The sequence below is a fragment of the Rhipicephalus microplus genome, chromosome 5 (assembly GCF_043290135.1).
Source record: "Rhipicephalus microplus isolate Deutch F79 chromosome 5, USDA_Rmic, whole genome shotgun sequence".
NCBI classification, from domain to species: domain Eukaryota; kingdom Metazoa; phylum Arthropoda; class Arachnida; order Ixodida; family Ixodidae; genus Rhipicephalus; species Rhipicephalus microplus.
In genome coordinates this window covers 176,098,093-176,242,271 of record NC_134704.1, presented here as the reverse complement: position 1 = coordinate 176,242,271, position 144,179 = coordinate 176,098,093, and the positions used below count along the sequence as shown (strand labels likewise).

Genomic DNA, 144,179 nt, shown 5'->3' with positions numbered 1-144,179 from the left:
TGGCTCACATTTTTCTATGCTTCATGTGCTTGTAGGACTGCCTTGTGGGGGTGCGTGGCAATGGATGGCGGAGCTTGTGCGCTGAGAAGCAGCAAAGGTGGCTCAATAAGGAATGAAAGCACCATTTGCAAGAAAAAAAAGAGAGAGTTCAAATATTTTGTATTAACAGTGTGTTACTATTATGTCCTTACTGTAGCAAACTCATTAAAATGAACATTGCTGATTTTATTATTTACAAATAAGCAAATAAATACACAAGTGAAATAAAAACTGTCTGTTTTCATCATTTTTCACACACCCCATGGGCAACGAGAGGCTAGACGAGACCATCTGAAGCTTCTGGTGAGTAGGGTACAATGACGATAAATCTATTCTAGCTTTATTTAGTGCTCATAAGTATGTAGGATGCCTTCCAGTTGGGCCTGTTGGTAAAGGTTCATGATGAAACAAGCGCTAACAAGTGCAGTGTATTCTCCGAGTCTGCGCTCATAAGTAATTCAGTCATTCAAATGCAAGCTCCGAAGGCCAGATTGCAAGGCAGCACCCCAAGTAAGTCTTTCAGTTTCAAGTGACTATGATAGTCCTCCACTGTTTTGCTGTTTTTGTACCGCAATAAAAAGCATACGTCTGAAGTGTCCAACATTCCAACGGCTTCTCTGGCAAGTGTGTAGAAATCTTGAGAAAAAATTTTTTATTCTGCATTCAGTCTTCTTCTATCGGAGTGATGAACGCCCCAGAACGATGGCTGGTGGACGTGATCACAATGGTGTGAAAGTCTAAAACTGAAACCGTGTGCGGTTTTTGCAAGGCCTTCACCAATAATACCACATACACCGTACTGGTTGTATAAAGCATGGAAATTGTCAGATAATGTATTACCGAAGCTTCTCAAGCTTTGTTTAGTTAGCCTCAAAAACCACCACAGTTGAGGGCAAGAGTTTGTTCCAGCAACACTGGTACGGCAGCATTGTGAAACGAACTGTAGTGGTTTTACTCCTGCCAAGTGTGCATGCAACTAAAGCAAACATGAAAGGTCCTTCACAAAACAGCAGAAGGTCCCTGCTGTCTTGCAGTTGTGTTTAGGTGTTCTGCGTTGCATATGGGATGAGAGCCAGCATGGGCAACACGATTAAGCGAAACGTGATGGCAAAATGTTCTCCAATGTAGAACTTTGGTAAGTACTGTTGTGCACTTTAGGCACAAAGGCTCGTGCAACATTACTAAATGACATTGAACCCACGGGCAAGGTTTGAAAATTTACTGAAGTCAGTTGTGCTAATAGTTGCCGAAGACTTTTTTTTTTGAGAGGGGCGCCAAACGCAGCAGTCGCTTTTCTCTGCCGTAGGCAAGCACGCGACCGTCTCGCCAGCAGTGCCACGGTACCTCTTTGAACGCGTGATAAAACAAGCAAAAATACTCTCTTGTGCAGTCTAAAGTTGTCTCAAGTGAATGAAATGCAATTTCAAGTTAAACATGTTTATTTTTAAGCAAAATCAGCCTACTTGCGAGCATTTATGTGTGAATAAATAGAACCACATCGCTGCTGGGTGGTGCCAGCAGTTGCTTTGTAGAATTTCAACATCAAAATTACTCACTTTATATGGTACAAAAACATGCTCATTGGTGCTGATGAGATTAACAATCTTCTCATTTTCACCACAATGAGCAAAAAGTTCTGTGCAGTAGACAGTCTCTTTAAAAAAATTGTACCAGAACATTACAGCTTCATTGCACTAGAAATGCTGGAAATTGATTACAAATGTCGAGCCCGCCTCACAGCGAATTCCGAATATGCATGAAACCTGACAGATAGCTTGTATATACTTAATAATCTTCAGTTCTACCATTCAACATTTGATTGAAAAATATAGGCCCCCAACAGTTCGCCCTGTCAGAAAACGTGCATGTGATTTTCGGCCACAACTTCTTCCACGCACCTGCCCGAAACAGCCAGAAGAAGCAAGAACTGCAAGATTTAGTGATAGGCAAATGGTTATGTGAGGTTGAAAAAGTAGTAATTTCGTTGAATCATTTAAAATCAAGCATTTTTATTATAATCCAATAACCTTAAGAATTTTACGAATAAGAACTAGGCTTATACGAATATCTCATGCGCTTGTGTAATTTCTTCGCCTCTTAACAGTGTCCTTTTCTGCTCTTATACCAGGAATGTCTCTTTCTTGTTGATATCAGCGAACTCACTTCAAAGTCTACTCACTCTAACTCGGATCGAGGCGCTAGTCTCAGAATGAGAGTCCAGTTTAACGTTTCTGTGAGTGTGCGTCCAAATGAGTCCGTCTCTGGAAAATTTTGGCGATTCTGAGTCCGAGCGAGTCCAAAGTGCAAGATATATTTCCTGAGGGAATCTGAGTTCGATTTTTGTTTGCCAAGCTATGGTCATATCAACTCGTCTTCAGAATTACTATCTGCTTTACCTAGATCAGCGTTCATACTCGCGTTAATGCTCACATATTTCAAAGCCGTGTCTTTTATATACCATTTGAATATTTATTGATCTGTGACATGAATTACATGGTGGAAGGCCTTGACCATTCCCTTACCATTGATAACTATAGGAAGTTGGTGACAAATATATATTGCGCTGTCATCTCTTTCAATAAAAACGACCTTACTGGTTTACGAGCACTCGTAACTCGTATTCGAAGGCACCATATGAAAAGGTGCCAAGAAGAGCATCGATTAAGTGAAATTTCGGTGTTAAAAAGCACTGGCATTGTGGTAAAAAAAAAGAGTGAGTCCGAGCGAGTCTGGTTGAACAAATTTTCGTGATATTGAGTACGGCTCCAAAAAATGTTTATTGAGTCCGAGTCTGAGCAAGCTCCACAAGCTTTTCTGACTTACGCTTTCTTGGGTTGAAGCAAACTGGAAGCAAGTTTCTATTAAATGTATGATTTAAAAATGACTACATTGCAAGTTGTACACAGTGAAATATTTGTGTTCAAAGGTTTCCTACTTGGCCCATATAACAAGCTTTTACACTTAATAGGGCCCTCCAACACTTCGAAAAGTGCACTGTTGTAGCCAAACACCGTCAGCAGCTAACACGAGTGATTATTGAGGCCAATTAAATGCAAATGCTGGGTGATCGATGTATCAGCCTGTCTTCGCTTGCTCCGACTAGAAGAGAAAGCGAGTTTCTGGCTTTGACACAATTGATTGTGAACTTGTGCTGAGCTGTGGTGTTGTAACCATATAATGAGATGATTATTGTCTTGCTGTGATGCAATACATTGCGCGGTGGGGTTCCGTCATGAGTATATATTTCCAGCATTTTCGTTAATAAAATTTCAGTTGAAGTCAGCGCTCTTTCTGTTCTTGTCTCTTGTTCTGTAGTTACGTCGTAACTACTCGTAGTCTTGTGCTGTACAAATATGTTGATTTCCTATCACCAACTAGCCCAAACATCTGTCTTATCAAGTTACGGAATAAAAACACTGTATACCCAAAATTTCCAAAACAAAGAAAATTCAGAATATACATTTTGAGAATTGAGATGACCCAAGAACAGTACAAAAAATTTATAAATGATGCATATGATGGTTCTATTCAATAGACAAAGAAAATTGGAAGCTAGGTGCCACCTCATTGCTCGTGCGGTGTGGTATAAAGCATTGCTTGATTTTTTTTGTAACACACATGAACTCAGTTTTCTCAATAAATTTTTGTTCTTATTGCGATAAGAGCCCACAAGTGTTTTATTATAGATGGGGAATATGATATGATCCCACTATAAATACAAATGTCCAATGAACTTCGCTGTTTAAAATTAACAGGGTTGCAGGCACTATAACCAAACTCAGTCTTGAAAGGTCGCTTCACGGCAGTGCGAATATCCCCAAAGTGGTTGGTTTCACCGCACAAAAAAACCTCTGTGGCAGTGAAACCACCTTTCAAAGCGGTTACACACGGTGAAGTATGTCTCACAGGCGCAGCCACTCAGTGATGTCCCGTGCAGGAAATTTTTGCTTTATCGGGGAATTTTCGCCTGTCATTTTGAGCCAAAAAGAATCTTCGCGATATCGCAGGGTATTTCAGGAATGGTTAAATTCTCATATGACGACCGATAATTTGCGGTCACAGTGCGCCTTCATCTGCTGTAATCGGTTCTGGTGCATGCACCACACTAGCAGAACCCTTGAGATTTGATATACGCGAAGCGATTTCTAGTTCATTATTGGTGTTAGACTTGAAGCCCGCATTGTGCAGTGTACTATCACTATATGAATGAATATGCCATGGCTTTGTTGTGTGGCAGCGGATGGGCTAGTCATGATTTCAAAAGTGGTCAGTACTTCATACACGTGCAATTATAGTGTTTGCGTAGATAAGGGCGGAAATGAGTACTGTTATGCAGGGAAATATGCTGGAACTTTCGTCAACGTTAACAGGGAAATATCCCCGAAATAGGGAATTTTCATGTCTATGAATGGAAATTCTTCGACGTTGAACGAAACATCACTGGCCACAGTATACATGCTGGATCGGCGGTGACGTGAGACCACTGACCCAGTCCACGAAGGCGATCGCTTCACGAAGTTCGTCCTACCACTGTGTTTGTGACCGTCTAGTTTCTACGAGTGCCGATCGCGTTGTCGCACAATGTCGATGCACAATGTAGGAGATGCGTCAGCCACTTGAGCTCGTAAGAGATGGCCAGCAGTCTACTGAACACGAGTCCGTGTTCCGAGCGAACTTGGCCGACGAAGACGCCGTCAATGAATGTATGGAAGCGTACAGCGTACGGACCAACACTTCTTGGATTGTCTAACGCGTCCAGAGTGTTGGGGAAAGGTGGGTTGTCTTGTCGATGCCATTTACTGCACTACAGCCGTTTGAGCGATCACTTACACAGGGCTTACAGCTGAAATTATAGTTTCAAAATTCCACGCCGCGATACAAGGCGATTTTATTAATGTCATGTCGGCAGCTCCATTTAGGGTGATGAGGTAGCTGCGGCAATTGCGCCGAGATGTGAAAACTGCTACATACTAAAACATTTCGACAGAAGAGGCACAATTAATGCTTAGCGTGCGCGAAGATGTCATTTTTGTGGTCTTTCGGTGAAAAAAAGTGGTAGGCGGTCGAAACACGAGTGCTCGACCATTTTTCACCATGGCGAAAAAACGCTGTCCCATGTCCTCTACGCGCCTACTTGCGCATCATATTCAATTGTGCTGCCAATCGGTAGTCGAGGCTCCTCAGGGCATATGAGCCAAACATAGCGCAGCACGTGAAACAGAATTTACAATTCTTAAACACCTTTAAATCGCTTGCTCTTCTCTCCCCCCAATGATGCCATCAACCTAACCATGCCATAAACTCAAAGTGGACGGCCACTGGCTGATTTGACACCGCGTGATGGGGAATGTTACCGCGGAAGTCACAATATGCGGCGATGTTCGCTTGCTCGCGCTGCAAGTACCTTAGCATTCCCAGAAAAAAAAAGCTACACTGAGACTGCTTCGTTGATCACATCACTGAAAGAGACCATAACATACTGTACTGAGCTGATCATAGAAGCCGTCGCATCATGTTTGGGCAGTAATCTGAAAGCCACCTTATTTGTTGGGAGATTCATAAATAGGCACAGAGGATGCAACAAAATAACAATGGAGGATGTTTTAACAGCTCAGCTATTTAAAGATCAGCTCCGGTGATTTTTCGACATGAATGAATCTCAATAGAATTCGGTGGGTACGTTCCATCGCAGATTTTTGTCATTTATGCCAAATGACAGGATTGAGAGATGCACTGATTGCTTGCAAATAAATTTTTAGGCTTGCCTCGAAATGATCAACTGACTTGCCATAATTATTGGCAACACTGTGCACGTAACATCACGTTTGGCATGTCGACTGAAGTCAGAGTGTCCTAAAATGAACTAGAGGAGACTCTAGCAGTACGATCGTTCGGCGACCATGAGAATCACGAATAGAACACTTATTTTCCTACTCTTCCTGCTTGCAGAACACATATTTGCTTGCAGGTGGCAGACAAACTTGTGTCTGTGTTTATTCCTGTGTTATAGTATTGTTTCGAAGGAAAGAACAAACAGTTTTTCATTTCGTGACCCGATGTGAAATGGTAAGCATAAACGATTAAGGTGCTGAAGCGTAACTGCCAAACATTTGCCGATTGTTGTTTCATGACAAAGCAGCTTCAAGCCACCCAAAGTCAGAACGAACGTGAAGTACGACAGCTGGGCAAATCCAGCGGCAGTGTTTGGTACGAAAAAGCTTCCTTCCTTCCTTTGTGGTGTTTGGCTGGCACTTTGCTGGCCTGGCTTTCACAGTTTTCATACTCTGTGCCAGCGGGATCAATATGCGACTTCCGGTTCTTACCAAATAGTGTGTCATGCGTAGACAGTGCGCTTGGTTGGGTTTCAGTATTGCGCCTTTTTGCTTATTAAAAGCTGTTTCCAATTTTCTGAGAATTTCAGCTATTGTCTCAGAAACGTACAAACACCATTACCTTGATTGGGTAAAAAATATCCAGAGTTGGCTTTTATGCCAGCTGTAAAAACTTTGTGTTTGCAGAAAACCGCAGGTGGGTATGCGCTACAAGATTCGGGCAAGCCCCACTACCAAATACAGCAGGTGTGAGCACTAAAATGAAAACTCTGCTTGGTGAAGTGGAGATTGTGAAACACGAGACAGGGGAAGAAAAAGGCAGCCAGCCATAAAATGAAACAGGAAAATAGAAAGAACTAAAGAAAATAAAGGCGTAAAAAGATAGAAAGAGAGCAAGAGACCAAAAGAGAAAGGAAGAACTGACAGCAACACAGGAGAAAGAGAGAAATAAAAACAAACAAAGAGGAAGAAGCACAGAGAAAAGTAAAAGAAAGTAATAGAAAGAAAAATAAGGTAGAAAGAAATAATGAAAAACCCAAAAGACCACTCAGTTCTGCTCCTCATTCAGACTACGCAACGCTGCTGTAAAGTCACCATAAATATTTATTTCTTCATGTGCAACAAGGCCTTCTTATTTAAAGTGTTCCTTTAACCACGGGGCTTCTGAAGGATGCTAGATAATTGCCCCTAAAATTTTTTCTAAGACATAAGCAATTACACAGGTACTCGTAATTATACAGCACATGTACTCATGCTTAATTAAAGGGCAAAATGTGCTGTTCCCCTCTAATGATACTGGTAGCCTCTTGCCAGACTAGACCCGTATTCACAAACCTTTCGTAACACTACAAGGCCCTCTTTAATCAGGAAAAAAAGTTTCCGTATGAGAAAAGGCAAGGGTATGTTTCATAAACTCGCGTCGTTAGGTTTAAAGGCAGCCTTGCATAAGTTCACCTCATCATAATGAAGACTGAGCTAAAGACCAAGGCTATGAACTTTCCCTAGCTCATTGCTGCTTTATTAACAAGAAATTATAGCTGCGTTCTCCTTCAACCAGTAAAATAAATGCCGGAACGCATGCCCATGCAAGTTGGGGACAGTATGCTTCTTTTTGTTTATGAATGCCTCATCCTCGTAGCACCGGCCACTTGCAGGAGCGCGCTGCCAAGGCAGTGCACGGAGGCAAGCGAGGCGGTCTATGAGAGACTTGAACAGCTGTGATGCTGCAATCGGGTTTTTTCTCCGGCTGTCTATGTGTGTTTGCACGAGAAAGCGTAAAATGATCATTTTTGCCAAGCCCGACTGCCACTGCAGATCAAATCAAAAAAGTTGCTGCGACAGAAAGTTTAACAAAAGAAGAAAATGCACATGCCGGTGACCTGATGCCCGAACACTATATGCCACTTAAACTGCAGCAAAGTAACTAATGCGACTTTCCACTGAGTGCTGCAAAACAAACCCTATACTTGAAGTGGCTGAGTGGCATGCCTGTGCACCAGTGTCGCAAGTCAATGTCTCATTACAAGGTTCACAAACAACACTTATCGCGGTAAGCTTCAATGGCCATTGCTATTTCTGTGGCTCCAGCTACTCTTGCTTTGATGGTACTAGCATCGGTGGCCGTGCAGTAAAGTGAGGCAATGTTGGGCAAGGCAACTATGTCAGGAGCCCCATTTTTACAGGAGGGCATTTTAAAGCGCAATAACACCGTGCGGATCACTCAAACATGATCTTATTTCAAAGTCAGTATTTCCTTGGCATAGAAGTAGCACTACGACGTTTGTGGACCGCTACTCCAGCAATCTACGCCAACTTGATATTTACCCTTAACGTCTCTGTTGTAAATGACCACTGTTGTAAATGTAGCCTTGTGGGTGCACAGCCATGGTAAGCTTATGCACATATTCCCTCTAGTCTGTACATGTTCTAAGACCACCCCAGTTGCCAATACGCCTGCACTGATGGGGCTACTAACAGTGTCGTCTCCTGGCGTGCACCGAGATAAATGATTGCTCAACACTACCATCATCTTCATGATGGCATGGCGGCTGAAGCACCTCGGGGGTGCCCCAGTCAAATGTGCGACAACCACTCATATGGTGCTCATACAATGGTACGGTGCCATGTCATTGCACAGAATACAACATACGAGCAGCCAGCTGCAAATGTGATAAAAGCATAGCTATTACAGCAGTGCAACTGTGAAAAGAGTTTTGTACTTCTAATTATTCTTACTTAGATAATTATATTTTACAAAGCAGTGCATTATGAAAGAGCTTATCCCCATTTGCACCCATGTGTGTCATGCAGGACGCCTTTTCACAAAATTTGGCGCTGCCAGCATCACACCAAGAACAAGAGTGGCCCACGCAATGCCAAGTGCATGGCCAAAGTTGACGTAAAAATAAAACTGGTCACGTTTAACACCAAACACAGGGACAAGTATCTGCAGAGAGAGGTGCCTCTTTCTGCAGTGATACGAATCGACGACAGGCACAGCCATAGCACCGACTCAGCGGACGTTCTGTTGCACCAGGTCAACAAGGCAAACATTCCTGCGTTACTTCAGCGAAGGCATGACCCCTAGTGAAGCAAGGAGACTGCATGAGAGCAAGCTCTCTATGGAAGATAATGGCCCTGCAAAGCTGGCCAACGCGGCTTTAAATCCGCCTCAAAGAACAGTCTCCCACTGGCACAGCGTTTGGAGGGAGGCCTGTTATGGTGGTACTCACATCGACCCTGTGCTAAAACTGGAGGAAAAGGCTTCTTTGTATGCAGCTCAAGGTATGTCTAAATTTGTGGGAGAATCTGTCCTCTACGTAAAAGATTATTCATAAGCACTCCACTCATTTTCAAAGTGTGAATGGTCAAGTTGTAGCTATGACAAATTACAGACAGATTCAGCACAAAGCCTAATCTACTTGTGATTCATGCCAGTGGCTTGGTTGTACGTTGCACTTCTAGTCAGAGCATACATTTATCATTATTGGCTTGGGAAGTAAGAAATTATGTACTTGTTACTTTGAGACCCACAACTTTTCGATGAATTTATGTTCCTGTGCAATCAGAAACATCAAATACTTGGAATAACCTTGAGTATGGCAAGCCCAAAGCCCAAGAAGTGCACAGGTGGTCGGAGTTTCAAGTGGCAAAACCAGAAAACCAGATCAGATTGATAGGAAAACCAAAATGATGAAAAAGAAAGGGGGGAAAAAGAACATATACATGACCAGATAAAAGAAATAACGAAAACATTATTTATTTTCTTTGAAAGTGACACTGACATTTTTAAAAGGTTTTTGATTCAAGGCATAAGTTGGCAATCTAGAACAACTGACACGTGTCATGAGCATCAATTCACAGGGAACCAGCATTATTGAAGCTCGCGAGTCAGCCCATGAAAACAAATTGTGAAATATAAAATATGAAAAAAAGAGATGAGATGACTCATACTAGCCGGCCTATGTTTCAATGTAAGTATTTATCTTCGTAAAGGCGTTTTGTCCTTCTTGGCTGTTAGTTGAAGGGATTTATTGTATATGTCATTAAAGAAAATGTTGAAATTTCAGTAAGCATGAAAGCAGCAGCAACCAGAGCTGTACAGAGTGTCAGCTACACAGGTCAATCTAGAGAAGCCATTTAAACTTGGGAGAAAACAAAAAAAGAAAACAAGCGTAAAGCGGAAGAACGGGACAAAGGAAGGCGATACGAAAATGGCTGCTGACTGCCAACTGAAATTTTAATCGACAAAATCAAGGATACGCAGATACCAAAAAAATGGTTAGATTACAAATCTTCAGACATGTGCGTCACATCAACTTGATTTTTTTTTTCAAACAGATTAAGTAGCGGAGGGCTTACACATCTATGGCCCCTTTGGTGGATGGCAAAAGCCTCAAATATCTCCCGTGCGAGCCTTTGACAACAGCATTTTATGGCTGTAACATCTGACAGACGGAGGAATGCTGTACCCATGCCTCGCACAATTTGTGGCTAAATTACTACAAACACCAATCTTTACATGAATTGACATGTTTGCAATGCCTAAAACTGATGCACTGCCCAGTCTGTGCCACAGACACACAGCCGCACGAACACTAAAATATGACATATGTTGATCACTGGATGAACGGCTTGATATGTTTCTTTGAACAGCTTGCTCCACTTCCTTCCTGTTCGTTCGCATGGCGGCACATTCCGCCTAGCGGCACATTCCGCCTCGCTTGGTGGCACCGATCGCTCTTACTGTTCAGGAAGATGGTCAGGTGTCTTGAACCTATCTTATCCTGGTCCTGGCACCATACCGTTGAAGACTGAGGAGTAGAGCCGAAACAGAGAACACCTTATTTGACAGATGCGAAACTAACAAAAAAATTCAGCAGATCCCATGTACTTTGGCAATTAACATTATGTGAAGCATGCGGAGGGAAGGCGGCCGTGTTGTAATTTTTTTTCCCTCGACATGTTATGAAATGATGCTAAATATATGCACAAATGCTGCAGGAATAGATGCATATTGAACAGTTGCAGATGTTTCTATAACCAGTTGTTTGCACCTGCACATTGGTGCCGTCAGTAACATGAGTATTGACAACACCAGAAGCGATAAGCTGATATGAAGGGTTTGTGCTGGCAAGAATGGTAGCCCTGGACACTGGTACATATATCCACTTCTGTACATGGCACCTAACTACAATGGACGGTCACACAACATAAAGGTTGTAGCATAGGAGTAAATATGTAATCTTTATGAGATTGCATAGCCAGCACTGCAACCACATTTGACGTTTTACGAACATTACGGTCTATTTGAAAAATAGTTCCGAGATCTAGCATGGCTCCGTGGTAGAATTCTTGATTGCCTCGCATTATGCTTGGGTTAGACTCCTGCTGGCACCCCGATAGATTAATATGTGGAGTTTAACGTCCCATAACCACCATATGATTATGAGAGACGCTCTTGTGGAGGGCTCCGGAAATTTCGACCACCTGGGGTTCTTTAACGTGCACCCTAATCTGAGCACACAAGCCTACAACATTTTTGCCTGCATCGAAAATGCAGCCGCCGCAGCCAGAATTCGATTCCGCGACGTGCAAGTCAGCAGCCGAGTACCTTAGCCACTAGACCACCGCGGCAGTGCTTAGATAGATAGATAAATAAATATATAGATAGATAAAATACCGAAAGTGCATGCAGTACGCAAAGAAATGCTCCGCATTTACAGGGGAATGCGGGCACCTGCACGGGTCCATGCTTTCTTGATTTTGCTCATCTTCCCTGCTCTACCTGGTACTAATATGTAACAATGCTCGCTGATGTAGCTTCTTCCCCTTTGCCAATAATCGCTGTGTAGCTGACAGTGTGCTCGTGGAGAATCAATAAATCAAGTACAAAAAGCTTGCAGTGAACCTGAACTCCACTCGTACTTCAGGGAGTCGAAATATTTTTGCTGCAATTGATTTGCGAGGCAACAAACTCCGACAATGAGGTAATGTTATGAATGCTTGAAAAAAGTCTGCAAGACGTTTTCAAAAGGCAAGGTGAAGCTATAACTAAAAACTATTTTGCAGGAACACTTTGCACTGTACAGAGAGCAAAATGGCCAGTAAAAGTCATGCGCCTGAAGATTGTTCTTAAAAGACCACCTGCCATTTCACAGAACTTGCCATGCACTCACATAAATGTGACCCGTGGTGGCAGCAGTGCCTGCAGGGCAGTGGTCGTGGTTACCCCCATCAATCGACGAACTCATGACCTCGAGCTGGCAAGGGAGATCGTCTTTGTCGATTCGACTGCCTCATGCGACACCACCAAATGCACAGCAACAGTGGTGCTGACTGCGACCAAGGCTGGTGCTGTCCCACTCACAGTACTAATTCACAAGGAGCAGAGCACCGATGGCTACCTGGCTGCTTTCAAGCTCCTCAAGGAAGCCCATCCTCTCTGCTTTGGAGGCCGACCAGTAAGTAAGGAAGTAGGCACAAATTAGTAAATTTTGTGCGCAGTGAATTGCTATGTATTAATGCCACCCCAGTGCTCTACAATAGCATTGTTAACACAAACTTACAAGAGCAACTAGTGACGAAATGGTAGAGGCCAGTGCTCAATGCGTGGCTTGAATATAATTCAATAACCGAACTACAGGTTTTCCCACCCACTGTCATCCAAGTGCCAGCTTAAATTTTCTGCACGAAATTGAAATAACCTGAGCGCCGAGCTATTTAATCCATGTACCAAACATTTGATCCAAGCGCCAACTCAATGAGGCCACATGCCAGTGAGTTTAATCCAATTGCCAATGACTAATTAAAGTGCCAGTCATTTTAATCTATGCACTAGAAACACAAGTTTGCCGCTTTATACAGTATAAATGTGAGAATAACGTAAACATGAAGTCACAAGAAGAACTTTTCCTTCGCCTATACATGCTTGCGCTTATGAAATGAAGTGCACATTGCTGTTTCCTCTTAACATTTTGGTGTCAGAGCTTCAAAATACAAAAAGAACAGTGTGTGTTAATGGCATTTATGGGTACTAAAAGTATTTGCTCATAGAGTTCATGTTAGTCTATAATTCGTCGCTACTACATTATTCTGGCTAACCATGTACACCATCGCATATGCATAGATTCGTGTCGTCTGCTAGGCAGACTTTCGGCTACTTATTCGCTGAGGCATTCGTAGTCGTCTGCTCAGCCCGGTGATAACGGTGATAGACAGATGGTCACCAGAGCCTTTGTCAAGCCCTTCTCGCGGCTTTTAGCCTTGGTGACTCACCAGTTTTTGTCTGGTGAATAAATACAGTTTGATTTGATTTGATATTCATTCGTTCTTCAAATCAGAAACAACCATTTAAAACTCAAGTTGTATTTGTTTCGGTTCATGTGAAATTAAGTTTTTTAAAAAAGCATCAAAGGAGATACTCCTGTTTTCATGTAAAAGACGACGCTAGTATTCCTGAAGCGTCTTTGCTTAAAACACGCGTTCATCGAATACACATAATTTTGTTTGAATGAAAAGATAACAACTAATATGAATATAAAGTATGACTTCCGTTTTCTACATACGGGTCACGAGTTTACGTCTTATGTGCCCTGCAGGACGAAAGCCTCTTAAATGATTTCTAATTTGCTCTGCCCTGTGATGGCCCCCTAATGTATTGACTCATCACTGTGGGCAGTGATGAGTCAGAAACAGGTACATGTTTCTGACTCATCACTACCCACAGTCAAGTTCTTGATATCTTGTTATGCATCCCGGCACTCCAATAACAATATTATGTCTGCCGCATTACATGACCTGGCCCAGACATGTAATGCTATACAAATCTAATTATGAGCCTTGTTAACGAAAACAAAATATTCTTACTTTTTTCTTTCGTTGCTATTAAAATGACTCCACCCGGGCCAAGCACTCATCTACAAACTTGTACATAGCACAGTATAAGCACTCCAAACATGGCTCAAGCGAACCACTGAACTTTTGTTTCCACGAATACTAGCAGCGAATACTAATAAAAATGATTTATTCTGCTTTCCGACTATAGTATTTTATATTGTAGAAACTGCATTTTAAGTGCACTGCCATTTTTACGCCCCGTATTGTGCTTTTTGTGCATGGATTAAACTGACTGGCACCTGAATTGAAGCCATTGGCGATTGGATTAAAGACGGTGGCACTTGAATTAAAATCCCTGGCACGCGGCCTGATTGAGTTGGCGCTTGGATTAAATATGTTGGGGCTTGGATAAAATGTTTGGCACATGTATTAAAGAGGTTGGCGCTCAGATTATTTCAACGGCGTGCAGATTATCTAAGCTGCCACTTGGATCAAAGTGAGCGGGAAAACCTGTTGTTTCCTATGGAACTTTTGTAACTACTTTTGAAGACATTTCTGAATTCCCATAGTGTAAGTAATGGCACAATAGCAAGTAGCCTCCTTAAGCTGGACCAAAAAAAAAAGTTGTACCAGGACAGAAATGATTTGTGACAAAAACAAAAGTAAATATTACTGCACGGACTAAGCCACGGGAGAGGGCCTTTGTGGTCCTTGTGGGCATTTATAGAAATCACCTACATGCTCTCATCATCATCATACATTTGGGTATGAATTCTAATCTTTCCCATGTGACACCATCATTGTGGTCGAAGTGTGCCTGTTCTGTGCATTGCACTCAGGCTAGATAAGCATTTTTCCAGCTAAAACATGTGCCCACACCATAGGTCGGAATCACTTGTGGAACTCACTCAGACTCATTCATGAAATATATCAGTCTGTTCAATTTGCCTGCACCACGTGTACCAGTTCACGATGTTCTGCGCCTTGCCATTTGTTTGAGCGGTGCAGCATTGACGACCTCTGAACCCTGCCATTCATTTCTAAAGGTGCAGAAGAGGTACAGCGCTGGTTCACGATTTTCCCGCCCCTCCCACACTGACAGTGCCGGCTTGGTGCAGCCGCACGTGCAGCTGAGCAGACGACGCAACACTTTGGTGTTGGCACCATACCTGCCTCCACTAACACGATGCGTTTTTTGCAAAGAAGTTTGTGCCTCATAAACTGTATGCATAATCATTTCGCTATCGGTCAGTGTTAGCTTAACGGTGTTAACTAAGCGAACAGAAATAAGGCCTGCATCAGCACATCGTCATTCGTTTTGGGTGTTGCACTGTGCCTGCACCACTGTACTTGCGCTTCACAATCTCTTAACTTTGCATGAACAGCCGTCAACCGGTTTCAATAGGTGCAGGTAAATCAAAAGACCTTGTATTTTGAACTTTGGACTCATTTCACTCCGACTCACAAAAATTTTTTTGAGCTGAACTCACTCAAACACTCGTTCACACATATTTATTTATTTAACAATACTGTAAGCCTTTGTACAGGCCTACACAGGTTCTTAAGCCGGACTCACTCAGACTCAAACTCACCAAAACATTACTCAACTGCACACACTCAGCCTCAGACGCACGGCTGGACCTGAGTCTGAGTCAGTACTACTGAGTAACTCATGAGTTCATCAGCCTAAAATTAGCTTCTTTGATAGTAGTGTTAATGCTCTTTAACACCAATATCTGACGTAATCGGTGCTCTTCTTGGTGCCGCTTCACACAGCATCTACGAAAACGAGTTTCAAGTGCTTCCAAACCAGTAAAGTCATTTTTCTTGGAGAAGACGATAAGGTATAGTTGTCTAGAAATTCCCTGGAAGACTTAGTTCGGGACTGTCAAGGCACCCCCTTGTATAATTCACACATCTAATTAATAAATACTGAAATGGTGTATGAACAACACTGCTTTGGAATACCTGTTAGTAGATGTGAGTATAAACGTGAATTCAGGTAAGGCTGAGTAATGCTGAAAATGTCTAGGTGGAACCTCAAGTGTAACTCACTCAAGAAAGTGTAACTCACTCAAGAAATATATTTTGCGCTTCAGACTCACTCGGACTCAGACTCTCCAAAATTTTGATTAGCCAAACCTGCTCGGATTCACACTCATTAAAATTTTCTTCAAACAAACTCTCTCGGACTTCGACTCACAAAAATATTGCTTATCCAGACTCAGACTCTTATGTGAGTCTGAGTGAGTCCGTGCGAGTTGGCCAATGAGTGAGTTCGGCGACCTATTGCCCACACTCTCTCCTCTTTTTAAAATACTGGTAACAGATGCAAATTTACACTTGTCTTTTACCTTGAAACTTACCATAATTGTTACTGCTCTTTATAATTTATTAAAAAGCAAATAAAGAACTCAAATTCAATAGAAAATTATTAGCCAAGGCTATTTATGTTCTTAGATTCACCCACGAAAAATGTTCTCACAACATCCACGACTTTTCTATGCCTTTATAACTATGAACAGCTTTCAACTTTATTGAATTGTCTACCAGGCCCCACAGGTACTCATAAGTGACGATTCGAGTGCTGAGAAGGCCGCCCTGCAGCCGACATGGCCGTCAGCAAGGCAGATTTTGTGCCATTTTCATGTGGCACAAGCGGAGTGGCGCTGGCTGACGACATCTCACAACTCTGTCGACAAAGACCAGAGGAGACGATTCATGCCTGTCTTCCAGCTGGCAAGTTCTTTTGCAATCTTGTTGTAACTCTAGCTCTAAGATACGAGGTGCATTTGTTGCATCTGCACTTAGTGAACAAATTCACAATGGTCTGCTATTCTGGCATTCGTTTCGTGTTTACAACATGATGGTGCTGGCATTGCAGCATAGGTGTACAAAAAGCACAGCTGTCATGCAACGCTAGTTCATGAATTACCTTCACATCCTCGTGATATAATTTGGAGCGTATGGCGCACAAGATGCCTTTATCTGCAGATGACAACGCTGACAGCATTTGTGTCCATTTTAATCACATTCAAATAGTACACCAGTGAACATCTGGTGGGTTCAAATGATTTCAAATGCCATAAAATTAGGCTTGTACAAATATTTATATGCTTCGAATATTCAAACGAATAATGCAGTAATCAAATTTGCTCTGAATTGAAGTTAAATTGTTGAAAATTTTGAACTATTCGAAACGCACAAATAGGTTCAGATTAGTCCACATGTAACACTTTGTAAAGGTGGCTTCACGGCACTGGAGGGATGCTGAACCATGAAAGCATTTACCCAAGCATATAAGACCACATGTAAAAGTGGTCTCACTGCAGTGATTTGCTGCTAAGCAGTCAAAACACGTAATCAAGAGACATTCGCACTGCAGCAAAGCCCCACTTCAAGGATTTAATAAAGAATTACCCTGACATCGATTCTGCTTTTTTTGTTTTCAGTTGAAAAGCTCGTTACACAGACTTATATGCTCTAAGTAAAAAAAAGTTAAACGCAGCATATTTTACTGGCTATTACTTGGACTGTACCAACAGTCGAATGCTCTACCATTCAAAGTCTTGCCACTTTCTTTGATAAAAAAAAAATGGCCTTTGCATAGGCCCTGTTTCAATTTTTAAAGATCTGTGCAAGTTTGTTTGGCCATGACAAATATGCCCTTTTTGTTTATAATATGCAATATATATACTATTACAATTCAATTAGAAATTATTCGACTAAAATCCCTATTCGCTTCGAATTCACTTCGAACCTAAAATTCCCTGTTCGCACAAGCGTACAGAAATTGTCAGTAGCATCAACTTTTATGGACCACCGCTAGGCAATTCGTAGAGCAGACCGCGGCAATTATTTCCAGATTACAGCGCTGCGCACCGTGCACAGCCTCCATTTCGAAAAACAATTCCCGCGCTCCTTTCTTACACCTGACCAATCCTCCTTTCATGCGCAGTGACACAAATTCACCGATCGGCGACATGACGAAGCACGCAGCTCATCGATTGGGTTAAACCAGTCACGACGGCAGGCTAAGCTTTTTCCTCCTTTTGAAAGAGAAGGGTGGTGAGACCACGCGAAAATTCGAAACTAGCTGAAACCAATGTTCTAACCCTTGTGAATTCCTTAATAAATCATTCGCGAAATCCTTGAGGCAGCATGTCCACGGAGCAAAGGTCACATATTTTTGATTTTTGGTCCTTGGGGGTTGTTTACTGGCCCTTTGAACTGGGGCAAGCATGTGCAGATCACAAAGTGACTTCAATGCAGACAGTGAAGCAGGCTAATGAATCTGCAGTATGGTGCAGTTTAAAAAAAAGTGAAAATATGCAAATACGAGCAGTAGTGCCAGCAGTAGTGCCAGAACCGTGGAAGGTACCAGTGCCCAGCAGGAGGAGCCAGACGAACTCCAACCAATACAAGGCACCAGCATGCAAGAGGCCACACACGTCGCACCTGTACTGTCGGTGCCTGATGCGGCCCAACTTGCCCAGGTAGGACAAGCCCCTTGAAAGGTCCCTGAAATACTTTTTAATTAAACATAGGGAATGCTACTGAACAGTAGTCAAGGCTTCTTTTATTCCTGTAAGCTTATAATGGTGCTCCACCGCACTAACGAATTTATAATTTCATATTGGTGGATGTCATCATTCTGAGAGGATTTCAAGATTTCAACACTACCGGTGTCGTATTGTTCCATGTTTGGGACTACAGGTCACCAATTGTTGGTATTAGCAGCACTTCCACTAGCAGAATAGTCAAAACAGGTTACAGGAAAAACTTAACTTAAACTGACTCCTCAGCTTGAACTTTATTCCCGAGCAGTTGTCTGCAGTTAGAGAGGAGCAAAATAATTGTGCAGTTCTTGTTGGTGTGCTGTACACGTGAAGTATATTTCTTTCACCACTTTTGGTGCAGGCCCAAGAACATGCATATGAGTTCCTGGAGGTCCAGTTGCGGCGTGTGCATTCTATGAATGCACACAATCCAGCTTACCTTGATATCATGAAGGGCTTTGGAGAGGAGCTTGCTCGTGTTCAGAACAGCAGCGATGGGACAGGACTGATGCTGGCACTCTAGGCTACCGCTGCAGCAAGACGTCGCCAGGCCCGTCACATAAGAGTGCAACCGACCAGCACTGCTAGGCATAGTCCAGGGCTTACAAGGGGGTCCAAGAGGGTCCCTTCAGGGCGCCCAGAAGTTGAGCCAGCTGCCAAGAAAGCAAAGAAGAGGCCGCATTCTTTGAGCCACAACATAAAGAAAAAAGTGCCTGGTGCAAGGCTGCACTGAATGGCAGCTGCCTCCCACCAACTGGGCGCACGACAGTTCTAGGCAAAGAGCCAACTTAGTTTCAAACATAATTTCTAGCGTTTTATGTGGCGAAATGATGATATGATTTTGAAGCACACTGCAGGGGGCGACTGATGATATGTGGGGTTTAACGTCTCAAAACCACCATAAGATTATGAGAGACGCCATAGTGGAGGGCTCCAGAAAGTTCGACCCACCATTTCCGCCTCCATCGGAAATGTAGTCACCGCCGCCAGGATTCAATCCCACAGCCTGCGGGTCACCAGCCAAGTATTTTAGCCACTAGACTACCGCGACGGGGCCCACAGTGGGTGACTTCGGAGCAAATTAGGCCATGCGGGATTCTTTAAAGTGCACCTTAATCTAAGCGAAGGAGCAGCTCACCGCCGCCGCTGCACTTGATGCTTCATCTTTCATTGAACCAAAGCGAGAACAACTCCTCGCATTAGCTGTAATATCACAACCTTACAATTGGCCACCTTAGACACAGGCATATGCATTTGGCTCTGCACTACTACCTCAGTGTCATGCATACAGCCTTGTCAAAGCTGGTGTTAAAGAATGGTGCCCACTTATCCCACTAGTTCCTTGGATCCACCAGGTGTGGCCCTTACAAGTCACAATCAGATACTCATCAATGTTGTGCAGTAACATTGTGCTATTCCATCATGAGTGACTTTTGTTTCGCCTTACCGTCAGGAGTTATGAGGTCTTCAAATGTGTTTTTTGAGGGGCGGGGTGTTAATGTCCTAAAACCATGACACTGACAGTATGGTTATGTACCGCTTACCTAGAAAACAAAGAAGTGAGAAGACTAGATGGTGCCTGTCCTGACCATCGTGGTTATTTTTACCCGCCGTACTGTTACTGTGAATATTGTAATTACACTCGTTTTCTGTCATCTCTCCGTAACATCTTTGGTGGAGGTGCTGGGCACATCAGGAGCACACAACGGAACTTCGCAGCGGGCGTGTTCTTGGATAGTCCATCATGCCGGCAGACAATTCTGCTGATCCAGCCCTCGCTATGCCGAATGCACCCAGTCACGTCGTGACCCACCTCCGAGACCCAGGTCCCTTCTGCGCGACTGATAACGGTCAGGTGGCTGGCCGACTAAGAGTGCAGCAGCAAAACCAATCGCTGGGATTCGACTTTGATGCTTGAAAACGTCAGGGGTAGGGCCAGTGTGTGGTTCGACACACACGAGGAGAATTTAAACGTACGTAACAAAAAAAGACGTATGTAAACAAAAAATCAAACAACTTTTCGGAAAGCCCGTTGCATGCCAACATTAAGAACTCTCGTGCCGTGCCCGAACCTCAACGGAGCTGTACATGGTTTACACACAACATGTCTTAGTCTTGTGCAACATATACGTCGTAACACGAGGCAGCTGATTGTTCGCCTTTTTTTATTTGGCTGAAATCCAATGTTGCCTATGGACACCAATGATGCCTCCGTCAACATGCCCACCCACTGAATATGCTCAATAAGCTAAAGCCCATGCCGACCATACACGTCAACTTTTGTGCGTTCGGCTAACCGACTCGCAAACGGGCCAACAATTTCGTTACGAGAGCAGTCATACAAACACCCTCTTTTCTGCGGGATTCCTGTGCTGTGGTCTCCAGCACGCTGTATTGGGCTTTTTACAAAGCTACTGTTCCCGCCCTCCGAACCGTACCCTGTGCACCGCCAAGTGACCGACGTGAGATAAGAAATTGAATTGTCTTTGTCCTCCTCGACTCAACCCCGTACCAACATCGTTTACGTTGTACGTCTGAAGCCATGTCATACACCGGGCTGCCGCAACGAACATGCATAATAAAAACCACCATACCGTCTTTCTCTGACTGCACCAAGTCAGTGCCTTCACCGCCGGGGGGTAACGTTATGTGCCGCTCACATAGAGAGGACGAAAAAGTGAAGGACTAGGTGGTGCCTGCTCTCGCTATCATAGTTGTTTTTACCCGCCTTAGTTTGACTCTAAATATTGTAAATATACCTGTTTTCTGTTATCTACCAGTAATATTATCATTTATGAAACACCCGTTGGGGCACATACATATTTTTGCAGAAGGTTTTTGGGCTATGATTCTATTTCGGGCCTTACAAGGTTTTACAGCGAAGCACTGAAGTACCCTATGAGGTTCTCCCAGAAGGCACCTCAAGAAAAAGAAACTGCTATCAGCTTCCAGAAATTGTAGTCGCGCGCGTTTCTAGACTAACCGTACTTTTCTTGTTCCGACTCGTCTAATTAGCAACATTACTGTGTATTGACAACTTAGCATGGTTTCTTTTATTTCACCCTCTCCATTTTGTTGTTTGCTGTTTATTCTTATTTGATACCTTGCTTGATAGCGGCCGATTGAGCTATTTTGTGTTATGACACGCCGTCCCATTGTATAGTGCACTCATCCTTTTTCTTTCAATCCAATGTGCTGCATCGGGACTGCCACCGCGGCCGGAATTTCAATGACGCAACCTGCAGGTCGCCACTAGATGTGGTGGGTTGGTCCTCAGTGCTGTCGGCCCACATCACTCAATGTATAAAACGGTACCAGAACACCACTTGTCCCCACCAAGTTTCCTGCAATGCGTTAACACTTATGCGTTAACCCGGCAAACTACCTGTGCTGTCAGCAATAGTATGCCCTTCTGTGAACACCACATCATCCAGTGCACCATTATATGATGGCCAACTACCGAGCCCACATTTTTAGTACTGATGCGCCACTTGCATTTTCACTTTTAGCTCAAAACAACAGCACCCTACTCTTGTCTCAAGATGGCTGAGCCTAAGTGCAGTATAGTGCTTTCTGGTCAACAGAAAGTCAAATTGATATTGCCTGTGTATGCACCATGCTGCATCTGTGTACTTTACACATATTGGCATGACAGCATCGTGTCGACAGTGTCCATTTAATATACGTGCCTGTCATGCTGCTTCCACTAAAATTCTAACAAAGACTTTGTGCTTTTTGAATCAATACTACTTTGCAGACTAGTTGGTTTCATACTTGAAAACTCTGCTTGCAGTGCAAGCTGAAGGAAAAACGAGAAGGCGGACAGGAAAGAGTACACTCTTTCCCGTCTCCCTTTTCATTTTTCCTTCAGCTTGCACTGCAATCAGAGTTCATTTTGCTTTTCAAAGTTATTACCATGTCTGTTCATACATGAACTCACCAATGTATACATTCACGTACGTCTATGCTTGACGTATGAAGTGTTATCTTTGTTCTGCCATTCTCCTGTAAACACCTTCAGTGTTCTCTCATGGGACAGTTTTCATGTTAATAAATTGTTATCTCATGTATTGCATATTTATTTTTGCATGGGTATAGTGGTTACAACAGTTGGCAGCTGTGATTTTAGTAAGCTTCGTTCTAATACATTCTTTTATTGAAGAAGCCTCTCAAAGGAGACCTCATGCAGAATAGAGCCGCATGGAGTGCACTCGACAGTTTCATAAAGATGGGTGGCAGAATATTTTCAGATCACATAATACACAGGGGGCGAAAAAAAAAAGCGACAACCACTAACGGGCGAGGATAACTGCGAGTCTAACTTGCCTTCACCTGAACACGGGACCGTATTGCAGTGAAGCCACGAAAAGAAAAACATCCGCGAAGAGCTTTTTAATAAGTTTAAATCTCTTGTCTCAAATTAGTTCGACTAAAGACAATGTCTTGAGGCTTCATGCTTTCCTTTCAACTTCGACAGTGTGGTAGTGACGCACCACAAAGTTTGCGCGCAGGCTTTCAAGGATTTTACGGTCACACGCATGTATCACCACTACATTTCTGTCCTTGTAGCCCGAGCACAGTTCGTAGCCTTATTTAAAACGACAGTATCAGAAACGCGCTTTCAATAACCGCATGCTGAGAATCAACAAAAACTCACCAAGTGGAGTGCAGTATTCTCCGGTGTGGCGTTTTTCGCAGCAGGCCTAGGTGTATCAGGCGTAGTCAGTCGACTCGGCTTCAATGCATCTTGAACGGCGCGGCTTTGCGACTCGGCAGTGAAAGGTGGGGCACACACTTTCTTCATGAGTATCCAACTCGGCGTAGGGCGTTCGTTCAGTGGGAGGTGGGCGCACACGCTTCTTTCGCGAGTATCCTACTCGGCGCAGGGCTTCCTTCCAGCACTTGGCAACAGGCGTAGTGGCGACTCGGCTTCATTGCGTCCTGAATGGCGCGGCTTTTCGGCAGTGAGAGGTTCGGGCACACGCTTTATTCACGAGTATCTAACTTAGCGCAGCGCGCTCGGTCAGACGAGCCGCACACGATTACTTCGCGAGCATTCGATTGCAGGGCCATATGCCTTGGCAGGGCTTCCTTCCCGCGAGGGCGACCCCACGCTAGCTGCAGCGGCAGCCTCCGGCCACACTATGCGAAAGTGCGGGAAGCGACAGCGCGATGACACAGTTAGGCCGGCGGAAATGCATAGCCTCCAAGACCGCTGGGCCGCGGTGCATTGCGGGGGGCTCTATCCGCTCGCCTTTGTAAACTCGCAGTCCGGCTGTGGAGGTGGCTACCTACTACTACGACGCACTACAACTACTACATACATAGCAAGCGCACGACCCACGGCTTAAGGAGCTTCGCCCCTAAATCATCGATTGCTTTCTGACCTGCAACGTGAAGGAAGATTGCAGCTTTCTGGGCCCTTGTCCGTTCCGGCGTCGTTATTGTAGCCTTAAAATACAACTCCATTCGTCGGCGAAATTTTTTTCCAGTTTTCTACTGGAGCTTAGAAGAGCACCAGACGCTCGGGCGGCGGCAACGCTTTCATGCTGGCGTTTCAGCGGGTCAGATGCTGGGCTCGCACATGTGACACTATGCGTCGACAGGCAGACACAAGATACCCAGAACACAAGTAGTTTATTGATGTAGCTACTGGTCTTTTAAGGGCAAAGCTTCTTATAGCGACACCCAATCGTCCCTCGTAGCTGTTGTAGTATGTTACAAGTATAACATTTTGACCTCCAAGGTGGTGCCAGTGCGAGATTTCTTCTGTGCGTTGTTGAACAAATAAAAATAATGCTCAATGTGCAAGCCAATGGCTGCTAATGGGGATGAGAGTCAGGAGCATTCGGCTTTTAGTTAACGCTCACGCTGCGATCCCCATTAGCAGCCAATGGCATGTACATTGAGCACTACCTGGCAAAAAAGGATTGCTCTGTTATACTCGCTGGGCGTAACCTCCTTAGTTTTAGAAAGGTTTAGTGAGCGTTGAGCCGCAGTGCTATGAATAAAATGAACTAGTATATACCACGAAAGAACTCGAGGTGGTTAAAGGTGGGAAGTAGACACGAAGCGCAAGCCGTAAAAAAGCAAAAGCCGAATTCTCCTGTCTCTCATTTCCCATTAGCTGCCATTGGCATGTACATTGAGCACTATGTGACAGGAAAAGGTTGCTACGTTATACTCGCTGGGCGTAACCTCCTTGGTTTTAGAAAGGTTTAGCGAGTGTTGGGCCGCAATGCCATGAATAAGTGAACTAGTATATACCATGAAATCGAGGTGGTTAAAAGTGGGAAGTATACCCGAAGCACAAGCCGTAAGAAAGTGTGCGTGTGCCACCTCTCGTTTAGTCCTTGGAATGTCCGCTGGACGGCGGTGCTTCTATGTGGAGAATATATGATGAAAAGATGAGAGATGGTGGTACTTGGGGTGTTTAATAGGTGGACGAACACACCCACACAGACGCATGGACGGATGCTGGAACAGACGCACGCACGGACGGGCGGATGGACGAACGGAAACATGAACGAATGGACGGACGAATTCTTCGCCCCACTCTCCATCACACACTCCGTGGATATGCTGCAAATTTTTTTTATGTAATGCCGGCCTCAATGTTGTTAGAACAGCAACACGATTCCAATACAGGTGGTACCAGGGGAGAATAAGGTGAAGAAGGGGGTATTGAAACAGCTCGGTGGCGATCCTTCTCTGGTTTTGAACCTATAGGGGCGACTACCCACTGGGTGCGGGGCGTTAGCACCTCGCGTGGGTCCTCAGGAAGCCTTTGAGCGCATGTTAGGCAGTGCCCGGCTCGGCGCCTTGTGCGAAGTGGTGCCCAAGGCACTTGTACCCCCCCCCCCCCCGTGTTGTGACGGGAAGAAGGGAGTATTGAAACAGCTCGGTGGCAATCCTTCTCTGGTTTTGAACCTATAGGGGCGACTACCCACTGGGTGCGGGGCGTTAGCACCTCGCGTGGGTCCTCAGGAAGCCTTTGAGCGCATGTTAGGCAGTGCCCGGCTCGGCGCCTTGTGCGAAGTGGTGCCCAAGGCACTTGTACCCCCCCCCCCCCGAGTTGTGACGTGAAGAAGGGGTATTGAAACAGCTCGGTGGCAATCCTTCTCTGGTTTTGAACCTATAGGGGCGACTACCCACTGGGTGCGGGGCGTTAGCACCTCGCGTGGGTCCTCAGGAAGCCTTTGAGCGCATGTTAGGCAGTGCCCGGCTCAGCGCCTTGTGCGAAGTGGTGCCCAAGGCACCTGTACCCCCCCCCCCCGAGTTGTGACGTAAAGAAGGGGGTATTGAAACAGCTCGGTGGCAATCCTTCTCTGGTTTTGAACCTATAGGGGCGACTACCCACTGGGTGCGGGGCGTTAGCACCTCGCGTGGGTCCTCAGGAAGCCTGTGAGCGCATGTTAGGCAGTGCCCGGCTCGGCGTCTTGTGCGAAGTGGTGCCCAAGGCACTTGTACCCCCCCCCCCCCCCGAGTTGTGACGCTGTATGCACTTGCTTCTCAATGCGCGCAACGTGGTCGCATTACCCCCTTTCAAGGTGGACCCCGTTAGTTCCTTTTGCAGGTGCGGCCGCTAGGTGGCGAGCGCTTAGTTGGAGTCACGAATAGGCTTCCATGGTAGCAGAAAAGAGCAAGGAGCCTCAGAAAGTGATGCAAGTGTGGTATTCTAATTTTCTCATCTTAACTCTAATGTTTTGGTTCCAATTAATAGGTTGTTGCTGTAAACATAACACTGCGCTGAATTCCGAATTGTAGTCTGTCCGCTGAAGTGGGCAGGTGGCATGCAATGAGGGTTCATGGCGATCATTACTTTCTTCATCATCAGGTATGTCATGAAAAGAAGAAGAGAATTCTGGTTGGCTGCTTATAAAATAAAGCCTCTGGTTATGCTGGAACGAGAGGCCATGAGATTGTGTCTAGGACTTCCTAGGTTTGTAACAAACAATGTTTTGTATCAGGAAGCACGATTACCTACATTGCCTTGCCGTTTTCGTATCCTAACGGTTCAGACGTTCCTGAAATTTTATAGCTATGCGCCAAGACGATCTGAATATGATTTTATAAATGACCCAGACACCTTTTTTCTATCCTATTGGTCACGGTTTCGAACACCTCAAATTACTTTTGTTCAGAAACAACTAGATAGGATAAATATAAAAATTCGAGATGTGATTGCGGCGCAGGCTATGAATCCAATTCTTAAGATAGAATTCGATGAGATTTTTCCTTCTAGGCCCAAATTACAATCTTATAGGGTCTTAAATAGCCGACTGCTGGATTATCTTGCCCACGCAGAAACGAATAATATTATAGCCACAGATGCTTCAGTAATGGATGAAAAGACAGGTGTAGGTATATGCTCCCATTCGCTTGACTGGTCTTTTTCATTAAGATTACCGGATTTCACCCCAGTTTTTGAAGCTGAACTGTTGGTAATAGTTCTAGCGCTGCGAAAGCTACCTTTGAATGCTGCTAACGTGATCATAATCACGGATTCTCTGTCAGTATGTACGTCGATTACGGCATCAACAAAATCGATGGCCTTAAAGACGCTCCTTATGCTAGTTTTTCCTCAGCTACAGCTACTGAAATTAGTATGGGTACTCGGTCATTGCGGCTTAGAAGTAAATGAAATCGCTAACTCTCTAGCACGAGCAGCACTGGAAGGGCCAGTACTATCAGTCCTTCCCGAAGTGGCCACCATAACTGCGACAAGATACAGAAAACTGGCGCTTAGTGCAGACACTATGCAAGCAATAGTGTCAACACCAGAATTTACTCATTTAAGGTTTCCATGAAAAATTTATTTGTGTCCTACAAGACAGTTGGGAACCATATTAACTATATTTCGGTGTCGTGTCCCCCCGTTAAATTTCTATTTCCATAGGGCTGGTCTGGCGATATCACCACTATGCAACTTTTGTTCAGAATTGGGAAACAATAGAGGACTATTTTTTGTGATGTCGCCGATACAAATTGCTCAGGAAAACACTCTTAGTCCTCCTATTCGCTAGCCTGGGGCTGAATTTCACTATAGAAAACATACATTCCTTCGGTGCTTACAATCTGGGCTTCAGCCACAAGAACGTTTTCTATGCAGTTTGCAAGTACCTAAACGAAAGTAAAAGAATTAAGCTTTTAATTGCGTGATTATTATTTGTCCAAAAAAACCAACATACACAAAAGCATTGTTTAACCATGCTGATGCCTATTCAATGTAATGAATAATTGTCTTATCTGAACGAGTGACAAACAACTATTGCACTCCTTTCATTCTGCCTAGGGTGTCTTTTCTTTTTTCTTTCTTTTTCCTGGTGGGTGGTTTCGATATTGAAAAAAGAAAAATCTTACTGAATTAGGTCATCGATTCTTGGCCGATCCCCCTGAGTGGGTACGAGCCACGGCTGTGGAATCATCATCATCATCATCAGCTGCATGTCACGGGGTTAAAGAACGGCTGCTCAACTGTTCACTACTCGCTGCTGTGGTCGTTTCTGCCATCTTCACATGCGCTAGGTGAGTAAGGCTTATTTCAGATCTTACAAAGAAATTTCTTCCACACTGTCACGGTGTTGTATGATGACCGACTGTCCATTTCGTGGCGCGGGAAACATAGAAAGTGCCTTCGTCTCATGTCCCATATATAACAGCCTCATTTAGCGTTGCTTTTTGTGTCAGAGAGCTCATATAACGTGAAAATAAACCTTGCACAAAGTAAATTGCACACGGTGATCATGAGAAATAATTTCGCATTTTTCTCTCAATGCAAAATTCCACTCTGCTGCACGCCACCGCTTAAAGTCGATGGCAACCTGGCTGTCTAGCATACTGGCTGGTTAAAATTGAGGCGCTTACAATATTGCGACATGACAGGCATTATATTTGCATGGCTGCTAGTGTATTTGTACACGTGTTGGGGGTAATTAAAGACAGAAAGAAAAGTGTATGTGTCATACTGGTTAGAGTAAATAGATAAGTCGCAACCTTTACTAAAGAAGTCATTCATGAAAACTATCCGGTTATTGGCCAGTCCTTCAGACTTGGTGTGCGCCAGATACTCAAGGAACTTGTTTTGGTTAGTATACCAAATTTAGTGCTAGAGGCTTAGCCCAGCTTCATTGCTCTCGCTTGCTTTGAAATACTATCTGCACCCCCTCTTTGTTCCCTGCCACCATTTGCTGTCCTCCCCACCACCCACCGTTGTTCATGTCATTTTACGCTTCATTGCCCGCTGCGTGGTCCTGAGTTTTTAAATACGAATGAATTTCTTAGTCGGGCTATGTCAAGCATCCGGAGTTGTCCGGGGCGGTGTCCGCGCGCTGGCAGGTGTTAACTATCCGAATTCACTCCATCTCCCATAAAACAGCTACGGGTGCAAACGATTATCCTCGCCCCATAGCCACCGAGCCTATGTGGTGCGAGAAAGTAGGTGCTGTGCTTCGCCGCTTGTTCTCTCGCCGTTCACCCTCTCTCCTCCATGCGCCTTACGTTACCATTCGCTGGCTGGGCGCTTCTCGAAGAGATGGCAGAAGTCGGTGAAGGCGATGTCTGACGGCAACCATACCCTCTCTCGGCGCAAGAAATGCATCCGCATTTCCTCACGATTTCCTTTGGGGGAAGTGAGGGAATTTCGGGGCGAAGCTTCTTAAAGGGGCGCCTCTCGTCCCTAGTCGTAGTGCGTAATTAGTCTTACGCTTAGACCTGCAAGATGGTGCCGGTGGGAGATTTCTTCTGTGCGTTGTTGAACAATAAAAACTTCGCAACGTGCGCGTTAAGTAGAAGCCGAATTCTCCTGTCTCTAGTTCCCAATTAACAGACATTGGCAAGTACATTGAGCACTATCTGACAAGAAAAGGTTCCTAGGCTAAAGTCGCTTGGCGTAACCTCCTTGGTTTTAGAAAGGTTGAGCGAGCGTTGGGCCGCAGTGCCATAAATACAGTAAACTAGTATATACCATGAACTCGAGGTGGTTAAAGGTGAGAAGCAGACACGAAGCGCAAGCCGTAAGAAAGTGTGCATGTGCCACCTGTTGCGACTCGTGTCCGGTGGGTCTCGTCGTTGGTAGCTGGCCACCCCTATGGACTCGTCTCTTGTACGGGAAAACAGAGAACAGACATTTATTTACATTAGAGAGAGGTCAATAAGAAAGTTTTGTTACATAGTGGCGTTTTTCGTACATGGCGAGCTCTTCACTAGAAAAAGCACAACGAATGAGACGGGGGGCCTCATTAAATAGGGTATGTTCTCCCCAGATCCCTAGATAGGGGAATGCGTACAGATGGCACTGTCCAATAATGGATCACACATAACCGGCGAGGGTGACGGGTATGCATGGCCCACGTGAACGTGCGATATTGAAGCGTGGTCTCTGCACGGCCATGTGGCACAAACGTGGCTCTTCCTCGTCGATGTGTGTCGCTGGGAGAAGTGTCTGAAACTCATAACGACATTCATCAAAAGGGCTGCCGCAAACAGGCTTAAAGTGGTCTGCCGAACATCCAGCTTAATTAGTGGGGTGATTTGCGGCCGCAACCGCCGTCATCTTCTAAAGAAGATGCTGCACTTGTAGTCATCTCCCAAACGGCTTACGGCATCAGGGCGGCGAGACACCTCACCCTCCGGCCAGGGGGAAACAAAACCTGGCGGGCATAGGCCGCCGACAAGTCGGCGACTTGTTTGAACATCAAAAGGAACGCCAATCCGTTGTCAGCCTTGACGCCAGTCACACAAGCTTCTCCGCCGGGGAAAGAAGATCCCAAGGTACAGTGGCCAGCAGGTACTGTGCAGCGGGATCTGTTTTGCAGCTTGTTGGCTCTTCCTCTATTACACTTGTCCCGAACACTGGATCCGTTGATCATGGACCAAGAGAACGTTGCTCGCAAGGATGAGGTGGCCCCCTCCATCACATTCTGCACACACGCCAAATGAGGCTGTGGAAACTGCGCCGAAAGCACACCCACAAAAAAGCAAACACACAGCGATTCCCTACCAAGAATCACCAGACTTAGCTCCACCTGGGGAAGTCATTTTCTTCTCTACCTTAACTTTAATCCTGGTTCCCGCGCTGTGTTCAAACACCAATTCAGCCACTCTTGAAGACATAAAATTAAAACACTTGACACATTATTGGATAAATACAGACATTTAGTAGGCCTCAAACCGAAAACAGAAAGCGGAAAATTGTTTTGAAGCCTTCGGGGCACTAGGGGCAACGACTCAGACCATCTGCGTTGCCTTTGAGCTTGCCCTTCTTGTAATGATTATCAAAAGTGTATTGTTGAAGAGCTAAGCTCCAGCGCAAGAGACGGCCGTTTTTCGATGACATGGACTGTAGCCATGTGAGGGGACAGTGATCAGTCTCTATTGTGAACATGAAACAGGCGATGTAGCAGGCTAGCTTCTGCAGAGCGCAAACAACGCAGGCACATTTCTTTTCTGACGCACTGTAGGCTTCCTCACGAACCTAAAGCTGTCTATTGGCTTACAGTACATGGTGTTCCTGGTTGTTTTTTCCCCTTTGACAAAGCACGACATTCATACCCCGGTCGCTGGCGTCACACTGAAGGATAAATGGCTTAAAGTAGTCAGGCGCGCTCATTACTGGCGGACTCGTAAGTGTCTTCTTTAGTGTAGAAGACGCATATTCCTTGGCCCCATCCCATTGTACGATCTGTGGTTCAGTCTTCCTAAAAGCATCTGTCAAGGAACTTGCAATGTCAGAGTAACGCGGTCTATACCTTTGGAATTAACCGGCCAAACCAAGATACGACCGAATATCCTTCTTGGTTTGTGGTTGGGGGCAAGTTATCTATTGCGGCCAGCTTCACCTCTGATGACCGGCGGTAGCCTTGACCTATTACATGCCCTAGTTAAGCTACCTCAGCGCGCCCCAATTGGCATGTAGCAGCATTTCCCAGTTAAGCCGGCCTCACGCAGACGACATAAAACAGCTCGCAAGTATTTTGTGTGGTCTACCGAGGATGAAGAAAAAATAGCAATATCATCTAGGTACGGGAGAGAAAAGCCCTTCATACCCTGTAGCACTTCGTCCATTAGTCCAGAAAAGTAATGGGGGCATTTTTTAATCCAAACCTAAGGACCTTAGGCCGGAAGGTTTCCATCGGGGAAATAAATGCCGCAAGCCTACTAGCCCTCTCAGTTAGAGGCACCTGCCAGTACCCCCTGGCTAGATCTAATGTCGAGATGAAATTGGCACTGCTGGCTTGCTCAAGCCTTTGTTGGATATGTGGAATTAGATATGTTTGGACTTTTGTAATCGAGTTGAGCTTCCGGTAGTCAATGCACAGCCACGGCTCCTTCCCCGGGACCTCAACCAAGATCAGAGGCGAGGTATAATCACTCTCCCCTGGCTCAATCACTCCTAGCTCGAACATTCGGTTGATCTCTGCGGCCATTATTTCCTGTTGCCTAGGGTAAACACGGTGAGCTTTAGAACGTATTAGATCTAATGATGTCATCTCAATATCATGAACTAGGGCTGTAGTTCCACCGGGTGTGTCTGAAAATGTTTCTTGAAATTCAAACAAGAGTTTTTTCTTCAGTTCCGCCTTCTGATCTGACTCCAACTCCGCCTGCTCTACCAGGTTACTAATAATACTGCCAATTTCTTTGCTCCCTGTCGTTAACTCCGGGAAATCAATAGGCATTTTTTCCAGTTTATTGGGTGACATGTTTACAACGGCTTGCCTCTGCTGGTATGGTTTGAGCAGATTAATGTGGTACGCCTGTTGCGTTTTACGCCTTCCCGGTCCAGTAACCAAGTAATTGGTGTCTTACACTTTCTGAACTACTTCAGCAGGTCCCTCCCACTTGCCCTGAAGTTTATTTTTCAGTGAGGGCTTCAGTATCATCACTTTTTTCTCTACTCAAAAGCTTCGCGTCCGGGCTGTCTTGTCATAATAGCGCTTAGTGTTGCTTTGAGCTCTGCGCATTTCCTGCTCCGCTAGTTCTTTAGCTGCATGAAGTCGGTCCAACAGCTCAAGCACATAGGCTATAACCGAAGAATCGTCCGTCCGGCCCTCCCAAGATTCTCGAATAATGCGAAGTGGGGACCGAAGAGCACGTCCGTAAACAAGCTCCGCAGGTGAAAACCCTGTTGATTCTTGAGGAGCGATCCGAAGCGCGATTATAGCTGCGGGAAAGCAGGCCTCGCAATCCTCTTTGCGCTCGTGACAAAGGGCTCGCAGCAGCCGTTTCATGACTGAATGTAGCTTCTATACGGCATTTTACTGAGGAGCACTGAACTATGGATAATTTTAACGCCACATTTTTCTAGAAATGTTGAGGTCAGTGAACTTGTAAAAACAGATCCCTGGTCTGACTGAATTTTTGGGGGGAAGCCTACACGTGCAAAGATAAATAAAAGCGCTTCAACTGTCTCCTCCGAGCTGAGCTCCTTTATCGGCACTGCTTCCGGGAATATCGTGGCTGGGCAGAGCACTGTGAGTAAATGCCGGTACCCGGACTGTGTTACAGGAAGTGGACCCACTGTATCTATAACTAGCCTGCGAAACGGTTTTGTGATAATGGGGACCAGCTTCATAGGTGCTTTAGCCTTACCCCCTGGCTTGCCAACACGTTAGCACGAATGCCTCCACCTCCCGAAAGCATCCGGGCCAGTAAAACTCCCATAGCAAACATTCTTTTGTTTTTTTTTCTTTTGATGCCGAGGTGCCCTGACCACAAACCTTCGCGCACCAGGTGCAGCAGCTCCTTTCGGAAAGGATACGGTACGACTGGTTGATTAAACCGTACTCCTTTTCGACTCATGTACTTCCTGTACAGGGCGCCTCCCTTCTTGGTGAACGGAATGTTCTGCTTAGCTACCCCTTCCTTCGCGTCTGGTGTTATGTTACGGAGAGTGGAGTCATTTTCCTGTTCCCCTGTAAGTTCTGTACGACTTACGTTTAACAGCTTTATAGTGCATTCTACGTCTCGAGATGACTCGGGTTCATCCGGTTTCCTACACCTTTCTTTAGATAGCGTGTTTTCAGATCCCCTTATAGGCCTGTCCTGTTTGGTGCCAGTTAAACAAGGCTCCGCTGAAGCTGTTTTCTCTGACGCCAGATCTTTACAAACTGTCTGATCTGCGAGCTTTCTTGCTTTGGAGTGAGTTAGGGCCTGTACAATACCCTCACTGAACCCAATTTCTCTTTGTCGCAGCAAACAATCTGGCTTAATAGAAAACAAATACGGGTACTGCACTGGGAGATGTGCCGAAATGGCAGCTTCAGTCTCCAGAACTCCGAAAAGGCCTTCGATGCGCACTCTCGCTACTGGGAGACATGTACTGTTAGTGTCTTCTCCTTGTCTTATTTGCACCCATTCTCCTGTAAACTGACTTTCCTCGACATAAGACGGGTGCACCACATATATAGTGGCGGCCGAATCGCGGAGCACACGACACAGTTGGCCTTTCACGACTAGGTCTTGTATGCATGGTACTAGCAATTTCATGTTTTCGTCGTTACTACATAGCGACAATTACAGAACTTTCGGGTTCTTACAACCTAGAGCAATGTGCCCCGTCTGCTGGCAGTTGTAGCAAACTATCGGCTTCTTGGCCTTGAACGCCTTTTTCTGTTGCCCCTCCACCCTTTTCTCGGGTGCTACTTCTTTTTGTTTTTGTTGTTCTCGTCACCACTTCCCTTGGAGTCTAACCCCTCCTTCGGCATATACCGACTCGACTTCCCATCGCAGAGGCTTGTCGGCACGATATTTACTCGTCTCTCTTCTAGAAATATCCTTGCCTTCGAGAGCACGGCGATTTACGTACTCCTCTGCGAGCTCTGCCGCTCTCGTGAGAGTATCTACTCCTTGCCTATCCTGAACCCAGTACCTAATGTTTTCAGGTCGATGCCGAAAGAACTGCTCTAACGCAAAGCACTGCAGTCTTTTCTGCGTCGCCAAGCACCCCCTCCTCTCTAAGCCATCTCTTCCGATTTACCTTTACGGTGTACGCAAACTCTGGGTATGCCACGTTTCTCGTTTTCTCAATATCACAAAATTTCCACCACAACGCTTCCACCGACAGTCTGTACTTTTTGAGCAGACTCGCTTTGACTCTGTCATAGTCGTCTGCGTCTTCTTTCCTCATGCGGGCTGTAATGTCAGCAACTTCACACGGCAGCAGCGTAAGCAAGCGCTGCGGCCACGTGTCTTTAGCAAAATTTTCCCTCTCGCACGTGGGCTCAAAGTACACCAGAAAAAGACCAATGACCTCTCCTGCCGCGTAGGATGGCATCAAATCTGTCATTCGGCGCTCTTTTTCTCGTGCCACTGGGCTAGCTCCGTTCGTTGATTGAGCCTTGCTAGTTCAATCTCTAGGCGTTTGATTTCCAAACAATCAATACGTTCTTTTTCCTCTCTTTCCTCACGGAGTCTTTGCTCCTCTTTTCTTTGCCTAATGTCCTCTAAGCATTCGCTGAGCTCCTCGTGCTCTGCCCCGGCCCGCTCGATAGCGTCAATGAACTCCTGCTTTCTTTTCGTCTCGGCAATTTGCAGGCCCAGCTCTCGGGCGAACTCTAACAACTCTGGCCATGAATTTGAATGGACTAAAAAGTCTATTCAAATTCATGGTTATCCTTGGTGCTGCTAACTCTTAACTAAACAACTTTGACGTACTATCAATACTTCCGTCAACAGTTACCAAATCAGTGCTTTGTTTACAATCCTACCCAAAGCCTGGTGATATCTCAGCAAATAAAAGCAATGCGCTCACCCTATGCAGTCGTGAATTCGGACACGTTCCCTCCAGTGATGTCAGTGATGCCACGAAGCCGTTTCGTCCGACGCTAGGTCCTCCAGGCAGCAAGTCTCAGCATTGCCTTCTTATCGATGAGCTCGATCCTACCGCTGCCAACCAGTTGTTGTGGCTCGAGTCCGGTGGGTCTCGTCGTTGGTGGCTGGCCACCCCATCGGACTCGTCCCTTGTACGGGAAAACAGAGAACAGACATTTATTTACATTATAGAGACGTCAATAAGAAAGTTTAGTCACATAGTGGCATTCTTCGTACATGGCGAGCTCTCTACTCGAAAAAACATAACGAATGAGCCGGGGGGGGGGGGGGGGCCTCATTAAATAAGGTATGTTCTCCCCAGATCCCTAGATAAGGGAATGCGTACAGATGGCACTGCCCAATCACGGATCACACATAACCGGCGAGGGTGACGGGTATGCATGGCCAACGTGAACGTGCGATATTGAAGCGTGGTCTCTGCACGGCCATGTGGCACAAACGTGGCTCTTCCTCGTCGATGTGTGTCGCTGGGAGAAGTGTCTGAAACTCATAACGACATTCATCAAAAGGGCCGCCGCAAACAAGCTTAAAGTGGTCTGCCGAACTTCCAGCTTAATTAGCGGGGCGATTTGCGGCCGCCACCGCAGTCATCTTCTAAAGAAAATGCTGCACTTGTAGTCGTATCCAGAACGCCTTACTGCGTCAGGGCGGCGAGACGCCTCACCCTCCGGCCAGGAGCAAACAATACCTGGCGGACGTAGGCCACCAACCAGTCGGCGACTTGCTTGAACATCAAAAGGAACGCCAATCCCTTGTCAGCCCCGACACCGGCCACAACACACCTCTTGTTTAGTTCTTGCAATGTCCGCTGGATGGCGGTGCTTCTATATGGAGAATATATGATGAAAAGATGCGAGATGTTGGTACTTATAGTGTTGACTTTATGAACGATCGGACACGCAGACAGATGCATGGATGGACTGATGGATGGCTGCACGGATGGATGAATGCATGGACGAACGCAGGCACGGGCGCACGAACAGACTCACGCACGGACGGGTGGATGGACGCATGGATGGTCACATAGCAGGACGCATATATGATGAAAAGATGCGAGAATGTGGTACTTGGAGTGTTCACTAGATGGACGGACGGACGCACAGAGAGGTGCATGGATGGACACATGGATGGCTGCATGGACAGATAGACGCATGGACGGGCGCAGGGGCGCGTGCATGGACGAACGCAGGGACGGACGCGTGGATGTACGTACGGACGCACGAACAGATGCACGCATGGACGGGTGGATGGATGCATGGACGGTCACACAGACGGATGCATGGACAGACGGAAGCAAGAACAAATGTACGGACGGATGCTTCGCCCCATTTTCCATCATTCACACGGTGGATATGTTGCCATTTTTTTCACTAGTTTTGTTATCCTCCATGTTTAAGCCCTATAGGTTAGAACTGGAAGTATGCAGTGATTGCATACTTCTCACTTTAGGGACTGTAGCACATTTGCTCATAGTGTTTGAGAGAACCTGCCCAGTGCACTCAGTCCCATTATTATTCTCGGATAAATTTCTTTTTTTAGTTGGGTTTTCCTGTGAGTAGTTGTCCTAGGTATACATGTTGCTGTATACATTCCAATGTGTGGCTTTCACTCTTAAACTTCTAAATTCAGCTCACAATATTCAACAATACATTTGTCCTCTTTGTATTCTTTTTAGGCCTATTTCAACCATATCTCGGCTACATTATTTGATCAACTTTTGACACGAAAGTGTTTTATGTCGCGTCTACCACGTGTCCACTGGCATATTCCCGTCATGGATGTGACGTTATAAAAAATATGGACCATGAAACTCTTATCGGATGCGAAACAGCAGTGGTGCGCATGGCGTTGACCTGGTTGAAACGGGCGTCAACGCGGATGCTGGAAAGACGGTATGAAGCGAAATTCGGTGTAGCGTTACTCGAGTAAACGATTGTTTCAAACGCAAAGACAAGGGAGGCGGGACGCAATAAAGACGCTTGAGCTCGGCTTCTTTGGCTCGCGTCTCGTAGGTGTTACCCGCGCCCCATTGGTATTCTCGAACGCGATCAGTGTTCTTGCCTCACACCTCGTCAGTGTCGCTGATATTCTACTGCCGACGCTTACGTTCAGCTGCCCTGACTCGCGCCTCATTGGTGTGGACGTCGCCATTCGCGAATGCGATCGCCTTCTCTAACCCTCGCAACGCCGACGACAGGCGGGAAAGGTACACGCACACTAGCGATGGTGGTGGTAAAAAACATTTATTTCAGAAAAAGTTTACTAGAGAGTGCCGACGTGGCCCATCGGCGTGCTAGAGTGGCAAGACCCTATTCCGGGACGCCAGTGGAGCTGGAAGCTGCCCGTGCGCGCTCCACCAAGGAGCGTTGTGCAGCCAAGGTAGAGCAGCCGAGCAGGTGCTCCTCCCAAGCCTCTCTAGTTGGGATAGGAAAAGGGGATGAGAAAGGGACGGGATTAACTGGGCACGATGCTACGACGTGATATGTGTCGGCGAGCACATGACAGGTCGAGCAGGTGCCATTGATTTCCGGCAAAAAGTGCCTGGCGACCGCCGGACTGATAAAGGTGTTCGTCTGCAGGCGGCGTAGCAGTCGTTCGTCCGCTTTCTCCAAACCGCGTGCGGGGTCCGGGTAGAGGCGGCGCGAAGCCCGGTAATAAGCCAAAATTTCGCGAAAGCGCGTCAAGTTGGTATTGCCAGATTCCGTCTCGGGACATGGAGGGGCAACGGCCCGGACAGGAGAAGCGCGGGCAGCGGCATTTGCCGCCTCGTTGCCGGGCAGGCCCGAGTGGCCTGGGGTCCACACTATACGAATGGGATGAGGGTTAAAGCGCCAAAAGGCTGCCTGTAGTAGGCTAGCCGCCAGCGGAGCAATGGAACCCTGAAGGTACTGAGAACAGGCCGAGCGCGAGTCCGTCAGGATGGTGCGTGAGGCAGGGTGAGAGGCGGCCAAAGCTATGGCAACCTCTTCAGCGTGCGTTACTGTGTCTGCTCGAAAGGAGAGGCCATCTACGTGTTTGCCCTCTGTAATCACGGCAGCCGTGAAGTGACCCGAGGGGTAGGGACCCGAGACGTCCACGTAGAAAACACCAGGACGACCGGTGTGTCGCGTATGAAGGGCCGCGGCGCGTGCTAGTCTACGGCCAGGATGGAGGTCAGGGTTCATATTACGGGGTAGAGGTTCCACCCATAGCTTTTGACGCCAGAGCTCTGGTACCGGCTACAGAGGGTCTTGGTCAGATATCGGGTTAAGGCCAAGTCTAAAGGTGTTCGTGTAGAAGACGGCGCCCTGAAGGCGTCTGCGACAGTCGATTGATTTGGTTAACGCGATGAGCTTCGCGCATCTCTGCAAAGGTGTTGTGTACCCCCAGAGCCGTGAATCGGCTGTTGGAAGTTGCAATAGGTAGGTCCAGAGCGCGTTTGTATACTGAACGAAGAAGGACGTCCAGCTGGTGCTCGTGTCGACGACGCAGGCGAAGGTAAGGCAAGGCGTAGAGGACGCGACTGGTCACAAACGCGTGGGCCAATCGGAGGGACTGAGACCCGCGGAGGCCGCCGCGCTTAGTAGAAACTCGCCGTATCATGCGGCTCACTTGTTCGCTGGTGCGTCTGAGGCCTGCTATTGTGCCCTTTGGATCCAAGGACGATGTGAGGTGAAGGCCAAGAACCCGAATATTTTGCACTGCCGGGACGGGCCCGGACGGAAGAAAAATTTGAGGCGGCGGTAGCGGAGAGACTGAAAGAAGAGCCGATTTAGCTGGAGAGCACTCCAGGCCGCATGAACCTGCGTAGGTGTCCACCAGAAGGGCAGCCTTTTGCAGGCGTTCTTCGATTTGCGCTAAGGAGCCGGTGTTGGTCCAGATTGTGATATCGTCCGCATATAGTGCGTGTTGTATTCCCTCGACCTCGCTTAGAAGAGAGGGGAGGTTCATCATCGCCAGGTTAAAAAGCAGAGGAGACAGGACTGCCCCTTGAGGTGTACCGCGCGTGCCTAATAAGTACGGGCCATGTTCGGTAGAATTAAGGCGAATGAAGGCGGTGCGATGTGATAGAAAGGCGCGAATGTAGTTGAAAGTCTTCTGCCCGCAGTTTGCGGTAGACAGGTTAGTGAGTATAGTGCTGTGTTGGACGTTGTCGAAAGCCCCGCGGAGATCGAGAGCGAGCACGGCTTTATCGTTATGGCGCATAGTAGTCGGCTCTATGATATCGTGTTGAAGCTGGAGCAGGACGTCCTGCGCCGACAGATGCGGGCGAAAGCCAAACATCGTGTCGGCAAAGGCGCTCCTGGCCTCCAAGTAGGCTGAAAGGCGTTCGCGAACCATGGTTTCCATGAGTTTGCCTGTGCAAGACGTAAGTGAGATGGGTCTCAGTGCCTCAATACTAATGGACTTTGCCGATTTGGGAATGAATGTCACGACCGATGTGGTCCATTCCGTTGGAAGCGGAGAACCGTCCCATATCGAATTTATAAGCTGGAGTAGCGAGAGGTGTGCTTGGTCGGGAAGATTTGCCAGGAGCGATAGTGTGATTCCGTCGCGTCCAGGGGCCGTGCCCCGTCGCATTTTCGTGAGTGCAAATCGTAAATCAGAAAGCGTGTATGGGGCGTTGAGGTCGGTGTTAGGGGCGCCGGAATACCTATATGCTGGGCCTGCGGGATCAATTGTGTGGCAGATGTAGCGGTCACAAAGTTCTCGCGCGAGTTCATCCGTAGTGCCTTGAAATGCATGCAGAACACGGTGGAGCTGGCGTTGCGTTTCTCCCCTGGTGGTGGAGGGATCGAGAAGGCTTCTAAAGAGTCGCCACGCACTCTTAGAGCTCATCTTGTTTGCAGCCTTCGAACAGGTGTCTGCCCAGTTAGCATCGGAAAGTTGTGCGGAGTATGCGGCCGCCTCTGCAGTGAGCGCCTCAATGCGAGCGCGAAGTTTCCGATTAAGTTTGTTGCGTTTCCAGCGCCTTATGAGCCCGCGGCGAGCGTGCCAAAGATATAGGAGGTGTGGATCGATCGCAGGAGTCAAATTAGAGGTTGCAAGGGTGCGAGTGTTCGCTTGTTTCATATGAAGAGCGTATGATGCCCACGCTGCATATTCGGTCGAGGAGAGGCTGGCGGGGAATGGTTGCATTCTGAACTGGGTCCAATCGGTGAGACGGGCTTGGCCCCAGTGTTGGCGCATTTTCTGCCGCGGTGTGAACGAAATGCGGAGTAAAAAGTGATCACTGCCTAGGTTTTCGCCTAAATTTTCTCATGTAGCATCGCGGATGTGACGGGTGAGGGAGAGGTCGGGGCATGTGTCTCGCGTGACCGAGTTGCCGGAACGTGTGGGTTGTGCCGGATCGGTAAGAAGCGTCAGGCTCAGCGAGGAAATGAGCTCCTTAAGCTCTCTGCCTCGGGCCTTCTCGTAGTGGTAACCCCAGTGAGGGCTGGGGGCATTAGAGTCCCCGACAATCACCAGTGGTTGTCGGGCCGCTATACGCAGTGCCCGATGGAAGAGATGCGCAAACGAAGCCCTCGCAAGGCGAGGGGGACAGTACACGTTTAAGATATGTATTGATGGTTGGCCCCTCCGCTGAGACAGCACTGATATCATGCAGTAGTCGTAAGGAAGATCCAGATCGAGGTCGATCTGTATCGCCGTGTAAGCTTTATGCACGAGGAGGCATGTGGTGGTGCCGCCTACATAGGAGCAGTATCCAGAAAGGGATGGAGCAGGGCCAGATTCTTGGAGCGCCAAGACGGCCGGCTGAGAGCCAAGTGAGCTGAGGAAAAGGGAAAGATGTGAACGTTTTCGCCTGTTTCCGAAGCCTCCAGGGTTCCACTGTATGATCTCGAATTTAGACGCAATGTTTGAACGGGACGTACGATTGGTAGCCATCGTGACTGTCCTAGGTTTTATATTTGGTCCTCCATGTCCCGCTCGGAATCCTCAGAGGCAGGGAGGGGCACGGAGGCCGGATCGTCCGACGGCGGGGTGGTGGTAGCCACCTTACGACGACGCCGTGGAGCTGTACCCTCACTGCTCACCGAGCAGGAGCGGGAACGCGATGCCTTGGGTTGAAACTGGGTGATTGCCCAGGCTTGAATAGCCTGGGTAACCTCTACTACTATGCGTTGGACCGAGAAGCTGGTGAGGAGGTGATTAATCGAAGCTTCGACGCGCGTGAGGCGTTCCTCTACGCGCGGGGTGTGCTCTTCGCTAGGGAGAGTTTGGTTAGCGGGCAAGAGAACCTGAGGTGCCCCAGGAGCCTCAAGAGCTTCTGGAGTAGATGTGGCACCGGTTCCAAGTGCTGGAGTACACATGGCTGCTTGAACCGGCGGTTTAATGGGAGTGGACTTAGCGCAAGGACTAAGCTTGGACGTAGCTGGCGTAGCCGCCTGGACAGAGGAGGCAATACCGGATGGCCTTGCAGTACACTGTTGTTGGGGTTGAAGTTGCTTATTTAAGAGTTCGAGTTGTTTAGTTAAAAGAGAATTTTGCTTTTGAAGTGCCGCAACTTGCTGGCGAAGGGCCGCAAGTTCGGGAGAAGGAGGATCGACAGAAGGGGGTGAGAGAGGCTTAGAAGCAGCTCTCCCTGCCCAACTGCTCACCTGAGGTACCGCCGCTGGTGCTTCGAGCGGTGGGAATGCTTGGGAGTCGGCGTGGAGTGGTGGAGCCGAATGATGCAGGTTTGTGCTGCTGTCTGGCTGTGACGAACATGAGGTGGTCCCTCGAGGAGATGTTGAGGGCTGCTTGCGTTTCCGATATTTTCGGTATTTTGCCGTGCAGCCACTGGTCCCAGTCTCATGGGCGCCGTGGCAGAGGAGGCACTTGGGGTGGCAGTCGTGGGCATTGAGACCTGCAGGTGCGGGGGTTCCACATTTGGCACACTGGGTTGGAGCGGCGTGAGGGCACTGAGGTGGTCGATGACCGATGGTACCGCACTTGGTGCATACAGGGACCATTTTCTTACAGGCGCGGATATACGTCGCCACGCAGTGGTAGAAGAGGAAGCGGGGTAACTTCGTGCCCTCGAAAGTCACCACCGCCGCCGCGGAATCTCCGAGTTTGCGGACCGCAAGGATAGTACCTTGAGGCCAATACAGTTCAGACTTTATCTTTTCCGGGCTTTCAGCAGGGTTTACATTGATGACGCCCTTGCATGTATCCCCTGGTGCCTTGGCGTGGCCTCGAACGGGCAGCTGCTGATCCCCCACTTGCAGCTGGAAGTCCCCGAGGAGTCGCTGTGCCATAGGCAAAATGGTGGTGCTACAGACCAAGATGTTCTGTTCCCAGATTGGCCACACTTGAATTTGCGTGGTAGTCCGGTCGCCGAGGTAGCTGCGGATGGCGTCGCCCGCGCGATCGGCCGGGACAAATGTGCGTAGCTCGCAGGGAACGCGAGGTTTCAGCACTACGATGTAGTCGTCGCGAGAGAGGCGAGGAGTTTGACGCGGACGCCACTTGCGTTGCTTCGCTGGCTGCGAGGACGGAGCAGAGGTAGGCACACCACCGGAGGGATGGCGCGCCGGCGTTCCTTGCAAGGCTGGGGAATGGTGGCCCGCCGTGGCGTCTCGTTGTTGTTGAGACGCAGACTTCGATTTCGCTTGCTTGCGTTGCCACAGTTTCACCATGTCGTCGAGGTATTCATCTTCTGATGGCATAGTGTTTTCGGAGGATGAAATCTCCATGGACAGCATTTGGCTTGAGGTAGGATCATAGCCCGTAACCACGTTAGCGGCCGCCATCGCCGGGCTGAGAGCCCTTAGCGAGGCGGCGTTGTAGCCGGGAGTGAAGGACGTCCCTCAAGTTGTCAAAACTGGACCCACCTGGACGAAGGTGTTGTCTAGGCGAAGCGGAGAACTTGGCGGTGACGATAAATCTAAGTTTCAGGGGTACCAAGGTGGATGTCCGCAGAAATAGCAGAAAATCTACGGAGGCGATGTGGAGTGCGTCTGTCACCATCGAGCGCTCGCAGCGCCCCCCCCCCCCGCACACTAGCGAGAAGCTTGCCGCGACGGTATCCCACCCGTCGGCGTGATCGCGCAGTAAGCGGCCGCGATCACCACATTGTCAGCGCTGTGAGAATCTCGAGGCACGAATAGCGTGTGCATTCTGAGCCTGCACCGCCTGCTCACGGCTCCTCGCTGACAGATGGAGAGAGGTGGCGCGGGTGAGATGATGCCCACAAGAGGAGTGGCGTTGCGAACGGTGGAGAGGGAGAGAGACGTTGCGAGGGGTTGATGGATGAGGCAAGAGAGAGAGACGTCACCGCTCTCTGCTGGGAGGGCGTTAGCTACTGTCACTATAGAGTTTCTTAAAATTGACTAGAGGCGAGTCTGTCGCTGCGATCGTTCAGCGACCATGTGAATGATGGGTAGTACGCACATCTGCCTAGTCTTTGTGCTTGCGGGTGGCGAATCGTACTTGCAGCTTTGTTTAATGCTGTGCTTCAGGTTTGTTTTGAAAATGAGATTCAACCTTTTTGGACTTTGTGATCTGATTTGGAAAGCTAAGTCTAAAAGAATAAGGTGGTGAAACACAACCGCTGAACATTTGCCTATTTTCGTTTTGTGAGGAAACAGCTCTAAGCCACATGAACACAGACGGAGCCAAAAGCAGGCTACAAGTACGAAGATTAGACAATTGTGTGTACTGCCCATTATTCCCATGCTCGCTGAAGCGCCGTGCGTTGTAGCTCCCATGGACACTAGCGCCAGAGTTCCCGCTAGTTCATATTATGAAACTCTATGACTGGCACCGCTCCAACAGATGGAACGAGGAGTGCGGCGCGGACGGAGAAACAGCGTTACGCAAGCTAGTCAAAGAGCTGTTTCGCATTTAAACGATATGTTAGCGGATTAGTAAGAAGCAACATGGAGAAAAAAAATTGGCAGCATATCCACGGAGTGAGTCATGGAGAGTGGGGCTAAGCATTCGTCCGTCCATTCATTCTTGCTTCTGTCCGACCATGCGTCCCTCTGTGTGACCGTCCCTGCGTCCTTCCGCCCGTCCGCGCGTGCGTCTGTTCGTGCGTCCGTCTCTGCGTTCGTCCATGCATCCGCTCCTGCGTCCGTTCATGCATCCATGCATGCATCTGTTTGTGTGTCCGTTCATCCATCTATTCAACACTCCAAGTACCGCCATCTCGCATCTTTTCATCATTTATTCCCCATATAGAAGCGCCGCCATCCAGCGTACATTCCAAGAACTGAACGAGAGGAGGCACACGCACGCTTTCTTACGGCTTGCGCTTCAGGTCTACTTCCCACCTTTAACCACCTCGAGTTCATGATATATACTAGTTCACTATATTCATGGCACTGTGGCCCAACGCTCACTAAACCTTTCTAAAACCAAGGAGGTTACGCCCAGCGAGTATAACGTAGCAACCTTTTTCCGTCAGATAGTGCTCAATGTACATGCCAATGGCTGCTAATGAGAACTTAGAGAAAGGAGAATTCGGCTTTTACTTTCTTACGGCTTGCGCTTCGTATCTACTTTCCACCTTTAACCACCTCGAGTTCATGGTATATACTAGTTATTCTATTCATGGCGCTGCGGCTCAATGCTCGCTAAACCTTTCTAAAACTAAGGAGGTTACACACAGCGAGTATAACGTAGCAACCATTTCTTGTCAGATAGTGCTCAATATACATGGCAATGGCTTCTAATGGGGAGCGCAGCGTGCGCGTTATCTAAAAGCCGAATGCTCCTGTCTCTCATTCCCCATTAGCAGCCATTGGCATGTACATTGGGCACTATTTTTCAGTGTTTAACAACGCACAGAAGAAGTCTCTCACCGGCACCACCTTGGAAGTCAAAATGTTATACTTGTTACATACTACAACGGCTACGAGGGATGAACGGGTGCCGCGATAAAGAGCTTCGCTCCTAAGAACGTTTCATCGCCGGGCGTCGAACCTACAACCCCTGCCTCCGCAGCGCGAATCCACTGAGCCAGAAAGCGCATGCTGTTAGGTTTTCCAACGCCAAGCTATTTATATACAAGAAATCACGAATTCTCGAAAGCTCGTCTGGTCTGGATTAAACATGCTCAAGTGGTAAAAGCAAAACGTCGAGCAAAAAACTTTTTTTAAAGGTTTTCTTCGGTCGGCATCATGCTTTCAACTTTTGACCACACCATGTACTTTTGGCGGTCCTAAGAGCTTTCCAAGTTCAGCGCATTTTTGTCATCACCAGTCAGATGGTGTAGCTGGCGCGGAGGAGAGCTCTTAAAATGGCGAGTGACTATTCCTCTATTGAGCATAGTCACTCGTGTGTGAGCACTTGTGGCAAGGGCAGTTTCTACAACTTGAGCTGCACCCTCCTCCCTCCCCCCTTCCCTAGTATACGCAGCCAAAGTTGCAGAGAGCACAGAGGTCCATTTGCTTGCTGTAGTGGCCGCGTTTGCAATAGAAGCGTTCTGCTAACACACAAATGAAAAATAATTGCGGCAGTTTGTCGTGCTCGTCCTGAGTACATTGAAGTTATAAGAGGGAAAAGAAGAGAAAAGTGAGCCCCGTAACTGTCTGCATCAGCGTGTGACAGCTCAACAGTAGCTCAAAAGGGATGGGTAGAGTAGGAATAAAAGGATAGGATTAAAAGTATAGAGAAAGAGAAAGAGAGAGAGAGAGAGAGATGTGCTAGGGCAGCGAGCGACGGCATAGGGGAAATAGGAAAGATGGAAACACGGTCACAGGAGTCCGAGGACGGGGCACCATCTTGTCGGCGACAGGAGATGGCGTAGGGCTAATCCAGTCGGACAGAGCTGCGCTGTTGTCGGAGATCACGAGGGCACAACCATTCGGCACGGAATCCAGCGAGCGAATCGTCCTGGTTATACATTCGCGTTCGTTTCGTGCGTCTTTCGTTGTATTGGAGCAGCGCACTTTTAGTGCTGAGCTGTAACAATTGTTAGTCCGCGCTCGTCCTGTGTAGGCTTATGGCGTGCGTCCTTTCTGCTTGAGGTGCGCACTGCAAGTTTTGAGCTGCTCGCCCCTCTTCTCGTGACATAACAATTTGTCGTTGTAGCATTCAATCTTCCCCCTTGTGGCGAAACAATGCACAATAAACGCTTAACAACATTTTTGAAGTCACGCCTCATTTTTGTGTTATTGATTCGTATGAAGAAGGAATATATTAAGTTTTTTTGTAATTAAGTGCTATCGTTACAGAAGAATGCTATGTCATCTGCAAATTGTCAGCTGTTGAGCCATTCTTCGTTAACCTTGCTTTCTGTTTCTTCCGAGTCCCGCTGTTTAAATACTCCCTCCAGTCGCTCAGTGATCAGCGTTGGGGTGTTCGTATCTAATTGTATGACTCGGGATTTCACCACATTTCTAGCGCTTTTTTTGTATAAAAGTAAGGTTCTTGAAGAATGTCATCAAGTGGAGCCTGCCTTAAGTTTACCTTTTATCTCACCGCTGCGGTGTTACTGTATTGGCATTTAGTCCTGACATTTGGGGGCCTCAATGGTTCCTCCTTCAGGGGCACTATGCCCTCAAATACATCTGTTGTTACTATTTGCGGTTTGCTCCCTGTAGGTCTTTATAGCAGCTTTGGCACCATTGAAAGCAGCGACAGCAAAAAAATTCCAATGCTGATATTTGAGCTTGTTGGTTTGCGCTTAGAGGTTATAATGGTGATAATAAAAGAGACGGATACAGGAAGAGGTGACGTACCCCACAGGGCGTAAGCTTTCGACAATTTTGGGCCGACAATTTGGGCCGACAAAAAGGGCCGACCATTTCGGCCCTTTTTTACGCTTCATGTAGATAAATATGCATGTCCCAAGGAACACCAACAAACACGAGCACAACCACTCAATAAAGGAGTTGGTTTGGTTTTGCTCACACTGCTATACAAGTTTTACGAACGCACCTATCGTCCAATTGCTAAATATTTTGCGTTTCAATACTCAAATGAGCCATTTCACTTCTACTTCTGGTGATTATTATGCACTCTTCGACCATAGGTTTACATCCGTGACCTCTACAATGAAGGGCTAATCAAACACGTGACGCCGCATAAACGATTACGTGAGCATGCAAGTAATGTTTAAAATGAAATATGTTATTGAATAGCCATTCATTGCACATATTGCTGGCGTACACTTCTGTTCGAGGACTGCGTCATAATTGCCAGAGGTATAAGTGGAATGACGCTTTTGGTTAGGAGCGTTTGTTATCCTGCAATGGAAAGATATAGATGCGTCAGTGAGGCTTCCATGCTCATTAGGGGCAGCGCGAAAAGTGAAACACTCAAGAGAAGGAAACAGGACATGTGCTGGCTTGTAGTAAGCAAGGTAATTCTCTTGTGTGTTTCATTTTGTCTGCTGCCCACAATGAATAAGTTCCAACTCGCCAGCCTTTCGGTGTTTTTACAGGCTTCCATAGCATTGTCACAGAAAAAAAGTGTTTTGTAGTAGTTGTACATGTGTTTGACGGGGTTTCTTGGTACTTGCACACTTATGCACATCCGATGATGATGAAAAAGTGTCTCAGTGCTCCTAAATAATTTGTTGATAGTTTTCGCCCTGTGTTACGTCGCCTCTTCTTGCGTCCGTGTCCTAGATGCACAACGTTACACATGAGGACAGCAAAGCTTTCGATACGAACTCTTTCCAATGTGTGCCATTTGTCTGCAGCATCGTACATAAGCAATCTCTGTTTCGGCAAGTCAGCTATTATGCTAGACATATGCTCACACATATTAAACAGGGGGGTGTCACTTGATCCGCCGTTTTCAAAGTAGTATCGTCTTCTTGGAGTTACTGGGGAGTTTTTGTAGCAGGCACTAGTGCAGAGGTTATGGTACTCCGCTGCTGACACTGAAGACGTGGCAGAGGTCCCGGCCACAGCGGTCGCATTTCGGCGGGGTTGCGTTCGTAGCAAATCACCAGGGGCCCGTGTACTGGGACAATGCCTCCTCTATTTTATCAATGCCAGCCAGATGCGCCCAATCCAGCTGTTCACCATCCTCTCCTCTAGCTCTTTTCCACTCTCTTTCATCGCCTAGCCTTCGGGTGTGCTTTGCGGTCATGGGAGAGAGTGGCCCCTCATGCAGTGCCTCATGACGGAAATCAGCAGAAGTAGTTTTTTGTTCAGGTGTGTATAGATCCGTGGGGTGGCGTTTTGCATTCCTCGTGTTCACAATATTCCCAGTCACGCTGGCTTGGTGAATTATACGATGTGTTTAGATAGCGAGGAGCCGTTGTTGGCGCTATGCAGGCAAACAATGGGGAAGGTTCCCTGCAACTTTTCTGCATGCGCTGCTATGTGACGCGGCGGCGGCATTGTCTCGAGCCATAAAGCAGCAACATGAAGGAGTGAATCTGACAGACGTATGATGTTGATGTGGAAAACACGTCTATTGCATCTTCGGTGAAAGCACTCGGACGCACGTGTGACGCGAGCAGCGCGACTCGTCATATAGCGCCACATTACGACCACTCCCTGAATTAAGGCGGACCGACGGCCCCCGTTGAGAAGTGCACGTTTGCACTGGTTTTATAATAAAGGGAGCGTTGACTGAGATTCAGGTGCGCGTTAAGGCTCCTCAGATGCTAGCGAAATCCCAAACCATCCAATATGCCATGCATATATGTGGTTTTGGCACGTGAATCTTTCTCAATCATTAAGGTTATGTTTTTACTGCGAATTACGATTTCTCCGAAATATCCTGTACAGGTGCGCAAGAATATCTTGTACAACTAGAGATTATGGTCTAATACTCGGTAACTAACCTCACTATCAAGACTCTGTAATAAATACAATTCAAAAACATAATAAGCTGCAAGTACCACTGTGCAGAAAAAAGCTGTATTTGAAACTTTTCTTTATCCTTTCAGCACTGTATTCGGTATGTATGACATGAAAGTTCGACTATGATTTTGGTATTTATTACATCATCTTTCGTAGCTAGTTGCAAACCAGCGACCAACAAATCATTTTGCTGTTGCGTAGGTAATATCATGTACACTTGTCCCAAAATGTCGCCTAATTAGAACTTGAATAAGCAGGAACGTAATACGCGCAAGAAACCTGCATGAAGAGTGCACAGAAGTTCATTGTTGTGAAGGGTGGCTGCACTGTTTAGACAGTCACTCATTCACTTGGCATGCATGTGTTTCCGTGCAGGTCTTGGAGAGACAACGGCCCGAGAAGAATGTACCTGAGTGGCCTAGATAACGGGGAGACTTTGGTACTATGGGTTCTGCTTAAAACTTTTGTTCATGCGGGGGAGGCCCTATCATTCGAGCAGACCAACACGTGGACGCTTCAAGCGATGACTGGTCGTCAAGAAAGGTATGAAACTTTCAAAATCGCCTGCTGTCGCCATTACAGCACGGATTTAGGAAAAAATTATCGACCACAACGCAGCTAGTTACAATAATTCATGAGTTTACGTCATCGCTGAACACGGGGAATCAAATATATGCTATTTTTTTAGATTTTAGTAAAGCCTTCTATCTTAACACGCATAGCAAACTCATTTCTAAATTACATATTCTAGGTCTACCTGTTAACCTCATTGACTGGATCCGTTCTTACCTTCACAATCGCAAGCAGTGTGTTAAAGTAGATGACTGCATGTCTGGTATTCTACCAGCATCATCCGGAGTTCCTCAAGGTAGTGTTTTGGGACCTATTCTCTTTCTAGTGTACATAAAGGACATTGTTAAATCAATAGACACATCGCAAGTCCACATAATGCTTTTTGCAGATGACTGCATACTTTATAAAACGATTACTGCTCCGAATGACCAGAAATGCTCGCAATCCAACCTTTGTGCCATTTCTAAGTGGTGTGAAGATTGGTCAATGAAATTAAATAGCGATAAATCAGTTGTCATGTATATAACAAATAAGAAACACCGTTTTAATTATACGTATTCTTTCAACAACTGTCCATTAAGTGAGGTTAACGAATATAAATATTTGGACGTCACAATTACAAGCCACCTAACATAGTAAAGCCACATTATTAAAACATGCTTAACTGCTTCTAGAAAGCTCGGTTTTTGAGAAACAAATTAAAAACAGCGCCCTCAGAAATCAAAATGTTGGCCTACATTGCTTTCATAAGACCAAAGTTAGATTATGCTAGTGTCGTTTGGGACCCACATATAAAGAAATATGTTAAGAAGCTTGAGATGATGCAGCGAAAGGTGGTTCGCTTTATCTTTAATGCCTACCACAGACATGACTCGCCAACAACGATCATGGCCATACTAGATATCCCTACTTTACAATACCGAAGAGCTGTTGCCCGGCTGAAATTTCTACACTCACTTTATTTCCGTAAATTTAACATTTCCAGAAACTTATATAAGAAATCGAATCTCAAGACAAACTCGACATACTCACAGTTACACTCTTGAACCTTACTTCGCACGTACTAATGTTTTCATGAACTCGTTCTTTCCTCGAACGATCAACGATTGGAACGCGTTACCTTTTGAAGCATTCTGTGATAATGAAAATCATGACTTCGATAACTATGTATATTTTTGTTTTTAACCGTACAACTCAAGACCTCGGATTGTCTCACGTTGTATTTGATTTGCATTTTCCGGTTGCAATTTGCAATTTCTCGCTGCCATTTAACTTTGTTCAAATGTTATCCTGTGTTCTACTGCCTTAACATGTTTTTATAGCTTGAACTTTCTTTTTATTTAAGTAACATTCTGAATCACTTTTCATTATGACCCCCTGCTTGGTCTTTCGACCACAGTATTCTGTAAATGAAAAATAATAAATAAATAAATAAGCTTTCCCATCAGCACTGGCATCCATCACAGTATGAATTGCCGGCATGAATGCAAAACAACCGTTGCCTGTGGTTGTACGCTATGCCCGGAAAATCAGCTATACTGGAAGAGGAGTTTTGAAATCCACTGTGAGCTTGTCAAAAAAGGCAGGAAAATGAGCACATTTTTGCCTATTCATTGGGTGACAAGGTATCCCCCGATAAGAGAAATTCCAACAGTACACATTTTTCACCAGCTCAATTTTAAGTACTTCCTATTCTCATGTGCGGCATTACTACAGCGATCGGTAAAACACCCAAATAATAGTTCATACATGCATATTACCGCGTATGTTCATTATTAGGCGAAAACCGTAGGCGCCTCATCTAATGAGAAATTTGACCACTGGAGGCAACTGTCTCGCGGTGTCGGGGACGAATGATAAAAAAAAGTCATCCTCATGTGATGACATCACATATTGCATGGGTATTTGATACATCAGCATGATATTTGACGTCAACGTGACTCTGACGTGTCATGTGCTGTAACTCCAACCGATGGCGTTGATGCGCCCTCGTTTGGGTGGCAAACAAGACTGGAGAGCTCGCAACCTCCAGAGAAGAAAATGGATACGGTGTTTGGCAGGCGATCGTGAAGCCCCGGCTCGTTTTCCCAGCTGCCTTCTTATACCAATGTCTTATGGGACACTAGTGCTGGATAAGTGGCTTGTAGAAGGACCCTCCGCACGCAGTGGTGACATCATTAAGCCGCTCGCGCATACGACCTGCCGCAGGGTACTGCTGCGAGTGCTAGTTTGCGTGCCGTTCCCGTAGTTGATTTTGCACGAACAGCTGAAGCAACCCTTTTGCCCGTAATGCTTTTACAGCAAGGCGCTGGAAAAAGGAGAGACGCTCTGCAAAGCGGACTGCGTCAGCGGCTGCAAAATGCGTGCTTTGACCCCCAGGGCGACCGGAAAAACTCCAGTGTTGGTTCCTTGTATACCAGCTGAGAAGATAATGATGGCTTCTGCCTTGGAGTCGTCTCTGAGTGCACGAGGGACGCTGCGAACGTTTGATGTAGCAAGCCCATACATGTAATTTGGGGAAATTATCAGCGGCTTTATCTAGGTGGTTCTCCAGCGTTTATTAATTAGAAAACGCAAATATAGTAGCTATGTAAAAAAAACTCATTGAATAGGTGTAGGAAATAGGCCACTGGCGCACTCAAAGACAAAAATGTACGTCAGAAATGTGAAATTTCAAATTCGGTGCTTCTGCTCTGTCGCAGGCGTAGAAGTCATTGAGTTTCAGAAAAAAAAGTAAAATGCAAGAGCATTCGGAGACGTGGTACTATGGCACCACCACAGGGTCTTGAAAATATCGTGTGTTGTGAAACATATAAATGTGCGTGTGATGATAAGGCTGATAGACCCTGCATGTTTTTTTGGAGGGAACACTTCAACATGAGGACTCCATATTTGGGCGACGTCATATAGGCTACGCGTTTATTCGAGAAAAACTAGAGGCTATCAAATGTAGCGAAAAATAAAACGATGCCGCTTTTGCACTGGATGAGGGAATAGTAATCCTCTAGTCGCGGCGAAACGTCTAAGTCCAAGAACCTCACCGAGAGCTTTCACTTGAGTTCGCACATACGTGCTGTCTTCCTTTGCACGAATAACATAGTAGGCCAAAGACGACCCTCAAGGACATTCACAATTATTGAAAACCAGGTATATATTACACTTACGTCATACTTCCCTTTCGGAATAAAAATTCACAGGGTTTCATATGTTTTAACCAAGATGACTCGAAGGCAAAAGCCATCTCTTATTTCTTCCCAGCAGATGTATAGTAACTGCCCCATAACCACGTACAGCAAGCCTTTTGCACTTGGCGTAATTTGCGTGGCCTCCTTGATCGACCCACCTTTAACCAAGCACTAGATGCAATGTGATCACATCGTCACGGGACGTCACGTGATGATTGTCAACGTGGATTTTAGGGCTAGTTGGTCTTGTGCGTCAAATTGTGGCATAGCGCTAACACACACTCAGGAAGAAGAGACAACAGCACAGGCGCTATGTGATGTAACGTCACAGTTACGACATGATTAAGTCCTAAATGTCGGTGGTATGTGAAGTTTAGATGACGTTATATGGTGACGTCATCATATGATGATTTTTCGTATCACTCGGGACGATGCCATGGACGCTGTACGCCGTTAAATTTTCATGTGTTTACGAGTCATCTAAGACGTTCGAGTCAAAAACTCTTGAACATGGAATGGCACAGGGGCGGTCCTTACGACAAGAGGGCCTTTCTTTCTTGTCAGCATGATCTAAGACCCGGCGAGGACAAGCTTTGAAGAAACGTCATTCTCAGTAAAAATTGCCCCCACCTCACCGAAGCAAATCGTGAGGAAATGCGATTGCATTGCGTAGCGTCTATAACGGCGCTTTGCACTTGAGAACCCAGTGTTAGAAACACATTTTCTTTTTTTGTTGTTGTTGCACCATGCAGCAGATAGCGCTGTACGTCGCACGTAGCATTTTTCTGTCGCGAACAACGCTCTATGCGTTTGGAGCTCTACTAGCTAGCGTGCAGTGTTGAAAAATACTATGAAGCGAACAAAAGAATTAGCGTTCTTGGCTCGGCATTGGTGTTTCACAGTGGCGTCTCCAGCACACATTTCCGGATGCTTTTGAGAGGTGTCCAGCCAGCGAAAAATCGAGAGTGAGGTGTGAGCGGACGAGAAAGTGGGGTGCAGAAAGGAGAGAGAGTGAAAGGCGTGAGAAAGAACGGCGGAGCACTGCACCTCCCCTACCCTACACTCTCTCGCAAGGCAAGCTCCGGTGCTAGGGGCGAGGATAAGCGCGCGTACCCACTGCGGTTTTTATAGGAGAGGGAGAGAGAGCAGAGAGATAACACCTGCTGGTGCGCGGACACAGCCGCAGACGCTGCGGACAACGCCGAATGCCTGACATAGGCAGACTAAGAAATACATTCACATTTAACATTGCCTGCTCAACGGATTTTTCTTCTGAGTAACAATTTTAGATTTCACTTCGGGCAGTGACGAAGGCTCATCAATGGCACTTTACGTAACCACGAAAAAAGCTCATGGCGTCCCCTGTGTGGCTCAAAAGTGACAGCCTAAGGTGGCTCGAATGCGACAGCCATTTTTTTTATCCTCTCAGTCAGTGCATAATGGAGCAGGAAACGGGAGCCGTGGCTTCACGTGTACTACTGCCCAGTGCCCTCTTCGTTTTCTCCTCTTGATGTCGCGCTCTTTTCGGTTGTGTTAGCCACCCAAAAGAGGGCGCTACTGCGACATCGTGTGGCTTTATGTACATGACATCTTGTCACGGTTTGTGATGTTGTGATGCCGTCTCGATTATATTTGTGATCTGTGGCGTAATAATGATGTCATACGGTGACATCACCAGAAAAGGATGCTATGCATCCCCGGACGTCGCGGAATGGTCGCCGCTGACGGTAAAATGACGCATTTGGTGGGCTCTCTAAGGTTTTCGCCTCAAAAAGATCTAGAAAGTTACAACCACACGCACTGCTTGCCTCTCGTTGCAGTTGTAGTATAAGCGTTCTCCTCAGTTCAATTCAGCAAATAATAGTCGTAGGACAGAGCGAACATCTACTGGAGGCTCTATATGAGCTGATAAATTGGGCAGATTGCTGCCCTCGGGGAAATGCGTATCAAAAAACTATCATGTGAGTGTGATGTATGTAATACGGTATTAGAATTTCAGTGCTAGCCATATGTCTCTGTCAAAACGTTTTGCTCCGATTGATAGACATGCGCACGTTGTGGCAAATAATAACAATGAACGTATAGGTACAACGAGCTATTCCACATTAAAACATTACGGAAAGTTAGAGTGCAGTGAGTGTCGTCGTGTGTCATCTTTTGTCTAATATGTTGCTAACTCTCGGAGAAGCCTATCGAAGATAAGATATCGACAAACTACCATCGCTGTCTCGTGCTGTCCCCTGAAGTCGTAAAGGGCACCGTGGTACTAATCAGCAGGTTATTCCTTATCGAGCTGCCGCTCTCGTCCTGAACAGCTTTTGAGTAATCGTGCTAGAAGGAAAGTGCGGCGAGTCGCATTACAATATATCGACAACTTTTTAGTGAGCTCAGCTAGGCGACCGCGCCATAGATTCGCTCGCGCGTAGTTGGTTTGATTGTTAGAAGCAAGCTGTGGCTGTGTATCGAGGCTAGTTTGAAAGTTTAAGAGGGCAGTTGATAAATTCTGGGAGCTTCTATTTGGCATAATCATAATGCAGTTTTAGAAACGCCTTACAAGTGGAGAGGACTTGTATTCACACCTGTTGTTCTCCGTCATTCTTATTGAAATATAGGCACACAGATGTTGTTACGTTATGTACTCGTTAATGTACAGGGCTATTCTTTGTACTCGTCATGGTTATGAACCCAACCAGCGCAATTGTATTTAGCGGTGCAGTACCAATGACGTTCATTTACTATGGTTCTCATGGCATGCCGTGTGTGTTTATACATAGTGGCGTAATCCGCTGAGTATGAGAAGAAAAACTACCGTGAGAAATATTCACTCATATTTAGAAAAGCTGCGTTGCTCGCATCGATTTCAGCATGACTACGATGTCGGTGGATTCGGACTGGCCTCGCACAGAAATACATGAAAATGGCGGTGAGTAAACGCAAGGAGCATCTGCTTGGTCTGCTTTAAGGTACTTCAATAGATTCACACATTTTTTTCAACCACAATACACTAGAAGTAAAACAATTTGGTTTTATATTGTGCACCTTTAGCAGTGTCAATAAATAATACTTTGTGACTTTGGGATATTGTCGCGTGCACATTCGTTACTAGAGTTCACGTGCGCGAGTTTCCTCGAAGCACTGGGATTTTCGCCTTAGGATGTTTCGCTTTGGTGGTTTTCGCTGTAACCAAAACCACCGAGACGTTTACTGGTGGGGTCGTTGTGTGGTACTAGTAGGGCGTTTGTGTATGCTCATTTTGACAAACAAAAGTGTGTCGAAATCGTGTTGTACTTGACGTGCAGTTCATGCTAACTATATAACCATACTTCTCTTTCACATTTAAGATTGCTTGAGGCATACAACACAAAGCTAGACTGCAAGTGAGACAATTCGAATGGATTATTACTTTCGCAAGAAATGAAAATACACAAAACGATAACGCTATCCTGATCAAATTCAGTATATAATACGGGCTCGTTTCAAAAACGCACCTACACTGGGATGACTGTTAATACTAAATCTATTTAAAAAAAAGGTTTCAGACAAAAAGCATGAGACCTAATACATTAGAATGTCATTACCTCGGGTTTTACGGGAGTCAAACAAGAGTAATGCCCATAATAACCGAATTCCAAATTCTGAGTGATGATTGATATGTGGGGTTTAACGTCCCAAAACCACTATATGATTATGAGAGACGCCGTAGTGGAGGGCTCCGGAAATTTAGACCACCTGGGGTTCTTTAACGTGCACCCAAATCTGAGCACACGGGCCTACAACATTTCCGCCTCCATCGGAAATGCAGCCGCTGCAGCCGTGATTCGAACCCGCGCCCTGCGGGTCAGCAGCCGAGTACCTTAGCCACTAGACCACCGCGGCGGGGCGAATTCGAAATTCTTGAAATTATCAAGAAAATAATAAAGAAATGCCTATTACTTCAATAAGTTATCATTTTCGTGATGAATAAGAAAATCATGTGCTCCATTTGCATAAGATCGATAAAAAGTCTTAATCTCAACACTGGTACCTTGGTTCAAAATGTGAGCATGGCTCAAGACCTCCGTGTCTTAGCTAACCCAGCTCGTGCTATCTCCAAATGTCACGCACGTTGTTACCATTCAAGCTGATCACTATGGCGACGCAGACTGAGCCACTTTGATTCGGTAGATCGAGAACACCATTTTCACTCCTTTGCGTATCACACAAGCTCTAATTTGCGTTTGGCACGCTCCGTGAATCATGCGTATTGACCTGGTTGCGGCGAAATATGTCCGAAATAGCAAGAGTTGGATTAAGTAAGTGAAATAACTATAATAAAGTCGTGCGGCACATTCCCTGGCGTGAATTAGGTGACTATGGCCAGCAGGCCTAGCCTGTGGGCCGCTTCGCGGGCGTGTTTGAAAAATAAATCTTGATGAAGGAGAGCTCGACGCACTAAAGAATACTTATACTCTCCGTAACCAGATAACGAGTTCTAACAATTCACTTTTTGATTAATGGGCGTCGAATTAGCTTTCCTTCTGTTTCACTACAGTGAAGGAACTCTTTGCGCATCACATTTTAAAATGTCTTAAAGATCATTCAATTTTTTGTTTCATTGAAAAAACGTGCACCAGAAGACTGTTTTTTCAATCACTGAAAAAATTGAATGCTCTTCAGAATCTCACTGTCAAGCATTTTTGAACTGCCTTAAACTACAATATTTGATAGTGTAAGCTTCACGTTATTATAAAATCATAAGTTTGTCAATTGGGAAATTCAAGTCCTCATGTAAGCAAAGTCCATGTTTTAAACACTATTGCTCAATTAGTTGAAGTATGCAAAGTTTCTAGGGGGAAATTGTAAACCATTTAGAAAAAAAAACATTTTATAGCCGCCTACAGAGGTGCTATAAGTATTACCCATATGTTTCAATCATAGATGTATAATTTAAGCGTCGTCACAACGTGAACGAAAGCTAAATCCCTTCTGAAAACCGAGAAACAGCGGCAAAATTTTCAGTCCTTCTACCAGCTGGAAGGGCACTAGTCTTAAATACGTACGCAACATGTCAGGGCAGTAGGCTGCATTCTGGTATTACGCCATTGTCAAAAGCCACTTTACTAATGCCAAACAAAGCTTAAATTGACTTGCTTCAATGGCTTTACGTATTCATTTTCCTGTACCATAAGAGGTGTTTGTTGCGACCCCTGTGCAGCGGCTTTTCTTGGCAAGCGCTGCCTGAACACCTCCGACTGTGCCTCGAAGTTCATCAAGGGCTTGACGTGTAACGCGGACGACGATGGGGAGCCCGGTAACTGCACTTGCCCTGACTACACGCCCCTCTTCTTGGAGGAAGGCGGGATATACAAGTGCAGCAGGGGTGAGTTAGCATCACCTTGGGAAACACCTGACGCAGTTTGGGCATGGGTACGAGCATGATTCCTTTCACTTTGTCAAGCCGGCGTCAATGCAATGTTATTGAGAAAAATTTGGCAGATCCCACGTAATTGGGAAACGACGTTAGGCGAAACATGCGGAAAGAAGGTGACCGTGTTGCAACTTTTTGATTGAGCGACACGTCATGAAATGATGCTAAATGTATGTACAATTGTTACACGCACAGACACATGTTGAAGAGTTGCACATGTTCATATAACCAGTTATTTGCACTTGCGCAAGGATGCCAACTGAAACATGTGTATTAGCAACACCAGAAGCTGATATGAAGCACTGATGCTCGCGAGGATGCTGGCCCTGGGCACTGCTACATAAATCAACTTTAGCGCCTGACAACCAACCACAATATATGTTAACCTGACGTTACGGCTGTATCAAAGTAACACATATGTAATGTTTATAAAATTTTTTAGGCAGCAATTCAAACACTACATATGTTTCAATAAGATTAGCGTCTATTTGAAAAGTTGTTCAGAGACTTGGCGTAGCTCTGTGGTAAAATACATTATTGCCAGGCAGAATGCTTGGGTTCAATTCAAGCTGGGACCCTGACATTAAAGCTTTGCATTCGTAAGGTCGACGCTACCGATGTCGGGTATTTCTTAACACTCGCGCATTAAAACTGCCCATGTGTGTTCTCATCGTTCCTTGGTAAATATTAAGTGCCAATAACTTGGGGCACATACCTCCCTGCCACCGGCACATCCCTGCCCGTGGGTATGTGCCACAGTCTGGCGGGAAATGTTTGACGATGTACGCGACGGGATTGTGACATTATTTATGTCTTGACCAGCGCGTCATATTCGTCAAACTATCTTACCCTGCCATGCCAATTTTAGTTCACGCCAAGTTACTGAGGCGACCAAAGAGCACCCAAACGTAAGCGGCTAGATAGATAGATAGATAGATAGATAGATAGATAGATAGATAGATAGATAGATAGATAGATAGATAGATAGATAGATAGATAGATAGATAGATAGATAGATAGATAGATAGATAGATAGATAGATAGATAGATAGATAGATAGATAGATAGACACGCTCAAAGTCACCGAACTTTGTTAAAAATGCTTTGCATTTAAAAAGTCATCATCATAAGCTGGTATGGGACACAGAAATCGGGTGAATCCCACTGATACCTCCTGGTGCTTTGAAAATGAAGAAGGCAATAGTTAGTCCAACAAATAAGTATGTGCCACATAAATCTGTGTGCCCTATCAGAAAACTGCCATCACAATCAACGGCAATCAGAGGCAGAAATAGGGTGAATTTCATTAATCTCCTCTGGTGCCTAAAAAACGAAGAAGGTAGTAGTTTGTCCATCAAGTGGGTTTTTGCCACAGAAATTCTATTGCCTATATATATATATATATATATATATATATATATATATATATATATATAGGCAGGCATGGTGGTTGAGTGGCCGTAGCGTTGCATATAGTCAAGTAGATCCTCCGTGAGCGGTCACAACGTGGTTTATTTCGACGTTTCGGCCTAGAGTCTGGCCTTCATCAGGATTCCTGATGAAGGCCAGATTCTAGGCCGAAACGTCGAAATAAACCACGTTGTGACCGCTCACGGAGGATCTACTTGACTATATATATATATATATATATATATATATATATATATATATATATATATATATATCATTTATTTTCCTTAAAGGCCCTTGGTTGGGCATTACATAAGGGGGGGGGGGGGGGAGCATCGAAATATGCATACAAGGTCACATTTACAAAGGAAAAAGGCATGTTAGCTCTGTGCACTGCTACGAAACTGAAAATAAAAACAAAAATGACACATGCTACGCGTTTCCGCATGCGTTTGCAAAGTATTTGCATTGCGGTTTGACATGCACAAAACAAAGGAGAAAAAAAGAAAACTAATAAAAAAAATATATTGCCACGTTCCATTTCCCAAGCTTTTGTTATCGTCCCAAAACACCACGCGATTCTCAGCGCAAACCGCGCCAGCAGTTTTCGATAGGGTTCCGGACTGTAGTAGATCATTTCGATAAGATCACGCCCACTGTGCGAATGGTACAGATTGTTCTGGAACGTACGCCGCCGCCAGCGGTAGCGCTAGAACATTCGACGGCGGGAGTATAAATGCCAACGCGCTTCGCCGCTTGTCAGTAGTTGATCGAAGGCCGACGCTCCGTTCGCCGCTATCAGTCTGAGACTGCTATCTGTGCGAGACTGCTGCTGTAATTAGACTTTCTGTTTACCGGCACAGGTTCGCCCAAATAAACAGTTAAAATCCCAACACGAAGTCTCCTGTCTTCGGCCACGTCACGACCCCGTGATATCTGGTGGAGGTGCTGCTTCGTTCATGTACCGCACGCCCTCGTCAAGCCGCGAACCCAGCCCACGTCGCGGAGAAGACACCGACGCCAACCAGGAGCAGCGAACAAGCCGCCGACAGCAAGGGCTACCACCGGAGTACGGGATTCTAGAAGACAAGGCGCGGAAGACCAAGGCCATGACCGCGACTGCAGCGACAATGACAACCGCCGCATCCCTGCCCACGATGGTCATGCATAAACCCAGGGAACCACCAATTTTTCATGGGTCATCGTTCGAAGACCCGGAGTCCTGGTTAGAAACATACGACCGTGTGACCGCCCTCAACCACTGGGACAACGAAGAAAAGCTCCGGCGTGTGTACTTCTACCTGGAAGACACCGCAAGGACCAGGCTAGAGAATCGTGAGTCCACGCTCCGAACGTGGGATGTCTTCTGCGGCGCATTTCTGCAAACGTTCGCGAGCGTCGCTCGCAAAGAAAGGGCCGCTGCTCAACTAGAGACCCGGGTTCAGCTACCGAATGAGAAGGTTGGAATTTTCACAGAGGAGATGACCCGCCTATTTCGTCACGCTGACCCAGACATGCCTGAGGAGAAGAAAGTTCGTTTCCTCATGCGAGGGGTCAAACAGGAGCTCTTCGCGGGACTAATGAGGAATCCACCGAACACCGTCCAAGAATTTGTATCCGAGGCGACCACCATCGAAAAAACCCTTGACATGCGCACCAGACAGTATAATCGTCGCCTGACTCCAGAATGCGCTGCTGCTCAAACCAGTGACTCCGAAAACCTGCGTGAAACGATCCGAGCGATCGTGCGGGAAGAGCTGCGCAAACTGTTGCCTTCGGCGCAACCTCAAGTGGATTCGATCGCCGACATTGTGCGAGAAGAAGTTCGGCAATCACTTCGAATTCCCCATACACCGCTGCCCGAGCCAGAAACTATGAGCTACGCCGCTGCAGTGCGCCACAACGCTCCTCCCCGTCCACGCCAAAACGCCGCCCCGTCGCACTTCCGTCGCCAGACACCACCGCCGCCACCACCCCTACCGATGACCTACCGTTCACCAGCGGGCCAGCGCAGTGCGCCGAGGAAAACCGACGTTTGGCGCACCCCTGACCACCGCCCACTGTGCTACCACTGCGGCGAGGCCGGACACACTTACCACCGTTGCCAGTACCGACAGATGGGACTGCGTGGCTTCGCCGTCGATGCACCACGTCCGCAGCCAGGAGAACGACCACGTGACATCGCCGACTACCTGACAGGAACTCGGTGGACACCACGAAGCCCTTCGCGTTCGCCGTCGCCCAGCCGCCGCACGTCACCGCACCACCGACAGTACTCTGGCCCAATGCGGGGCCGGTCTCCTAGCCCGTATCCGGGAAACTAAGGGCAGCAACCGGTGGAGGTGCGGTTGCTGTGCGACGAACTACCGAAGATCCTCCGACGAGGCCGCGACGGAGCTTTCCGAACACAACGCCAACCAGGCAAAGCCCTGATGGCGAAAGCTCACTTACTGAAGGTGGCCTGACGACGCAACGTGAAAGCAGCGGGACAAGCCGACGCAGCCGTGACCCGACGCCACGCCCTAACTGTAATGCGAGACGGCGAACTAGCGACCTCGACGTTCTTATCGACGGTCACAGTGTGACCGCTCTCGTCGATACTGGAGCCGACTATTCTGTCATCAGTGGGTCGTTCGCCGCGAAGTTAAAGAAAGTTAGGACAGCTTGGAAAGGCCCTGAAATCCGCACAGCCGGAGGTCATCTCGTAACGCCTGCAGGAATCTGCACAGCAAGAGTCACCATTAGCGGTCGTATTTATCCTACAGACTTCATAGTCCTACAGCGTTGTTCGAGAGATGTCATCCTTGGCATGGACTTCTTATGCCTCCATGGTGCTGTCATCAACCTAAAAACAAAGTCGATAACGTTATCCACAGAAGAAGCACTACCGCCGCGCACGCCGTCTGGACACCATGCCTTGAATGTGCTGGAAGAACAAGTCACCATTCCGCCTCGCTCAAGCGTCATTATTTCAGTCGGCGCTCCTGAATCACCTGACTTCAAAGGCGTCGTTGAAGGCAGTCAGCATCTGTTGGTCACCCGAAATATTTGCGTCGCAAGAGGAATTGCAGAGCTGCGGGGAGGCAAAGCAACGGTTATGCTAACGAATTTCAGCAATGAGTACAAACATGTGAACAAAGGAACAACGGTCGCATACATCGAAGAAATTGTCGAAGCCACCAGTGCTTTCGCCCTCGCCGATTTTGCGGAACCTGCTCAGAGGCACCAAGCCCCTCCCATAGCTTTCGACGTCAATCCCAGACTTCCGAACGATAAGCAAGAACAGCTCAAGGCCCTGCTCCTGCAATACGAAGATTGCTTTTCGTCGTCATCGAAAATTCGGCAGACCCCAATCACAAAACATCGCATCATAACCGAAGAAAATGCCAGACCACTCCGTCAGAGTCCATACAGGGTTTCGACGCGAGAACGTGAGGCCATGAAGAGACAAGTTGATGAAATGCTGCTGGATGACATTATCCAGCCGTCCAAGAGCCCATGGGCATCCCCCGTGGTGTTAGTGAAGAAAAAGGATGGGACCCTACGTTTCTGCGTCAATTATCGCCGCCTGAACAAAATCACAAGAAAGGACGTGTATCCTCTCCCACGAATAGACGACGCACTTGATCGGCTCCATAACGCCAAGAAATTTTCGTCAATGGACCTCAAGACTGGCTATTGGCAAATCGAAGTCGACGAAAGAGACCGAGAGAAGACGGCGTTTGTAACACCGGACGGCCTCTTCGAGTTTAAAGGGAAGCCCTTCGGCCTTTGCTCAGCGCCTGCAACTTTTCAACGCGTTATGGACACAGTACTAGCAGGATTGAAGTGGCAGACTTGCCTTGTGTACTTGGACGACGTCGTCGTGTTTTCCTCGAGTTTCGACGAGCATCTTCGACGCCTTGAAGCTGTACTTCAAGCCATCAAGACTTCCGGACTCACACTGAAGCCAGAAAAGTGTAGATTTGCGTATGAAGAGCTCTTGTTTCTGGGGCACGTTATCAGCAAGTCTGGAGTTCGTCCTGATCCACGGAAAACAGCCGCCATCGCCGAATTCCCGCCGCCCACTGACAAGAAAGCCGTGCGCCGATTTCTGGGCCTGTGCGCCTATTATAGGCGGTTCGTGAAAAACTTCGCCCGCATCGCCGATCCTCTCACTAACCTTACCAAGGCCGACGTAGAGTTCAAGTGGGAAACGCCACAGGAACACGCTTTCCAGGAGCTTAAACACCGCCTCCAGACGCCTCCGTTACTTGCCCATTTCGACGAATTCGCCGAGACAGAAATACATACTGACGCAAGCAGCGTAGGTCTTGGCGCCGTTCTTGTGCAGAGGGCTGACGGACTTGAAAGGGTTATTAGTTACGCCAGCCGATCGCTATCCAAAGCAGAAGCAAATTATTCCACAACAGAAAAGGAGTGCCTCGCCATCATCTGGGCTACGTCGAAATTTCGCCCATACCTCTACGGCAGGCCCTTCAAAGTTGTGAGCGACCACCACGCCTTGTGTTGGCTAGCCACTTTGAAGGACCCTTCAGGTCGCCTCGCACGATGGAGCCTGAGACTTCAAGAATATGACATTACTGTCATTTACAAGTCCGGCAAAAAACACTCCGACGCCGACTGTCTCTCTCGTGCGCCTGTCGACTAACCGCTACCCGACGACCCGGATGACGACTTCTTCTTGGGAACGATCACTACCGACGACTTCGCTGAATGACAGCGGGCCGACCCGGAACTTAAGGCCCTAATAGAATACCTCGAAGGCAGGACCGCCGAAGTCCCGAAGGAATTCAAGCGCGCACTTGCGTCGTTTTTTCTACAAAACGGTCTTCTACAAAAGAAAAACTTTTCACCGCTTCGGGCTAAGTACCTCCTTGTGGTGCCTTCAGCTCTGCGACCAGAACTCCTGCAGGCCCTCCACGACGATCCGACGGCAGGGCACCTCGGTGTTTCTCGCACGCTCGCGAGGATACAAGAAAGGTACTACTGGCCGCGTCTTACCACCGACGTCACTCGTTATGTGAGGACATGCCGGGACTGTCAGCGACGCAAGACACCGCCGACAAGGCCAGCGGGACTTCTGCAGCCAACAGATCCACCTTGCCGACCTTTCCAGCAAATTGGTTTGGACCTACTGGGGCCGTTCCCGACGTCGGCTTTCGGAAACAAGTGGATCGTGGTAGCTACCGACTACCTCACCCGCTACGCCGAGACAAAAGCCCTGCCAAAGGCAGTGCATCCGAGGTAGCTAAGTTCTTCGTCGAAAATATCGTCCTACGTCACGGCGCCCCGGAGGTCCTTATCACCGACAGAGGAACGGCATTCACTGCCGACTTAACTCAAGCGATCTTGGCATACAGCCAAACAAACCACCGCCGGACGACAGCGTACCACCCACATACCAACGGCCTCACCGAGCGGCTTAACAAGACGATCGCCGACATGCTGTCAATGTACGTCGATGTCGAACACAAGACGTGGGACGCCATTCTTCCGTATGTGACCTTCGCATACAACACGGCGGTGCAGGAGACGACGCAGATATCTCCATACAAATTGGTCTACGGAAGGAGCCCGACAACGACGCTCGATGCCATGCTACCCAACGTCACCGACGAAGAAAACATCGATGTGAGCGAGTACCTTCATCGCGCCGAAGAAGCCCGACAACTTGCGCGGCTCCGTATCAAGAATCAACAGACGACCGACAGCCACCGTTACAACCTTCGACGACGCTTCGTGGAATACCAGCCCGGTGAACGTGTTTGGGTGTGGACGCCGATACGCCGACGTGGACTAAGTGAAAAGCTTCTGCGACGGTACTTCGGACCATACAGGGTGGTTCGACGTCTCGGCCCACTTGATTACGAGGTTCTCCCCGACGGCATCACGAACTCTCAACGACGCCGATCGCGACCTGAAGTCGTCCAAGTCGCACGCCTAAAGCCGTTTCATGCGCGTTAACAAACTAAAACAGTGTTTTTTGTATTATTGTTGTATTGTAATTTATTCATTGTACTTTCTCTCATTATTATTGTACCTTCATCTTTAGTTAAAGCATCGAGACGATGCCTTTTTCAGAGGGGGGCAATGCCACGTTCCATTTCCCAAGCTTTTGTTATCGTCCCAAAACACCACACGATTCTCAGCGCAAACCGCGCCAGCAGTTTTCGAGAGGGTTCCGGACTGTAGTAGATCATTTCGATAAGATCACGCCCACTGTGCGAATGGTACAGATTGTTCTGGAACGTACGCCGCCGCCAGCGGTAGCGCTAGAACATTCGACGGCGGGAGTATAAATGCCAACGCGCTTCGCCGCTTGTCAGTAGTTGATCGAAGGCCGACGCTCCGTTCGCCGCTATCAGTCTGAGACTGCTATCTGTGCGAGACTGCTGCTGTAATTGGACTTTCTGTTTACCGGCACAGGTTCGCCCAAATAAACAGTTAAAATCCCAACACGAAGTCTCCTGTCTTCGGCCACGTCACGACCCCGTGACAATATATATATATATATATATATATATATATATATATATATATATATATATATATATATATATATATATATATATATATATATATATATATATATATATATATAGAAATTCTGTTGGTCTGGTGCAAATATAATTAGGAATAAAGGAGCACACCTTGTTTCAGCCGTGGCGCGGCCGAAACGTAGAGTAAACAACTATCAAATTTTTGTAGGTGTGCTCCTTTATTCCTAATTATATATATATATATATATATATATATATATATATATATATATATATATATTGTTGAGACGTTTATTGGCGGTCACTTGTCGATGATGCTTGACAGCGACAGTCAATGCGGGTACCGACTCTCTGCACGAGCTGCTCTTCTTTTTGCTAAAAAGGGCGACCCACTAGAAGGCGCTGGAGAGGACGACTCACTGTTCGAAGGCTTCGCCACAACTACCCCGGGTACGAAGAGGGAGCCGCCTGGCGATTTAACAGCTGGTTACTATGAGCGGGTCGTGGTAGGCTTTGAGGCGCTCCACGTTGACAATGTCATGCCCTCGACGGCGCATGTCCGAAGATGGTTTGATGGGTTCAATCAAGTAATTTACAGGGGAAGTGCGTTCAACGACACGGTAGGGGCCTTCGTATTTCGGCAATAGTTTTGAAGATAGGCCAGTTGAAGTGGTAGGGATCGAGAGCCAGACGAGCGCTCCAGGGAGGAACGTGGGCGCAGTAGTGCTGGTGTCAGCGCGAATGCCTTTCTGCTGCTCTTGATCATGCGCTGTAAAGGTCCTTGCAAGCTCTCGAAACTCTTCAGCAAGCTTGGCTGTAGCAGAAATAGGCACCCACTCGGACGGATCTGGCTTGTACGGAAGTATAGTGTCGATGGTGTGCGATGGGTGCCTTTCATATAATAAAGAGAAAGGTGAAAAGCCAGTAGTGCTCTGTAAGGCGGTGTTATATGCGTAGGTGACGAAGGGTAGAATGGCATCCCAATTTGTGTGATTGCCGGCGACGTACTTGGAGAGCATGTTGCCGAGCGTACGGTTGAAGCGTTCGGTGAGGCCATTTGTCTGTGGGTGGTAAGCAGCAGTTTTGCGGTGAACAACGTTGCACTCTTTGAGAATGGCTTCGACGACTTCAGACAAGAAGACGCGGCCTCGATCACTGAGCAGTTCCTGAGGTGGACCGTGTCGCTGGATGAATCGTTGGAGCAGGAAAGAGGCCACATCGCTCACTGTAGCCGCGGGGAGAGCGGCAGTTTCGGCGTATAGCGTGAGGTGGTCCACAGCAACAATGGCCCAGCGGTTACCAGCTGACGTTAGAGGAAGTGGCCCATACGAATCGATGCTAACGCGCCCAAACAGCCTAGCAGGGCAAGGTAGAGGTTTCAGACCTGCCGGCGACAGGTGCGTTGAAGTTTTGCGGCGCTGACATTCTATAAACGTCTCAACAATTTGGTGGAGAGTGCTGTGCCCTTCTAACACCTTTGGTTGGTTAGCATTCGATGCCCTTGGAGCTTCGATCCCGTACCGTGCCTTCTACCATGCACCAAGACGCCGCGCAGCAAACGCTTCCTTCTGCGCCGACGCCATGTTCCGGTGTCCCCCGCATCCGTGACCCTCCTGTCTTCACCGGCGCGGATGGCACCGACGTCGAGGACTGGCTCGCTATGTACGAACGCGTCAGCGTCCCCAATCATTGGGACGAGGCAGGTAAACTCGGCAACCTGGTTTTCTACCTCGCGGGTGTGGCCGGCATGTGGTACAACAACCACGCATCCGATTGCCCCACATGGTACGCTTTTAAAATCGCCGTCTTCGACGTGTTCGGCCGTCCTGCCGTTCGTAAGCTGCAAGCCGAACAGCAGTTTCTTGAACGAGCGCAGCAGACTGGTGAGTCCTTTATAAGTTACATAGAGTACATCCTTGACTTGTGCCAGAAAGTGGACGCGAGCATGTCAGAGGCTGACAGAATTACCCAGCACCTCCACCAAATTGTTGAGACGTTTATTGGCGGTCACTTGTCGATGATGCTCGACAGCGACAGTCAATGCGAGTACCGACTCTCTGCACTAGCTGCTCTTCTTTTTGCTAAAAAGGGCGACCCGCTAGAAGGCGCTGGAGAGGACGACCCACTGTTCGAAGGCTTCGCCACAATATATATATATGTATGTATGTATATATGTATATATATATATATATATATATATATATATATATATATATATTATTTACTTTATTTATTTATTTATTTATGTTAGTGTATTTCGCTGTATGAATAAGTTATCTGCTGAAAATATGGCACAGAAAAACCAAATGTAACCCATTTCATTATGGTGTTAACAACATAGATCCAAAGCACGCTGACGCTTGTTTTGTTGCGTCATGTTAGCGATGCCACGTCAACCGGTCCTTACAAGAGAACACCTATTTACTACAATTTAGAGAAGGCAGACAACTTTTGACAGAATGAATGATACGAGATTTATTTAGACCAGGCTCTTTGTACATGCCCAGTCCAGCTAGTCATGGCTCACTGCCGCCGCTCGAGCCCGATTCACCAATAGTAGCTGAATGTCAGGGTCTTGCGTAACAAGCAAAGCCTCCCACTGATCTTCAAATGCTTCTTCTTCATCCGTTTCTTTCCCTTCGTTTGCGTTTGCACTTGGCGGTGACGACGGTGGTATGTCCGAATTGTTAGGACACTGCAGCACCATGTGGCGCAGAGTGTTGCGCGCGCCTGGAGGACAAAGCTTGCAGTCTCACCTGAACGTTTCTGGATACATAGCGTGCATCAACGTTCTGTGCGGGGTAGTTGCGGCTTGTAGTATTCTCCATGTCACCGCTTGTTCTCTACTCCGACCCTTGTGAGCTGGTGGGTACCACTTCCTCTGCTTCCTGTACTCTGCCAAAACTTCTGCGTACTTCTTCAGTATGCACTAATGCTTGTCGTGACAGCCGTCGGTACGTGATCCCAGCGTGTCGGAGATGGCTTGGTGGGCTTGATCTCGAGCCGCGGTGTGCGCCGCCTGGTTTCCCGCGACAGACGCATGTCCCGGTGTCCAAAGGATCGTTATTTCGTCCACATTAGTGCTTTTTAAGACATGTAGTGCTGCCTTTCCGATCCTTCCGTTCATGTATCTTCTACACGCCTCTTGCGAATCTTTTATCACGGTAGCTCACGTATTCTTGCATGTAGCGATAGCCAGGGCTATTCCAGCTTTTACGCTATTTACTTGGACCCATTGTCATTTCCGCTACGCCGCCAGGTGACCCAAAAAACCACAACTGGCAAAAGACAGGCCGAACAAGTCAGCTTACAATATTTATTGTCAATCGTGAATGTAGCAATATACCTGTAAACAAGTACCACTTGTGAGTCACAGAGTTCAATAATACATAAAAAACAGTAGTAGCCGTCTGTTTATAAAACTACCCGCTAAAATTGTTTTGTTGTACTCGCCTCCTTGGCGCGTATGGATGCGGCTCTCAATTTTTTGCCGCTTTCGTCGACCACGCTGATAGCAAGATGGTCATTTGTAAGGTAAGCCACTGCGTCCATGTATCTCACATTTCTTCATTGCTGTTGGCGCGTTGTAGTATCTGCTTGAGTAGTTTTATCCTGGCTTGTCTTCTTCCTCTGTCGTATTTGGGATGCATGTTCCTTCGTACATTGATTATAGGTAAGTTATTTCTGATCTCGTACGGAATACGCTTAGGGACTCGCATGTCATCCTCGATGCGGTAACCCAAATTTTGGAGCAGGGCTCTACCCGTATCCGTCAGCTCCAGCATCTCCAGCTGGTTGACATGGCGTGATTCCGTGAGCTCTTCCCATGTGTTGTGCACTCCCATTTTGAGCAACTTTTCCGTGGATGTGGAAAATGACAGGCGCATGGGCATATTGTAGACTTTTTTGATAAGAGTGTTAAGTTTATTCCTCTGGCTATTCTTCATATCTTCATAACGGGTCTCGTACGTGATTATGCTTGTGACTAACACCTGCATCATTTTCGTGCAGTCTTCTTCTTTCATTCCATGGCTTTTGCCTGTCACCCTTTTTATCTGGTGACTGACCTGTTGCACGGTTTTCTGAACCTTTTATAACTCTCCTCCGGCGCCATCTTTTTCAATAAGCAGTTAGAGCAACAAAATAAGAATGCGGTGGCAGTGTGAACTAACTTATCTGACGTAGAGATGGCGCTGCAAAAGCTATCATCATCATTGCGCTGGGGCAATATGGCGGATGCACTGGTGGCTGGTGTGGCCCACGTGTGGTACGGAGCGACCGCATGTCTGTAGGCATTTATTCGCCGCTGTTGCGAGGTAGTATTCGCGCGCAGGGCAGCTTAACTGTACTATAATTATTTCCGCTACGTTGCTAGGTCATCGAAAAACCACAACTGGCAAAATACGGGCCAAACAAGTAAGCTTGCATTGTTTATTGACACTCGTGATTGTAGCAGTATACGTGTAAACAAGTAAAGCTTGTCCATAACATCGTTCAACAATACATAGAAAAAAGGCCTGTAATAGCCATCTGTTTAATAAAACTATCCACTGCAATTGTCCAACCCTATCTCTTGTGTCGTTAAGTCAGACAAGCGTATTTACGCTGGACAGTCCTTTCATAGTACTTGGTACCATGTGGCCCATTATCATGCTCTCTAAACATGCCCTCAAAAGATTCAGTGTCAGTAAGATTAACCTAGGCTGCAATGTGATATTTTCACAACACATTGGCTAGAGGCGTCTCATGCTAAAAAAATGAAACCTCAATGTTATACGTTGTGCTACTGTATATAACATTGTTCTCTTTATGAAAACGCATGCCCAATGTTTTAGCAATGAACTTCGACCAAATAGAATAACTTTCAATAGTGCGTAGCACGCGTGTCGTGGGAAAACATCATTTATGAAATCACGCTGCAGAGAGAACTTAATTCACCTTTCAAAGGAGCTAAAAACTGTATTGGGACATGCTCGTCGATTGAGTTATAGTTGGCGAATAACGAAAGAGTTAGTCCGAGTCGATCATTTCAGCAAGGGAACGAAGTTTCTTCAATAGATATCACGAAGATATCACGAAGTTTCTTCAAGCTTGGTTCCTAAAATGATTACCTACCAACTTAAACACCACAAGATGTCAAGTGGACGACCGTTTTTGAACTACTAACAATAAGACATAGATGATTTATTTTCACACGTCGTTGTACCGGTAAACATGCGCGATAGCGTACCTAATGCCAAAACAAGAAAATCGTTGGGGTGGTGCCACCCCTCCTCTAAACAATAACTGAAAAAAAATTGAAACAAAATTTTACTGTACCTAATAAATGATGGCTACCATTTTGCAAGTCGAAAAGGATATTTTTTGTGGTTCATTTCATAAAATGTGGGCCACAGTTACAGCCGACGTATACCGGGAAATGTTCACGAGAGCAAAAAGTACGATAAACATCGATGACATTGTAAATCCTCATCTGGAACTTCCATCCCCCATGACAACGTGCATCCTTGTACGACAGTAAGAATCAATGGGACGATCCAAGATTTGGGTTGGGAACACTCACAGCCCATCCTAATGTACTGACCCAGCACCAAGCGACTATTTTCTCTTCTTTCACTTGAAACAGCAAATCGGGGTATAAGGATTCGAAGACGGCGAGAATTCAAGATCAACGTTGGCAACAGGTTCAATTCCGAGGTGTCATTCTTTCATGCAGAGGGACTAAAGAACTACGGCGGTGGTACGAAATGTGCTTAGAAGTTAACAGTGATTCTGTAAAAAGGGAAGTAAGGTTTCGATCATCTAACCCCGCCAATAAAAACTTTTTCTAATGAATATTTACTTGTTTGGAGCCAGATGACCCTTACTTTTTGAATAACCTTCGTAATCATGTTATGCTTTGCATTAACAGATAAATAACAGCGCATTTTTTGGTGCAACCGTGCATATTCGTCTAAGACGCTGCTCAAACGATAAACAACGGCAGAAGCTGAATTCACATTTTAATTCTTCACTACTTCCTAACTGTCTACCTCACTATTAACATGAGTGGCATACAAAGCTAGCCCGTTTGACTGCATAGGTCACATCAATATCAAAGAAATAGTTGTTACTACGCATACAAATCATGTACAACACTGGCCAAGTCTGAATACACCTGCTCACTGCACTCAATTATTGTTCTGCTGAAAAGAAACATGACTTTCGAAACTGCTTGTGATGTGTCAGGTATGTGATACAGAATAAATATTATTGTAAAAGCTCGTTATTTGAACTGAGTTCAATGAAACCTACACCTAATCGAAATGATATTCTGCTGCAGGCAAAGCCCTGTGTTTTTCTTTGAGGGAAATCTCTCGATATTTTGAGCCCATTGGTATACACAACGGTTAATTCGAACTGGGAGCTGCTTGTTATCATCGCCGCTTGTAGAATCCTGTCCAGAGTGCTCACAATATTTTGCGAAATCAAACCAATAAAATCACACTAAATTTACTAGAGGTGTAAAACAACGTAACAGTAGCATTTCTCGGCTGATGAGTTTTTGCATGCTGAACTGAAGCCCTTAAGCAAGGTATGAACGATGATAATGAACTCGCATTGGAAGAAACTTGAGTGAACACAAATTACTGACTATTTTTTATTTTGATTGCGTTTACTTTTTTATGTATAAAATTATGTTTTGAAGTATAAATATCAACACATATTTCAACATTAAGAGCTCCCTGCTAGCATGCATGGTGGTGCTTATTTTTTGGCGTATCAATTACCGGCCAACTCTGTCAACTGTTAGAGCTCCATGAACGTAATATACAAATTCACCTGCTACAAATGTACAGTAGCACTTAGTTTGCAATGATGACTCCAGACTTTCAGTCGAGTTTTTTTGTATTTTCTGTATTCTCTTTTTTTTTTGCAGCTGAAAGAGAACAAAGTATTGCGCAGAATCACATAATTTTTTTGCTCTCTCGAATGTCGCCGATGTTTCGTTCATTTAGGATCTCTGCAATACATGACCATGATGTTCAGAGTTTCGTCCCATGAAGCCATCGTACGTGCAACACAATATCTACCTAGCAGTGTACACTGCCAGACGACTCATCAGCAATTTATCCTACCTACTACACTTTGTATGGCGTGTATATTTCAATATTCACGGAGCACCGTACACCTGCCCATGAACACAAATACATCATATCGGCGACGCTACAAGTGCCGGATATATACTTAGTGTTTATTTTGTCCTTTGATGTGTGGTTTTTAGCGTACGTGTGTTTCAGTAGTGAGGCAGCGATACAAAATAATATATAGCTCAAGCAGCTGCTTAAACTTGAGACTGCATTGGACGGAATGTCAATGCATGGTCATCACAAATAACATATCGCCGTTTTTCTTCGCTCAATTCCAACTTATTATTGTGGACAATAAACTGTAAATTGATGAACAACCATTACGTCTTCATACATATTAGAAGTCTAGCCAGAAAGAGGTGTCCCAACTAAGGAAGATACCCATCTTCCAGTTCCTGTCACTGAAAACAATGCAGGAACCTGTATGCTTCGCAAGGATTTTTTATTGTGAATTAGCCTCGTAAATTTATATCGACCATTTCTTCCTGACTGCCATGATTGTCTTTCCCCGTGTGTGTGCGATCTTTTTTCTTAAATGTGTATAGAACGTGCTAACATAAAGCTCACTGGTTGGTTGGTTTTCATATTTCTAAATACCGGCTTTACAAGCAGCATTTAACTGTGAATAGAACGTGCTAACGAAAAGCTCACTGGTTGGTTCGTTTTGATATTTCTAAATAGCGGCTTTACAAGCAGAGTTTCACTTGAGTGAGGCTGTCCGACAACCTTTCTACAGCCGGCGCCCTGGGCAGCAGCTGCGAGCGCGTGGAGCAGTGCCGCTACAACAACGTGTACCTGCTCTGCCTCCAGGGCAAGTGCATCTGCCCCAGTCCTATGAGAGTCAAGCAGGGATTCAAGTGCATGCCAGGTGAACAACCAGAAGGTGCCCTTGTAACATTTCGTTGTTGTCTCAGATATGCTTAGAATTACCATGTTCCGTACAGTAGTTTAAAGCAGTTTATTGAATAATTCGTACGAGCTTGAGGCATCCCCCTTTTAGCGAGCAAGCAGTGCAAATAATATAGTAGTGCGCAAAATCCCCACCTCTATGAGGCATTTACTTCCCAATCAAGAGCGAACAAATACAAATTTTTAATACCTCCGCAATCCTGGGTTCATGTCACTGTACATAGTTTTTTCTCGCACTGCATCCATCTGGGACACATATGCCATATCGCGGGTCTGAATCCTCCGTAGACTAGCATATCAGCCACGCGGGGGCCAAAGAGATCGTCATTCAGTGTATACCGGCAATTAGAAAGTGCGTCGTAAGAACAGTGACACAATATAAAAGAGGCGCTTCTCTTAGATTGCTTCCTTGGTTATGATTAAGGGGGCGCACAAGAGCAATGGCAGCACAAAATTGCTCTAACACACCACTATAGACGCTTTTCCGCAGCGGCGAACGCGTGCTGCCCCGTTTGAGCTCCGGATCTAATGGCCTTCTCCTTTCCACTTCTTCGCCGTTGCCGATGGCCGACCGATTCCCCTCCGCCGCTCCTGAGTTGAAGGCCAGCAAAACAGGCGGAGCGCACAGTCCACACTGCGCGTTTCTCTTTTAAATTAATGACGATAGTCTTTCTTGGGGACCTTCGACGAGAACATTTTGATCTGTCTGTCTGTATTTTTGTCTGTTTGTCCACCTTTACCGATACCTCAAATGACACAAAACGGCCGACCCCATACACAGCGCCCACCAATATTGCTCAATGTTCAGCCTTCATACTTGTGTGATTGTCAAATAAAAAGCAATTATTGCGCATATCTGAGACACCATAATAACACGCCGATGTTTTGTATGTGTGCATTTATACTAGAGAAGGCACACGCAAGTAATTCTAAGGACCGTGGTGTTTATCACGCTGCGCTGACAGTACAACGCGATGCTCAAAAAGGTAAGTGCTTCCAACGCTTTGCTAATACGACACGGTGGTGGCACATGCCCGTTGCTTTGCGTTCTACACCTTATCACCTCCGAGACAAGCATGAATCTTTCTCTGCGGGCGCGCACGCCTTCATTCGTTTTCGAACTGCCAGATGGCGCTCGTGTGTAACGTGCCTCGATGCGCTAATTCGCTTCCGCTACACGCTCGAGGAACTGACGCGGCGCCTCCAGAATACCATTCACCGATTTTCTTGCGCGGAACATCAAAAAATGGCAGCATATCCACGGAGTGAATGATGGAGAGTGGGGCGAAGCATTCGTCCGTCCATGCGTCCGTCTGTGTGACCGTCCATGCGTCTGTTTGTGCGCCCGTCCCTGCGTTCTTTCATGCATCCGCCCCTGCGTTCGTTCATGCGTCCATCCATGCATCTGTTTGTGTGTCCGTTCGTTCATCTATTCAACACTCCAAGTCCCACCATCTCGCATCTTTTTATCATATATTCCCCATATAGAAGCACCGCCATCCAGCGGACATTCCAAGGATTAAACGAGAGGTGGCACACGCACACTTTCTTACGGCCTGCGCTTTAGGTCCACTTCCCACCTTTAACCACCTCGAGTTCATGGTATATTCTAGTTCACTGTATTCATGGCACTGCGACCAAACGCTCGCTAAACCTTTCGAAAACCAAGGAGGTTACGCCCTGCGAGTATAACGTAGCAACCTTTCCCTGTCAGATAGGACTCAATTTACATGCCAATGGCTGCTAATGAGAAATGAGAGACAGGAGAATTCGGCTTTTACTTTCTTACGGCTTGCGCTTCGTATCTACTTCTCATTTTTAACCACCTTGAGTTCATTCAAGGTATATACAAGTTCACTGTATTCATGGCACTGCGACCAAACGCTCGCTAAACCTTTCTAAAGCTAAGGAGGTTACACCCAGCGAGTATAATGTAGCATCCCTTTCTTGTCCGATAGTGCTCAATGTACATGCCAATGGCTGCTAATGGGGATCGCAGCGTGCGTGTTGACTAAAAGCCGAATGCTCATGTCTCTCATTCCCCATTAGCAGCCATTGGCATGTATATTGAGCACTATTTTTTATTGTTAAACAACGCACAGAAGAAATCTCTCACTGGCACCACTTTGGAGGTCAAGTGTTGTACCTATTTCGGGTATGTGCCACTGGTGGTTACATACGAGGGACGCCCAAGCCACGCCATAAGGAGCTTCGCCCCTAATAAACGTTTTGTTCACTCTCTCTAGACGCAACACTATCGTCTTTCGACGACGGTTGCAGTCTAGCATACAGATTCCGGGCCAATTTCTTATCTAGATTTTTGGTTTCTTGCTTTTTATCATATATAGATACGTATACATATACGGTGCATGGCATCGACGTCGACGCTTACGCAGCGGCAAAATCCACTCTAGAGTGTCCAGATAATTGCTATCGCAATAAAAACTTCGAACACCTCCAAGAGCACCCTTTATAATGGTAGGGGACTTCAACGTAGACGCTATGTTCCTTAGGACCTGCCTTCCCACTCTTCATTATTCACTTCATGAAGTGGCAATGATTACTTTTTTTTTCGATCTCCAGAATCGCATCTGGTGGAGACGTCCTGTTGCCGTCTGTATAAGAATATTCGCACAGTGACTGCCAACAAACAAGTTAGTGCCCAAGGTTTTATCTAAATTCATCGTTTGCTCAGTAATTTTTTACCTTCCAAGCAATAGTGCTATTGCTAGCGACGCGTTATGAACGAGCAAACAAGAATAAAGAGCTCTTGAGGTGTGTCAGCTCCAGCGTGCAAGAAAGATGGCTCTTCTGCTTAACATGGGCGCCTCTACGGCTGAGATAGAGGAGCGACGTGCGCTCTCCCGTGCTCCAGTCTAGGGCTGCGGAAGTAGCGTTTATTTTCTATTTTCTCAACTATATTAATGTTGCTTCATTTTGATGGTGCAACTAATTTTTATACGGCGACACACACCTTCTTCGTGCGTTTAGTGACGATCAAGCGCACGTGCCCACCTTGAATGCAAAGAAGACATGTCGCACGGTTCTCTACCCCCGAAGCATTTTCCGGCATATTTGTGCGAAGAATAGAGTAAAGTCTTTCCATGAATACTTTTACAATTATGTCGGTTGCAAATTATTACTGTTGGGGCGTTTTACTTGTGGCCTGAAGCAGCACGCGACAATTGAGTGTTCTGCATGCTATGTAATAAGAAACATTGTCTTGCCGTGCAAGAAGCTGCTGCCTATCTAGTGCGCAGCAACGAGCGTTATGTATCAACTTTTAGGTAAAATTTCTACTTTATGGTCGCACGGTTAAAGCTCCTTTGTTTGGCTTGTATCCACCAGATTTTTAAGTGAAAATTTTACAAGGTGCACAATATTGTCACAGCGGCATCTATTACAAGATCCAGCGCAAGCAAATGCACTTAAACGCAGGTGTACACATACCAGGCTGCTGAAAGTTCGCAGGCAACATGCATTCACCGTGTTCCAAGAAGAGACGTTGTCTCTATTGTGGGCACGCCAGTGATCAGCCGTTTGTCATATGACATTAAAATTTTATTGCGAATTATATGGACACTCTCGGCTGAATTTCACCGCTGGCGTCGGCGTGGGTGTCGGTGTCACGCACCGTATATGTATTCGTGTCTATATACATGAAAACGCAAGAAAAAATCCAGAAAAAAGACTCCGGCACGGAGTCGAACGTTGGACTTCCGCGTCATAAATGCAAGGCGTTAAAGGGACACTACAATCAAATAACAATTTACGTCAGAGTGAAAGCTCAATTTATTACAGCATCTAAAACGACAATCTTATCAACAGTGTCCTACTTACCGAGAAATTAAGGTAAATGCACTAGAACACATGGGCCGCAATAAAACATTCTCAAAATGATTTCGATGACATCAGAAGAACCGCCTACAATTATTCACTAGTAATGAATCAAGCTGCACTGAATAAAGAACCTTCCGTACATCAAGAGACGCACTAAAATGCTACTTATTCGTTTCTGTTTGATTCATGGAAGAAAAGAACTACAGGACGCTACTTTCAGGAATGGCTTGAGTGATTTGAAAACTCAGTTTTTGCGTAGTTACACTAAACAGGTGCTACCATCTAGCGGTGCGCAGTTAAACCAAAAAACATCTGCAATCTCTGAACCAATAGTGGTAAATTGATAAATGGCCGTTGTTGCTGCTGTGGCTGCCGCTGCTTTCAGTCTCTTGCTACTAGCGCAGTAAAGCCGGGTAACGTTGTCCACGGCAACAGTGACGTGAGTCGGTCCGGTCGGTCGGCTTCTCGAAGCACGTAACTTAAAGGGCGCTAACCCAACGCGAACCACTATGAAACAGCCGATATACATAATTGTACGAAAACAGATGATATACATCAATGAGCACGTCACCCAAGAAAACAATAAATTGTGGGCGGCGGCTCTAAAACTAAAAGAAATTGGATGTTTGTTTAGGCAGAACAAGGTCAAATCAAGGCACGCAAAGCATCTGATAGTCCTGTAGTGCGTGTTACATGCGAAGCTTATCTCAGTCGTATCAGCTAGATAGCAAACGAAACGGTATGATGGCTCATCTTAAAAGAAGATTTCAATGCTTTAACAGTTTTTGAAAACGTTCTGCTGGGCGCAGGCTTCAATGCACGCGGTTTACGGAAAAACTAGGACGACATTGGCAGCTTTATTGACCTATTGAACAAAAAGCTCCCTTTTATTGACACATCAGAGACACGGTTGTCTGAGAATGAAGTTCGTCTGTACAATAAACCTGGTTACAAGCTCGAAGCAAAATATCGTACAATTCAGAATCAATCTAGCTAGGCTCACTGTGGTGCTGCCTTGTACATAGATGACAGCGTTATGCACAGACGACGATTTGATGTTCAATTTGTAACTCCCAATTGCGAGTCAGTGTGGGTAGAGGTTCATAAAAATCTGTCGCAGCTGTCACAGAACCTTATTGTGGGCGTAATATATAGGTAGCCGTCTCCAGCTTATCAGGGCTTTCGTTAAGATTTTGGCTAAATATTTAATACATTCTTGGGTTATAATGCTCATTTGATAGTGATGGGAGATGTTATTATTGATGTTAGTGATGTTCATTCTTCTTCTTGTTATGAGTATGTGTCGTGTTTTACTTGTTTTGGCTATTCACAACTTGTAAACAAACCAATACGCGAAACCTAACTCAGTAGAACACTTATAAACCATCTGTTGTCGAACGCTCTTGTTTGCAAACATGAGAAGTTCTTGATATCAGCATTACCGATCAAAATCTTGTGCTTTTTGTAATGTCAAACTGCCTTAAACCAGGCAATAAGTATTTTACGCAGACAATATTCAACGCAGACGCATTTGTGCAAAATGTCCATGCGATTGATTGGTCTCCCGCGTACCTTTCGAACTGTTCTAAAGAATAATACAACGAATCTGTAGATAAACTTACAGATGCAATATCCCACGCATCCTTAACTCCGCGTGCGCACGAGACATAAAATTCCCCGAGACCCTTGGATAACTCGTGCGCTCTTACATTCCATTGAAACAAAATATAACATGTATCAAAAATTGAAACAGGCAACATTATAACACTTGATTTGATATGTGGGGTTTAACGTCCCAAAACCACTATATGATTATGAGAGACGCCGTAGTGGAGGGCTCCGGAAATTTCGACCACCTGGGGTTCTTTAACGTGCACCCAAATCTGAGAACACGGGCCTACAACATTTCCGCCTCCATCGGAAATGCAGCCGCCGCAGCCGGGATTTGAACCCGCGACCTGCGGGTCAGCAGCCGAGTGCCTTAGTCACTAGACCACCGCGGCGGGGCAACATTATAACACTTCTTTGAGGGAAAGATACTCTAGGTACTGGCGATATCTTAATACAACACTTTATGCAGCAAAGAAAGATTGTTCAATCAATGCATTCAACAGAATGCGAACGAAAAAAAACTGCAGCGTCAACCAGTTTATTGGACAAAACGTAAAGCAACACCCACCGAAAAAGTTATTTACAATGATGCCACATATAACACACCCGAAAGTATGTGTCATTCTTTCAGCGCCTATATTTCTTCCCACAGTACATCCAAAGAGAAAACTTTTGATGCAACATATATACCCTACACAAATGCTTCGTTTTATCTTTATCCTAGCCCCGCCATGGTGGTATAGTGGCTAAAGTACTCGGCTGCTGACCCGCAGGTCGTGGGATCGAATCCCGGCTGCGGCGGCTGCCTTTCGCACGGAGGCGGAAATGTAAGACCGTGTGCTCACATTCGGGTGCACGTTAAAGAACCCAGGGTGGTCGAAATTACGGGAGCCCTCCACTATGGCATCTTGCATAATCATATGGTGGTTTTGGGACGTTAAACTCCACACAGAAATGGATACCTTTATCTTACAGATGAACTTAAAGTTGCTTCAGTTATAACAAGGTTGCGAAACAGAGCCTTTGGAATGGACAACGTTTCTGCGCATGCCGTTAAACTGGTCACAGATATTGTGGCACCAGCTCTTGCTCGTATCATCAATGCTATATTTGTCTCGGGTTCGTTACCGGAACGGATGAAAATTGCCAAGGTACTGCCAGTTTATAAGTCGAAGGACAAAGACAGGATAGAAAATTATCGTCCGACTTCAGTGTTGACATTCTTCAGCAAAATACCTGATAAATATTTGCTTCCCAGCTTTAATGTCTATCTGAAAACGCACAATGTTTTTACTCGGCACCAATTCAGTTTCATAAAAGGTTTGTCTACGCAAACTTTCGTTTCAACGTTTATAAATATAAATCGTAAGTCAAGAGACAATGGCTATTTAGTGGCAGGATTGTTCATGAATTTCCGTAAAGCCTTTGATTCGCTAAACCATGCTATATTAGACGAAAAATTACTTCTCTATAGAATTGAGGGAATACTTATGACGTTAATTCGCCGTTATCAGAAAGACCGGCGACGAATTGTTCAACTAGAAAATTCTCAGTCCAACAGCACTCTTATTAACATTGTTGTTCTCCGGGGTTTCATTCTGGGACCCATATTTTTTTTATTGTATATAAATTACTTGCCTTCACAGCTTGTCTGTGCGACCCCTGTGTTTTACGCAGATAATATTATCCTCACAATGGCCGATCGGGAAGAATATAACCTGATCAATACGCTTATTTATGAATTAGAATTATTGCACCACTGGTGTAATTTGAACACGCTCCACTTAAACCTAACGAAAACAGTTTTTATTTGATTTTACTCTTAAAAATTATTCCGGCGTTATTTATAATCACCAGCGTATAAAAAAATCGAGCGAGACAAAGTTGCTTGGTGTTATAATCGACAAACACTTAATATTTCACCTTCATGTGTGCTGTGTAGTTAACAAAACTTCCTCTGGACTGCACATACTTTCAAAATGTGGCAACTACTTCCCTTCCAACATACTTATAAACCTTCATAATGTATTTGTTGACTCTCACATTACTTTCTGTATAGGGATCTGTGGTTGCACATACAAAATTCATCTGTCACCAGTGATCACGTTTTAAAAAAAGAGCTGTCCGCATTATAGTACCTAACACAACGCACCCTAGCCGCAAAACTTTATTTAAAATTATCAACATTCTGAACATTCACTATCTGGCGACATACAACATTGCCTCACTTATGCATCAAATATTCAATGAAAAAGTTGTGATGACAACAGTCTTGTTTCTTCACAAACCTCTCACTGCTATGAATGTATCGAGTCGTTGTTTTATCCTGCCTAGAATATTTATATTTATGGTTGATCTACACTAAAATTTCAAGATACATCTCTTTGGAATAAGGTTCACTGCAACATAACTAGAACTACACAGTTAAATACATTTCTGAGATAGCTAAAGTGCTCTCTTATTGACGATGTATAGCACACTTGCTCGCAGTTTTCTGTTTCTTTGTTTTCCTTTCATTCATTTCCTTCAAGATGCGTTTTATTATAAGGTATTGTGGGAAGAATTTTCATTTCCTGACATTTTCTTTTGTACTGTACATGTTTGTTCCGCACAATTTAGACACTTCTGTGACTTTTTGGTTTTTTTTACAGTTTATATATAGGGTTTTAGAACAGATATCTTCGGTAGGGACCCTTCAACCAATCTGATGGGTCTCAAAAGGGTGTTTTTTTTTGTAATCGATACATGTCTTGTGTTAAATAAACTATCAAACTTTCAAACATTCAAACTTCATTTCAAAATAGGCCCTTCCTTGGCACAAAAGAAACACTACGAGGTTTCTGGATCGCTATCTCAACAATTAACGTCTACTTAATAGTTGCCTTTAGTGTCCCTTTAACCACTGAGCCACCAAAACGTACCTCCTTCAACCTCAAACGGCAAGCTATTTATATGTAAAACTTACCGCTTTTGGCGGGCATCTCGGGGGAGAGGGGGAACTATTGTGTTTTCAGCATTAGAAGCAAGATGGCGCCATGAGCGTGTGGGCGGCTCTCATCTCTCACGCATACTTTGGCCCGCGGAGAAGAGGACGTGTTATAGTGACGGGGCGCACAAAGGTCACTGCAATTCTTGCACGCCTCCATTTGGGAAAAGGGCGCGCTTTTCAGACAACAAATTACCGACTAATACCCTTCTTCACGTTCAGCTTTACCTGTGCGTCACTTGTGCGTGAAAAATGCGGGGCACGTTTCGATCTGCTAGCCATTCTGCACCTGACTTTCCAATTTGTTACTATCGCGTTCATTGCTTCGCCTTTGCGGCAAAGCTGTGACATTTTTTACTAAGGTTATTTGTTATTTCGCAATGCAATGTTCCGCTGTTGCTTTTAATTGTTTTTCCGCATGACTCCCGCTCTTCTATTCAACAGCAGAAGCCTTGCGCTGCTAAGCTTGTAGGTGAGGGTATAAGTTTTGGTGTGGAGGAAGGAGAACTCTGGCAAGGAACATTGCGCTGGGCGAAAGAAAAAAAAGAAACCAAGAAAGATGCCACTTATTGTTAGAGTCGACTGCATGCGAGCAGTCAACAAGTAGCTGCCTTCAATGCAATTTTTCGGTTTGAATAAAGTCGGAGCTACAACCTTCTGTGAACTGAGGAGCTCTGCGCTTACCATGAGATTGCCAGAAACGTCGACTTTACCGATGTATAAAATGTACCTAATTGGTTCGACGTAACACTGACAATCTCATTGCAGCACACAAGTCACCTTCACTGTAACGGAGCTGCCGCCAGGAAGCGATGATCTGCGTATTATAAGTCGTGCTTCTCGGTGCATTCAATCAAGGCTTGTTTATACTTTTTCAATCACAGTAGTGCAGGTTCAAAGATGATCATATTGTTATAAAAGATAGATAGCCATGCTGTACCACATAAAGCGTTTGTCCTAGTTGTTTTACAAAGCAGTATGAAGCACTGATGTTGCTCTGGGATAGAATATTTGACTTCCATGTAGAATGCCTGCTTTCGATTCGGATTGGCGGCTTGAAAGATTATTCCGTTTTTTGTAAGGATTTTCCGCTAAGTGGTAGTGCTGCCGGCGCTGGAACAATACTTTATATTGCACCAGCTTCTTTACATAATTATGTCAAGATTTACAAAGCCTACCATTTCTTTACCTGCTGGAGACATTTCGCGCTTGATTCCATTCCACGGACCGTGGTATGCGAACCACACTTGCTGGTGTCCCACTTCACTGGTAGAAGAGGTTTCATGACGCAGATGAAATTTTATTTATTTGTGAGTCGTGTTATGGCTACTGCATCCTATTCGTCACACACTCGTGATATCCTGTGCCAATCTATTAGTTTCTCGTATAATCGCAATGAATATTTGCAACTAAACATACGAACGTCTCAGAAAAAAATAACAAAACCACCGATAATAGGAACTTGAGCATAGCGGAAAACGCACTTATTTAGCGTCGGCGTTCCTTGATCCAAACGGAGCTTATAGAGAACGTATACGTAGCCCGAAAGATGACGTACGTAATAGCCATCCTTGGAACATAACATTCAACGCTAAAGTACACAGCATCTGGTTTATTCGCAAATATTTTTATTTATTTTTTTACAGATACTTTGAGAGCCCGAGGGCATTACAGAAAAAAGTGGGTAAAATGAACATATACAAGTGTGAAAAAATGCATTCACTATAACTGCAAATCACCAAACATTATGTCTTGAATGGCACTTTTGAAATTAACATTACTAATTTCTACGATGGAAGCGGGAAAATGGTTCCATTCTCTGTTGGTCTGCGAGATAAAAGAGTCGCGGTATATGTTAGTACGGCATAATAAGACACCCAGCTTAAAGTTATGGTCCACGCGTGATTAAAAATACTCAGGTTGCAGGAGAAGATGATTTTTTTAAATCTTCATTTTGATAATAAATTTGATGAAATAGGCGAAGACAAAGACACTTACGAAGTAAATACAGATCAGGCAGCTGTAGTGTATTCTTCATTGCAGATACAGACGCGTAACGGGAATATTTGGACAAGATAAACCGAGCTGCGCGATTCTGAACAGACCCTAGTGTGTTGATTAATGCGGTTTCATTGAGGTTCCAGATGCTGCATGCGTATTCTAGTTTCGGACATGCAAGAGTTCTATAGAAGAATAATTTTAAAGAAGGAGCTATAGAAAAATTACGGCGCGAGTAGCCAAGGGTGGGGTTAGAGTTTCGGGTTATGTAATCAACGTGCATGTTGCAGGAGATGTCGTTACTGATAATAATGCCAAGGCATTTGTAGAATTTAACCGAACTCAAGGTTAATTTATTAGGATGGTAACTGTAGTCTGGGCTGCGAACGCGTCGAGTTACTCTCTTGACCTTACAATTACTAATGTTTCATTGCATAAGCCAATTCTCGCACCATAGAGATAATGCATAATGTCATTTTGCATATTTAGTAAATCAGAGCAATTAGTTACTTTGGAATAAATAACACAATATTCCGCGGGAAGTATATTTGATGAAAAACAACAGTGTTAGGGAGGTCATTTATATAGATTAGAAACAACAACGAGCCGAGCACAGACCCTATGGTACACCGGATATAACATATAAAAATGTGGAGGAATTATCGCTAGCTGTGAAATATTGTGTTTGCATTGAGAGGAAATTTTTAATCGAATTAAACACGTGGGGGTCAATGTTTAATTTACTTAGTTTGAAAAGGAACAACTCAAGTGATATGCAGTCATATGCTATAGTAAAATAAATCAAAATACAGTCTATATCGAAACCAAGATCAGCAGCTAAAAACGGATCGTTAGTAAACGTTAGTAGTTGGGTCTCACAGAAATACATTTTTCTAAATTCATGTTAGAAGTCATTAAAAAGTAATTCTCTTGGAAAAATTTCACCAAATGCGGATATATGATGTGTTCAACGATTTTGCATGAAATGCTTGGTAATGATATGGGTCAATAGTTATCAGCCTAATGAGCATCACCCGATTTTAAGATAGGGACCACCTTCTCTATCTTCCAGTCATTAGGTAATACTGAACATTAAGACAGTTGAAAAAGTTTCGTGTGAGTTATTGCCGAGTACACTCCGGTTAGTGTTAATATCTTAGAGTTTACTAGGGAAGCACCTGAGGAGGAAGAAATTTTCAGATTATCAATGAGCTTGGCAACACCAACCCAATCTATAACAATGAAATTGATAGGCAAAAAGTTTCAATCAGGTAACCACGGTAATGATGCAAGGGCTGTTGTACTGAAGAAAGAAACAAATGCGTAATTTATTACCGTACATGACTGGCTGAATGGGTGCATAGTTATGAGACAACTCTATGGGACGTGTTGTTGAACCACCGACAATGCACTAAAATTTTGGAGGGTTAGTTTGAAGTACAGATGGCAAAGTATCGTTTAAAGATGAATCCTTCGCACTCTGAATTTAATAAGTATACTCCTTGGAAGAACCTCGGAAAAGAGCACCACTTTGAGATACGTTATAGTGCACTTAAAGTTGCAAAAGACCATGTCGACTTAGGACAGGTATCAACCACGGAGCCAAACCACGAGGCTGAAATGACTAGACGAATAAGAATGGGGTGGAGCACATTTAGCAAGCACCCTCAAATCATGACAGAAATATCACCACTATCACTCAAGAGAAAGTATATACCAGCTGCATCTTGCCGGTACTTAGCCACGGAGCAGATAACTAGAGACTTACAAAGAGGTTCAGCTTTGATTGGGAATGGTGCAGCGAACATTGGAAAGGAAAATGGTAGGTATAACCTTAAGAAGCAAGAAGAGAGCAGAGTGTATTAGGGAACAAACCGGGGTGAAGGATGTCATAGTTATAATGAAGAAAAAGGAAATGGACATGCGCTGGGCATGTAGCACGTAGACAGGATAACTGCTGGTCATTAAGGGTAACTAACTGTATTCCTAGAGAAGGCAAGCGGGTTAGGGGGAGACAGAAGGTTATGTGGGCAGATGAGATTAAGAAGTTTGCGGGTATAAGCTGGCTGCAGCAAGCACAGGACCGAGTTGAATGGGGGAACATGGAAGAGGCCTTTGTCCTGCTGTGGACGTAGTCAGGCTGATGATAATGATGATAATGATAATAATGCCTCCTTACGAACATGCTGATATGCTACCGAGTGATTATCATTATTAGTTCACTTTGCGCGACGGAACATTCTTTTCTTTTTGTTTGACAGGTGCTTTAAGGAAGAGTCCAGCCATGGTGATTGGCAAATAAAGATAATTTTCCTCTTAGGAATATATCGCTCAACCAGTTGGAAGTTTCGTTCTTTGTACAGGGTCCAGTTCTCTTCAACAGAGTGATTAGGAAAGTTACTTAAATACCCCTCTATAAAACATTTTAATTCAGCTGTTATTGAGGTTCTATCAGCTCTATTGATGTCTAGTAGTATTTTATACTTCTCCGTATTTTTTCTATACTTTTTGGGTAAAGTAGATCAGTGAATTATCACTTAATCCTGGGAGGTGAGTTAACTCAGAAACTAACTCTGGAAATGTGATAAATATTAACTCGAGAACAGTGGAAGACGCTGCAGTTGTACGAGTCGGTTCATGAACAAGCTGTGTAAGGTTAAAGTAATTACAAATACTAAGAAACTGTGTATATTCAGAATAAACATTTTTCTCACTATTGAATTCTTTACGCAAAGATATTGTAGGAAAGTTGAAAACATGTCAAAGGAATACGGTTGTATCAGGAAACCTAACTACAAGACTACTAAGGACATTGTAGAAGTAGTTACAAAAAGAAAAAAGAGGCACCGCGGGACAGTATAAAGCACAGAAAATAAATGAACGATTTGTATAGATATGTTTACACAAACCAGCTCTAAAGGCGATACAATCGGGATAGTTGACGAGGCGAGCATATCAGAAACAGCAATGAGAACATCGCCCCCTGAACTCACATAACGGTCTCCGCTACTGTAATTCTTTTCACACTGAAGTTTTTCAACGTACTTTATTTTAGCCAAGAGCCGTGTCTCAGTTGTCACAGCTATAGCAGCAGAGCGAGAATTGTTGGCTGATGATAACGAGACACGTTTGTTAAGAACGCTTCGTGAATTTATAAAGAGTAGTGATACACCGTTTTCATGATTCTCAAAGTTAGCTACCTACGATGTAGTTGCTTCACCAATGCCCCATTCGTGCGTCATAGTGGCTGGTTCTATTTCATACACCAAGTCGGTGACTGCGCAGTACCGTGCGATTTATTACTCATGATCAGTCTGTTCTATCGTAGTAAATCTGACTGGCTGTTTGACTTACTGAATTCAATTAATTTTTTATGTGATTGACAAGTCGATCTACAAAAAAATCTTCCCCGACAGTTATGCCAGAAGCAGTGATTTTACTTATCTGTGAAAACGTCACGTCTTAACCTTCGTAGAAGAAAACTTGACAATATTAGGCTGGGTTTTGCTGGCATTAAACCTGCCCAGTCTATATGCTTTGGAAATATCACCACCCCATATTGGACGTTAAGCTGTTTCATAAGCAATTCACGCACACAGCTTTTGGACTGGGCCCATGTTTCAGCTTAGTTGTCAAGGATACCATAAAAGAAAACGTTGTCGCTCCAGGAACGGTCTTCTAAATCACCCAAACGGTACTGCACTGATGCGTTGTCTCTGAACTGCTTGTGACACTATGCTGGAGATTTCCGTCTCAGATCTATTGTACTCGATGTTTTCAGCAATTGCCTGAAGAGCAGTCAGCCGACTCGTCACGTCGCTAACTTTGCGCGCAAGTGCTTCTTGATTGTCTTTGGAAAGCATGCAGTAGTTCCTTGAGGCGCGTGTCAACGTTTTAAGAGAGGGTGGCCATCGCAGCTAGTAGTTCGCTATCACGAGGACCGGGACACATTTCGACGTCACCGCAGGTCAGAAGCTGATTCATATTAGGTACGCATTCACATACTGTAAGGAGCAGTACACTTGGGCACCAGTGAAGCAGTAGGCAAGTATTACTCGTGCGCTTGGAATAAAGCGTCGAGCTATTACAAACCTCTATTGGATTCTGAGTGGAGTAATGAGGCTTCGTTAGTAGCTGCGTATATACTGCCGATAAAATAACTGTCCTTGAGACACAGTCGATTTTCAATCTAGGAGGTTCAACAAGGGTTATTTCCAACAATCACTCGTGTTTTCTCTATTCACACAGAGATAACAACACTGTATTTATTAGCTTGTTTCCAAGGTAAAACAAGTTCAGTCGCAAGTCAAGCCGAGGCAGGTAATAGAGAACTTGCAGAGTGCTAGTTTGCTAATGCTAGTTAGATGACCAGCCGCGGTCAGAGGAACGTATGCTGTGCCATCGTCTAGACTCATCATCACAGTAAAAGGCCGTGCAAGTGCTACTAGGCTACTTGTGAACTACTGGCCTGTCGCAACGACCCTGAGTGTATTGAGTTTGTGTGTGCGTGCGTCTGTGTTTCACTCTCATTTATTTTACTTTCAACCCCCTATTTCCCAATCCCAGTGTATAGTAGCATACCGGATACTTTCATCTGGTTAACCTCCCTGCCTTCCTTTTTTCTCGTTTCTCTCTCTAGTTTGCGGAATATATTGAATGAAAATATTTCGGGCCGCCAGATGGAACACACACGCAGCACAAAAAAGGAACAACGGCGACATTGAATTAGCTCAATGTAGTGGCACACTTGAAGTTTATGCAGAGCATTTTCTGTTTTTGTAAAGCAAGGCTGAAAGCCAGGCTAGTCACTAGCGTGATGTTTTTTATTTGTATCGTTATGGTTCTCATCGAGCTCTTCTGCGAATATTCACTATGTTTACTAAGTGTTTAGTTAATCTATATTTTAATAAATCAACAGTTCAGAGTTTCCGCTTGTGTTGTCTCACCTATATTTGTCTCACTCATCCCTACGCTGTTATGCGTATACCTGTTGATGCGAAGCAGCGGGCACTGACACTCACACTGGCGGCAGCGTTGACAATGGCCCTCATTGCGGCGTTGCGCAGTTAAGAAACCTGAGGAGGCGCCAAACACGCAGTGATGAATCGGCGTTTTCCACAGGAACATGCCAATTGGCAATGACAGACAGAACACTCAGATTTGACACAGAAACCTGATGTCCGCTTTTAGTGAACGCGCACGCGGCAATGTTTTATTGTTAAACAACGCACAGAACTTTCTCCCACCCGTATTACCTAGAGGTCAACGTAAAGTCCCTATAAGCATGTATGGGCTCGCCAGTGAACGGTTGTGTAGCGTGAGCTGCCGCTTTTTCATTGCAGTAACAACTATACGGACACTCCCAGCTGGATTTTGCCACTGGCGTTTGCGTCCTCTGTCTTCTTGCCCGGCTAAAGGCCGGGCAAGAAGACAGAGGACGACGAAGTGAAAAGCGTGTACAACAACCACTGTTCATCTGAGGAAGATGACATCGAAGCGGCTGCTCTTTTTGTTCTGTTAATACAGACCTTGTTTTTCCTGGTCGCACCGGCGTCCTGCATCCTGTTATTTTCAAGTCGCGACATTGATCGAGATGCTGGACTTCTCGAACTGGTGCTTGGGACACCTCTGTGACCTGGCACTTCGAGTACGCCACCGCAACCCGTTTCGGCAGTGGATACTCCTGTCCACCGCTAAAGTAGCCGACAGCGATGCCTTAGTCCCGTGGCAATCCCTTTGGAACTTCTGCAGCAACACACCGTGTCTGGAAAAATGACTACTGGAAGGCTTTCACAGCTTACTGTCGATCCGCCTCAAGTTGCCGAGGCCTTAAACGGTGAGGTTTATGAAAAAGTTGAGGATTGGTTAGCCCAGTATGAGCGAGTCGCCAAGACCAACCGCTGGTCCACTGAACAAAAGCTATCGCTCGTCTACTTTGCTTTGGCAGACAGCGCTTGTACGTGGTACGAGAACCACGAGTCAACGCCGTCTTCGTAGAATGAATTTCGGCGGAAAATTCTCGGGACATTCGCAAACACCGACCACCGTGATTCTGCTGTGCTGTGCATCAAGCACGCATACAAAAACTGAACGAGAGCGACACTTTGTTTTTGGAGGACATGACCCGCCTACTTCGGCGGACTGAACCCGAGATGCTTAAAGGTGAAAAACTCTGACATTTGATGAGGGGCGTCAAAGCAGAGCCGATTGCTGGTCTTCTACGCAACCCGCTAACAAGTGTAGCGGAATTTATCAAAGAGGCTACGACAATCGAGCGGGCACTGCAACAACACGCCGATATCACGTCCAACTAAGCAACACATCTCTCAGCCTCTCTGCTTTGACTGCCAGCAGTGAGTGTTCTGTGCGTTAGCTCATTCTTGAGGTCGTTCTTATGGAGATCCGAAACCTCCTTGTGACTCCGCAAGAAAATACCGCGGCTTGCGTTGCAGAAGTTGTGGGCAGGAACTCCGCCAGGCATTTTCGTTGCCCGAATCGCTCAGAGATCAGTGGTCTGTAAGCTATGCATTGGCCGTGCGTCGGCCCACTCCAGTGACGTACAGCTCGTCACCACTGGCTTATCGCGGAGTCAGCCAAGGGCCTTACAACGAGTCACGGGGCCCAGCTTCCAATCCGCCGCTGCCGTATCCAAAGTGTAACGTGCCTGTGCAAACGTCGCCGATGTTCACTCCACCGACATCTGCATCTTGGTCACAAAGGATGCCCACCAGCCGACCATTCATCCGTAAAACGGACTTGTGGCGCACCGTCAGCCATCGACCACTTTGCTTCCATTGCCGAGAAGCCGGCCATGTTTTCCGCGTTTGCCCATACCACGACCATAGACATCAGAACTTTCTACAAACCTCCCCTCGTGCTTATTTCGATAATCACCATGACAGAAACGCAGGCCCGCAAGCACAGCAACCCGATATGCTGTATCGTCGACCCCACTCTCCTTCACCTGTTCCTCACTCGCCGCAGCAGCGCAGTTACGCAGAGGTGGTGCGGGCAGATCCTCTAGCCCTCGTCGGGGAAACTAACAGTGGCAACCTTTGGAGGGAAGGTTGCCGCCCGTCGAGATACTACCCAACCTCCCACATCTTCACGACGACGCGATATGACGGATGATACCACGGATCATACGACGGACGATACCAACCACGATACCACGTCACTGACATCAAGGGAAATCGTAAGCACCAATCTAGACATTTGTATAGACAGACGCCGAGTAACAGCTATAATAGATACTGGTGCAGACTTCTCTATTATCAGCCGTAAACTTGCCGACTTCCTAACGAAAGTCAGAACAATACGGACGGGCCCAAACATAACAACGCCAGGGGTCAATTAGTGACGCCGACGGGAAAATGTACCGCTCGAAATAATATCGGCAGTTCAGATTTCGTCGCTTTTTTCGTAATTTTACTGGATTGCTGCAAAGACCTAGTTTTGAGAATGGACTTCCTGCGGTAATACGGCGCCGTTATCAACATTTTTGAGAGATCGGTTACGTTTTGTCTGGCCCCAGGTTTTGTATGGGCCCTGTACCGCCCAGCGACGTAAACCTTTGCGCGTCTTCAACGACCACGTGACCATCCCACCGCGGTCGAGTGCACTCGTGGCTGTGACATGTGACACGTCAAGCAATTTTAAAACATCGCCGAGCAAATTCGAACACTGCTATTCAGCCATGGTTTATCTATCGCAGCATTCCGCCGTGGTGGTCTAGTGGCTAAGGTACTCGGCTGCTGACACGCAGAAAGCGGGCTCAAATCCCGGCTGCGGCAGCTGCATTTCCGATGGAGGTGGAAATGTTGTATGCCCGTGAGCTCAGATTTGGGTGCACGTTAAAGTACCCCTGGTGGTCGAAATTTCCGGAGCCCTCCACTACGGCGTCTCTCGTAATCATATTGTGGTTTTGGGACATTAAACCCCGCATATCAATCAATATCTATCGCAAGAGGCGTCGTGAGCATGAAATCTACACACACGCACGTCCTTGTTACGAACTGCAGTGCTCAACGCCGACATCTATCGAGGGGCATGGCTGTCGCTTACATGGAAGCGCTCGCCGAGGTAACAGACTGCCTAACTCTTGAGAAAGATAATTCAATTGATCTCCCCCCCCCGCACCACTATATGTTGATATTGGCCCAAGTTTGCTGCCGGCGCAGAAGCAAAGTATCCTTCAGCTTACTGTCCAGTCTGAAGACCGTTTATCTTCGTCCAGGGACCGTCAAACGCCACTGGCGAAATATTGAGTTAAAACGGAGGACATGACCAGACCCGTCAGGCAAAACCCGTACCGGGTAGCTCCGCGGGAACGTGAAGCCATCCAAAACCTGGTGCGACATATGCTCCAAGATGACGACATTCAGCTGCCAAGAAGCCCTGGGGCTTCACCGTTTGCAATAAGGAAGAAAAAAGACGACAACGACACCTTACGTCTCTGCGTGGACTACAGCAAGCTCAATCAGGTGCCAAAAAAGACATCTACCTACTTCCACGTATCGACGATTCACTTGATCGACTACGCCATGCGCGTTATTTCTCGTCGATGGATCTAGGGAGTAGGTATTGGTAGATAGAAGTCGATGAAAAAGACCAAGAGAAAACATTTTTCGTGACACTTGATGGCCTTTTTGAATTTGAGGTACTTCCATTTGGCTTGTGCTGAGCGCCGGCAACGTTTCAGCGGCTAATGGACACCGTACTATCAGACCTCGATTGCCAGACGTACTTAGTGCATTTAGATTACGTCATCGTAATTTCTGCCACATTGGACGAACACATCAGGTGGCTGCACTCCGTACCTCAAGCTATCCGCTCTGCCGGGCTAACACTTAAGCCGGCAAAGTGCGACTTCGGCTTCGAAGAACGTCTGTTCCTGGGGCATCTTGTCGGCAGTGAAGGTGTGCGGCCTGACCCTGAAAAAATATCTGCCCTTACGAATTTTACAGAGCCAACTGACAAAAAGGCGGTCAGACGGTTTTTAAGACTGTGTGCGTACTACCGACGCTTCATTAAGAACTTCTCGCGCATTGTTTCGCCGTTGACTCACCTTACCAGAGAAGACGGCGCATTGGTATGGAATGAAGAACAGCCAAAACCATTCGACAAGCTGCGGCAATGCTTTCAGAAGCCACCAGTCCTCGCACACTTTGACGATGACGCCCCGACAACAGTGTGCACACCGACGCTAGCAATGTCAGCTTAGGAGTTGTACTTGTGCGGTGGCAGGATGGCGCCGATTGAAAAATTGCTTGCGCGAGCAGCAAAACTCGTTCACGTGCGGAAGTAAATTATTCCACTGCGAAAAAAGAGTGCCTTGCGGTGTCGTGGGTGGTTATGAAATTCTGCCCATATCTGTATGATAGTCAGTGACCATCACTCCTTCTGCTGGCTGACGAGTTTAAAAGACCCTTTAGAACGGTTGGCGCGCTGGAGCCTGAATCCTCCATAGTTTGACATGACGGTGATCTTCAGATAGGGGAAGCAACATTCAGACGCTGATTGCCTTTCTCGTGTGGCATACGAACCTGCGAGGCAGAAGATGACGATGCAGCCTTTGTTGGAGTTGTAAACAAGGCTACCGTCGCACAGCTGCAACGAGATGACCCGAAACTAGAACCCATAATTCGTTTTTTTTTTTTTTTTTGGAGGGTCGCACTTCAGCTGCACCCAGACTGTTTGTGAGAGGGCTTTCGTCATTTTGCTTAGGCAGCGACGTCCTGTATAAGATGAACTTCACGCCACATGAAAACTACTACTTACTCGTCGTCCCAAAATCTCTTTGGAATGAAGTATTACAGGCATGCGACGATGAACCAACATCCGGCCACTTGCGTAACATGCGTACGTTGTGCAGAGTGAGGTAGAAATACTACTGGCCAAAACAGACGGCAAACGTTCAACACTATGCTCGAACATGCCTCGATTATCAGCGCAGAAAAGTCCCACCCATCAAACCAGCAGGCCTCCTCCATCCTATTGACGTGCCTGTTACTCAATTCGCTCAAGTCAGAGTGAATCTCTTGGGCCCATTCCCAACCTCATCGGCAGGTCGCAGATGGATTATAGTAGCCACCGACTACCTCACTCGTTACGCCGAAACCAAGGCTCTGGAAAGGGGCGTAGAAAGTGAAGCAGCCAGACTTTTCGTAGAGAATGTGGCGCTGAGGCATTGCGCACCATCAGTGGTAATAACTGATAGGGGCACTGCATTCGCAGCTGAATTATTACAGACAGTTTTAAGACTTAGTGGCACATCCCACCGACAAACAACGGCGTATTACCCGCAAGCGAATGGTCTTACGGAGCGTCTTAACAAGACACTTGCGGATATGCTCTGCATGTACGTCGATGTGGAACATAAAAACTGGGATGAGATCTTGCCGTATGTCACGTCTGCCTATAACATGGCTTTTCAAGAAACAAGAACGCCCTTCCACCTTCTTCATGGTCGTGAAGTCGCCACTATGCTGGATGCCATGCTTCCACACGAGTGCGAAGATGCCGAAACAGATGCTGATTAGATCGCTCAGCTTGCCGAAAAGCCCGACAACTTGCACTCCTACGTATTAGTTGCCAGAAGGACTACGATTCAACACGGTACAACCTTCGTCACCAACCAATCTTATACGAACCAGGAGAGAAAGTTTGGATGTGGAGTCCTATTCGGCACTGTGGCCTCTAAGAAAAACTTTTAAGACGGTACTTCGGGTCCTATAAAGTTCTACTACGTCTCAGTGACATTAACTATGAGGTTGTTCCTGATACTGCGCACTACTTAAGGCGTCGAAGGTATGCTCCAGAAGTTGTTCACGTGGTTCGAATGAAGCCCTATTTGTCCGAATGAACTGATGCGTTTCCAACGAGTACAAACCACTTTGATTATAAAGCATTGGGACGATGCTTTCTTGAATGGGAGGCTAATGTCACGGCCAAAAGCCGGGCAAGAAGACAGAGGACGATGAAGTGATGAGCGTAGACAGCAACCACGGTTCCTTCGAGGAAGACGACGTCAAAGCAGCTGCTCTTTTTTTTGTAATACAGGCCTTATTATTTCCTGTTCACACCTTCGTCCTGTATCTTGTTATTTTCACGTCACGACAATATATATATGTATATATATATATATATATATATATATATATATATATATATATATATATATATATATATATATATATATATATATATATATATATATATATATATATAGAAGGAAAGAAATCATCCCGACAAAGACACCGGTCCACGGAATCGAATTTGCAGCCTCTGCATTGTGAATGCTAGGTGTTAACCCTTGAGCCACCAAGGAGCCCCTCCTTCAACGAACCTGCAAACGACAAGCTATTTTTCAGTACCACTTAGCGCCGGTGATGCGCATCTCGGAGGAAAAACATCGGGTTTTCAGCATTACCAGCAAGATGGCACAATGAGCGCGTGGCTGCGCACACTCCCTCCCACGCGCAGTTGACCTCGCGGAGAGTAGGGGTGGACGTACAGCCCCTTAACCCTCACTCGCGCGCCCTTATCTTATGGTGGGGAGAATCACATGTCGTGGCTGGACTTCAGCTTTCACCGGAAGGGTCATGTTGTAGTTACCGGGCCTACAAAGGTCACTGCAATTGTTGCACAGTCTCAGTTTCCGAAAAGAGCACGTTTTTAAGACACAGGGAAGTAACGCCTGAGACGCTTATTCGCGTGCACCTGTACCTGTGAGTACGTTTCGTGCGTTATTTGGGCGGGAGAAACGCGGGGTACATTTCGATCTCCTTGTGATTATGCGCATGACCTTCCAATTTGTTGCTATTGCGTTCATTCCTTCGCTCTTGTGGCAAAGCTGTGACTTTTTTTTAATCTATAAACTCGCTGGCAGACGCTACCTGCGTCGGCGTTACGTGGTGAGTGAGGGGGGCATAGGGTAGGAGAGAGAGGAAGGAGGATGCACTTCTGCATGAAATGGAGGTGTAACTGCCGCCTGAAGTGATGCCTAGAGGAGAGAGAAGGGAGCGAGTGTAGGCTAGCAGACGGTGCCTGCGTCAGCGTTGCGAGGGGAGAAAGGGGGTGTAGGAGAGTAGAGGGGAGGGGAAGCGAATGCACAGTAAGGGTGGTCATGCCACAGTCTGCATTGACGTCCGCTCCAAAATGATTCGCATATAAAAAATAGTTGTTCTGGCTAGCCCGCACCAAGCTTCACTTGCCCACTTTTTGGTAATCGGTGAAAGACTCCTTTGCTTTTTCTTTATTGCCTGGCCTCAGCACCGAGCTTGGACGAAGGGGCATATACGACTGCGTTTTGCATGCTGTAAAAAACATAGACTTAGAAGGTGTCCTTGAGGGTGACCATAACCTGCTGGATCATCAGATTTGTGTCGCAAGAGGCATCGCCGAGCTGCACGATCGCAACGCTAACAAAATACTCACAAGCTTCAACCACTAGTACAGGCACCTCACCATTGGCGCGATGGTCGCTTACATGGATGAAATTGTAGAGGGTGAAGCTACCGAACCTGCTTCGACAAATTGAGGTACCAACCAGATTTTGATGTCAACCCGAGCCTTCTGAAGCAGAAGCTAGACTAGTTTGAAGCCCTGCTTCTGTGATTTAGGGATCGCTTCTCGTCATCGTCAAGAGTCAGACAGACCTCAGTCACTAAACATCGCCTCCTGACAGAGTAAAATGCGAGACAACTTTGTCAAGGTTCATACCGAGTTTTGCCGCGGGAATATGAGGCCATAAATAAGCAAGTCGATGAAATGCTACTCGACGACATCATTCAGCCTTCCAAGAGTACTTAGGCGTCACTTGGGCGTTAGTGAAGAAGGATGGAACACTACGTTATTTAATCGATTTTCGCCACCTGAACAAAATCATGTGTATCATCTTCCACGTACACACGACGTCCTGGATGGACTCCACAGCACAAAACACTTTTCGTCAATGAACTTCAAGACTGGCTATTGGCAAAGTGAGGGCGGCAAAAGAGACCGAGAGAAGACTGCCCTTATTACACCAGACGGCCTTATCGAGTTCAAGGGCATGCCTTTTGGTCTTTGCTCGGCGCTGGCGACTTTCCAACGAGGTATGTATGGAGCTATGGCTGGCTTACAGTGGTAGGCTTGCCTCGGTGACTTGTACAGCGTCATTGTGTTTTCCTCGAGCTTCAAAATACTTCTCTAACGCTTTGAATCACTAATCATGACCTCTGAACTCACGGCAGCCAGTTAAGTGCGGCTTCGTGTACGAGGAGCTCTTTTTCCTGGGACACGTGATAGCAAGTATGGAGTCCGTTCCGACCCGTGAAAAACAGCCACTATATCCAACTTCATGCCACCTACTGACAAAAAGGCAGTACATCAATTAATGCGATTGTGTGTCTATCACAGGCGTTTCATCCACGTATTTTCACATATCGCCATGCCGCAAACTCACTTTTCGAAAGCCGACGTGAAATTTCATATGGAAACGGCACAACACGAAGCATTCCAAGAATTTAAACAACGCCTGCAGGCACCACCGATAGTTGCATATTTTGACGAATACGATGAAACAGAAACACACACCAATGAAAGCAGCACAGTGCTCCTTGCCGTTCTTGATCTGAACGGTGATGTACTGGATATTGTCGTAAGTTACGCTAGTGACCCTATCTAAGACACGCAGAAGCCAACTATTATATAGCAGATAAGGAGTGTTTTAGCAGCATATGGGCAGCGTCAGAGTTTTGCCCCTACCCCAACGGCAGGCCCCTTCAATGTTGTGGGTCACCATCAAGCCTTGTGCGGCTAGCTAACTCGAAAGACCCTTTAGGCCATCTTGCAAGATGTAGTGTGAGACTTCAAGGATTCGAGGTTATTGCGATTTACAAGTACAAATAAAAGCACTCTGATGCCGACTGCTTGTCTTGCTCACCACTACTGGACGACAAGGATGATGACTGCTTCTCGGGGACCCTATGCGCTGGTGGCTTCACTTAATGACAGCAAGCCGACCCACAAGTAGGCCTATTGATTGCCTCGAGGGCAGGACCAAGCTCTTTGTTCACAACATCGAGGGTAGTCATGCTCTTCGTTCAGAATATCGTCCTTTATTATGGCGCCCCAGAGGTTCTCATTACCGCCTTTACTGCTGATTGTACTATGGTGATCTTAGAATATAGCCAGACAAGCCACCGCCACAACACCGCTTACACCACATAGATCGAGCGTCTTACTGAGACCATCTCTTACATGCTGACAATTCTTGCCCATGTCATTCAAATCTCAAAACAGTACGGTCAGCGTCCCCTCCATTTTGGTGCACTCTCTAGTCATGTTAAGTGCAACTTTCAATGTACTGCGGATGCGTCAAAAGACGTACATTGCATGCACAGGCCTACCTTAAAACTCTTACAGGCGAGTGTAGGAGCTCTCCGCGATAAGGACATTTATTTTTCCGGTACTTTGAAGTGCCAATGGTGTCAGCCACGCACAGTTATTTCATGGCACGCTCGCACGTAATACCACTGAGATCGTCTTTCGAAATTATCGCGCGGTAACGAGCGCACGACAAAAAGTAACATGAACCGTCGCTATAACGCAGCGACTCGGCGAAGGCGCAAAATTCATACGAATGCGTTGAACGAAACAAGCAAAACAAAATAAGTGAAGTCGTTTCCAGGCAGCCAGGCTATGGTGGCTGGCCAGGCGTCTCAGCCATCACGGTGCCGACCACAAATAGCCACCGCGATGGCAATACTAAAATTGTTTACGTCATGGTTACTCGTGCATCGACACTCAGTGCCTAAAGCAAGGCCTAGGAGCTCGCTGAACACCTCAAAATGCTGTCGATGTCACATGGCGCTGAATGTGCCAATGAGCCTTTGTACGCTCTCTGCACTCTAAATACGGAACGGACGTCATTCTACGGAACGGACGTCATTCATACTTCGCAAAAAAATTAAGCACCTGCATACCAAGCGTGTAAATGAACGCCTCATCTCGAGTTTCAAATTTGATTTCATTGTTCCCCAGCTTAGTTCCGTTCACCATTGGGTCGTGTTGTGCCTCTGTATGCTTCCATCGAATCGCGACCGCCCCAGCCACTATGAAACCCGTGGCATTTAGGTCCCATGCTCCGACTCAGCTGGCAGCCATTGTACCACCCGGAGCGAGCACAGTTATCTAGCCAAGCTAGCTATCTTCGAGGTGATTATTTGTGATTACCATGTTGCGCTGTTAACTAGCTATTACGGAGCGCTTATTCGCTCTTTACAATGACCGGCGCATGCACCATGTGATTGCCGGAAGAATAAATGGTTAGTTTCCTGCAACAAATACTAGCTGTTTGATTCAGCTTCCAAAAAAAAATTCTTAGGGTCTAACGTTGCAAAGCAAGGATATGGTTATGAGAGACGCTGTAGTTAAGGGCTGCCAATATTTCGTCCACCTCGGGTTTTTCCGCGTGCAGCTAAATCTAAGCAGACGGGCCTTAAGTATTTTCGCCTCCATGTACAATCCCGCTTCGAACGGGTCCTTTCTTTTTTGAGTTCGTTGTTTTTTTTACTGATTTACTTCATCTCCAACCAGGATAAAAACACAATACCATTGTTTTTACCTGTACTGCTACGCTGCTAAGGAATTAGATGAAGTGATTCCCGGCATGGAAGAAGAAAAAACTTCAGCAGTGTTTGCACAGTGCTCTCGAAAAAAACAAGAAAAAAAGAAAAGTGACAGGTCAGGCGTGCATACACCAAGCTTCGATTCTTTTTTTACCGGTATAGAAGCAGGGGTCCTCAAATTTTTCGTCTAATTTTTTGTAATCATTGGTCTGTTTATAAGCCCATATCTGTAAAGTGCTGTTTCAGTGCTAATGCAAAAAAGTTATGCTATCTCTAAGGGAGTTCAAAATGTTACATAACAGTCTGTAGTCCAGAAACAAAGAAAAGGGTCAAGTTGCGCTTGTGTCTGTCTTGTCCGAAATCTAAAGTGATCGTCGTTTAAGCAGATTCAGTGCGCAATAGCGTAACAACGCCTAGAGCAGCTTTTAGCCTTGAAAGCTATCAAAAATTTCCTGGTGAAATAAACTTCCGATTGATTCACTGCTTGACCGATTGATTGTATTTGTTTGATAGAGTACTCTTAAAATCACGTGCATGAATTTACCCCTCCCCTCCTCACACGGTGTTATTGCAGCCCGCATACGTCATTCTGTTTTGGGTGGTCTTGGCTATTCTTGCAAGCCAACTTATTGAGCGAGTTGACTTTCAGTAAGCAATGTTTTCATGGAACAGCTTAGGAGTGCCTAATCGGACATGGAAAGCACAAGATATAGGTCTGAAGTTTAATATGTATAAAATGGAAGGAATGTGCAGCAGCCTCCACAGAGAACAGCACTTAGCGACATAAGGCGAGACACCAGAAGTTGCAAAGCAATATGTCTACTAAGGACAGGTAGTAACCGCGGATCCGATCCATGACAGGGAAATACCTAAAAAAATAAAGATAATACCAATCACATTCGGTAAGCAATGTCAAATCATGAATGGTAGTCTGCTATTATCCCTTAAGAGGAAGGTGTGTAACAGCTGCGTCTTGCTGGTACTTACCTAAAAAGAATAAGCCTGGAGGCTTACAAAAAGGGTTCAATATAAATTGTAGTTAGCACAGCGAGAAACGAAAAGGAAAGTGATACGTGTAAACTGGAATAGACATGAAGGCATCAGATGGGTTCAGAAAACAAACGAGTGTTAAAAATATTGTGGGCGAAATCAAGAAACAGAAATGAATATAGGCCGGGCACCTCGCCCGTAGATAGGAAAACTAGTAGTCTTTAATGTAACTGACTAGATTCCAAGAGAAAACAAACGTGTGAGGGGGTGAAAGAAAGTAAGGTTAAAACGTTACGCAGAAGCAAGCACATGACCAGGCAGAACTTGGGAGAGGCCTTTGCTTTGTAGTGGGCGTAGTCAAGCTTATGACGATGATGATGGTGCCTTGCAATACTTTTTTCACTCTATGTCTTAATACTGAGCGCTTTACGTTTGCGCTTCGTCACTTGTGAACGCCTCTTTTGGTGATACTTTCCCATTTATCACTATGTATATCGAACTAGCCAAACAAACACACTTGCGTGTTTAGTTTCAATTTGGTAACACTGAAGCAAATACGCTGATGACACACATCAAGCTTGACCATTTGGCGGATGTAATATCGCAGAGACCAAGCTTGGAGGCAACTGCTCGACTGTTGACAGCTGCTTCACGCGCAGCAGTGTCTGCGTGGGTGGCACCTGCAAATGCCGGATCCACTACGCACAGAAGGGCACCGCTTGCGTTTACGTGGGTAAGTGTACACGATAACAATCATCTGTGATGCCTCGCTTTCAAGATTGCCACATTCCTTTCTCATGTCTTGTTACCGTCACGTTGCACTGTCAGTGATTCTCATCGCAAACCGTCCCTTCAGTGTTCCAGAAGCTTCAGTACTGTACTATATCGTTTTTAAGATTGCGCCCACTTCGCGAACATATATTCCGGAACCTACGTGGCTGCCAGCGATAGCGCTAAAATATTCTCCGGCACGTGCATAAATGCCAATGCGCTTCACCTATTGTCAATTGATCGACGGCCAACGTTCTGTTCACCGTTACTGCCAATGATTATCGCTGTAATCTTACCTTCAGTTTACGGGTCACAAGTTTGACCAAATAAACAGTTTCGTCTTGTATCTACAGTCTGCTCCCTTCATCTACGTCACGACACCGTGACATCTGGTGGAAGTGCTGCTTCTTTCATCTACCGGACGCCCCCGTAAAACCAGGAACCCAGCCTACGTCACGGCTGGGTTCATGACGTACGTGGCTACGGCCTCACCATCACCGACGCCAGCCACGTGCAGCGAACCAGCCGCAGGCAGCAAGGTCATCCACCGGAGTAGGGACCTCTATTCGACAAGGCTCGGAAGACCGAGGCCACTATCTCGACTGCGGCAACGATGATAACCGCTGTGCCACAGCCCACGATCGTGATGCAGCAGCCAAAATAGCCCATGACTTTCCATGAGTGGTAGTTTAAAGACACGGAGACCTGGCTGTGACCCATGACCGAGTGACCACCCTCAGACAAGTTCCGCCGTGTGTGCTTATACCTAAGAGATGCCGCAAAAGACATGGCTCGAAAATTGTGAATCGGCGCTTTAAACCTGCCTGAGATATCTCCTGCAGCGCACTCCTGGAAACGTTCAAGAGCATCTCCTGCAAAGAAAGGGCTCCTGCTTTACTGATCACGCGAGTGCAGCTTCCAACCTAAAATGTTGCCATTTTCGTGGAAGAAAGGACCCACCTGTTCCGTCACACTGATGTGGCCATGTAGTAGGAGAAAAAAGTGTGTTTCCTCATGCGAGGAGTCAAACAGGAGCTCTGCGCGGTATTGAGGAGAAACCCCACCGAAGCACTCAGTTGCTCCGTAAAGCATTCGAGTATGTTGCTTTCGCATTCATTGCTTCGCCCTTTTGGCGAAACTGTGACACTTAAATGCGAAGCATTTCTTACCAAACTTCGGCAACCTTCAGCTTATTTATCTATCTATCTATCTATCTATCTATCTATCTATCTATCTATCTATCTATCTATCTATCTATCTGTCTATCTATCTATCTATCTATCTAGCTATCTATCTAGCTATCTAGCAATATATCTATCTATTTAGCCACCTACAACTTTTAGCTCTCCTGGTCGTTTCGATCATGGTATCGATACCAAGCGTGATATGGCATAACATGACTATATAAAGAACATATTTAAATAGTCATAACATGAAAATCATGACATGTATGGCATGAATGTCATAATTCACATTTCATGGTGCTGCAGCTGTAGCGGTGGTTTCGTTCACTAGGCATGTTGCGAAACTCGTATGGTATGACACGATCGCATGGCGAACACAAACGACAAACCCTAACATGTTTATGACATGCTTGTCATGTAACATGACTACTTGCCACGCTCATGATGCGCTGGCAGTCGTTTCGCTACTTTCACTTATACCGAATTTGGTATTACGGGACGTGAATGGATGACGAAGGTATGATACTAGTGCAAACATGATAAACATGAGATGCGTGTCATGTAGCAACATGACTACATGCTGCGCTCACGATGCACTCGCGGCCGTTTCGCTTGCTTCATATGCACCAATGTCGGGATTACGCGACGCGAATGGATGACATAGGTAAATGACACATCCAAACATGATAATCACGACATGTGTATCATGTAACAACATGACTACATGCCACACTCATGATGCGCTCGCGTCCGTTTCGCTAGCTTCACATATGGCAAATCTGGTATTACGTGACGCCAATGGATGAAGAAGGTATGTGACTGGTGCTAACGTAATAATTATGAGATGGGTGCCATGTGAGAACATGACTACATGCCACAGTCAAAGCGGCAATACATTTTGACATGATTCGGTACGCGTGCTCGTCGGCGTTCATTTCGTCGCGTTACACCGGCGTTTTGATGCCACGGGCTGGTTCTGCCATATACTCGCAGGTGCGTGCCGCGCTGCGTTGCTTTAAGGCATGCGCGTTTCAGCACGTACGGCGTTCCTCAGTCACGAAAAGAGAGAGACGCAGTGTTGTCTGGGTAACGCATCGGCATAGAGTAATGCTACCCTATGGCATCGGCGCTAAATCCAGCATGTCGCATTTCGCGCCGGTAGCCGTCGGACCGCGCCGACAGACGCTGGTCGCGCCTGGCGTCAGACTATACGTCAGAACACAGTGAGCTCAGGGCTTGCTGCCATATTGAAAAGCGCGTGGCGCTGTCTGTTGCAAGCTTGGCGAAGCAGCACTGTCAACTGCCAGGTGAACAGATGCTTTGCGAATCAAAAGCGAACCTTCACAGCTTGAGTCCGGCTGTTAGCATGTTTCGCGCTGTTCGTGTGCTGGAAATTTATGCTGATGTCGCGTGAAACGTCGAGGAGACCTTCCTTGATAGTCCAGAGTGTCTGCAGCACGTGCATTGCAGACTACGGAAGCAGCTTCATCGGGTACGTATTACTGCGATTAAAAGAAACGCGAACAGTGGAAATCGTTGCTTTCGACTCTGTCGAACAGTGGCGTGCCTTGGCTGTGACAAGGCAGAATTTGTGCTGTAAGCCAGCGTCAATGTAGAGTTATATTCTGGTTCAACTTTACGCTCATGCACCGCATGTATATGAATTGACAGTCCTACCGGGCACTCGGAACACATGCGTGGTGCAAAAGTGCCAGCGAGAACAAGATTTGAAATGCTACGGTGACGCCAGCCGAAAGCACATGTCAATTCGCCTAGTGACAATCAAGGCATGTCGCAGTTCAACCGGATCGAAAGTCATGCTTTCCACACCATTCACGCTTCGAGATAGTAGGCCGTTACGGTTGTAATAAACATGCGCGGTGCGTGCATTCATGCGTAAGTCGTAATACGTAGATCCTATTATTGAAGTGCGGCCTGCGAAAGAGTATACGCAATAGTTTTGTGCCTCATACTACAGGCATACTGCACGCAAATCGCTGCAGTAAAGTTAGACAGCTAGAATCACGCTTGAATAAACACAATAAGTTTACTTAGTTGTACACTTCACAGGGCTCGTAGTTTTTCCTGCTGATTGCGATTATATTCTAAGGCGGTAGTGCTCGGCATTTTCCATTGGGGACGGAAATCTGTGTAATCGCAAAACACCGCACCGGCACGATTCTCACGATCCACTGTGAACTTCACAGGTAGTGCTCAGCAATCTCTTCCTCTTGCGCTGGTTGTTGTCGCATCAGATGACAGGGCAGTGGTACCCAGACGACATTTTATAAGCAGGCGCAGCGTGAACATGCGCTTTTTTGCACTTGAAACTCCCAGAGCCACTGCATTTCATGCTAGCGAGGTGCGCCTTGGCAGTTGCAAACAAACTATGGCGTCTCTGGGAGCGAGGGTATACCGTCGAAGGCGCCTGGGTTCGACGTAGGCGTGCTGTCGTCTATTGAGTGCTCGCGTTTTGCTAACGTAATTTCGCTGTGCCCAGCGTGCGCGCGCGTCAACGCTACATTGGAGTATAATGGGCCCTTCACGATGCGCTCCCGGCTGCTTTGCTAGCTCCGCATATACGAAATTTCGTGTTACGTGACGTCAACGAATGCCGAAGTATATGACTGGTGCAAACAGGATAATCTTGACGCGCGTGTCATGTAAGAACACGACAACACACACGCTCTTAGCGTGCTCGTGGCACGCTAAATGTTTATTATATTTACCGCTAAGAGCGCTAAGTATACTAAATTTGGCATCACGTGACGTGAATACATGACGAAGGTAAAGGACACATCCGAACATGATAATCATGACACGGAAGTAATGTACGGCATCATTTACCTGCACCTCGTAACTTTGTGCTGATATTAAAGTGACATATCAAGATTTCTCATTCATGCTTCGTATATCATCGATTCCCACTGTACGTGGGATCTGCCAGTTTTTTTTTTCTTATACGTTTAGCGGGTACAATACTTATGCTGATTGAAACAAAAAAATATTGAAAGATTTTGTAATCTCTATCACCCACACTTGCAATATGTATGCTCTGCAGATCTATCATCAAGGAGATCTAACAAGCAGCGAAGTTTGAACGCATCTGTATAAAACACGTTATATTTTGACTTTTCAGCAGCATAAACTATCTGTTTGTTAGCCTCTACATCTGGGATTCTTCTTGTGCACTCTTCCAATTCTGACTACAAGTTTCATGTGGAAACATCGGCAGCTGATGCTTTTCATTACGCACGAGTCCACTGTTTATTTATGTGTCGTCTCAGGTGACACGCCAACTTTAAAACTTCATCGAAACCTGAAAACGTATGCCTTTTAAGCTAAGCACTTCTTCAGAATCTTCACACACTGATATAGGTAATAAGAAACGGTAACGCTGAGGCACTGTGTTTTAGTGACTACGTTCCATATGCACTTTTGAATTAAGAGGAGGGCCGGTGTGCATCGGTTCGATCTCCTTGGCACGTGTTTTGTTTTTAGCTCAGACCATGTTGTCTTGCAGTATATTGAAAGTAGTTAAGCGCAACTAGTAATCCCTCGAAATATACTCTCACATTCACAAACGCTTCTTATCAAAAAGTATACACCACACGCAGTGCTGTGTGTGCCTTGTGTTTATTACCTAAATGTGTGCGCGTGAACGTCTGAGTTTTTTCGAGAGCTTATTGTTGCCCTACATTACTGACACTCGGAAGGGTTACAAAATAGTCTATTATCTGAGGTTTTACGTCCCAAAACTGCGATATGATTATAAGAAACGCCATAGTGGAACGCTCAGAAAATTTTCGACACCCTAGAACGTTTAAGCTGCACTTAAATTTAAGTTTATGGACTTCAAACGCTTTCGTCTCCATAAAAAATTCATACGCTGCCGCCGGGATTCAATCTTGTGGCTTTTGAACTGGCAATCGAGTGCCATAACCATTAGATAACCGTGGCGGGGCCAGCTAGTCAACAAACGGCTTCAATAACTTGTAGCAGAGCGTCAAGGATTTTGAATTTACAGCAAGACAGGCAGGGTGTTTTCTCTCCTTAAGTTACAATATTTTGTTCGAATGACCTGGCCCAGAAGGTTGAGGAAAGGCTTATTTATTTAATAGTTTTACCCTCGGGGTATACACATCAGAGATGGGAGAGGCATGTGATATTGGGTAAGAATGCTTGCTAAAGAAGAAACAAAATGAAACTTGAACAATAGACAGATCTATACAAAATAAATGACGCACCAAACATGTTAGCAAAAAAGAATGGAGAGGTACCGATAATGCATGTATTGATATTTTAGAACCGAAGAAACCAACAAAAAAGGTAAAAAAGTTTACAAGACACATAACTCAAGAAGCAGGATCGTTGAATGCCGAGCCTGTTTTGCGAAACAAAAAAAGCTTTTAAAGCGCAATGTATAGGTTATAGCTGTAGCTGACTGTGGCAGTAGATTCCATTAATATGTGATTCTTGGTCTGAATGCAAGTTCATAGCTTGCGGTTATGCTGAGAGCAACGTGAACTTTTTCTGGGTGGCCAATTCGAAGTGAAATAAATGGGAGGGGGAGGAGGGTTACGTGAACCGTTTACGAAGGATATTGCTGTTATCGAAAAGTTTATGAAGACTGCGCTAGCCTATTTTACTTTGAATAGTGAGTTTGGAAGGGTCAACTTGGGACTACAGTAGGGTAATGCTGACCATGACGTTAATATTGGTTGGCATAATTTCAAAAGTTTGAAACTGTTTCAAGTTCATGTAGTAGTCCATTGGAACAGGTATCCCAGATGTATTATGCATATTAAAATTATAGACGAATGTAACTAGTTTAAAGAAATTTCTTAAGGGAGGAGGGTGACTCATGCAGAAGTTCCTTGAAAAATAACAGAGTGAACGGCTATCTTTGGCAATGATGTACACAAAATGATAGTTCCATGATATTGTTACACAAAGTAAGGTAACTTAATGGGGGGGTTTAATGGGCCCTGAGTCCGTGATCACAGTATAATGATGATGATCTCCACCGCCATGGCTCGTACCCACTCAGGGGGATCGCAGTGGAGGCAACGTCGTCTTCCTTCTCTGCCCACGCTTCCGTTGTTTTTCCTGGTAGTGATACTTCGTATCATTCCTCCTCTCTCAGACGAAGCCCTCTGGGCGAGTCATTCTTGCATCCTTCGTGTAAACGGCTTCAGGCGGGCAACATGCGTCACCTCTGTCTTGCATGAACGTCGGCCACTAGTGGTGACACGTGCAATTTCATAGTTGACCTCGCTGACACGACGGAGTATCACAAAAGGACCAGCATAGTGTGCCAGTAGCTTTTGGCTCAAGCCACGTCTGCGTATTGGGGTCCACACCCACACTAGATCACCGGGGCATAGGTTACAAGCCTGTGTTGACTGTCGTAGCGAGTTTTGGAGGAGTCTTGCGCTGCCAGTGTACGTAAGCAGGCAAGTCGACGGGTCTCTTCCACGCGACACAAGGTTTCCGCAATTGCTTAATCGTCATGGATGACAAAAAGAAAGATAGTGTCCAGCGTATGTCGAGGTGAGCGAGCGTAGAGCAGATAGAAAGGGCTGTAGCCTGTCGTTTCGTGTTTCGACGTGTTGAAGGCGTACGTGACGAATGGTAATACTTCATCCCAGTTTTTGTGGTCAGAGGCGACGTACATTGACAACATGTTGATCAACGTTCGGTTTGTGCGCTCGACGAGACTGTTAGTTCGCGGATGATACGCAGTTGAGTGTCGGAACTTGGAGGCACACAAACGAAGTAATGATTCGACAATGTCAGCGGTAAACTGTCGTCCACGGTCACTTATTATCACGCGAGGAGGTCCGTGTCGGACGATGACTGAATGCAACAGGAACTCCGAAACCTGGACTGCCGTGGCGGAGCATAAGGCAGCCGTCTCGCAGTACCGCGTCAGGTAGTCGGCGCATACAATTATCCACCGGTTACCTTTTGAGGAGCGTGGAAATGGTCCCATCAGGTCAATGCCAACCTTTTCAAAAGGGGAACCGGGAGGCTTTACCGGTTGCAGGTGACCAACTGGACCCGAGGAGGGCCGCTTGTGGCTCTGGCACTGCGTACAGCTGGCCACGTAGTTCTGAATTGTTTCGCTCATTTTCGGCCAATAGAATCGCTCTTTCGTGTGACTAAGTGTCCGTGTGGTGCCTAGATGGCCAGAGGTGGGGTCATCATGCATGAGACGCAGAACAGACGTTTGGAGGGACGCTGGAACAACCAGCAGAAAGCGGGCGCCCGTCGTGGACAAGTTTCTCTGGTAAAGAAGACCACTTCGGACGCAGAATCGGCCTTCGCCTAATGAATTGTTCGCTCCAGGGAAGAGAGCTTTTAAGCTTGGGTCATTACGCTGCTCAGCGGCGAAAGTCACGGCATCAGGAAAGCCAGACGACAGAGAAGCGATAAGGTGGTCAAAGTTATCGGCTTCACAATCTGTCGATGGTAGCGGCATTCTGGAGAGGCAATCCGCATCAGCGTGTAGACGGCCAGTCTTGTATGAGATGGTGAAGACATGTTCTTGCAAACGAATGGCCCATCGTGCGAGGCGGCCGGATGGGTCACGAAGGTTGATCAGCCAACACAGGGAATGGTGGTCTGTGACGATAGTGAACGAGCGACCATAGATGTATGAGCGAAACCGTTGCACGGCAAAGACTACCGCTAGGCATTCCTGTTTGGTCACTGTGTAGTTGCGTTCAGGTTTGCTTAAAGAACGACTTGCGTACGCCACAACGTGTTCCTTCTTGCCAGAACGCTGAACGAGAACGGCACCGATACCGATGCCACTTGCATCTGTGTGAATTTCCGTGGGCGACGAAGGATTGAAGCGCCGAAGTATTGGCTGCGAAGTTAACAAACACTTCAGCTTGTGAAAAGCGGCATCACACTCGGAGGTCCACTGAAACAGGCTGTTCTTGCGTAGAAGGCTCGTCAGGGGGTGAACCACATCCGCAAACTTGGGTACGAATCGGCGGAAATACGAGCAGAGTCCTATGAAGCTACGCAGTTGTTTCACAGATTTAGGACGCTCGAACGATTCAACGGCCGCTGTCTTTTGTGGGTCAGGTCTAATGCTATCTTTGTCGACGAGATGTCCTAACACCAATGTCTGTCGCTCGCCAAAGTGGCACTTTTTTTAATTCAATACAAGGCCAGCTTTTTCAATGCAGCTTAGCACGAGGTCTAGGCGAGTGTTGTGCTCCTCAAACGTACGTCCAAAAATAACGACATCATCAAGATAACACATGCATATATGCCATTTTAAACCATGCGATATAGAGCCCATAAATCTTTCGAATGTCGCAGGAGCATTGCATAATCCGAAAGGCATAACGTTGAACTCGTAAAGTCCGTCGGTCGTAACAAATGCCGTCTTTTCTTTGTCAGCTGCGTGCATCGGAATTTGCCAGTAACCTGATCTCAGGTCGACAGATGAAAAGTAGGACGCGGAATGCAGGCCGTCTAGAGCATCATCGATGCGCGGCAGTGGACAAACGTCTTTCTTGGTAACAGAATTCAGTCGGCGGTAGTCAACGCAAAATCTCCACGTACCATCCTTTTTTCTCACTAGAATGACAGGAGCAGCCCACGGACTTGCCGATTCCTGTATTATTCCCTTTTTCAGCATTTCTTGGACTTGCTCGTTGATGATCTTGCGCTCCGATGGTGCCACTCGATAAGGTTTCTGCCTAATGGGATGCGCTGACTCGGTGTGGATCTGATGACGTATCCGGGACGCTGGGATTAAGGGCCTTTGGCTATTTTTAGAAAAATCGAACACTTTCGAGTGCTTGGATAGAACGTCGAGCAGTGTATGACGTTCGCTTTGGTCAGGTGACTTGCTGACCATTTGTAGCAATTGGGCATCTTCTGAACCTTCTAAGCCTAGATGTTCATTTTGGCTTGTAGCATCAAGAAGCGCAACCAGCGTCGTACATGATTCGGGTCTAAATACTGCAAGTTTCATGCCGCCTGGCAGAATTGCAGGCTCCATGGAACTTTTCATTGTCCACACACCGGCCCGTCCATCAACGACTGGCAGTATACAATGGGGAATGAAAATGTTCTTTTTCAGGCATGCCAAGGGAATAGGTTCTAGCGTGGCGTCAACGTGCCACAGTTGTTGCTGGAACATGTCACGGGAGCACACACAGCAGAAAATGCAGGAACGACTGTGTCCATGGAGACGAAAAAGATGCATTCCTCCGGACGGAAATTTTCAAACAGCGCCGTTGGGAAAGTACCATGTATAGAAAGATGCCCAATTCTGCAGTCTACAGTTGCCCCACACTCGCACAAGAAGTCAATACCCAAGATAACGCCATGTGTAGACCGCGGAATAACCGCAAACTCTGTGCAAAACACCTTGCCACACAGCGAGACGTCCACAGTACAATATCCCACCGGACACAACACGTCACCACTTACACCTCGAAATGTCACCCCACGGTTTAGGCAAAACATCACTTTTGGTCCCAGCAGGTTTTTAAAATTTACACTCATCACCGAGACTGTCGCGCCTGTATCCACAAGTGCCATAGTAGCCACTCCATCGACAACTACATGAACTTTGTTCTTCAACATAAACGCTGACGGGGGTATACCTGTAGATAGCACCTGTGATCTCGCGGCCTCACCCCCACTGGCCGCACCGACTAGTTTTCGGGCGGCGGTGTACGTGTGCGTTGCCGTGGCGATGGCGATCGTGGAGCACGGGGAGCTGGTGGCGGTGTCAAACTTCGATCAGAGGCCGGCGAGGGGTAGCGTGATCTGGTAGGTGCGCGTGGTTTCCGTGACGTGGAGAGCGGATGGTCGAAAGGTGGGTGAGACAAGTGCCAAGACTGTCGCTGATATGGGTGGTGGTCACAAAAATGTGCGATGTGACCCGGGACACCACAGTTGTAGCATACCGGACTTGGTCGAGGGGCACGTTGTTGCTCAGAGTAACGACTCCTCTCGGAAGGCATGGGATAGTGGTACCATCCTTCGGGGGCCCTGTAGGGTGGCGATGTTGAGTAAACAGGTGGGTGAAAACTTCGTTCGTAGTTGGGAGGTGGTTGACGGGGGAATCCAGCCTGCCGTATGCCTTGATATTCATAAGCGTCTGCTGCGTTGATCGATGGTTGCCATGGTGGAAGGGAAACAAGAGTCCGCACACGTTCTTGTTCGCTTACGTACCCATCCTGAAAATCGCTGGGGTGATGATAGCTCTGCTGACATCGAAGCAGCTCTTCTCTGACGATCTGCCGTATGGACAAAGCAAGGTCGTAAGGCGCCACTGTTTCAACACTAGCCACAGTGGGAACGTTGGACAGGCGGCTGAATTTCGCAGAAATTCGTCGCATCTTGAGGGATTCAAAGGTACGACAGTGCTCCATCACGTCGTACACGGAGTTCAAGCAGTCTTTCCCAATTAAGAAATTGTACAAGTCTTCGGCTATACCCTTGAGAACGTGTCCAACCTTGTCTTCGTCAGACATCCTCCCATTCACGATCTTGCACAGCTTCAATATTTCTTCAATGTATGTCGTACATGTTTCTGCTGGAAGCTGTGCCCTCTCAGACAATGTCTGCTCCGCGCATTTCTTCTTTGCGTCCGAATCACCGAAGCACTTCTGCACTTCTTCACCAAACATTCCCACGTCGTGAACATGTCCTCGTGGTTCTCGTACCACATAAGGGCGGTGTCAGTTAACGAGAATACGACATGATTGAGCTGTTCGTTCGAGTCCCAGCCATTGCTTCTGCTCACCCGCTTGTAGTTCTTGAGCCACACGTCGACGTCTTCTCCTGAGGTCCCGCCGAAGTTTGGTGGCACTCTGTAGTACGGCACGGAACCCATCGGAGTTGGCCTCGAAGCGTTGGATGGCTGCTCTTGGGTCATTACGATCGGCGAAGGTGGACGTCCGGCGAGGCGGCGGCTGCGACAAAGTCCTGGTAGTGAAGCTTCCGTCTTTGGGTTTGTCCTACCCAGCACCTTCCACCAAATTGTTACACAAAGTAAGGTAACTGAATGGGGGGGGGGGGGGTTTAATGGGCCCTGAGTCCGTGATCACAGTATAATGATGATGATCTCCACCGCCATGGCTCGTACCCACTCAGGGGGATCGCAGTGGAGGCAACGTCGTCTTCCTTCTCTGCCCACGCTTCCCTTGTTTTTCCTTTTAGTGATACTTTGTATCAATATGATTTGTTTTGAGAACAATATTTTTGTGGCAGTCTTCCACCCACATTCTCAAACGGATACTTTGGGCGTTAATTTTTCTTCTTCTTTCAGCGCCGCCAGGTTTAAGCGATATAATTTCAGGAAGAACTCACATCCAAGTTCAGCACAGAAAAAGCCTTGAAAAAATGCACTGACGGCTGCAACACTTCCAAACACACCGGTTTCACCATTTGCCTGTCTCAGCATTCAGACACGGGAATGTGCTACCCCTGCAAAATCTGTTTTCCAGCGGTGATGGTGCAGACTACCTCGCAGTGGTTTGTTTTCGGATGTGGTATTTATTGTAGCGCAGCTGTTCCGGCGTGATGAAGCAGTGGTTATGGTTTTTGGCTGCTCACCTGGAGGTCGTGCATTTGCGACGGTGGTCACCTTTCGAAAGAGGTACATTCCTGAAGCCCCACGTAGTGTGCTATGACAGGGCACATAAAAAAATATCAGTTGACCAAAACTTCCGACCCACTTTGGCGTCTCTCTAGTTATACCTCAATTTTGAGACATAAATTCATATTATCAACTAGCCCAGCTAGAAGATGAGATACTCTGTTTCATTCTGAATTTATGCGCAGGTGACACAAGCTGGAAGATAGTGGTGGCGTACATATTGCCGTGCACCGTGGCCTTCCTCTTGTGCTCCATCGTGCTGCTCGCATTCTGCACCGTCATAACGCAGCGTTACGAAAAGTAAGAACAACGCTTTCATTAATTTCCCCTTGTTGGCACAATTTGTTATCTCTGCAGGACACAACATTCTTTCCTTGTTAACCACTGGACGTTTGTTTATTGAACACTTGACTGCTTATTGATTGATTAAACCAGAAGTGCAATACAGGAAGTGGTTTTATTGTAACGTATGCAAAAACCGGCTCATCATAGTTATATACGCGTTTACTATATAGGCATTCCTCTACCCCACATATGACGTCTGCGTTAGCGAGTGTCTTTAACAATGCACGATGCGTTCAACATCCTAGGAGTTTAATCCCACAAGAACTATGTGAATTAAACTCACAAGGCGTCGTGTTTGGGCCCCCAACGTGATCACTATTCGCATAGGTGTGTGCAACGTCAGCTATAGGAGATTTGAAGATGGGCAAATCTTTATCGTAGACGTTTCACAATCGTCGAATCTAATGGACAACCGCATGCCTCACATTATATGAACCTAGTGAACTAAGGTGATGTCATGCTTCTCACAATTGACCGCCTTTATTTCCCTGGCTCTCCAGAAGTGAAGGTGGGTGGTAAACAATTCTTCGAATGCAACACAGCCGTCTTGGGGTCACCATTATCGTCAAAAACCTGCATACCTATGACTGAATGAACGAATAAGGCAGACTTTGCGGCCCCCTTGGTGATTAGAAAGGATGCCCAACTTTCCCTATACCCCGCCCCCCCCCCTCCCATGGACACGCCTATGACGGTTCCCACCATGCCCTCTCAGCATGCCTTCAAGAACAGCTCTAAATGCATTGACGGGTCCCTTGTTCTTGCAATGGGCAACCCGTCTCCAAAGAGATTGTTAAGTAATCGTTCACTTGTGTAAGCGTTTGTGCAGTCATTTGTGACACATTAGACTAAACGCAATCTTTTCACTTACAGTCGAAAAAAAAAAGAAAGGACAGAAAAAACTTTTGTGCCCATGCTCCACGATGAACATGTTTGCGTAATACGTAAACACAACAGGGTTTGGTATAAGCACGTAAAACACCGCGAAATAATCGTGAACGAAGGCGTGTTGCAACGTCAAGTGTAAGGTGAGATGAGCATGAGATTACGAATCGGCAAGCATGTGTTTGACGTGCTCAGCATAAAATTGTCGCAATTTCGCCATTTTCCTTACGTGGACAACGCCCCAGTGAAATTCATTCCCGTTAGGTTAAGAAAAATTTAAAAAATAAAGACATGGGAAAACCTGTACCGTCCGGAGAATACCGAGTAGAAAGCCTATAGAAAATGAATGAAAAGGGATTTTAAATGCAACCCGAAGTGCAAATTTATTAAAAGAGTGAATTAAAAAAAAGTCACAGCTTTTCCGGAAAGGCCAAGCAATGAACGCGATAGCAACAATGTGAAAGGTTATGCGCAGAATGGAAAGCAGGCCGAAACAAGCCCTGCGTTCCTCACGTACAAATAATGCACAAAACGTGTTCACAGGTACGGGCGTACGCGAATAAGCGTATGATATGTTACTTTGCTGCGCCTGAAAAGCACGTGCTTTTCGAAAACGGAGACTGCAATGATTGCAGTGACTGTTGTGCAGCCGGTAACTACAGCAGAATCGTTTCAGGTAAAGCCCGAGGCGAGCCAAGGCGTACGACTACAGAACACCTATAAACTACCATTTAGAAAAGGGAAACTGTACCTTTGACAGTGCAACAAAATAAGGGTAGCGGTGGCGTTGTGAACTAACATATCCGACCTAGAGACGGCGCTGGTAGGCCTATCATCATCATTGCTCTAAAGCAATATTGCGGCTGCTTTGGTAGCAAGTGCGGGGGGTCGCAATGCGCGCCTGCAAGTTTATGGGCGTTTATTCTTTGCTATTGCGGGGTGATATTCGCGCACACGGCACCCTAAAGTTACTATAAAGAGTTCTGCTATGCCGCCAGGTGAACTAAAGGCCTCAACTGGCAAAAAACACGCCAAGCAAGTGAGCATACATTGTTAATTGACAATCATGAATGCAGCAGTATACATGTAAGTAAGTAACACTGTATATCACAGAGTTGAACAATACATGCAAAAAAACAGTGATAGCCATCTGTTCAATAAAATTACCCGCTGAAATTGTGCAACTTTGTCTCTTGGCTCATTCAGTCAGACAATGATATTTACACTGGACACCCCTTGCATGGTGCTTGGTACTGTGCTGCCCTTTGGCTTTCTCACCAAACATGCTCTCAAAATTGCACTGTCAGTACGATCAGCCTGAGCCGCAATATGATATTTGACAACGCAATGGCGAGAAGCACATCGCGTTGATTAAAAAGAAATGACCCCGCGCTGTTGTGCTCGGTATTCCTGCACATAACATTGTTCTCGATATTGTGTTTAGAATCTGTGTTTTTACCAGCGCGTCGGATCTTTTGATGACAAACTAGATCAACTTACAGTTGAGGTAAGCAAGTGCATTCTAGAAAAACACCATTTACAGGATCATGTTGAAAAGAAAACTTGGTTTAACTTTCAAAAAAGGTAAAAGAGTTGCAGTGACAGGCACTTTAATTCAGTAACAGTTGGTGAATAATGAAAGCCTGAGTCGAAAAATTTCAGTAAGTCAACATTCTTGTCAAAGTTGTCACAGATGACAAGAGAATTAGCTACCCGTGCCCTTGCGCGCCTAGTGTAGATCAGCTGACACACGAGATGGAGGATGCCTGTTGGTGCTCCCAAAAGCACTCATTCGTTAAAAAGAAATTATGCACCAGTGGATAGCACTCGCAATACACTGCACATAGCATATACACATACAATAGTGACATCTGGAACACTAGTAACACTAGACAGCTGAGAAGTGCTGGAAGTCAAAGTATCAATGTTAAAAAATAGGCATTGAATAATCATTGCAGTCAAATCTGCATAATGAAATCTTCTACGATGTTTATTCACGAAGTAATGGCCATTTCCCAATATTTAGGTATTCGCACGTCCGACTGAAGAGTTATGTGCACACCACAATCTGCTACTTCTCAGCGAAAGTACTGAAGTGCTTGTTCTGGCTCAGTAGTCATGTGCTTCACGGGGAACGCAGACACCAATGTTGGCGAGTATTGATGCTCACGCATGTAGTGGGGTGCACACTGTATTTACATTTTTGCATGCAAAAGAATCACTAGCTTTTCCAATTTATGAGGAGTTGTACACAGTTCGTGGAGCAACTGTGAGGAGTGAAAAAAGCGTCAGAACGTGGTGTTGAGACTTTCGAAATGGCTGCACAAATGCGTACGAAAAAGAGTGGAGCACCACGCCAAGCATCCAGACCAACCAAACTGTTCAAGTGGACACAATATTGCAATAGATTGAGGACTAACAGTTACTGGTCTGTAAGGCAAAGTTTCCCTTGTTGGCCTCGCTACAATTTGCACAATTGTATCCGATATGCCCAGATATCACAAAGTTAGGTTCCAAAATGCTTACCGACCAACTCAAACGCTAGATGACATCAAGTGAATCAGCATTTTTGGGCTGCTGCTGATAAAACAGGGAAGATTTGTTTTCGCACACTGTTGCACAGGTGACGACGCTTCATAGTGTACGCAATTGCAGAAATAACACAGTGGTGCCACCACTCCTTTTCACAAAAACGGAAAAAATTTCAAGCAGTTAGCTTACTCCAGTCGGAAAATGGCGGCTACTATTTTACAAGTAAAAAAGGGAAATTTTAGTATTTGATTTCATAAAATGTGGGCCACACGTGCAGCTGACATATACTGTGAAACACTCACCACAGTAATAACTACGATAAACATTGATGACGTCACTAATTCTCATCCGGAATCGGCCTCCCCATGACTACATGCATCCTTGCACTACAATCAGAACCAATGGGAAGATCAAATATTTTGGTACGGAACACCAAGTACTCGCCCTGCTGTTCTGCGCCAGCACCGTGTGATTATTTCCTCTTCTTTCCCTTGAAACAGTGACGCGTGGTCCGATTTGAAGATGGTGAGAAATTCAATATAACCGTTTGCAACAGGCTCATTTAACCAGCGGCGATTTTTTATTCAGATTGACTAAAGAAACTACTGCGACGGTACGAGAAGCACTAAAAAGTTAGCAGTGATTTTGTAGAAAAGTGAAGTAGGTTTTTGCTAAACTAAGCCCACCAATAAAAACCTTTGCTAATGAATATTTACTAGCTTGGAACCAAATGGCCCTTACTTTTTGAATGACTCTTATAAAATTGTCATGCTTTGGATCTACAGATGAATAAATGAGTTTTTTTTGTGCCAATGGTGCATAGTCATCAAAGACACTGCTAAAACGATTAACAATGGCAGAAGCTGAATTCACATTTTAGTTCTTCACTACTTCCTACTGAACTGTCTGCCTCACTCTTAACACTGTTAACATACAAAACTAGTACTTTTGGTTATATATTTTACAGCAATATCAAGGAGTTGGCTGTTAGTAAACATTCAAATTATCAACATGTACAAACACTGGACAACTTTGATTATACCTACTGCGGGCACTCAATCATGGTTTTTTTAAAAAATTGACATACCTTTAAAAATGCCTTGTAATTCATCTGGTATTTTACATAGAACAAATGATATTACAGTAAAAGGTCGTTATTTGAACTCGGTCAAGTAAATGCGCACATCCCTGTGTATTTCTAATGGGGGAAATCTCTCGACAATTTGAACACATTGGTATTCACAGCACGTAATTCAAACTGGGAGCCCTTTGTTTTGGTGCTCACACAAGTCTGCCCAGAGTGATCACAACATTTTGCAAAAACAAACCAAGCTAGAGGAGGAAAACAACTGAACAGCAGCATTTCTCAGCAGATGAGATTTCGGATGCTGAACTGAAGCTCCTGGACAAGCTAGGAATCTGGTCATGGAGTCACAGTGGAATAAATGCAAGCGAATGCAAATTACTGATTACTTCTCTTTTTGATTGCGTCAGCTCTCTCTTGTAAACAAACATGTTTCGAAGCACAAATATTGATATACGTTCAAACAGTAAGGCTCACTGTATGCGTGCATGTCGGTGCTTGTTTTTAGCGTATCATCAGCCTGATTACACCCACTGCAGGACAAAGGTCTCTCCCATGATCGGCCAATCAACTTCGTCCTGTGCTTTCTGCTGCCACGTTATGCGTATAAACCTTTTTATTATCATTGACCTACCTAACCTTCCGTCTTCATGCGTTTTCCTTCTCTGTGAATGCAGTCAGTTACGCTTATTGACCAGCGGTTTTTCTGCCTGCGTGCTACGTGCACAGCTCATGTCCACTTCTTCTTGATTTCAACTACGATATTCCAACACCAATTTGTTCCCTCACCCACTCTGCTCTCTTCTTGTCTCTTAAGGTTACATCTATCATTTTCCTTTCCATCGCTCGTTGCGTCGTCCTCAATTTAGGCTGAACCATCTTTGTAAGCCTCCAGGTTTCTGCTTCTTAGGTATGTACGGGCAAGACGCCGCTGTTATATACCTTCCTCTTGAGGGTTTGTGACAGATTACAATTCATGATATAAGAATGCTTGCAGAATGTGATCCACCCATTATTATTCTTCCTTATTCTTCTAGGTATTTTGCTCTCATGGTTCCGCTCCACGATTGCTACCTCTGCAGGACATGTCTTGCTTTATGAAGGCACGAGTTCTTGCACAGTTTTAGTACTTTGATAGTGTCACTCCCAACATGCACGCGGTATCAGTAACTGTTTTAACACTACTATAGCTGTACCTACCACTGCCTTGCAACAGTCTTTGCATTCACAGCAATCTATACACAATGTGAAAAAGAAGTGCTGCTAAATATGCACTACTACAAGCCCATTTGTTACCTAGTTATATGTGAGACTCTATGCAAAGTTTGGCACGTAGAGTGAAGTACAGTATGTGAACCTCATGGAATGCACTGACCAAGAATTTTGAAGACTGCACATTTCCTGTAAAGTGAGTAATTCATAAATAAGAAACAAAAATATGTGCACCTGATTTCATACAGCCTGAACTACCGTACGCTATTACTGCTTTTCAGTATAAGGCATCCATTTGTCCGCCTGGCATATTGGTGGCGCATGGGGTTGTCACTAAGGAAACTGTAGAGCTTCTTACAACTGGATGTGGGTAGCTTGGAAATCAATGGTCTTTCTTTAGTCCAGTGTTCTGAGAAGAAAAAAAACAGACTCATGAGCAGGGTAAGACATAAATGATTGAACAAATTATGTTCAATAAATAAAGTGTCTTCAACAATACCTTGCTAAGATTTTGGCCCATGAGCTTGCTTTCAGTGAAGACACATTCTCCGCTGACTTGAGGCAGGTTCAGAGTGGCGAGGCATCCAAACGTACACTGATCGTACACTGATATGAGCAGTTCATTGGAGGCTGCGGTTGGGTTGTAAGAAAACAAAAATGGTCCTAGTTATTCTGTTAGAAGCGTGAACGGATTCGTGATGCATGGCTAAGAAGAATGCATATGGAAACACTGCATATAAGTAAGGTAGTGTGGACATACATTGCTGTTTTTTGTGAATTTGTCTTGTGGATGGCATTTTAATGAATTTGTTTTAGTAACGTTCTTCAGACGACAAAGCTAGGTAATTCCCCAACTGGATGGACTATATAGTTCATGCATGTGTAATATGCTTCATTGCAAACTTACGAAAAATGCACAAATGCGTATATGTACTAAAGGTTCTACTATGCATTAAATTTACGAGCATATATTGCAGCAGACTCATCTTGAGCAGAAACAGGTAGAACTTATGCCGTGATCTCTGCTACAAATTTTCGCAGTAAAGATATTTTCAGTGAATGTGACAACGAAGTGAACAATTTCAAACAATTACAAGGCGTGCATCTCATTAGCTGTACAAGCCGAAAAGCCTTATGAAATGACAAAAAATGTAGCGCATACCAAACAAAAGGGCCATGTTCAGATTCAAAGTAGCGCATTTTCACTCACCGGTGAACACGCCCACATTATGCAAGGTTATTCTGTCTTCGTAGGTAATCACCGAGCAATTTGCTGGCGTTGAATTTTCACGCTGGAGGCTACGCAGCCGGACGTCGGTGAAGCACAGCAGCTGATATGGGTCACAGCCTCTAGACACGTTCGCTTCGTGGCAGCAGCCCGTAAACTCTGACACACAAGCTCGCATTGATATATCAAAGCTGAATTACAACGGAGCTTCGCAACGTCAATCGACAAAAAGTACCGCGGCTAACCGCGGCCACTTTAAACAAATTAACCGACACAAGTGCAGTCGATGCCAATGGGCTGCTGCTTTTCTAGCGTCAGGATAATCTCAACACTTGAACTGAAACAATCACCGCTCTTGTATAAAAAAAAGTAAAACAAAAATATCATATTTAATTTTTTTATAAAAAACTACGTACTAACCACACTTTTAACGACGTTTTGATATATCCTAAACTAAAAATTTCAACCGCGTTGAGCACCCATAACAAGGAATATTCACACTAACTTATTCGACCGCTAAGAGGGGAGTTAGTAGTTCCACTATACGCGCAATTGACGAAGCTCGCCGTGGTCAATGTTTTTGCCCTCTATGGCCATCACGGGAACTTGACAGTTTCCGGGGCCTGGTACGACCTTCCCCTCATCGCCGCCGCAAATTAAGGGTGCGTGAGGGAGCGTCACCCCCTTCTCTAAGCTGGGCAAAGTACGCGTAGGAGATCAGAGCAGGCGCCAACGCGGGATGTGGCGACGCGCGCTCATTGTGCCATCTTGTTGCTAATGCTAAAAACACAATCCCCCTCCCCCCGAGATGCTCGTGAGCAGCAGTAATTGGTAGATATAAGTAGCTTGTCGTTTGAAAAGTAATGGATGTGGGGCCTCTGAACGTGGGGCCTCTGCGTCGTGAGAGAAAGGCTTAGGGGTTAACGCATTTCTCTCACGACGCAGAGGCCCCACGTTCGATTCCACGCGCCGGAGTGTTTTCTTTTCTGAATTTTTTTCCTTTCTTGCGTTTTGATATATATAAATACGTATACATATACGGTGCATGACATCGACGCCGACGACGGCGACAAAATCCAGCCGAGAGTGTCCATAAAATTGATATCACAATAAAAATGAAATTTTGGGCAAGGTAACGCATAATTGTGCTATAAGACGTTGGCTCGGTGAACACAGAGGTATGTGGAGCGATATTTTTTAAAGATATAGGACAGACACGGTTCTGGCATTGACATGCCCAGTTCGAAGAAGGAAGGAGGACAGAAAGAAAAAGACAGAGTAGAGAAAGTCAAAGACAGGAGAAAACACACGAAGTGTTGAAGGGTTGTTGATTTTAAAGCACTGGCACCACAGTACCGTCCATGGATAAACGATGCTGTGGCAACGTTCCATGCAAACGCCTCGCATGTAGCGCTAGGGAGCCCTTTTATTCCACCATTGCCAAACAAGAACAAATTGCTTTTACGTGGTACTTGTTTTATGTAGCGCATATGTCTGGCTCAGATATATATATATATATATATATATATATATATATATATATATATATATATATATATATATATATATATATATATATATATATATATATATATATATATATATATATATATATATATATATTGCCCCGCCGCGGTAGTCTAGTGGCTAAGGTACTCGGCTGCTGACCCGCAGGTTGCGGGTTTGAATCCCGGCTGCGGCGGCTGCATTTCCGATGGAGGCGGAAATGAAGGAGGCCCGTGTGCTCAGATTTGGGTGCACGTTAAAGAACCCCAGGTGGTCTAAATTTCCGGAGCCCTCCACTACGGCGTCTCTCATAATCATATGTGGTTTTGGGACGTTATTAAAACCCACATATCATATATATATATATATATATGTGTGTGTGTGTGTGTGTGTGTGTGTGTGTGTGTGTGTGTGTGTGTGTGTGTGTGTGTGTGTGTGTGTGTGTGTGTGTGTTGTACATTCTTTTTTCTCATTGTAGGGATTTGTTTTGCGTAACAGAGCAGTGGACATGCTTTTCCGTTGCACTTGTGCATTTGAAATGACAATTTATTGCATGTGAGTTTGTACGTACAGTGGAAAAGCAGACAATTGCGCTTCAGAGTATTTCTTGTGTGTGTGGTGGGGCGCTCCAAAATTAAGAGCGCACCAAACAAAGCCACATACTAGATTATGTGCTGGGTGAGTAACCGCAACGCCATCAAATCAGACTACCGTAAGATGTGATATCAGTGTTCGTGGTATGACTGTATGTCATACAGTCATACAACTAACACTGAAATATATGGCTGTATGTTATCAGTCACAGCACTTACACTCAGAGAATCGCTTCACAATAGCAACTACAGAAAGGGTAGCAGAAGCGAAGAAAGCGGCTGATAAACCAAACACTGGCCTCTGAGCCTTACCCCAATTCTTTGTCCAATTTATGGTTCTTAACCTAAGTCAGCACAAGACAACTCTAACCTACTAAGCCATCTCCACCCCCCCCCCCTTGTATACAGGATTGCCAGGCCATAAGGCAAGCAGTAGTAAGAAAACTGAAAAAAAAGCCAAAATGTAGTCAACTTTAGCCAAGGGTAGTGAAAGTAGCCCCGTACGCATGCGTGAAAAACTACTCCTTCATAGTTGTTTAACTTAGGAAATGTAAAAACCGTTTGGCGGGATTGTGAATATGTGCTACATGAATATTACAAAATAAGCATTCCTCAATTTACAGCACGATACGTTCGCGCAAGGAATCATTTCATGCATGATGACGTAATGTTCGTGCAGTTGAAAAATAACACTCACACGTCTTGCATAATTTTACTCAAAATGACGATAAGCTGCGACATTAAAAAATAAATTTACCGCATGATGAGTACGCCAGAAATTACGGGTACTAGCACTGAAGCCTAAATTGAAACAACTCTGGCAGAAAGTTTTCCAACATAGAAAATACAGAGTCGAAGTTCGCAACTGTGCATTAAAAATGATGGAAGCAGTTTGTCAGATTTCCTAGAAAGATGGACTGTTGGGCGAGTTACCACGACATTTTTAAAAGAACAGTACTAAACGAAAATCAGGAGACAAGAGAAAAAACGGGGAAATGGTTATGAACAGCTGTTGGTAATGAGTGCTTGTGTTGCCCGCCTTTTTCTCTTAGGACCTGGTTTTTCAGAGCTCACTTAATACGTGGGATAACTGGTTTCTGATATCTATAGAGTGCACATAGCCCTGAAAGCGGGGCGCTTTAGGTTCCTGTTCTTTGCAATCGTTATTTATAGCCACGTTCAGCTGTGGGTGATCTGCAAAATAAGACCTCGTGCAACAGTTCTCTGCGAGTCAGAACCAGAAGAATATATTTATGTCTGCGCGCGAGATTAGCTTGCCTGGCAATATCTGAACCAAAATAAGTGCAAGAAGGCAATGCTTGCGATGAGAAATTCGAAAACAGGGGTGGTTTCCGGAGACAATGTTTTGACAAGCAGACTTGTCTTTTTCAATGCTGCAACTCCGATGTAATCAGTTGCAGCCTTGAGAAACACGGGATGGTTGTAGCAGCCACTCCATGTTTTTGAAGTTTTGATCGCAAGTTGTGAACCAGTAGTTTTTTGTACTTATGTTATAATGCATCATATAGCCTTACACATGCCTAGTCCACTAAACCGTCCTTCTAATAAAGTTAATTATCTGCTAATCAAAGTGCACAATTCAATTTTCGAAGCTGGGAGCACACGTTGCCTGCCATGCTTTGGCGCCATGCATGCATACTCGAACACAAGCAGTGGCGACGTCATCATCTAGTGATAGTTTTGCTCAAATGAAGGGCTCATGAAAGTAGTAAAAATGCGCCAAGTACCAAAGAATATCTTGCCGCTGCTATCAGCCAATAAAAGTAGCGAAATCAGCGCAACACAGGCAAACTTGGCAACCGTGCTTGTAGGCAATACTAAGAGGCACATACCGCGCGCAGACACACGATTTTGCGAAGTCGATGATTTTCCCATGTAGCACTGCATGTTCCTTATGATCCCATGTCGCACGAGCCATCTTAATAAAGTCCCTGCTCCACGGAAAGGCTTCTAAGGTAGCGCAGTGCCGCAGAAAAAAAATGTACACAACCGAAGTATTTCTCGTACTTGCTTCCCACTGTGCAACGCTACAAGGAATTTAAATAAGATAAATCAACGAGACCACATCGGTGTTCTCATCTCTACCTGACAGACAACCATTCTTCTCCGCTACGCAGCGTTTTGTGGGGCCACAGGACGCCGGTGGACGAGCAGGAACACGCAGCTGGTCCTAGCAACGGCAGCAGTGTTTACTCTCCCGCCTTGTCGATGGACACGAAGCGCGTCGGATCCGGCACTCAGGTGGCGAGTACCGAGAGCTTCGACACTACTACCAGGACTGGCCTTCGACTCAGGCAGGAGGTACAGAGCCCCTGATTGCAGCTTCTTCAGGCCGACGCCTATTATGTCTGGTCTACTGGGAATCTGAGTACGTGTATCTAACAGGACAATGGCTCAATGAGCAGTTACAAGAGCGAAAAGGTGACATAGAAAAATTGCTCGGTGGATGCCATGCTTTGCACTGCATCAAGAACTGCTGGAAGCCTGCGTTTTAACAGTGCCAATTCGCGCGTCAAGCAATATAGTAGGTAAAATGCGATATAAAACAACAAATGGACCAAATTTGGCACGCAAATGTTGAGCATAGTATATCTATCGCTATAAAATGTGCGCTACACAGTCGTACAAACGATTCATTGCTATTTCTGCTATGACTCATGTTAAAATATGTATGTGTACGAAATAAATGACTTTACGCTAAACCACGTGTTGTCGTACCTTACATTGCAACTCTTTTATTCATCACTACTCAGATTCCCAGTTTTTTTCAGGCCACCGTGCTTGCGGTGGGTGCAGTTTTGTTTTTGCTTATGCAATATTTCATACACAGGAAAATAACAGTGCACTTGCATGAAGCTGAAATTAATCTATTCTTATCCCATCTATAACAAGCAACACCATTTGCAGGGAGGTATTATTAGGCAGTGGCCTGTCACAGGGTTGCCACCTGTAATGTTTTGATATCATTCTAGTCTTTGAGACAGGAAAAGTTGAGGGGAAGCTCAAGTGTTGAGGTGTCACTGGTGCCAACGTTTGGATAAGCGCGGGCTTGTCTGCAGCCCTGGTTTCGGGAGTATGCGAGAGTGAACAACACTTGCGTAAACAAGCTATTCAAAAGGCTATCAATCACTTGTTGAAGTAATTGCTGAGTGACATTCATATCGAAGTTTGTTGCTGCATGAATCGATTCCCGTAAAATTTCGCGAATCCATCAGGCATGAGCCCTCGTCACCCGCCTTGAAGGGGAGCTGAAGAACGTTTTCTTTAACAAGTTCAGAGTGCATAACAATAGTTTGATCTCCGCTGATTTCGGAAATCGATGTGGGATTTCTCAAAAGTGAACTTAGGTAGAAGTTTTTCGCTAAAGACAGCGGCTGTGGCCGCAGGACTTTCTTAAGATGCTTAGCGAACTTGATGTCGTTATCTTCGGTATACTGTATGGTCTGTCTGCAACAGCAGCGTTCAAAAGTGGCCTCCTCCATTAGCCCTGGCAATGGCACGTAACGAGTTAGTCATGGAGGCTATGGTTGAAGATACGACAGACAATTGTTCATGTAGCGGTCATCTGTTTGTCATCATGCCAGATATTGTAATCGAGTTGCAACACATTCAGCTTCGCTATGCTTGAGCCTTTGTCTGATGAGCAGCACTCTCGCCGTTCTGATCAGTGATCGGTGCGAACCTTACGTCGCAGTGCCACGTGGCTCTGCCGAAGAAATGCAAGATCACGTAGGTTTCCCCGCCCACATTTTCGGTGCATGCATGAGACAAGGCAATTTTTTCTTTCACGTATTCGAAAGCTGCTGCAGCAGCAACCACAGAAAAGATTACGACATTGTTGGTCCTTACTAATCGCGAAGTTTCATCTAATACTAAAGCATCTTCAGTTTCTTTGAAGGTGCTTTCTTTTTGTCTATAGCCACGACGAACACACTGAAGGCGTCACTGGCAAGAGTGGCATAAGAAAATAATTGACTTCATTGCTCGGCATCATTTGAGCGCACATAAAGGAACGCAATCGTCCCCTCCGATTAAAATTCCTGCGTCTATATGTGGCTCGCTGTGTCATGTCAGACGATTATGGAGAGCTGTGCTGGCACCCCAAGGCAAAGAACACATGGGACTCGGACACGGTTGCTAATATATGTCAGCTATTGCTTGCTGTCCGCTATCGAATAGCAGGTGTTGGCTGTCCAAGGGGAGTAAACACGTGCCTCCGAACGAAAAGAGAACGCCGCTTGTAAACTCTTGCCAGCACCAATGGAAAAAATAGCCTCAGCTATTCATAACGGTGTCTCATATTCGTAATGCTATTATCATATTTTAGGTGGTGATACGTCGCAAAATCAAGCTGTGAATATTAACGAAACCGTAGTGCAGGGCTCCGAAAATTATTGACTATCTCGTGTTCTTTAACATGAAGTGACAACGCACAGTACACGCGACTCTGCCATTCCACCTCCATTGAATTGCGACCACCACGGTCAGAATCAACTCCTCTACCTACGGAGCAACATGCCCACTGCTCCTCTGCAGCAGATATGTGATATATGCAAAATGTGTTTTCTCACAGATCGCAAGGAGGGAGGGCGGTCATGACGTCTTTAAGAGATGATGGTCACTATCGTTGTGTGGAGCACAAGTACGTTCGCAGAAACTTTGACTTAAGAGACATTGGCCAGTGAACCGTTTTTTTTTTTCCTACTTTAGAGTTTCTTGCAATATGAAAGGCATAAAAAAAGATTTTGTCTAAGCCAAACACAGATCTTGGGAAAGAATGTGTAATCTGAAAAAAAAAACGCATGAACGAGCACAGCGAGCTCTTTTGTTGTCGAACGCCTCTTCTTTTGGCACGAAGAAATCACGGCGCTGTTATATGAAAGCTGACAGACTAGCTGTTTGGTTGTAATGGTCGCAGTACGCACCACGCCTCACTGGTATTTCTTCCCGAGTCCGTCTTTTTACTTACGGATCGTCCCTTTGTCGGGACTATGCCAGTGACGTCAAAAATAAGAGTACACGGCTACAGAAAGTAGTATGGTGATAGCAGTGAAGCTATGGCAAGCAAGAAATATCATCATCATGAATGGGTATGTGCCACTATACTCACCCCAGGTCCCCTAAAAATGAAGAAGGTAACAGCTAGAACAAGAAATTATTTTGTCACAAGTATGAGTCACAGAAGTTTGTCAAACCTCGTTCTACCCCCCCTGCTCCACTAAAAAATTTGAAGGCAACAGTTCATCCCAGAAGTGGCCGCGAAATGACGACGGTGAGCCGGAGACCCCGGGAACGTACAACGAGAAAAAGCAACGGCGGCTGCCAGACGACCCCGAGATGGAAGACACGCCAACGACAGCGTGCCCCTACGTTTATGGGGCGTGCGAACGCTCAGAATCAGTGCGAGTTTCTGTCTGTATAATTCGGACATCCTAGTAGTGTCTATAACTGTCTATGGTTGAACTCGAACCTCGTTGCTCTGAGAATACCCGTAGAAGCAGCCTAGTATCATATACCTGACGTATTCTGAGGCGACCAGATTAGAGTTCAGAATCATCCAGTTCTCAGTGGTTCAAGCCTTGTGTGACTTAGTGCAAGTTTTTTTTTTTACTGAAGAACAAAATTATCTTTACGCTGAAGAGCGGAACTCACTCGCTTGCATCCAGAGCTCATCATTTGTTTTCATCATCATCATCATCATCATCATCATCATCATCATCATCAGTCTGACTACGTCCACTGCAGGACAAAGGCCTCTCCCATGTTCCGTCAGTTAACCCGGTCCTGTGCTTGCTGCTGCCAATTATTACCCGGAAACTTCTTAATCTCATCTGCCCACCTAACCTTCTGTCTCCCCTAACCCGCTTGCCTTCTCTGGGAATCCAGTCAGTTACCCTTAACGACCAGCGGTTATCCTGTCTACGCGCTACATGCCCGGCCCATGTTCATTTCTTCTTCTTGATTTCAGCTATAATATCCTTAACCCCCGTTTGTTCCCTAATCCACTCTGCTCTCTTCTTGTCTCTAAAGGTTACACCTACCATTTTTCTTTCCATTGCTCGCTGCATCGTCCTCAATTTAAGCTGAACCCTCTTTATAAGTCTCCAGGTTTCTGCTCCGTAGCTAAGTACCGGCAAGATACAGCTGTTGAGATAAAGATACATTTGTTTGAGACGCAGTTAAAACAAGGTCAACCATAAGTGAAAACTAGGCAATACAAAATTACAATAAAAAATTATTACCACTGATAAGTGCAGCAACTTCAACAAGTGCTTTTATGAAAATCGAGCAAGACAGTGGTGCCGTTGGCGTATACAATTCAGTTGCAAGTAAATAGAAATTTAGGCAAAGATGCTCAGCTCCTATATTTATTAAAACGATGTTTCAGTGACCACACGTTGAGCAGTTTAGTTAATCCTAAAGGTGATGTTTGTAAACTGGCATCTATGGAGTAAAAATAATGTGTCTGTCAATAGAAGTAACTCACCCTATAGTTACCGTAACTAGCCTTTAAAAGCGGCCTGAAAACCTGAGTTTCTCGTGCGATTGTTCAAAGGTTTCTGCATAACTTGAGCGAGAATTTTCGATCCGTTACGCGGAATTGTGCCGTATTATAACACTTATTCATCTAAATTGTTACAATAAGTAAGGGATTTTTCAGTGTCAGTTTTTTACCACTGTGAGTAGCCTTTCTGACTGCTTTCTATAAAAAAGAATGAATGTACTCAAGTTAAATTTGATTTCTTTAGGATAATATGCGACAGTATACTTAGTATCTACTTTTTGTCATTGTGCTCGTGTCTTACACGGCAATTCTAGACATATTTCGTTGGCGTCAACTACGCGGTGTATAGTTGATCGCTGAACTAAAGTACTCTTTGCAAGTGGCCCCGCCATGGTGGTATGATGGCTAAGGTACTCGGCTGGTGACCCGAAGGTCACGGGATCAAATTCCGGCTGTGGTGGCTGCATTTACGTTAGAGGCAAAAGTTCTGTAGGCCCGTCTGCTCAGAATGGGGTGCACGTGAAAGAACCCCATGTCAGGTGGTCGAAGTTGCTGGAGCCCTCTACTACAGCATCTTTTATGAACATATGGTGGTTTTTGGACGTTGAACCCCCCATATCAATCAATTTTGCTTGTGTGTGACGGCATATCAGTGAAGGAACTGCTTCTCGCTTCTGTTTGGTAATTTATGCTAAAGTATTGACACACAGTTCTCACATATGAAGTACCCGATAATCAACATGTGCTTGAACCAGATGGCACAACAAGATTGCATTTGCACTTTTCCATATCGTGCAGGTCATGCTAGAATGGTCACCATTCCGAATTGTAGTTGCTTAGGCATATGTGTTTAATTATCTCGGAAAACAAAACAGCGTGAAAGACGGAACACTAGAAAAAAAAGGGACACAAACGACCGTGGTGTTGTTTGTGTCCCCTCCTTTTCTGTAGCTCTGTTTCTCACGCTATTTTTTTCGTGAGATGTCGTACCTGCACGTGCATCAACTTTACCTGTTTAATTCTATTGCTTACGCTGTCCATAAAGTAATGCCATTGCACAGTTGAATAACGTCCTTTCGGGGTCTTTTGCATATTTGTTAAGTGACATAAAAAATGAAGTTTTATACTCATTGATTTAAAGTGTTCGTGTCGATAGGGCTGCACATAGCGGCTTTGTAGTTCCTCACCAAAAAAAAAAAACTTAACCTAAGCACTGGCTCGCCAGCAGTGTTGATATTCGGTGAGCTGTAAATAACAAATGGCTGCTAAATAGATGTTCTTCCGCAGTGAGAGGAACTTCAAGAAATGCAGATATTTAATAATTCAGTCTGACTTTTTGAACAAAAAAGAAAGCTGCATTTCCAAGGCTTTAAGAAAAAACGACCAAGAACTCCTTTCACTCAGCTATAACGATTGCACTGAAACTAAACGGCACTTTCTCGGGAACTAGTGTATACAACGTAATTTGTTACCATGTACACTACACATGACAACACACCAGGCGTTGTCACTGCATCACAAACGAATGTTGAGAATCAAAAAGCAAGAAAACAAGAAAGCTTTTTGTGAAGTTCTAACCTCTATGCTTCCCCAAAAAATATCATAGATTAAGCGTTTCGCACTTATAATCAGCTTTTCACAACAGCAGGATCAGTGTTATATATACTGATTAGCACTTCGATCATACAATACTATGTGATATCGTTGTCGAATAGTCTCCTTTATTCATCGCTAATTACAAGAAAATGCACGTGGCATGTTACTTTTAAAAAAACCGAACAGCCACATTTTAGCCAGCCATAATACCCCGACGTCCTGATTTGCGGCATTAACTGAGGATTTTTGCCAGTTTTCACGTTTATTTATGGGTATCTGCAACATTGCGCAAGGGAACTAATCTGCAGATAATCGCCTCAATCATTTTGTTCGCCGAGAAGGCGCTCATGAGTTTTTTTTATGAATGACAATAAATTAGAGGTAAAGAGAACCGTTGCGAAACTATGAAGCCGGACCCTGAAACAATTTTTGAAATTTCGTGAGCGTTTGGCCTACAACATCGTTAAAAAACATACGCACAATACATTACACATTGCATATTGTCTCATGGTTTGCTTGTGGGAGTAGCAAGAGTGTAAGAAGACAAAGATATGCCTACAAAGGCAGCAAGCATATCTCAGAACACAAGCTTTTCTCCTAAACTTGCCGAACAACACGCAGTCGTGTGGCAGAGCACTAGACAGAGAATGGTTGAGATATGCCAGGTGCCCCCACACTACGAGTCGTTGCAATTTTATTGTTCTGTACGCTGACGATTCTGCAAACGGCAAGTATGCGGGCAAACAAAAAACAAAAAAGAATCGGCCAGCTTCACTTCGCTGATGAAACAAGGAAGCTGGTAGCGTGGCCTGCGACATTGGGCACCAGCAGGTTTTTCTCCGGACATCCCAGTCGCACAGAGATAGCACAGAGCAAGCAGCAGGCACGCTGCTGAAACTTAAGTACGCTGACTCCGCTGCGGTGGTCTAGGGGCTAAGGTACTCAGCTGCTGACCCGCTGGTCGCGGGATTGAATCCCGACTGCGAAGACTGCATTTCCGATGGAGGTAGAAATGATGTAGGCCCGTCTGCTCAGGTATGGGTGCACGTTAAAGAACCCCAGGTAGTCGAAATTTCCGGAGCCCTCCACTACGGTGTCTCTCATAACTATATGGCAATTTCGGGACTTCATACCCCACATGTCAATGAACTTAAATACGTTCACTAAAAATGCAATAACTTTCTCATCAAGTATTACACACCGACCTACGATACACCAATAGCTGACAACACCAAGTACCAACTCCTCAAAAGCAATGCAAGGTTCGCTATGATCTTAAGTAATGTTGCGATTACCACACGGCAGCCTAGGGAATAGAACTGCACATTTGCGTGATGCACCACTCCTTGAATGTAAGTTCACACGATCGCAGCTATAGTATTAGGCATTCTCAATTTTTCTTCCCCTCGAATACAGATAAGAAGAGTTCGCGCTTGCAACATACAAAGCACGTAGTATGACGGATAAAACAAGTGATTCATTTATCTGGAAGCTGTTAAATGGCTGCGAGCCTTTCAACAAGTGATTAAGTAGCACTAGCATGTACACACACTAAAATAACGCAAACAGTTTATTTGCAATAACTTAGTATGTGTACTTCACTTCAAATTGTTTGTAACACCGACGACTTCGTCCCGGCCTCCGCAACCAACAAGCTTGCCTCGACGGACAAAACCGATGCAAGCCTGCCGTGCTCCGAGGTGCAGACTTAGACGTTGTTAAGGTGTTTATTAGCCAGCACACAGTGAGCATGCACAATGGCGACAGTAATGGCCAAGAACGGGCTCTCAGCGCGAGCGGCATCCTGTTTTGGTAGACCCACTAAAAGGCATCTGAGAGTTCGACCAATTTCAGTGTTCGGAAGCTTTTCTACAATTACCTCGTGGTCGAAGAGAGAGCCGCCTGGCGACCTAACAGCTTGTCCCTATGAGCGGGTCATAGTAAGCCTTCAGGCGCTCCACGTTGACTATGTCGCGCCTGCGATGGCGCATGTCGGAAGTTTGTTCAATTGCTTCAATCAGATAGTTGACCGGAGATGTTCGCTCGATGACATGATAGGGGCCTTTGTATATTGGGAGTAGTTTGGAAGAAGGGCCAGCTACAGAGGTCGGGATTGAGAGCCATACAAGAGAACCAGGAAGAAACGTGAGCTCAGAAGTGGCGGAGCCATCACGAATACTCTTCCGCCGCTCTTGCTCATGCGTCGTAAAAGTCTTGGAAAGCTCTCAACACTCTTCAGCAAGCCTGGCTGTCACAGAAATAGGTGCACACTCAGATGGATCCGGCGTGTACGGGAGTATCGTTTCGATAGTGTGTGACGGATGTCTTCCGTACAGCAAGAAGAAAGGTGAAAACCCGGTTGTGCTCTGAGGGGCTGTGTTGTGAGGGGCTCTGAGGGGCTCGACAACAAAAGGCATGCGTGGATGGCGTTGCGGATGAATCAGAGAGCACGTCGATCCAATTATCCTTTCGCTGTTCGGTAGCGATGATGTCAACGTCAATGGCAGAAACACCAGCCGAGGATACTGAGCAGAGCACATTACCTTCAGGCAGAGGGGAGTGCGAGAGGGCGTCGGCATCAGCATGTTGGCGTCCGTTGCGGTAAAACACGCGGATGTCGTAGTCTTGTAAGCGAAGATCCCAACGAGCGAGACGGCCTGAGGGATCCTTCATTGATGAAAGCCAGCATAGTGCATGATGGTCGGTGACGACATCGAATGGGCGACCATACAAATAAGGTCGAAACTTTGTAAGGGCCCAGACGATCGCCAGGCACTCTTTCTCCGTGACGATGTAGTTTGTCTCGGCTCTCGTGAGCGTGCGGCTTGCATATGCTACGACATATTCAGGAAATCCGGGTTTGCGCTGCGCCAGGACAGTGCCGAGACCTACACCGCTGGCGTCTGTGTGCACCTCCGTCGGGGCCGTAGGGTCGTAGTGGCGTAGAATGGGAGGAGACGTCAACAAATGGCGGAGCTTCGCGAACGCGTCGTCGCACTCAGACGACCACGAAAGGAGGGGCCCGTTACTTCCAAGGAGCTTCGTCAGCGGTGATATGATCGTGGCAGAGTTTTGTATGAAGCGTCGGAAGTATGAGCACAGGCCGACGAAACTACGCAGTTCTTTGACAGACGCAGGTTTGGGGAATTCGGCCACGGCCCGAAACTTGGCTGGGTCAGGAAGAATGCCATCCTTGGACACGACGTACCCTAGGATGGTGAGTTGCCGTGCTGCAAAGCGGCACTTCTTCAGATTTAGTTGAAAGCCGGCATTGCTCACACGTGCGAAAACTTCTTTCGGACGTTGAAGATGCGTGGAGAAATCTGGAGCAAACACAACAACGTCATCGAGGTAACACAAGCACGCGTGCCATTTCAAGTTGCACAGAACGGTGTCCATCATGCGCTCAAAGGTCGCAGGTGCATTACATAGACCAAACGGCATGACGTTGAATTCGTACAAGCCATCAGGTGTGATGAACGCAGTCTTCGGTCGAGCGTCATCAGCCATGGGTACTAGCCAGTATCCCGATCGCAGATCGAGAGAAGAAAAAATTCGGCTCCGTGAAGGCTGTCAATTCCGTCATCGATGCGCGGCTGTGGGTAAACATCCTTGCGAGTGATCTTATTGAGCCGTCTGTAGTCCACACAGAACCGCACAGAGCCATCTTTCTTCGCAACAAGAACAACATGAGACGCCCATGGACTGTCCGAGAGCCGAATAATGTCGCGTCTGAGCATATCAACCTGCTCGTTAATTTCCCGACGTTCAGCAGGTGACACGCGGTAGGGACGTTGCCGTAATGGTGGATGGGCACCAGTTTCGATACGATGCGTAACAGTGGACGCGCGACCGAGAGAACTTCGCCCGACATCGAAAGAAGAACTATATTCTCACAACAGGTCCAGAAGCTGGGAACGCTGTACTGACGTAAGGTTGTTATCAATGTAGGGGCTAAATACATCAGGAGATGATGGATCAGAAGTGGAAACAGCACTGATGATACACGAATTGGGACAACGCAAGTCATCAGGTACGTCCAGAACTTGTGCGTTATCCACTGGTTCCACTCTGCTGAGACATTCCCCTCGAACCAAGGAAACAGTGTACGGGGATGGGTTGGTCACAAAAATAGCAGCGTTGCCCTGGGTGATTTGCACGGTCGCGAAAGGTACTAGCAACTCTTTCCTTCGGCAAGCACGGTTGGATGGCGAAACGAGTGCAGTTGTGTCGGAGAGTCCAGCGCAGTAGACAGGTACACCCATCGTCGAGCTTGGAGGCACTATGGTATTGTCTTTCACGAGAATCTTGCTCAGTTTCAAGGGACTGTCTTTCGGCGTCAAATGCGAGAAGGGTGAGAGTTCAATTTCGGTGGCGGCACAATGTATGACGGCATCGTTGCGGGAGAGAAAATCCCACCCCAGGATGACGCCATGAGAGCATGCAGGAATGATGATGAATTGGCCGACATACAGAACGTCCTGAACGACAACGCGAGCTGTGCACCCTGCTGTAGGATGGATACGATGCGAACCGGCAGTACGAAGGGACAACCCAGAAATTGGCGTCGTCACTTTTCGAAGCAAGAGGCAAAAGTTTTCGTCCATAACGGATACTGCAGCTCAAGTGTCAATAAGAGCAGAGGCATTAACACCGTCCACAAGCAGGTCAGTGACATTAGATGGGCGGCTCTGAGGGCTTTCACAATGCGATAGCGTCGCAGCCCTTGCCTCAGGGACTGCGACGACTAGTTTTCACGCTCGTGAGCAGCTGAACTTGGCCGCATGGGGGACGGGAAACGACGTTGTGGAGACGGTGACTTACGAGAAGATGAAGCTAGGCGAGCTGGCGGTGGCATAGACGGCGTTTCGTCGTGATAGGTACGCCTGATCTGGCCAGCAACAGGCGATGAGATATGGGGCGTCTGTACGCGAGTGCAATAACGTGCTAAGTGGCCGGCGTAACAGCAGGCAAAGCAAATGGGCCGGATGTCAGGTGTGCGCTATCGGTTCGCCGGGGTAGGTCTTGTCCATGACGCAAGAGCCGATGGACGGAACGGTGGCTGGAAAGGCTGCAAGGGGTGCTGAAGCTGAGTCTGAGAGGTCACGTCAACATATGTAGCCGGCATACTCGCTGCAAAGGACGGAAGTCGTGCGGCAGCTTCGGCGTAATTCAATGGGGCGGGCGCTTGAACGACTGGAGGCGGCTTGGCGACCACTTGGGCGTAACTTGGGGGCGCAGGGGCCAGAAGCTGTTGTGTGTGGTATGCAGGCATGACCTCCACTATTTCCTGCTCAATTGCTCGGCGTATCGGTGGAAGAATGGTAGTGGCCGATTGTTGAGCAGCTGGTGGGTGGGCAAAGGGCAGGAGAGAGAACTGCCACGCGATTTCCTCACGTATGAAGGACTTGAGGTCTGCCAGCAGTGCCACCTGATCACAGCTCGCCTCCAAGCCAGCAAGCCCTGCATCTCGTGGTGTGGAGCGACGGGTCATCGAACGCTGCACGCGAAGCTCCTCGTAGCTCTGGCACAGCGTGATGACCTCAGCTACTGTGGCTGGGTTTTTGGCAAGAAGCATCGTGAAGGCATCATCGTCAATGCCCTTCATGACGTTCCGGATCTTGTCTGATTCAGAAATGCTGTCGTTGGATTTCTTGCACAGGTCCAGGACATCTTCAATGTAACTGGTAAATGATTCACCAGCCTGCTGAGCGCGTTCGCGTCACCGCTGCTCGGCTTGCAGCTTACGAACGGCAGGGCGGCCAAAAACGTTGGTGATAGCGGTCTTGAAATCAGACCAGGTTGCGAAATCGGATGCCTGGTTGTTATACCACATGTCGGCCACGCCCGCGAGGTAGAAAACCAGGTTGCCGAGTTTCTCTGCCTCGTCCCGATGATTCGGGACACTGATGCGTTCATACATGGCGAGCCAGTCTTCGACGTCAGTGCCATCCACGCCGGTGAACACAGGAGGGTCGCGGATGCGGGGGACACCGGAACATGGCGTCGGCGCAGGAGGAAGTGTTGGCTTAGCGGCGTATTGGTGCATGGTAGAAGGCACGATACGGGATAGAAGCTCAAAGGGCATCGAATGCGAACCGAAGGTGTTTGAAGGGCACAGCACTCTCCACCAAATTGTTAAGCCGGCCCACAGTGAGCATGCACAAGGGCAACAGTAACGGCCAAGCACGGGCTCTCAGCGCGAGCGGCCTCCTTTTTTCGGGTAGACTCACTAGAAGGCACCTAAGAGTTCGACCAATTTTAGTGTTCGGAAGCTTCTCTACAACCTGTTTGTTTGCCGTGCGTGCGTGTCGTTATTCATCCATCGGAGACATAAGGCTTGGTTTACGAACGAAGAAGAAGAGCTTTGGCGCGGTTCGGGGTTATTGAAACTTGCCAACAGAAATACATTTGTTGTGTGGACACTGAGGTTGAGAAGGATTCTACTCGCTTGTTTATTCTTGTCCCAATGGGCGTACATCCTTCTGGCCCCGCAAAATCTTTACTTTTTGGATACTGCAATTTACGTCGATTCAACTTCCATATTTTCTTATTTTTGACGGTCACGCTATAAGAGTGGTTTAAGCCCATTTTGCCCCCTGCCAAGCTCCGTCGCATCTTGGGCTTGCGTGAGGAAATATCACATGTTAAAAACGCCCCTATGGAATAATTCGTGTTTACAGTGTACAGCACTTAGAAGAGCTATGTCTCTGCAAGAGATCCGCATGTGCTGTAAATGGATTATACTTCAAAGTTTACGGGCTGTAGAGTATGTGCGCGCTAGTGAAGTAGAACGAGAAAGATGCGACGATTGTTCTTGGAGAGGTCACCCCTGTGTCTCGAGCTCGGTCAGCCGCTAAAGGCGGATCTGCCATAGACGGGCCCACGTGAAGTAACGATCTCTTCTCATCACCTTTTTGTTCTCTGTGGAAACATGACATGAGATGTCACCTCGATAAATTAACTGACCACAATATCAGCTTTATTTCAACAATATTTACCTAATTTCATTGGGGAAGATGCACAAAAGTTCCCAGAACTTTATTAAAATAAGTCAATTACGAAGATTGCACATGACATTATCGAAATATATGACCCTAAAAGTATTACAAACCTTTTAAATGTCCATATCCACAGTGTCTTCTTCCCACCTACTCATCCCTCTCTTCATAATCCATGGGCCTGCTCCTTGGACATACACATTTCTCAACAAGATGTGTTAAACATGAACATGCTTCTGCGATTGAAAACGAAATAATCCGTGGGTACTGATAACATTTCTAACTCGTTCCTCCGGCGAGATGCTGAACTGCTCAGCAAATTTCTTGTAGCAATTTTTCAGGCCTCTCTAGAATCCGCGGTGCTTCCTAACGATTGTAAACATGCACGTATTGTCCCAATATTGAAAAAGGGTGACCCTTCTTCAGACTTGAACTACCATATGATTTTCATTTTATCATCGTCTTGCAAAATCATTGAGCATATTGTTGCACACTACATGAATAACCTATTAAATGGACGCAAAATTCTAACTTCCTTTCAACATGGCTTTAGGAAGGGTCAATCGACAATTGCACAGTTGAGTACAGTCATTCATTCATTCTATGCTGTCCTTGACAGAGGTGCCCAAATGGACGCCATATTTCTATATTTTCAAAAGGCTTTTGATGTTGTCCCTCATGACAAATGAATCTGCAAATTATATCTCCTTGGATTTCCTAGCTTCATCATGTCGTGGATAACAGCTTACTTAATGCGTCGTAAGCAGCCTGTTCTGATTGATAGACAGATATGTCATTCTTCCTCGTTTACCCCTGGGGTCCCCCAAGGTAGTGTGCTTGGCCCTATAATATTTCTTATTTATTGCAACGACATAGTAGATGCCATACAAGCTCCTGTAAATATTCGTCTTTTCGCAGACGACTGCGCTATTTCTAATGAGATAAATACAGTTGAAGATTAGTTGTTGCTTAGTTCAGCATTAAACGGTACTTATATGTGAAACAATAAATGAGGAATGAAACTGAACTCTTCTAATTCTGCGCTCTTGCGTATAACTAAAAAGCAGTACCACTAAAATTTTTATACTGCACTGGCCAAGACCCTTTGACTGAAGTTAATGAGTACAAATATCTTGGAGTTACCACTACAAACAACCATAGTTGGAGCACGCACATTTCTAACATTGCCTCCTCAGCTTTTAGAAAATTATGCCTTCTTCACTACAAGCTTAAGAATGCACCCAATGACATTAGAATGTTAGCATATACGACTCTCTTCAGACCTAAATTAGAATACGGCTACATCATTTGGGATCCCTTCACTAAAACCAGAATCGATGCTCTCGAAGAATTCAGAGAAAAGCCATGCGATTCATTTTTTCTAAATACAGCAGCAATGACTCCGTTACTGAACTTTTACACTCCAACGGATTTGAATCTCTACAAATGCGCGTAAGATCGCCCGACTGAAGTTCTTCCGTTTCTTCTTGAATGGCAAATTTTTCGTAGATTCCTAACCTTGCACGACCCTTTTTGAGACTAGAAAAACTTGTCCTTTCCACTCCCTCACACACACTCTCTCTCTCTCTCTCTCTATTTTACCTGACTGAACTTTGAGTATGATGATGCGGGAGGCGTAGCATCCATCAGTCCATCTGCGCCTCTGTCGGTCCGTTCGTTCTTGCTTGCGTCCGCCCGTGTGTCTGTCTGTGCGACAGCCCGTGCGTCTGGTCTTGCATCCGTCCGCCCTTCCGTGCATCTGTCCGTGCGTCTATCAGTGAGTCCATCCGTCCGTCCATCCGTGGATCTGTCCATGGGTCCGTGCTTTCGTTCGCCCGCACATGCATGCTTCTACCCATCCGTCTGTGTGTCCGTCTGTGCGTCCATCCATCCCTCCGTGCGTGCGTGTATCTGTCTATCTGTCCGTCTTTCATTCTATTGAACATGAAGGAAGGAAAAACTGAGAAGGGGCCCTATCCTATCCCAATGCATTGCGAGAAGTGTGGCGGAAGTGACGTACAATCTATGGGGCAAACGAACCGGTATGGGGCAAACAAAATAGGAGACGCTCCGCAGATAGCAGACGCAAAATAGCAGATTAGATAGATAGATAGATAGATAGATAGATAGATAGATAGATAGATAGATAGATAGATAGATAGATAGATAGATAGATAGATAGATAGATAGATAGATAGATAGATAGATAGATAGATATATAGATAGATAGATAGATAGATAGATAGATAGATAGATAGATAGATAGATAGATAGATAGATAGATAGATAGATAGATAGATAGATAGATAGATAGATAGATAGATAGATAGATAGATAGATAGATAGATAGATAGATAGATAGATAGACGGACGGACGGACGGACGGACGGACGGACGGACGGACGGACGGACGGACAGACAGACAGACAGACAGACAGACAGACAGACAGACAGACAGACAGACAGACAGACAGACAGACAGACAGACAGACAGACAGACAGACAGACAGACAGACAGACAGACAGACAGACAGACAGATAGATAGATAGATAGATAGATAGATAGATAGATAGATAGATAGATAGATAGATAGATAGATAGATAGATAGATAGATAGATAGATAGATAGATAGATAGATAGATAGATAGCAAAATAGCAGATGCTCCGCGGCGGGCTCTCAGCGCTGGTTCGCTTCTGCGCGAACCTATAGCCATGGCTTAAACTTAACGCGTATTGTATGGTTTGCATGCCGTAAAACGCTGCGAGCACACCTTTCCAAAACTTTTCGTGCGTGGCAGGCCCGAGCGCGGCGTGCTGAAATACTTCGGGGAGTGTTTTTGTGCAACAGCACAGAAAGCAGCGGTACGTGTCGTAATCAAAAACATTCAGTCCTGCGTTGTCGTATTCGAACTCACCCGGCATTGACCTACGCGTTCTATTCGCCGTAAGGCCTTTTTTATTTCTCTTAGCCAGATTTCCCGATATTCAGGCTGATTAGCAGTTCTTTGCCCGTATATAGTGTCAGTGTGACAATGCTCGATTTGGAGAGCTTGCTTCGTAGCTATTCCGTGTCATGCTAGCCTAGTGCTTGACGTACTTCACGTCGGTAGGAAGACACCACTGTATTGTATACGCGATCATGCACGTAAAGTGTGTAATTACAGGGCGCACACGACTAACACGCAGCGAGCGCACACTGTCCAATACATACACATTTAGTCCGATAACTAGAAAAGTTTATTGTCCTTCCCTGTGAACGACACAACTTCTACAAACGCGACACTATGCCTACAACACTAAAAATGAATGTTCACGTGTGTTCTCAGTTCACAGGATGAGAAAAAACCAACGGAGCGTACAGCTGACATCTTCGCATGCAAATACCATGCATTATTGATCAAAAGTGAAGCGAACATACGTGAAAAGTACCTCCAGATACATCTGGGGACGCACGCGATTCACACCGAATATACCCTGCAGCTGAGCATCGCACAGCTTTCATTAAAAACACGCAAAAAAAGCAGTACTCGAGAATTTACTCGCTGCCGGCAGAGAATTGACTCACTGCCGCCAGGACTCGCTACCAGCTTCCACTCAACCGGCGCCGCTTCCAAGGCCACCACGGTGGCTGCTCGCCGGAAATACCGAAGTGTTTATCTGCTTTTCCACTAGGAGGTAGTGCAGGTGTTTGTGATGCGGTGGCTTCACGAATATGATGTCATGGCCTCTCCTACATTTTTTCCTTTCTCAATGCTATTGAATACTCCAAGTACCGCCATCACACATTTTTACATCATATATTCATCATATAGAAGTACCACTATCCAGCGAACATTCCAGGGACTACACAAGAGGTGGCCCAGCCGGACTGGAGGAGTGGCACGTACACACACTCTTACGGCATGCGCTTCGTGTCTATTTCCCACCTTTCAACACCACTAGTTCATGGCACTGCGGCCCAACCTCACTCAACCTTGCTAATATTTCATTGATACTCGTCTCTGTAGGTTAGTTTATCAGAAACAACTATCTTTTTGTTATTAACGTGCGTGGGTTTCCTCCTATATTGAAAAGAGTGCATGTGTGCCGCTCCTCTAGTCAGGCCGCTAAGGTGGCTACCTATTACTACGATAACGACTACAACTACTACTACTACTTACATCGCGGACGCACGTCCCACGGCATAAGGAGCTTCGCCCTTAAGATAAGATCAAGCGTTCGCTGAAGAGGTATGCTGAGTCGACCAAGCTCGGCACTCGGGATCAGCACTTGGCTTGCTGTGTGCTCGCGATATCGCCAATGCCACTGGTTCTGGCATGAGAGCTGTGCTTACGGAGAACCAATACTTTGCACTCGGCCGCTATAGTTTCGTTAGTTTTCATTTACAACTTACTCCTGTCACACCTCACATGCAAGAGACAAGGACGATGGTGGGGGCACTCACCATACATCTGGACCACCATGGTCTACACTGAATGTCACCGGTGCTGCGATGGTCGCTCATTTTCATCGTCAGCTTTACGTTGTTTTGTGCGTCGGTAGTTGTAAAAAACGCGATAGTTATAGCATGAGAACAAAACGACGACACAGAGGCAAGAAGGATACGAAGGACACTGTGTTTCTGTGTCTTTGTTTTGTTCTCGCGCTATGACTATCGTCATGCCATACCAACTAGCCCAAGCTGCTACACTTCTAATGTAAAAAGTCACAGCTTTGCCGTAAAGGCGAAGCCATGAACGCGAGAGTGACAAATTGGAAGGACAAATTGAAAGTTTGTCGGCAGACGCACCGTCTGGCAATGGAACTGTAGGGACTTCAAAAACAAAAAAAGTTACAATAATCCAATATATGAAAACTCTCTGGAAAAGCAAACTTCCCTACGTCATTGCTTTGCAAGAACCTTTTGACCAGGCTCAGCTACCAGGCTATGTGGCGTGTGGCTCTCTGTGTGAATGCACAGGGAAGGACATAAAGGTGTGTACCCTGGTTAAGAGAGGGAGGTTCTTTATCGACTATTTACTTAATATCAGCGAGGAGTCGGACCACAACCGGATTGAGGTTGTGCCCTGTATAGGAAAGAGGAAGACCGGCTTATTCGTGCTAAACGTGTACAGCCCCCCTTCAAAAAGGGGCCTCACGCACAACTTTGGCGCCCTTTTTCGTAAAGCGATGACCAAGCCAACCTCCAGTACCCTCCTAATCTGCGGAGACTTCAATGCACCGCACACGCAATGGGGATATGAAGTCGACTCGCCCAAAGGGAAGAGGCTAGCCGAACTGATGGACGAGCTTGGCTTGGTTCTACTAAACGAACCGGCATCGCACACCAGGGTCGTACAGGGCGCGTGCTGCGACACGTCCCCCGATCTCTCCATTTGGTCAGACGCGGGTGCGATCACCTGGTCGAACACCTTTGAGGATCGGGGGAACGACCACAGAGTCCGGTGCGTAACAATGGGAGAGGATAAAGGCAAGATGGATGGCTGCCAAAAAGCTAGAGTCGTGGAGTCGGACAAGTTTCGAGAGCATAGAGAACGAGAGAAGCAGGAAGGGCCGATCGAGGATATCGGAGAATGGTGCAGAGAACTACTCGCGGACGTACAAAAAGCTACAAAAGCAATACAATAGCCAGACAGGTGAAAAGAACCTGAAGATGGCGACAGGCCCGGCGAAAGCGTCGACCACAGCGTTCCCGAGCCGTCCAGGGTGGACAGCCGGCTTGCGCATCTTGTAGCGGCCAAAAAATCTATGCAGTGAAGAGCTAGTCAGCAGAAACTGAACATGAAAAAACGCAAAAAGATTGCCGAGATCAACCGAAAGGTTGAGGCCCACTGCGTTAGACTGTGCGAACAGGAACGGCAGGAGCTGTGCGATACGATGGACGGAAACATGAGTGCACGGCGCACATGGAAGATTCTCAGGCACCTGCTGGACCCAACCAGCATGAGAACGGTGGCTCGTCTCCAGATGGCCAAGCTGTGACACAAGTACAAAGATCACCCGCAGGCCTTCGTGGAGGAGATTATCTAGACCCACCTCACTCGGCCGGCAGGCGAGAGTCACATGGAATACTGCGGGGCTC

The 144,179-nt window shown here is 46.0% G+C and overlaps 1 protein-coding gene across 1 annotated transcript; it reads left to right on the top strand.

Moving 5' to 3' along the window:
• Positions 1 to 55,463: 55,463 nt before the first annotated feature.
• On the top strand, positions 55,464 to 125,695 carry LOC142817608 (uncharacterized). Its single transcript, XM_075894664.1, has 6 exons — positions 55,464 to 55,518; positions 57,790 to 57,954; positions 73,782 to 73,913; positions 101,601 to 101,726; positions 113,773 to 113,887; positions 125,111 to 125,695. The coding sequence occupies exons 1-6, from the start codon at positions 55,470 to 55,472 to the stop codon at positions 125,307 to 125,309; spliced, it is 786 nt and encodes a 261-aa protein (XP_075750779.1). The 5' UTR covers positions 55,464 to 55,469; the 3' UTR covers positions 125,310 to 125,695.
• The last annotated feature ends 18,484 nt before the right edge of the window (positions 125,696 to 144,179 follow it).

What these genes read in the sequence shown, in the direction of transcription:
- LOC142817608 (XM_075894664.1), top strand. Translation starts at nt 55,470, where the DNA reads ATGTCGGTGGATTCGGACTGGCCTCGCACAGAAATACATGAAAATGGC. An exon ending in GGGATTCAAGTGCATGCCAG is followed by an intron (nt 73,914 to 101,600) that starts GTGAACAACCAG and finishes GTAATATCGCAG; the next exon opens with AGACCAAGCTTGGAGGCAAC. An exon ending in ATAACGCAGCGTTACGAAAA is followed by an intron (nt 113,888 to 125,110) that starts GTAAGAACAACG and finishes TCCGCTACGCAG; the next exon opens with CGTTTTGTGGGGCCACAGGA.